The sequence below is a fragment of the Rhinolophus sinicus genome, chromosome 2, assembly GCF_057876585.1.
Source record: "Rhinolophus sinicus isolate RSI-liver-muscle chromosome 2, RSI-T2T, whole genome shotgun sequence".
Classification (NCBI taxonomy): domain Eukaryota; kingdom Metazoa; phylum Chordata; class Mammalia; order Chiroptera; family Rhinolophidae; genus Rhinolophus; species Rhinolophus sinicus.
In genome coordinates, this window is record NC_142502.1 from 190,626,245 (window position 1) to 190,768,679 (window position 142,435).

The 142,435-nt window shown below is 45.8% G+C and overlaps 3 protein-coding genes and 1 long non-coding RNA gene across 16 annotated transcripts; 2 read left to right on the forward strand and 2 right to left on the reverse strand.

Annotated features, from left to right (window-relative positions):
• Window positions 1-5,798: 5,798 nt before the first annotated feature.
• LOC109458388 (uncharacterized) lies at window positions 5,799-62,688 on the reverse strand. Of its 7 annotated transcripts, none has more exons than XR_016020520.1 (4): window positions 61,786-62,688; window positions 11,415-15,263; window positions 9,135-11,093; window positions 5,799-8,127 (listed from the first exon to the last, which is right to left on the reverse strand). It is a non-coding gene; the product is annotated as an uncharacterized LOC109458388 (long non-coding RNA). The 7 variants fall into 7 exon arrangements; XR_012496220.2 differs by having other exon boundaries at window positions 9,135-9,719; window positions 9,989-15,263; window positions 61,786-62,687; XR_012496218.2 differs by having other exon boundaries at window positions 9,135-12,450; window positions 15,156-15,263; window positions 61,786-62,684.
• Window positions 62,689-63,922: 1,234 nt separating this feature from the next.
• Window positions 63,923-72,177, forward strand: ALKAL2 (ALK and LTK ligand 2). 3 transcript variants are annotated; one of them, XM_019752004.3, is made up of 6 exons: window positions 63,923-64,201; window positions 64,924-65,233; window positions 66,446-66,499; window positions 66,593-66,673; window positions 68,668-68,733; window positions 71,614-72,177. In XM_019752004.3, the coding sequence occupies exons 2-5, from the start codon at window positions 64,975-64,977 to the stop codon at window positions 68,730-68,732; spliced, it is 459 nt and encodes a 152-aa protein (XP_019607563.1). In that variant the 5' UTR covers window positions 63,923-64,201; window positions 64,924-64,974; the 3' UTR covers window position 68,733; window positions 71,614-72,177. The 3 variants fall into 3 exon arrangements, with proteins under 3 accessions (XP_019607563.1, XP_019607564.1, XP_088652444.1); XM_019752005.3 differs by having other exon boundaries at window positions 71,617-72,177; XM_088796318.1 differs by lacking the exon at window positions 63,923-64,201 and having other exon boundaries at window positions 64,614-65,233.
• A 1,963-nt stretch (window positions 72,178-74,140) lies between these two features.
• ACP1 (acid phosphatase 1) lies at window positions 74,141-89,310 on the reverse strand. 5 transcript variants are annotated; one of them, XM_088796317.1, is made up of 7 exons: window positions 89,135-89,213; window positions 83,637-83,760; window positions 83,463-83,536; window positions 83,262-83,375; window positions 76,685-76,746; window positions 74,477-74,582; window positions 74,141-74,358 (listed from the first exon to the last, which is right to left on the reverse strand). In XM_088796317.1, exons 2-7 carry the CDS (start codon window positions 83,677-83,679, stop codon window positions 74,281-74,283), a joined length of 477 nt encoding a protein of 158 aa, XP_088652443.1. In that variant the 5' UTR covers window positions 83,680-83,760; window positions 89,135-89,213; the 3' UTR covers window positions 74,141-74,280. The 5 variants fall into 5 exon arrangements, 3 of the variants coding, with proteins under 3 accessions (XP_088652443.1, XP_019607559.1, XP_019607560.1); XR_016020522.1 differs by lacking the exons at window positions 83,262-83,375; window positions 83,637-83,760 and adding exons at window positions 75,118-75,281; window positions 83,105-83,218 and having other exon boundaries at window positions 74,316-74,358; window positions 89,135-89,310; XR_016020521.1 differs by lacking the exon at window positions 83,637-83,760 and adding an exon at window positions 75,118-75,281 and having other exon boundaries at window positions 74,316-74,358; window positions 89,135-89,290.
• A 278-nt stretch (window positions 89,311-89,588) lies between these two features.
• Window positions 89,589-118,774, forward strand: SH3YL1 (SH3 and SYLF domain containing 1). The gene is made up of 11 exons (XM_088796366.1): window positions 89,589-89,598; window positions 89,723-90,049; window positions 100,015-100,125; window positions 102,393-102,506; window positions 104,727-104,791; window positions 106,665-106,777; window positions 107,765-107,893; window positions 109,472-109,640; window positions 110,269-110,347; window positions 114,799-114,882; window positions 117,918-118,774. Exons 1-11 carry the CDS (start codon window positions 89,589-89,591, stop codon window positions 118,106-118,108), a joined length of 1,392 nt encoding a protein of 463 aa, XP_088652492.1. The 3' UTR covers window positions 118,109-118,774.
• Window positions 118,775-142,435: the final 23,661 nt, after the last annotated feature.

Sequence of the window (142,435 nt, forward strand, 5' to 3'; positions counted from 1 at the left end):
GTGACCCACCTGCCCCAGCCTCCGCGTCAGCACCTGTCTGGGAACCACGGGGGCCTGACTGTGGTGTAAGCAGCAAGTGGGGGACACAGTGTCAGCGGCTGAGCCGAGAGAAGGTGGGGCACACCAGCCTGTGGCACACCAGCCTGATATATCACACCCTGCTTTCCTACAGCCTCACACTCAAGAATCAGAAGTTCTGAGCTGATCAATTCTCCTGTGGTAACAAGGGCTCGATGCAGCAGAACAGACAGAAGCAGCAGCCAGGCCTGGGTCTCATACCGGGGACCGGAGGGAGGCGAGCTGCAGCTCACCTGACACGTTTCTGGGTCTTCTCTGGTCTTGACAAGCATTAGATGTGTGTTTCGTGGTTGCAAAGAGAACTGGGGCTGACATGTAAGTGCTATAAGAAGACAGAGGCAGCAGCACTGAGTCAGTGAGCAGCGAGACTGACACGGGGATAGGCTGAGCTTCCAGTGTGAAGGGCGGTTGGGCAGAGCCTGACGTTCCAACTCTGGGGGCGACTGAGGGCTTCACTCCTTAACAGCGTGGTCCCTATGTGACGAGGGACAGAGGGGCTCCATCCGCCATAAAAGCTGGTTGCATTACAGCAGCGCTAACAGGTATGCATAAGCCAGTGAGCCAAGGTTTGTGGGCACCCAGTGGACTCATTGTGTCACAGGTGCCAGAGTGTGGATGGGCCAGGACAACGTCACCCTCAGGCTGTGCAGCGGAACGGGCCACACGAGACGAACGTGATTGAAATAAAACTGAGCAGGTCTCGAGAGAGGAGATGCAGTTCCACCCACCCCTGACCACGAAGGCCACACAATGTCACGTTGGGAGAGCTGCCCGGGCAGCAGAGACCCAGTGAGATCTCGGGACAAAGGGCTGGCTGGCGTCGCCTTGGTTCCCTCCAGTGACATAAATGCAATGTCATCCCGTTGGTGAAGGCCCGCTAACACCAGACCTGTGAACGGAAACTGCATACCACACACACCTTGTCATCAGTCACCCTGGTCACACCAAAGCCCTGGCATGAAAGCCCCCAGTGTCACCTCTGCAGCCCGAGATGCGGGATTCTGGTCCAGAGCAAGCCCTCTCTGAGTGTCTTCTGGTTTATTGCGTGAACTGCAAAGGAGCAAACAAACCCTCTCCCGTTTTGATTGCGTGAAACTTCTGGTGAGATGAAAGCAGCTCGTCCTGACCCCACACACATGCTCAGAGACCAACACCGAGAGCCAGCCACGTGGCGTGACCTCCAGGCACACGTTTCTCATTTTCTTTGGTTTTGTGATTTTTGTTTCATACTGACCTGAGTAATTCTGTTTCCAGAGGCTAACTCTCCAGTCTGTTACAGGTCATGGAAGGGACACATCTGGGGTGTGACTTTCTAATGTATCTAGGTACACACGGCTCAGTGCTGTACTTGGGGTCTATGCCTTAAAACGAGGCAAAAGCAAGTGCTTGCGAGTCAGTTCCCACAATTTCCTCAATCTCAAGCGTAGGTGTTACAGGTCCACACAGATCCCGGAGTCACGCCGGCTGATTACCTGCTTTAATAGTCAGCAGTTGTATTGTAATAGGAAATGACCATTCATTAAATGGAAATAAACATAAGCCAAGAAGTTACAGATGCATCTTCTGGTTTCAGACCCCTTCTCAAAGCCATGAGGCGTCACGGAAGTCCCCAAACCAGCACATCCCATGATGTCATTTTTGCAAAAATGACTTAGAAAATTTCCTACAAACTTGGAGTTTAAAACTCAGAACCTTCATCAGCTTTCGAGAGATTCTAAGCATGGGTGTGGGGGCAGCTCTCCTGAGTCCTGGGGCAGCCAGCAGCCTCTGCAGCTCCGACTCCCTCACTTACGGGATAAAACCAGCAACACAGAGCACAAAACAAGAAGCAGGACAGGCTAAACTCTGATCGATCGACAGACACAGTGAAGCTGGAAAGCCCAGTTCCTCCGAGAACCCCCACAGCTGGACCTTCATCGCATCACGTCAGGGACGCGACCACTCTGCACGGCCCATTCACAAGCCTTGCAATTCTGTTTGCTCAGCTCCACTTTGTGAGTCAAGTGCTTATGAGGCTGAAGAGCTCGGGCAGAGAGGGTCTGGACAGTGGGCAGTGACCGGCCCCAAAGCCTGCGGCCCTTACTGGACACCTGGACACCACCGTCAGGATGGGGTTCCCTGCCAGTAGGCGAGATGGCAGCTCAGAGCAGAACCATTTTGATTTTGAAACATAAAATAAAATTATTTTCCTGTACTGCAAGTTCACAGTTTAAAGTTCTAAAAAACCAAGACTATTAATCCTAAGGCATAAATATGGGGGTGTGATTAGAGACCTGGCTGGCCAGAATTACTTATTCTATATGTTCTTTTCCTGTAAGACTTGCCGAGGAGCTTGTATCTTTTAGGACACTCGTGGCCTCTTAGGACAAGGGCAAGTGGATTTGTCATCCATCATCACTGCCTTTCTTTGTCCTCGCAGCACCCCCAGCCGTGCTCTGGCTTCCCTGTTACTCCGGCCTCGTCCCCACACATATGTGGTACCTTTGGTCATGTGTCATCCTTCCCTTAGGACACCCTTCTCTTACCAGGAATATTCATTCACTCATTTAACAAAATGTGTTCCATAAAGAAAAGAGGGACACAAGAGTGTAAGAATCCCACAAGGAGGGCAGACCAGAAAGCAAAGCAGTAAAAGCAGTGCCAACCAAACAAGAGGCCAAACAACACATCCGCCCCCATCTGTGAGCCATTTGCCCATCGCTCGTGTCCTCCCCTCCGGACTCCAACCCTCCACGTTTGAGCTGACACCTGCGGAGCTGTCCAAGAGACACGATGTGTGCTACAGCTCAGGGCGTCTGTCCTCCATGCAGCGCACAGAAACGACGTGTGGGCTTCCCAGTTTGCAGAGCTCGGATCAAGTCACCACAGCCTCTTTCCTGAAGCAAGTGACTCCAGCGCCCAGCACACTGGCTCGGGGGCAGAGAGGAGGCCGGCTGGCCTCTGCCTGAGACTGAAGTGACCTCAAAGGGCACAGGACATGTTTTCCTGCCTGAGACCAGCTGCACAATTACGTGGAGGCAAGACCCCAATAAAACACAGGTGCCCTTGCTTCACAAACAAGCTTTTCCTGGGAACACAATTTCAAGGTCTGAAGCCCGGACTGTGTCCCCAGAGCAGCACAGTTGTTGATCACAGTTAGATTCCCCAGAACATTATTTGAAAAAGCCTGCTGACAAAAGTGATGACTGTATTTCGGGTGTGATAGGCTGCACGCCCGCTGGGAAAGGAAATGCTCATCGTCAGGACCCGAGCTCACCTGCAGGGATCCTCAGTCAGATCCACCTGCTACGCCGACACACACTGGTCCGTTAATTAGGACCAACATATTTACACAAGTGGGGGCCTAGGGTTTGCTTTCTATTTCAATCCCAGAGGCATTTTGGTTTTCTAGATCAGTCTTCCCACAGCAGCATTGCCCTGTATAACACAACAGCTCTGTAAGGTGTCTTAATACAGAACAAACACACCCGGAAGTCCTTGCCTACTTTATAGTTTTCACCTATTTGCACACTCTGAGCCTGAAAATACTGACTTCAGTAGTAAGTCTGCACTTTGCACACAGATGGCATCCACCTGGAAACCTCGAGGACACCACGGCGTCCTTAACAGTAGACCTGGAGCCCATGTCCCATGACGTGAGCTGGTAATTTACTCGCAGACAGTGACCTGTAGCCTCAAGGTGGTCTTCACTGTAAATCAATGGAAACTTCCCAGATGGGGGTGTTTTTGTAAATAGTGTGGTGGGAAAATCACCATCTCATACCACACATAGAAGGAAATATAACTAGTCATATCTCTGAAGTTGAAAAATGTCCTAAACCTCAAAAGGGTGCAAAAAGGAGAGACCCAAGATGGCAGAGCAGGTAAATGCTGTGCCTGCTTCCTTCTGTGGACACATTAAAATTACAACTAAACTATAGAACAGTCAACCTGGACAACCATCTGAAGTCCAGCCAAACAGAAGGTTTATAACAAAGGTATGAAGCAGCAGCCACGCCGAGACTGGCAGGAGGGGTGGAGAACAGAACAGGCCCCAAATCTCCATGTGGTGCATGAGAACCAGGTGGGATATCTCGGCCGCAGAGGTTCCCCCCAGAGGAGTGAGGACCCCAGCCCCACAGCGGCCTCCCCAGCCCAGAGCACTGGTGCGGGAAGAGGAGCCCCCACCACGTCTGGCTGCGAAGAGCAGCAGGGATTCCAACCGTCCCAGTGGGACGGAGGCTGCAGGAAACCCAGGGTCCTCTTAAAGGGCCGGCGCACAGACACACTCGCTCACAGGCACTCACCTTGGGCTCCAGCGGGGGGCAGTGACTTGGGGGTGTCGGAGGCGTACGAGGGGCAGACTGAGGTGTGCGGCTTCTGGGCCAGGGCTGAAGGACAGCTGCCATTTCCCTGTGAGGAAACCTCCCAAACAGCAGAGGAGCCAGCAGCCAGGCGCCATCTTTCCTGTGTTGAGCCCGCCCCCTCTGGGCAAGTCTGAATCTGATTGGCCTGGTGAGCTCCAAGGCTCCGCCCACGGACCCACTGAGACCCCGCCCCACCCAACTTCCCCGAGGCTGGAGGCACTTGCTGCTGGAGGCACTTGCTCCGGGAGCAGCCAGCCCCACCCGGTGTGGGGGGACGTGCGGGGATTGCATGGCTTTCACAGGTACTTTGGAGAGGAGGTTCCGGTTCTGCTTTCAGATGGGTTACGCCTGGGGCAGAAAAGGGACACTGCAGAGGTGCCCTCCTGGGTTCTGCTCCGGGAACTGCACGAGCCTTGTCCTCAGAAGAGAAGGGAGCCCGCTGCTCTGCTCACGCGAGGGCCGTGCTCCTTCCGTGTGCAATCCTTCTGCCCTTTCCTGAGTAAGTCCACATTTTTCTTCAGTTCTCTTTCAAGGGGGGTCACGTAGAGGACGCTTTGTGGAAACGCCCAAGCAGAAGGAAGTCAGTCTCCCTTGAGTGCCCTGGGTCTCATCTGTAACACTGCAGTTCCAGGCTCTACCTTCATCAGGATTCACTGTTACTTCTTCTATTTACCTCAGACTGAGGGTCTCTTAAAAGGGGGCAATGGCCTTCCATCTCTGTCCCTAACTGTCTCAGTTTCCTGTTAGAAACACTGTATGTTGACTAACGACAAAATGCTCAATGAGCACATGTTCACACACATTCAATTGTATCAGAAATTCACACGCAGATGCCGTGGGTCCACCATCCGTCATGTGTTTGGCGCATTTTCTGCACAAGAACTCACACATAATGTTAGTTCTGGCCTCAGTTTGTGTTGAGATCAGAGGTGGTCCTCCTGAGACGGCCACTTCCCTGCCCATCTCTGATGGCCTCCTTGGCCTTCTCCCTGGGTTTTAGTTTAAAACTATGTTTGCTGGTGTTTTGGACTAAACACTTGAACGGGGCCTTTAGGCGGTGATCAGGTTGTGAGTGGACCCCTCACGAGTGGGATCAGTGCCTGCGTAACACAGACCCCACGAGCCCCCTCACCACATGAGGACACCATGAGGAGACGCCAACTGTGAACCACAAGTGGGTCCCCACCAGACACCAGCCCTGACGACACCTTGATCTTGGACTTCCAGGTTCCAGGACGGTGACAACTCAATGCCAGTTTTTCCAGCATCCAGTTGGTCTGCGGCGTTTCTGTTACAAAGCCCTAACTGAGTCCGACACTTGGGTCACCCCACATCATCACCTCACCTACACCAGCGTTGCTTTCCACCCAATTGTATCACCCAGTAATAGATGCCCCTCGCCACATTTTCACACTTAAAACTTGAGGAATTTAAAGAGAAATTTTAAAAAGTCAGAAGAAAAACGCAAGATTCCATAAACTCATCAAGAATTCTATTTAAAAAAAAACAAACCCTCTCATTTACAAGAAATTGAAAAGATTTAATTTCCAGTATCATCAAAAGATGGCTTCAATAATTAGAAAACTATTTCCTTTGGAAGCAAGTGAGTTCAACATACAATTCAATTGCTGTCCATTTCATAAGTGACAATGTAGGCAGCAAAAATTTTAAAACGCAGCTGCATTTCATCCAAAGCTTTATGATCATAAAAATTTGGCACTTCATAAACTAGTAGATTTTGTTTTTTGCAAAAATCTGCATTTAACATTTTCAAAGCTTAATTTGTCTTTCAGATGCATCACTGAAACTCTTTTTCTTCCTCAGCACAGTCTTACAGGGAAATTGGAGCTGAACCGTGGTGGAGATGACCACCAGGAAATGCAGCCCGAGAGGCGCCCTCTCGAACCCAAACCCGCCCTGTCTGTCCCTCTGTGGGACCCTCCAGAGCTGCCGTGATAGAGGAAGGTCCTGTCTAGTGGCCCGTGTCAGAGCCCTTGTGAGTGAGGCCTGGCCAGGCGCCGGGACCCACTGAGGTCAGTGGCTGGCGTGGCCACGGGCACGGCGGCACAGAGAATAGCATGGGTCGGTCAGTCACAACGGCAGGGCACCCGCAGCTACCAAGAGTGGAAACAGAGAGGCAGCCAGGGTGCTGGGGTCCCCAGCCTGCTAGTGCCCATTCATGACGAAACTGAGTTTGCTCCTGCCTCTGTCCCTGAACTGTGCTCCTGGGACCTCTGGAAACAAGTCATGGCCAGTCGCAGCTCAGCCTCTCTGCTGGCCCACCCTCACCCCAGGACGGCCGTGTCTGGTGACACACAGAGGTACATACGTACGGCAGAGGATCCCTGAGGTCCCAACAGGAAGACGAAGGCTGACGCACTGGAGCAGCACTGGTGTCCACCCATGGATGAGCCATGCCAGCCCCCACGCAGGGCACCTAGCAGCATTAGCATCGGTGTTTTGCATTTGTGTACAGCGAAGTCGTGCGTGGCTGCTCAGGCGGCCCAGGACCTCGCGACATGTGCTCGGCAGCCAAGCAAGAGCGACGACAGCCTCTTGCTGATTGTTAGGAGCTTCTCCTGAACTGTGGGGCTTGTGCTTCTAATTCAGATTTTGGCAGCTACATAAATTCAGTTCTCCAGTGCCTATGGCTGTGCCACAAAACCAGGGGTCCTGTTTTCCTACACTGTTCAAGCCCCACCCAAATGGCGCAGGGACACACCTGTGTCTGAACAGCCGGGTTTGTGGTGGTTACATGAGGACAGCCCAGGACCGACGTAACAAGCATAAGAGAAGAAGAATAAACTTACTATTAAATTATATTTACTCAAAAGACAGTTTATTAAAGAAATTCTGACCTGCTCTAGTTCAATGATGAGTATTATCTCCTTAGAATAGAATGAGGTACTTTGAAATTCTAGTTCTTTATAAACTCACAAATAAAATATATCTGTAGCAAAGAATTAAAGTGTAGAAATCACATGAAATGAGCATGAAAGGAAGAGAAGAAAAGCATGTAAACTGTAAAGCCATCTCAATGTTTGTGTTTATTCTAAAGGCAATAAGAAGATTTTTAAATGGTTATACTAATTCTTTGTTCAGGAAAAAGTTAAAAAGCTAGAGCAAAACGATATATACTGATTAAAGAGATCAGAGAACCTCCAAGACAATGAGTCATTGTGGGGCCGAAATCTGGGCAAGGAGGGAGCCCAGACAGGTGACTTCGTCTGGGGTCACTCTCCCCCTGGAGGCACCGGCCTGACTCTGAAAGCTGTGTCTGGCAGATGAGACAATGAGCACTTTTGACAGACTCGTTGGGGTAAATCTGTCAAAAGTTCTGCTTTGACAAATATTTTGACAATTTTTTGTTAGTATTTTTTTCATAATTTGGCACAAACTTTGGAGTCCACGGCCTACCACAGGGAGCGACATCAGCGGTTCTCCCTTGGGAAGCGACCACGCTCAGCAGGCTCAGACCCCAGGGTGTCTGCCATGAGCAGGCTTCCTGACTGGACATGGGGTACGGAAGAGATGGGCAAGGGGTTACCAAGGCTTTGTCCCGAACTAGGAGGAGCTGCGGACGCCACTGGCAGGGATGCGGAGAGTCCAGGCTGCACATGTTTCACGGGTGGGGGACCTGCTGAGCTGTCACTGGTCAACCAGGAGGACATGCTGAGGAGACATGCGGAGCTGTGATGTGAGCCTGCAGGTGGGACAGACGTTGGCCTGGAAATGTTAGTATGTAGGAGTCTTCAGAATGCAGGTGGCATCTGAAACAGTACTAGGTGAGAATAACACAGGGGACATCACTGCAGAAGAAAGAAGCCCAAGGACTGAGCGCCCTCATTCGAGGAAGGAAGAAATGAGGCAGCGAGGGAGCCCAGGAGCTGCCGGCGGTGAGGACGACCAGCAGGGGGGACGTTTGGAAACTGGGTGAGGACGGCTATCGGGAGGGTATGAGCATGTCACGTGCTGCCCACCACACTGAATTCAGGGCTGGGGATTAACTACTGGGTTTAGCCATACGGGAATGACATGGATAACACAGATTGGAGGTAAATACACCTAAAAGTCTTCCAGGGATGGCTCCAGGTTCTGAATTAATTATGACTAATTTACACACACACACACAGCAGGTGGGGTTAAAGTTCTCAAAAGGAAAAGATGCAGGACATAGACATGTAACAGGTGGCTGCTACTCCTTGCAATCAAAAATAATCTGAAAACGTCACGGTGAATTTCTGCACACCACTCTAATGTCTACGTGTGCACTTTAGCAATCCCTCTTTTAGTTTCCACTAAAGGTGTTCTACACCGTGACAAAGGCCTATAGTTGGGGCTCCATGAGAGGGAGGAAGGTGGGGAGAAGAGACAGGATGAGAAGAGGGGTCCCTCCAGATACCCCATCCAGTCTCTCCCACCTGCACACCCGGTGTCTTCATCTACGAAACAGGCAAATCCTATCTTCCCTCTGTTATCCAAGATTCATGAAAGAATCAAGACAATTGAGTTTCAATACTATGTCTGCAAGTGTTTTGTTACATTGAATAACGTGCATGTCATTTTATAGAGATCATTTTCATTTTTGTTGTCACTCTTTCCATTCAGTATGTCAATGGCCCACTTCCCAAGGCATCTGGTTTAGCCCACATGGGCTGCATAACAATCCCACAGACCAGGCGGCTTAAAAACCAGAAATGTATTTCTCACCAATCTGGAGGCTGGACGTCCAACATGTAGGTGCTGGTGGGTCGGGGCCACGTCGAGGCCACGTGTGTCTGTGCTGAGGACACTTCTTTGCGTGGGAGACGGAGCTCTGGGGTCTCTCTTTACGAGGGTGCTAATCCCATAACCGGGCTCCGTCATCATGACCTCCCCTCCCGCCAGTCACGGCCCGAAGGACCCCCTCAAATACCATCACTTTGGGGGTTAGGGCTTCCATGTAGCATTTGGGGGGTACATTCGGTCCACACGTACTTGCCCACTTAAGGACATATTTCCTTCACTGGAAAGAGAAAACGTTTTTTTAATGGTGAGATGATAAAAATCTCTGTCATCCCAATTAACCCAGGGTCCTCAAAAGAACAATTTCATAAAGCAAAACTTACACCCTCAGTTTTAGTTTTTCATGGTTCCTTACTTACACACATTCAGCTTTGGATCCATGTGACGCCACGAGGACATTCAGTCCCTTTGATTTGTTTTGTCTCCCTCAGGATGACAAAGAAATTGGCATTAACACTTTCCAAATGCCATTTGTCATCATTCCAACAGGACGCTATTTACAGAATTTCCCTATGATGAGGCCAGAATAACACCTCATTAATGTCTTAAGTAAAAGAAAAATGTATCAATTAAAGCACAGTTCTTTTATAAAAAGACAATAATTAACCAAAAGCCCACGTGTTGGCAGACACTTATTTCACAGCAGATTTAATGTGGTGACAACACAACTCATTTTGGAAGGGAAAAAAATTGATGCTTCCACATACGTGGGACCGAAATAGGCTCTCCTCCCATTGCAGGGCTGAGACACACGGTTGACTGAACCGCCCATCTCGTACCCTGCAGCCTGAGGCTCGCACCACAGCCGTCCCCATGGCAGCCAGTGCCGGCATCTGTGTGATGCTGCGTTCCTGGTTTTTGATGTTGGATGTCGCTCAGCTGCGACCACTGAGACGTCACTCCATGTCCTGATGTGCGTGTCTTCATACCCACAGCTTTGAAGTCGGGCATTTAATATGCAGCAATGCACGTTACCTGAGCGCCGGTTTATTGTCCTAAAATGGTAAATATGATCCAAGTAAGGGAATGAGGCCAGCCGCCTGGGGCGGGTGCTGGGTGAGGTGTGGGCCTTGGGTCTGCTGCCGAGGAGACTTTGCACAATTGACAACGATACAAATACAAAGTGCTAGTGACAGAAGGAAGGACCCAGGGTCCTCGTGAAAGAAATAAATGGCTGGAACCTTGAGGCGTGGATAGAACCAAAAGGTTCTATCCACGAGTGTGGAGAAGAGTGTGGGTTTGCAGGTAGCCACACAGTAGAAATGTGTGAGGGCAAAGGTGGGTCCGGAGGTGGGTGAGCCCGAGAATGAGCCTGAAGGTCAGGTTCCATTCACAGTGAGAGGGGAGCAGAAGCTGGTGATGTTTGGGAGGGAACTGCGACCGTCCTGCTCCAGGAGAAAGGCACTCATGCGTTTACACAGATGAGCTGGGTCACAGGCAGCGGGACACTTGGGACATTTTAAGTTCCAGGTAAGGGATGGCGAGGACCTGAACAAGGGCACATTCGGAAGGTAGCTGAGCGGGAGCTTGTGACAGGTCTCCAGAGCGGGGACGTCATTATAATGACGGGGAGGTCATTATAATGACAGGGAGGGGGAAGGGGGGGAAGGGGGTGTCAGCAGGACCGAGGAGGGCGGCGGGTCTGGACGCCACGTGGAGGCCATGAGGATGCTAGCAGAGTCGTGTGGTCTCGTGGCCACAGCACAGCTTCGCAAACACACTTCTCTCTGACTGAGAGGCTGGGGACATAACAGGAAGGGCACCGGTCAGGCCCCAAGTGTCCCGCGGCCACGCCCAGCCAGCTGGGGTCTCGACCTTCCTGAGCCGCGAGCCCTCCTCCGGGAGGAGCTGTGATGACGCCTGCGGGGCCCTGTGAGGGCTGGCCTGGCGATGCAAAAGCACAGTGTGAGATGGCAGTGGGCACGTGTTTCAGACAAGTGGACGGCAGACAGCAGTGCAAACACGGGCTGACCAGTCCACGTTCTGGAAGGTGAGTGTGAGTGTGTGTGCGTGCCAAGGCTTTGGGGAGGCACCCTCAGGGCCCACACTCGGCACCCGCTAGACGGGCCAGTGCTGTGTGAAGCGCTGACCGTCCCTGAGCAGGCGGGATGTGTGGCCCTGCGGGTTCAGTATGTGAAGGCTTAGGCGGGAACGTTTCTGAGAAAGTGTGATGTGCCAGTGGGGTCACAACTGCTAGGTGCTCACTTCACATGGACGCACATCCCTTTGTCTCTCTGTAATGGTGCTTCTTGAGCTGCAAGACGAGTTTCTGACAGTAACTGCAAGATGCCCGAAAGTCTCTGCTGATTAGTTTCTTTAGAACAGGATCATGAAAATCCCTACCAGCCTCCTGGGGTTTGGAGAGCTCATGTGTGTCCTGTGTAGGATTCAAACCCACATGTCAGCCTCTGAAACCCAGCTCATGACCACTGGACCTCCACCCAAGTCCCCGACCAGGAGGTAACACAAGGGAAGGCTGAGATGCCCAAGGCTCGCTGAGCACCTGCAAGTGGGAAACCTGAGATGAGGGTGCCTGGCTGTTACCGCCAGGCCAGAGCTGAGTAGGACCTGCTTTCCTGATCTCCACTGCACTCTGCCATCTCTGGAATGGTCCCCAGTTTCCTCTGCTCGGCGTGCATCAGGAAAAGCAGGCCTGGAACCCACCTTCTCAGTGAGAGCACAGTGGGTTAGGCAGAAAGGAGGCGTTTCCTACCATTCCCCCAGCTTTCAAAACTGGGTCTGGGCAATGGAAGCAACTTTTTACTTTATCTTACTCCATTTCAGGACTTCCTGGGCTCAGCAGAGAAAAGCTATTTACAAGATATAAGGAAGAACTGTCCAGGACGGACCCTGGAGCTTCCCACAGGAACCCCTGCATTCACACTCTCTGAGCTTGCACAGCTTGCTCTCGCAGCTTGTCAGACACGCCCACTTTCCCAGCCACCTCAGAAAGGTGCCCAAAGTGCAGTGGCCTCGCCTCTGTGGCTAGTGACGTAGGGGGACGAGCAAGCGAGCCCGGAATATTCACAGGCCCAGCACCTCCGGAGTGTGCGCCCAGCCTCGGAGCAGCCTCTGCCCACAGACCACAAACTCAGCCTGCGAGCCAGAGGCCCTGGCGGCCTCAGTGCGTGTAACGTGAGAAGGATGGGACACCCGCTCCGCGCGGCCCGCGGCTGCACACACTCGCCTGCCAGCGTCACCTCGTCTGCGTGCTCGGATGTGTGCCATTGCCAACAGGTGTCTAGGAAACATGACAAAAAAGGCAAATATTGGTACAAGACGTCGTCTAAGGTATAATTAAACTAATGTGCTTTTCTCGTGCCTCTCCATATATGTGATCTTACTGCTCACGGGCCAGAAACAGCCACTTGCCTCAGGGAAGATGAGACTGTCAGAGCAGGAATGCAAAGTAAAACAGGAGGCATTATTCAGACTTTGAGTAACAACATGAGACATTTGCATCTCTCCTGAACAATGTTCTCAGAAGTCGAGGGTGTGAGAGGATAAACAGGTATGGCTTCTGCGTAAACATACGTACGTGAGCATCCACTCACAGACACACGCATGCATAGGTGAAGTTCCTGAAGCTTCTCTGAACCAGAGGCCAGGCCTGGAAGAGTCTGTGCGAAGTGACGGGAGAAGTTAACTGAGGGTGTGATACAGCAACCCCACCTGCCTGGGAGAGGCCTCTGTGACCAGCAGGACCTTTCAAGTAAAGAAGAGGCAGAGCAAGGAGTTCAAAGCAACGCTCTTCTCTTTCTGGCCTCTAAGGATGGAAGCCGAAGGCAGGCCCCAGGGGAATCCCAGAGAAGGATGGGGAGCCCCGCGGACGCGCCCCCACAGGTCTCCTGCCCGCACGGCACGCCACCCCAGCCTGGTGTGGAGGCGTGTCCAAGTAGGTGCTGCTAGGTGACACTGGGACATGGGAGAAGGCTCCTCACGGTCTTCAGATGTCTGGGGATTCCCACAGAGACGTGCAGGGGCTGGGGTGGCGGGAGAACTCAGGGAGGCGGGATTCGGAGCTTGGCGACCTCCCTGTGGAGGGACCAGCGCCCGCCTGTCACTAGGTGGCACATACAACCTCCACGGCCACGCAGACCCACACTGACCACACCCCTTGCTCCCAGAGACGGGGGAGGGGAGGCTCCAAAGGCTGAGTATGTCCCCTAAGACGCTGAATCAACATGAAACTCGAGGACCCTGAAATCCACCTAGTGGGAGGTTTAAGGGTCCCCCCTCCACCCATGTGGCAGGGTGGGTGTATAAAAGCAAAGGAACACACGCTGTGGGAAATAGACAAGTTAGAAAAGTTCCAATTCTTCCTCTCAACCAAAGCTTAAAATCGATGCGGCAAAAATGAAGGCATGCCGATGCCTGCATTCCAAGTACAAACACACACACAGCTGCCTGTGCTTTACGAGCACGACTGCAGCCGTAACCGTTGAGATGGGACCAGAAGGAATTACCCTAAAATAACGGTGCAGGCACGCAAACCGTGCTTCTCTCGGGCAGGGGCATTTTTTCTCCTCTCTATTCTATACATATTTTTGTAACATGGTCACATTACTGTTGTGAAAAGAAGGTACATTTATAGGAATAAAATTGCTTGGAGCCGGCATTATCTCCTGAAAATCAGTTTCACGCACTTAAAGTAAATGTCTTCTTCCAGAAATGCTCTTGCTATCTGTAGTAGCTCCCAGGTATCTTCTCCACCTCAGCAGACACGCACGGGACAGGATCTGTCTGAGTGGGCTGCCAGCTCAGGCTGTAGCAGGCAGGACGTCACCCAGGTGGGCCCAAGGACAGGTGGGGACAGACGCAGACCCACAGGCCCTGGGCTGCGTGCTGGGGAGGGAGGAGGGAGTGGAGCTGCCTGGGGGCTCTCGGCAGACAAGACCCTCACATCCCCTTCCTGAGCAGATGATAGTGCCAGTCACCTGGACGCATTTCCAGACATTCCTCTGTGTGCAGGTAAAGGTGTTGGAGAGTTAGCTTCCTGAGGAGAAAACTCAGTTTAGTAACAGGAAGTGCCTTGGGCGGCTGGCGAGCTGCAGGCATTGAGGCCACGCCCCGCTGGCTGCTGGCTGGCCTGTGTCTGTTCCCAAACCAGGGGACTCCACCTTCTTCTTCAGGACAGTTACAAAAAATAATGGAAACGGAGCCAGAGCCCTATGCCCAGGACCCCGCGTGTGTGATGCCTCAACCCTCTGGGTTGTTAAAACAGGGCAAAGAAACCACTGGACGGCCTCGGGCGACTCTGCGTCCCAAAGGACAGCTTGCAAAGGTAACAGGAAAGCAGACGTCATGACTACAGGACTGATGACTGTGGACTGAAAATTAAAGACACTGTTGGGGTCCCTTTGTAAGTTATATAAATGTCTAACCACTAGGCTGTACACCTGTCACTAATATAAAGTAATACAGCGTCAGTGTCACTATGTCATATTATCTGCACCAATAGCAATGCCTTCCTTCTGTGGATGTCATTGTCCCCTCCTTCTCATAAACACCCCTGGCCTTTGTCTCCTCAGAACCCTATTCGGGCTCCTGCCTCAATCAGCGCTTCCTGCACAGCTATTCTCACGGATCTCAAACCAACACTTGCTGCCTCTGACTCTGAAAGCCTTTTGTTTTCAGGTGACTAGGCCGCTCCTGGACCCCCGTGGGCCCTGCTGTCAGGACACTGGTTCCAGACCAGGAGTGAGGAAATGGTTCTGTTTTCTTACTTCCCCCTGCCTTGCTTAGCCTTTCTCTCCTGTTCTCTCAAGCCTTCTCTCTTTTTCCACATTCTCATCAAATAAATGCTCTCTCAGGGGACTTTGCCCAAAAGCAGCCCCGACCAGGGGAAGAGCCGGTGGCTTTGCTCGAGCTTCTATTAGCCACAGAGAAGAAAACCAAGTTGCAGAAAACGCACTTCCTGGAGTTGCTATTAAACACTGTAATTACCTTTCGTTCAGAAGCAGCACTTTACAAGCATCCAACATCCAGGAACTAAAGTCAGAGCGAGTCGGTTCCCTCTCGCAGCAACAATCCCAGCAACAGACGGTTATCTCCCTGCGGGAGGAAACAGGATTTCAACAGCTGCACCCTGATTTGTTCTCCCAGCCAGAGCAGGACCCCCGAGCCCCGGGCCATGTCCGAGTGGCTGGTACATTGTTACACTACTTTCTAAATATGTTCGCTCATATCATCTTATCAATTCTTACTTCATTTTTGCACTCAGGTCTTATTTTACATTTTTTTTCCAGGGAGTAAGAAGACAACACAACAGAAAATAGGACTTCTAAGCATTTCTACAAACAACGAAATCGTATTTTTAAAAAATGTTCTCACAGTAGTAAACCATGCACTTCACATGGCTCCTCACAGGGGTTCCTGGAAGAAACTGTAGCCGTGTGCCGCCCACTGCCTGGAACAGGACAGGCTTCCCGGCTAAGCTCAGGCTCAGGAAGGACGGGCCACAGGGCGGGGCCGCCACCGGGCGTCCACCCTGCAGGCTGCCATTTACAGACCACTGCATGACAACCCCCAACAGCACACCCTGTGGTGGCGACGCCAATGGCCAGTTATCTGCAAGGACACCCAGAACCAGCTACCGGGTGTGGACGCTCTGAACGGACTCTCTTGTAGCTCAAGTGCTGCACGAGCAATGGAGCATTAAGGGCAGTGGGGGGAGGGACGGGGGGCATGGCTATGCCTTCGGGAGACTCTGTGGGGCACAGAGAAAGCCACCAGAGTGCCACCTTGTTCGTCACCGGCTCAGACTGTGTCGTGTCATGTTTATGTTTGGGGTTCGAATCTGAAGGCACTGCGACCCAGGGCAGATGTGCAGGTCCACACGGCCCTGTGGGCTCACCTAAGACGACGACAAGGACATTTCCAAACCTCTGTCCACCAACAGCCCAGTCATCACATTTGTTCAAGCCTGATGTTGGGATGACACCTATACATCATTAAAGGGAAACAAAGGCACAGAGGGTCTCTCTGAGCCCTTATCTGACGTCTATCACACTTGATTAAGGTTAATTCATTTATCTCCTAAAGGCTGACTGCTGTGATGCTTTTCTATTTTCTAAATCAGAATCTACATTCCAATTCCCTGTTCCAGAGCAGGACGTTTCCCCCGTCTCGCACCCCCACACAGCCGGGATGGAAGGTACGTCTGACCCTACTGGTTACAAACGAGTACATATACTTATGTCCATCTGAATCGTGGTGCCTTTTAGTACAGGCTGCCATGAGGACCATTCTTTCCTACTCTGCACCGCAAAGCCTCCCACTTCTGGCCTGAAATGTGGAATACAAAGATGTCTTCCTTCTGCTACACAACGTCACCGAGCCTCAGGGATGGCGCCTATGTCCCTGACGTGCTTGTGGAGAAAGCATCGCCCAGACCTCCCGGTCCTAGGACCAGGGACCATGTGATCCCCTCCTTCCCCTCACTGTGCTGCCCCCTGCGCCTGCCCTGCTGTACGCGTCACCTGGGCTCACTGCTTGGACACGGCTGTGGCCTCCAGCCACAGGTAACACCAGCCGTGCTGGATGGGGCTGTGGCGGAACTGCCGGCCCAGACGTCTGTTAGGTTGTGTCTGGAAAAGCCCAGGTCCTCTTTGGAAGTTCACCCACAAAGTGTGAAAACCTTGCTCCTCTACCTTTCCGTCTCAGGTTTTATAACTTTCAACTCACTTGTTAAGAGAGTAAAAACACTCTGTGTTCAGGTAGAAACTACACGGGGGCCAACCCAGCACTTGACCTGCGTGACCCGACCTTCCCGCAGGCAGCTCCGTTCCCGCAGCCTGAAGAAGTGCCTGTAACCCGCACAATGGCAGGATTTTACTAGCGGAGGACAGGGTGAAATTGGCTTTTGTGAGTGCGCCTGTGTGCGTGCCAGTGTTTGCATTACAGTCTTACAGAGTAGACTTGCAATCGATATTTGTCAAATGCTGGAGGGTGTCTTAAGCTACATTGATTAAATTATACAGAAAGACAGTGTCAGGGAGGAAAAAATCTGCAAAGAGAAAAGGGACAAAAGCTAAGTAAGATAAAGGCGGTTCCCTGTCTTCTCACAAAGAAGCCCAGGCCTGGGAAAGCGCTGCCGACACCTGGTCCCAGCTCTTAGCCCATCTCCAGGACTGTGGCCGCTCTCCAAATCCGTGGGACCGGAAGGGACCTGTGGAGTCCCCTGGGCCGGGGAGGTGACTCCGCGCCCCCATCAGGGCCCTCACGTCCTTCCCTGTGTCTTTATTGGAGCAGAAGCTCCTGTTCTCGCAGCGCCGCCCCCACGTGCTGCCCACGGGGTTTCTCCTCTGCTGTTCTGCGCACTGAGTTTGGTTTCCTTGCTGTTCTCCCGCGTGTCTGCGTGTCTGCGAGGGCATTTCCCTGTCTGCATAGCTGGTTTCCAGTCGCCCGTCGATGTCATTAGTTTCAATACACACGAGCATGCAGAGCTGGTGCCCAGGGCGGCGCAGGGGCCCCGGCGCTGCGTGGACAGACACGTGGCTCCCCATCCTTCCAAGGCCACCCTCTCCCCCGGGACTTCCGTGGATCTGGGCTGTGTCCGGGGCTGGGGCTCCTCGGTGTGAGCTGACCATGGGGCGCCTCGCTCACATGGGGCTTCTCACCTTCTCGGCGCCCTGCAGTTCGCGTTCTGCTTCACGGAAACGAGGAGAAAGCTCCCGAGGCACAGGCCGGCTGCCTCGTCTGCACAGGGCGAAGGTGCTTCGAGAAGCTACCGACCCTGCACCTGTCCTGGGAGCTCCTGCGTCCCACGAACAAGGCTGAGCTGAGCGTCACAGACGCATGGGGAGCACTGAGTTCTGCCAGTGAGTGGGGCTAGTTTGTCCAAAATCACGAGTGTCCACTTTATTACGACACAGAGGCTGCTCGTGACCAGCACCAGAAAGGCTTTCAAGTCCGGGACACACGTCCCACGCGCGGCTGGGTCTGCCCGCGTTGCCGACCCTCAGGCCGCTGAGCATCACGGCGGCAGGCGGGCACTGTGGCCGCAGACGCGCGTGGGGCGGGGCGGCAGTTTCACCACTTTGCTGGAGTCTCAGTACACACAGTTCTGCGGGGACTTCCCCGGAAGTCCTCAACCCAGCAGCAAGTGTGTCCTTTCCTCCTTAACTATGTGCGTTTTCTTCTGTCTACAAGGCTTTGCTTCCGTGTCGCTTCTGAAATGGAACAGCGAGGCCGCGCACAGCAGTGGCGCGGCGGGTCTCTCTGCCTTTGGGGACCTCACCGAGCTTGCTGTCGGCGTCGGGTCCGAAAAAACACAAGCCCTGCCATTTCCCACGCTGTCCTTGGCCGCGGCCCCTGCTAATATGGACCAGTCTGCAGCTGAGCAGGTGCGTTCAAGCAGCCGTGCCAGCGAGATCCCCCTCCATCCTCACCCCCTTCACCACGGAAAAGCGTCAGGCTCTTGGGGACAGAACTGACAGAAACTGGCAGACCATCCGTCCTGGGACATCTGCAGGCACCAGGGCAGCACTGTGACCCTCCCAGGACTCGGGATGTGGTCTGGAAACCAGGGGCCGTCTCTCCTCCACCAGAGAGCTGCGTCCTGTCAAAAATCACGCTGAGTGGGCGTGGGCACGAGCGGAACAGCCCACCTGTGCGCCCCCCAGGGCCTGTCACGCCCCAAGCTGAGTCCGCCCTCTCCAGGGAGCCGCGTGTAAACCTGGGTTTGTAGAATTTGGTGAAATGTGTCATACAACCTACACATATAAACCCACTTTATGAAATTACCAAATTATCCTCAATAAAGTTCTTAGGACTCTTCCTGTTTAGACAGATTGAGAAAACGTTCATTTGTGTTCTAACAACGCAGGGCCGTCCACGTCAGTCCTCCAGCTGCCACAACACTGAGACATTTCTCCGTGAAAGCAGCAAAAAAGAGTGGGACTAGCTGCCATTGTTCAGATTCCTTCGGTATTTTAAAATATTTTTAGTGTATGTTAAAAAGTAGAACACCTGAAGGAAAGCCCAGGAGCAACAGATAAACCCCTGTCTGTCAGAAATGCACCAGTCATGGGGGGACATATGCCTGACACTGCACACTAAGTCCCAAAATAGATCACGTTTTTTTAAGGGAAAAGATGATTTTTTTAAAAGAAAAATGGCATGCAAGTTAAAAATGATGGGTGACGTTCACAATTATAGTCTTTATTTCTACAATAGAACCGTGCACTTTCCGAGTTTTGTTTTTTCTTTTTCATTGTGGTAAAAGGCACACAACAAAACTGACCGTCTCCACGATCTTAAGTGCACAGTTCAGGGCATGAAATCCACCCCCACGGCGGGGCAGCGCCACCGCCCTGACCCCAGCCTGCGCCCGCCACCCCCCTCTGGTGCCGACTTCGCAACACCACCTGGAAGTGGAATCGTACAATTGTGAAGCTTTATGATCTGATTTCATACCACTATATAAGGGTATTTCAAAAGTGGCTTTTAAATAAAAATAATAATTTTAAAAACCAAGTTTTCACTTTATTTTTAGTTGTCTAAACTTAGCCTGAGGCCTCTGGCTGGTTTTCATAAGCTTGAAAGCAAGCCAGTGTCTTCAGAAAAAGAATCCCTTTTCTCGGGGAGTCTGTGGCTCAGGGGATGGGTAACAGGAAGTGGAGGCCTTTGGTGCTGCCCTGAAGCCCTGAACACAGAGTCTGGACCTGAAGGGAAACGCACCTTGAATCAGACCCAGACGGAAGCCAACGACCTGTGGCTTGAGCCGAGACACTGGGCTCAGGGGCTGTCATTTAGTCCATACTAAGGAAGGTTTGTTGGTGAATAAAGGAACCACTGAATACATGTGGCATCTGTCAAAGTCTCACAGCTGCGCCACGTGCAGGTAACTAACTACACGCCAGACAACTGTCATGGAGCACACAAGGTCCCTCTGCAGAGCAAGGGCCACACATACGATGGCAGCATCTCAGGAAGGGGGAAGCTGTGGGGAGAACCTGTCCTCTAACCTGCATTTAAAGCCAGGAGTATATACTAAATCTCCACTGTCCTCAGACACGTGTGAAACAAAAATGCATTTTTACTTTAAATGATATTAAAAGTAAAATGGGGGAGAGGGAAGGAGAATTTTAAAGAAAGAAAACAAAACAATTTCAGACTCCAAGATTTTAGGACCAATAAATTGGAGTGATTCCATAGACTTACCAAAAAATCATTTAGGCTAATAAAATTTGATTGGTCTATGAAGGCCTCTCACTTAACAAAATCGCAGCCAGAAGTGCACTAGTAACTCTAACCTCATCGTTCAAAACTGTATTTCTGGACACCAGAACCTCCTAACATTGGACAGAATCCACAGTAAACGATTCTTCTTACAGCCTCAGTGAGTGTGTGGTCCTTTAGCATGTGAAAAACACACAGTTTGGTTTGTTAGGGTTTGTAATTAAATCAGATCTCAGAACACAGTGAGAACAGATATCTGGGTGAAAATCGTAATCAGCGCTGAGAGAACCAACGTCAGGCCGGCGGCAGCAAGGAGGCCTCAGAACCAGCCCACGTGGGGTGCCTCACACACACACACACACACACACACACACACACACACACACACGGCGTCTCACGTCTCCAGAGTCTGTTTCCCACACACAGCCGCTCCTGGGAACCTCCTGAGACACAGTCTGTAAGGGACCCACGGACCGGCAGTGCAGGGAGCCCACTGAGACCAGAGGCCACTGACCAACCTAAGCAAGAATGTCTGCCGCTTAGAAGAAAATCATTGGTGCCCGCTTTGCTCCGAAGATGGTCACTGACGCAAACATGGCCCTCAGGACCCATATCCCTGAGGACAAAATCCAGGGCCTGAGGCAGCAGTGCTCCGGGACTGACACTGCCCTGGGACTCAGCGTTCTGGCTGCTGGGGGACGCGGGCCCGCATGGCGTCCAGGGCCTGCCTGGCTCCTGCAGGAGCATCAAACCCCTGGCACGGCTGAGTGGAGTGGGAGCTGGCTCAGGCCACACTGTGGGGTCATGCTCTATCCCTCGACGCACATCCAAACCCACCGATAGGGACCCTGTTGGCTCTCCTGCAATGTACCCAGAACCCTGTGTATTTCTCACTGGGTTTATTGCAGTCGCCAAAACATGGTGCATCAGTCACTGGGGGGACGGTCTCAGGGTTTGCTCAGGCTTGTCACTTCAGATGTCACTCAGAATGCCACCTTCCAGCCTATCCTTCACCTCTGAGAACTGGCAAATCTCAAGAATGAGCATGGCTGGAGCTCAGAGCCTAGACACCGGTAGACTGACATGGACACAGGAAGACAGTAGACAAAGTTGGAACGTATCTTGCTTCTTGATGTAACAGAAGTAAACACACAAGTAAACAAGCAAAAGTAAAACGAGCCCCTGAAGGGCAGAAGGTGGACCCCAGGTGAGCCCCACCCCAGTGCATCCTCTCTGCCTCATTTCCTCACCTGGGATGTGAGAGGCTGGGCCAGGTGTGGAGCGTCTCTGACCGTGTCTGGGGCCCACCTTTGTGATTTAGAAGGTTCTTAACCTTCCTTAGATGTATCAGGGTTTTTGAAATGCTATGCAGAGAATAAGACCCTAGGAAATCCTTGCTGGTGAGTTGTGGTCTGTCCCTGTGTAACTGAGGCCCCCACTTTCTATTTGTGCCCTGTCTCCATGATTCATTAACATTGTAATCTCATTGATCAGGGCTCAACTGATGTTTGGTCACATATCGATGTCACTAATAAATGTCAAATAGCCATTTCTGTCACAAGCATGTACAGGGCCTGAGCCACCAGTGAGCTGTGACCTACCTTCCCCACAGCTCACCGTCTTCTGCAGCTCAGACTTGTGTGTCTGCTGGGCTCTGCGGGCACAGCCGCCCCTGGGCCAGGAGGTTAAAAAAATACCTGCAAAGCATGAAAAGAAACTACACAATCAAAATCAACAGATCTATCTGGGAGGAAAGGTAACACTTGTCTACTTTGTTTTGGAATTAACCTTTCTTTCAGCAAGCTCGGGTTAAAAGTACAAGGAAACAGTTACTGACTCTGATTGTATGATGCTTCACGTCAGCCACACGCTGTGACGCCACTGCCCTGTGGTGTCTGAGCTGACAGTGTCTGTTCTGGAGTCCAGCAGGGTCGCCCCACGGCTCCTCTCGGGGCCCTGCTGACCTCCCGTCTCTAAGTCTGAGTCAGGAGGCTGCTCACCCACGGCCCTGCCTGCAGCCGGTGACGTCTTCCTCCTGGGCTGCCATCAGTTTTGAGGCCAGTGACTTACGGCTCTAAGATGTCGATGCTAATGTGCTCACTGCTCAAAGTTGAAAGTCCAAACTGACAACTTAGATAAGTTCCAAATTTGAGTAAGCAGCATCTCAGCTTACTTTCTCAAACCCCAAATGCTCTAGTTTATTCATGTTTGAAAAAGAGCAGTTTTCAAAACCTGGACAGGGTCTAGAGGCAGTCTGACATAGTAGAAAGAAAATGTTTGACAGCTCAGTCAAGACAGAAGTTCATCTTTTCACTCCCTTAAAAAATAAAATCATAAAATAGCATTCTAATTTAGGCAAATCAGGAATTGATGTGCCAAATCCCACTCTAGACTAAGGAATTTCAAGATTACAAGATGTTGGGATCTGAGATCAATTCCTTGTACCTCTAAAAAAGCATGTCGTCACTTTCACTAACATTAAAAGGCATTGTTTTCTGGATATTGTCCAACGAAAGTCATCGTTTTAGAAGGCTGAAACAGTGTTTCCCAGCAGATGTGAGAATTACATTGCTAAGAGGAACCACAAGGCTCATTCTCACCTCTGCAAGCTCTTGTCCTCAGCTCCCATGGGAAAAACTGGGACAGTTTGAATCAAATCACCCAGGGCCTGGCACTCCGCAGAGCACAGCAAACTTTATTTAAGTAGCTGTCAAGAAAAAGGAATGGGTGGCGAAAGAACAGGTATTTGATGTTGAATATGGAGGTTATAAAATGTTCACACCGCAGAAGTCTAAGAAGCAAAACATCTGCTTTGTCCACTGGTCTCTTCTGGGCAAGTCTTGGTTGACTTCCTGGCCTTTGTTTCTGTGACATGTGGCGAAAGGCCATCGCCAAACGGGAGGGGAGGTTACAAGAATTCACTGACAGGACCTAAGCTGGTACCTAGTGGGGGTGAAAACACCTGCTATTGTCTCCACTGGCCCACTCCCATTATTAGACTTAATTTTCTCTGTAACATATCGAACAGTTTGTGATAGGGCCATCTCAATGATTCCTCCAAAATGGCAAATTTTCTGAAGCTTTGTGGAGATACATATAGTAGGAAATAACACAAGAGGCAAATACAGGGGAAAATGCCCAAATGTCTCATACCACATTATACTACAACTTTTAAAACATGTATTTTATATATGATGCAATGTTAAAAATATTGTTAGAATTACTGCTAATATTTGTTAGGAAGTCCTCATTTTTATTGCGGTAAATACTTAAACATAAAATTTACCACTTTAACCATTTTTAGGTGTTCAGTTCACTGGTATTAAGTACATTCATGTGCAAATATAACCACATCATCTCTGGAACTTTTTCCATCTTCTCAAACTGAAACTCTGTCCCCATTAAACACTAACCCTCCTCTCCTTCCTCCCCTCAGTTTCTGTTCTATTCTAGAACCACGATTCCCCTTCCTGTCTTTGGATTCACTACTCCAGGTACCTCGTGCAATATTTATATGAGGAATCACACAGATCGTTTGATTTGGAATCGTACAGCATTTGTCCTTTTGTGTCTGGCTTATTCACTCAGCAGAATGTCCTCTTGGCTCACCCACGCTGTGACGTGTGTCAGAACTCCCTCCCTCCGTAAGGCTGATGACAGCCCATCATATGGGTAGTCCCTGCGCTCACCCAAGATCCATGGACATTTGGGTTGTTTCCACCTTTTGTCTGTTGTGAATATGCTGCTATGAACATGGGGATACCAAATCCTGTTTGAGTCCCTGCTGTCAGGTCGTTTGTGTACACACCCAGAATCGGTAGTGCTGGGTCACGTGGCAATTCTGAACTAATTCTCTGAAGAACCTCCACACTCTTTTCCACGGCAGCCGCACCATTTTACGTTCCCACCAACAGCTCACGAGGGTTCCAACGTCTCCACATTTTTGTCAAGAGTTGCCGGTTTCTGTTTGTTTGAAAAGAGCCTTCCTAATGGGTATGAAAAGATACCTCATTGTGGCTTCAATTTAAATTTCCCTGATGACTAATGATGTTCAGCAGCCTCTCATGTGCCTATTGCCATCCGCACATTTTTTTTGGAGAAGCATCTACGCAAGACCTTTGCCCATTTTTTAATCAATTTGTTTGGTTTTGTTGTTGCTGTTGCTGAGTTGTAGGAATTCTTTATATATTCTGGATACTAATCTCTTAACAGATATGTGATTTGCAAATATTGTCTCCCATTGTATGAGTTGTGTTGTCAGTCTGTTGCTCGTGTCCTTTGATGCATAAAGTTTTTAATTTTAATGAAGTTCACTTTATTTTTCTTTTGCTACCTCTGCATTTGGAATCATATCCAAGAAGTTATTCATAAATCCAATATCATGAATCTTTTCCACTATGTTTTCTTCTAAGAGTTTTATAGTTTTAGCTCTTACATATAGGTCTTTGATCCATTTTGAGGTAATTTTGGTATGTGGTGTGAGGTAAGAGTAAGAGACCAACCTCATTCTTTTGTATGTGGACGTCCAGTTTTCCCAACACAATTTGTTAAGAAAAAAAAAAAGACTGTCCAAAATGTGGCCAACAAACACATGAAAAGATGCTGAACGTGACTAATCATCAGGAAAATGATTATCAGAACCACAGTGAGCTATCACTGCACACCTATCAGAATGGCTGTTATCTACATGCAGGAGACAACAAGTGCTGGCGCGGATGTGGAGAGAAGGGAACCCTCATGCACTGTTGGTGGGATTGCAGATTGGTGCAGCCACTGTGGAAAACAGGATGGAGGCTCCTCAAAAAATTAAAAATAGAACTACCTTATGACTCAGCAATTCCACTTCTGGTATTTATCCCCAAAAAATTAAAAACACTAATTTGAAAAGATATATGCACGCTTATATTCATTGCAGCATCATTTACAATAGCCAAGATATGGAAGCAACCCAAGTACCGATCAACAGATGACTGGATAAAGAAAATGAGGTGCATTTACATAGTGGAGTATTACTCAGCCATAAAAAGAATGAAATCTTACCATTTGCAACAACATGGATGGATGTAGAGGGTATCATGTGAAGTGAAATAAGTCAGACAGAGAGGGACAAATATTGTATGATTTCACTTATACGTTCAATCTGAAAAACAAAACAAATGATCAAACAAAACTAAACAGAAACAGACTCACAGATACAGAGAACAAACTGACGGTTGCCAGATTGGGGCGGGAGGAGGATGTGAAATAAATAAAGGGGATGATGAAGCCCAAACTGTCAGCTATAAAATGTTACGTCCTGTATGTTCCAGGGATGTAATGTACAGCACAGGGAATGCAGTCGATACTATTGTAATGACTTTGTATGCTGGCAGGTGGGCACTAGATGTAATGTGTTGGTCATTTTTGTAAGGTATTTAAATGTCAAACATGGTGTTGGACACATGAAACTAATATAATATTCTATGTCGACCATACATCAATTAAAATTATTTTAGTTTCAAAGGAAGCATTAATGTTTTTTAAGGTACACTAATTTTCATGTTAAAATACAAAAATGTTTTCCATTTTTGTGCACTAACTCAATGCCATGCAGTATACAAGACACAAAAGTAAGATCCAAAATACTGGTCAATAATGTTTCATTATTAATTTATAAAAATGGAAAGAAAGCAAGCAATTAATAAATTATGGGGAGAAAAACAAGAACAACAATCAGAAAAATAATAAAAACAAAAAACAATGAATTAGAAGACAGAGTAATAAAACAAATTATATAATTAAAATGCTAATTCTTTAAAAATAAACAATAAAATAATTATTTTTTGAGTATTCAAGAAAATTTAAAAACGCAAATCAAAACATTAAAAATACAATTATGGAGAAGAATATTTTCTATTTTAGAGATATAAACCCTACATATATTTACTAATTTAATAATAGGCATATTAATCTGTTACATGCTGTGTTTGCTCCAACAGCTCACCATAGACTGTTACTTGGTAATGTGATATCATACTTATTAGGAGTGTAATGGGTAAAATTATTCTCAATATGTATTTTAGTGGGCCCCATGTTTAGTCGTTCAACATCCTTTAAACCGCTGTGAATTTTTTGTCTTGACTTGAAAGCAAGAATAGAGAAACACTTTAAAGGGATATTTTGTTGTTTTCCCATTCCAGAATTTGTGAGCATAATCACATTTTACTTTACATTTACAGTCACGAACTCTTAAGATGTCAGCTACAACCAAGAACCAAAATATGGTGCATTTTGCTTCTTGTAACTCATCTCTGCTAATAAATGACAAGAAGCAAGGATAATTAATTAGGGAAAGTATTTTATTTGGGTGGTTTCTATAAACAAGGGGCTATAATTCTTGTACATTATTTTTCATCTTTGCTGTTTCTTATCCAGTGTGCCACAAGATTATTGTAAGTTGTTTCCTATAGGAATGGTTTTAAAAGTGTTCTCATTATCAGAGTAGTTGTAGATATATTTCAAAACATAACTGGCAGTTTTTAAAAGCCTGAGTACTGACCTAAGAAGCAATTGTATGAATTCTACTCTGGAGGGAAGGGATGAGCTCAGTGGATGGTGGGTGACTTTTCTATTCCTGTGCCATCAAATGTAGGTAAAATCATCAACTGTGCAATTCTGCTGTTCAGATGGGAAGGATTGGCCTCCTTGGCCCTAAATGAAAGGGCTGATGTTTTAAGTTGCCTATTTTATTGTAAATTAATCCATCCTAATTTTTTAAAATTTGGTTGAATATTTTTCTTGTTAAATGTTTAAAAAATAAAAACTGGAAGTTCTTTGCTTAGTTATAAAAAAAAAAAAAGACATATTAACATAATTATACATTTTGACCAAGTAGTATTTATATTAAAAAGGATAGTTTAATATTAATACATGCATTGTTATAATTCATCATACCACTTAGTCAAAGAAAAAATACCATTTTTATAAATCATAAAACTGCCTTATAAAATCCGACATTTATTTATGGGGGGGAGTCTCCAATTTGTACAAAAATTGGATTTAAAACAAATCAGTTGCAAACCATCATCAAAAATCTTAAGTGTCAGACTAACACAAGAAACTCATTCTTAAAAAATGAATATGCAAGGATGCTCAATGTCATCACAATTATTTACTGTGAATAAAATAAAATGTATGTTTAAATGTTCTGAGCACTGAGCCAAGGTAATGACAAAACTTGTCTCTAATCCTTACATCGACCCATGAAGGCAACATTATTTTCCCAATTTAATGAAGACAAATGGAAACTCTGACAGGTATATAACTTGGTGACAGTCACTCAGAAGGGAACGGCAGGATTGGGGCTGAAACCTGGTTTGTCTACATCCAAAGACATGGCTTTTGGCCACTTGTCAGCGATTTCCTTATTCTGGATATCCTACCTGATGAAATAACACAAAAAGAAGAAATAAGAGATAAATATGGAACAGTAGGAGACCAAATTAGTGCTGTTTGTAGATCAAAGTACAGGGAGCCTATTGAAAATTAGTAATAAAATAAGGTGGTGAGACACAAATAAATGTGAAAAATCACCATGATAGTATTAGAAAATAGGATGAAAAAGAGTCCCTCTGTAATAGCAACAAAAAAATTTAAATACCTGCGAATGCACACTCACAAATGTGGAGGATCTACACAGTAAAATCTGTCATCTGTTAATGGGAAAAACTCTAAAAAGACCTGGTAAATGAAGAGATAAGTCTTGAATAAAAACGAAATATTTTAAGGATATTAATTCTTCCCATATAATCTGACAGTACAAATCTAAATTTATTTCTAAAAACAAATAGAGAAAATCTTTTTAAAATTATTTAAAATACAATAAGGTTACATTGTACAATTGATATTAAAATGTATTTTAAAGTTTTAGTAATTGAAAAAGTATTACAATGGTAACTTATAAATATATAAAAAGACACACTGAAAATAGACCCCAGAAATACATAAATGTTCTTTACATGGTGAATGTGGTTTTTTCCAATAAGTAACCTGAAATTAAAGCATTAAGTGTACTAGAAAGAGAAAGGAATTTCTAAAATGATTTTACTTATTTACATTTTTATTGCGGTACAACTGACATACATCATTAGTTTCAGACGTGCAACATAATGACTTGATATATGTATAGATTATGAAATGATCACCACAATATGTCTAGTTAACGTCCATCACCTCACATGGCAACAAAGTGTTTTGTGTGACGACTTTTAAGACCTACTCTCTCAACACCGCTCAAACATGCAACACAAGATTGCTAACGATAGTCACCACGCTGTACATGACCTCTCTGTGACTCATTAATTTTCTGAGTGGAAGTTTGTACTTTTTGACCCCTGAAGGGTTCCACTGTAAGGAAGCTGACTGATTCTGGGATTTCAGATGAAGCAGGATCTCCTGAGCTACCTTATGCAGTCAATGCAGATAAACCAAATTCCTCTCAAGCACAATGCTAACTGACATTCAAAATGCGAACCCTGAAGCAAGACTCTGAATTGCTCCTGAATCAGCAAGGCAAGATTCAATTATGTACAATACAATTTGGGTTCGCTGTCTTCATATATATGAATTCTTTAGAAATTCATATGATGAAGGCTAGTGGGTCACATCAGCCATTGACCTCCCTTCTGTATTTCTTCCCTTGCATCATCCTACACTGTCCTGTCAGAATTCAAATAAAATCTATTCTTCTTTAAAAAGAACTGTTATTATATGCATGATTAACCAGAAAATTTCTCTCCCTCAGTCAGGCTTGGAAAAAGATGGTTTCCTGCTTAGATATGAGTGATGGAATCTGGACACTTCTTTCCAAAAGCATAGCTCCCACTTTGCAGAGTATATTTCCATGAAGGAGTTTAAGTCAAAAGACATATGGGTGGTTGTGGTTGTTTTATGACTTCGGTAAATTGCACCTGACAAAATAATGAGGATATTAAGCCTGAGTCTGCAGAGGAAGAGAACAGCAGTGAGGAAGGGTGGGAGAACATGTTTGGCCAAGTTTAACACGCAGTCATGTCTAACTTTCAGTCTAACCTCTGACACTTGATGTTTGGATTCTTTCACTCCTGCGACTTCCTTGTTCTGAGAAAGCAACTTGAGAAAAAAAGGCTGAGCTTGTGGCACTGAGTAGCTCTTGAAGGTCAAATGTACAGCAAGCTGACAGCCTGTTGGTGACAAAGATGTCCCAGATGAAATACACCACTGCTGGGTCTGACTCACTTCTGGAAAGCTACGTAATTATTGAAAGTCAGTTCTGTCGGAGAGGGTCTACTCCACCCTGAGCACCCTATTGAGTGTGGGATGCCTTTCCTATCTTCTAGTACCCAACCATCTATATCGCAGTTGTCAGAACAAGTAGGATTTAACCTAAGGATGATATAAGCACAAATGTAAAGCAGCTGTCAAATTTTCTTCTGGTAATTAATCAAGTTATCAAAGTGTGCTTATTATCTTCTCAATTGTGTTAATTTGTTCTTTGCAACATACTGTATGAGAGGTATATGGGTACTATGAAAAGGATTTCAACAATATCTGCAACTTTAGAGTTCCTAACCCTCCTCAATCCAGCAGCTAATTTACAGCATTTCAAGATATGGTCAAGGGTATATTTTAAATCAAGTTATCTACATGGATGAGATGTAAAACCTCTGCTTAAGACTACATGATATTTTATTCAATAAACACCTGGAAGAAAGATAGGGAAAAATAGGAGAAATGAAGAAAAACAAGAAAGAAATAAGGAGCAAGACAAGAAGGAGGAAGGCAGGAAGTCAAGCTCCACAAAGCCCAGCACTGACAGGACCTGGTGACACAGAGATGGGATGACACCTGCCGTGACAGAAGTCAGACTCTCACAGAAGAGCAGTAATTGCAGTGCGACGCGATAATGCAAAAAATGGCTAAAAATGGACTTTACATACATACATTTTAAATTATTAAGATTATTTTAATACCAAGTGCTGTGTACTATGACAAATCAAATTTTTATAGATAATTATCTAAAATAAAAAATGTGAAATTATCTTGGATTTTCATCTTTTATTGGAAGGGATCACGTTTTAAAATGTGAAATAATAATTTTCCCTCCTAATATCTTCAAAAGTATATGAGGGGAGAAGAGAGACATGAATTTAAGAAAATGGATATAAATTCTATACATGTACCAGAATTTTTAAAGAGTATCTTGAAAAAACATAATAATTTTTTGTTAAAACTGATACAATTTTTTGATAAAAGCCTATATATCAACAAAGACGGAGCTGTAGGAAATTATAACTTTTGTAATCTAAATGAGAAATAGAAACTAACACCAAAAGGAAAATTAATTCAATAGCTGGAGTCAATATGACAGAGAAAAGCAGGAGTCCACGAATGTTATGCCTTCGATATGTATCAAACAAACATATAAGAATGCGTAGGAAATATTTAACTACAAAAAAAATTTCAAGGCTAAATGTGATTACAAAATACTGTTGGTAAAAATGATGCTGAGCTTCTATGAAATCAGATTTCATGTCCATATGTTCTATGTATAGTGTTAGATGACAATGTCCATAATATGATTAATTTCCACTTCTCTGAAATGTCCACGTAACAAATGTGCAACCAGCAGTTAAGCATGTAATTCCAGCTTTGGGTCTTGACCTAGGCTCATTAAATAAAGCTCAATCTAAGTGACATAACAAAGATATGAACATTTTTACAGATTAATATTGCCTTTTATCATGCTGAAGACAACAGCACCTAAAAAGGATTATATAACATAAAAAGAATATACAAAGTGGGATATATCTCAGGAATGCAAGGTAGTTCAACATAAGAAAATCAATCAATGTAATACACCACATTAGGAGAAGGAAGAAAAAACCACACGCGTAATCATCTCAATAGTTGCAGAAAAGCATTTAACAAAATTCAACACACTTTCATGATTAAAACAAAAATTCAGCAAACTAAGAAGACAACTTCTTTACATAAGAGAGGACAATTGAAAAACCCACAGCTAACATCAGACTTAATAGTGAAAGACCAAACTCTTTCCCCCTAAAATCAAGAACAAGAGAAAGCTGCCCACTTCCACATACTGGAAGCCCTCGCCAGAGCAATTAGGCAGGAAAAAGAAACCACAGGCATTCAAATTGGAAAGGAAGATGTAAAACCATCTCTATTGGTAGATGACATAGCTTTAGACACAGAAAATCCCACAGAATCCATACCTAAAACAAGCAAATGACTAGAGTTAATATAGAAAGCCAACAAAGTTGCAGGGTACATGATCAACTCAAAAAAAAAAAAAAAAATTACTTGTGTTTCTATACACCAGCATTAAATAATCTAAAAAGAAACTAAGAAAACAATTTCATTTATAATAACATCCAAAAGAATGAAATATCTAGAAAGAAATTTAACCAAGGAAGTAAGAGTTGTATACTGCAACTACAAGACACTGCTGAAAGAAATGAAAGACCTAAATAAATGGAAAAACATCCTGTGTTTATGGACTGGAAGTCTTAATATTGTTATTATGTGTTAATATGGCAATCCTTCCAAAGTAATTGACAGATGCAGTGCAATTCAGTTCCATATTCTAACAGCCTTTTGTGCAGAAATAGAAAAGCTGATCATCAAATTCACATGGAACTGTGTAGAGCCCTAAAATAATCAATCTTGGAAAAGTCCAACAGAGTAGGACTCACACTTCCCAATTTCAAAACTCACCTCAGAGCATTTGTGAATTGACTCCAAGCCCATGTTGGCAGCATTTGCTGTCAGGGTTGTTTGTGGGCACGCTCCAAGGGGGACGTAGTTTGAGTTGCGTGAGGCTCAGGTCCCCAGAGGTCAAACAAAGCCTGTTTCAGCTTCCATCCTGCGGGCAGGTGTGCTATTTGCAGCATATTTTGTGCCACGTCTTTTTCAGTTTTGCACTTTTTGTTGGTAATTTTGCTGTTTAAAATGCCCCCAAACACATTGCTGAAGTGCTGTCTAGTGCTCCTAAGCCCAAGAAGGCAAAACCATGATGAAATAATCCTCATATACAAATTGTAAAAACTTTGCATTAAAATCTATATTTGGTCTTCATGAATTTTTAGTTTTACTCTGTGTCTTTATCAAAGTTACTCATGTACAGGGGCAACCCTTTTTTCCTGTTTTGGCTAACACCTTTGTACAGTAACTCTGTATTTCTGTATCGCATGCTTGGGTGGAACTTGTGACTTGTCGGATTAGGCACATTCCACAGCATTCCCGCTGCTGCTGCTCCACTGGTCCCAGTTCCACCCCTCCAGCCTCTGGCATGAGCTGCCCATCTTCCTCAAAACAGCTATCTTGTGCTTAAGGTTAGATCAATATTTCCGTGTCTGCAAATTCAATTGACACAAGACACATGATAAACCATGAGTCTGGTTTTTAAAGATTTCATTGTCTCTGCAGTTAATAATTGCCTTGTTTTTCATTTGGTTGCTACTCAAGTAATACAATACTAAATATTCTTTCAAGGCTCAGACACGTCCAGTTTTCTCACAGTTTCTTTTTTTGGAAACACAACTATGTGCACTAAATGCCCTGCAAACTAGATGCACAAATACCATTCTGGGATCCCCCGCCCACCACCTGCATCCCCGCTTCCTTCTGCCTGGTGTTCCTTCCCGCTTTGGGGAAGGACACACTGCAGTGGCTTCCTGAGGAAGGGCAATTAGGAGGCAAATGTCTTGTCTGAAAACACTTGGTAATATCTGAAAACACCCATATTCTACCCTAAATTATAACTGATAGCTTGAGTGGATATTGTGCCTGAAGGTGGAAGTTGTTTGTCATCCAGACGTGGCTGCCTTCTGACATCAGTGCCGCTTTGTGGCATCTAAGCCACTTTATGGTCTTTCGTGTCTGTCTTAGGGTCTTCAGCTGCCGCCTGCTCTGAAACCTCCAGGTTGTGCTTTGGTTTGGCTGGATCTCCATCCACTGTGCTGGGCCCTGAGTTTTTTCTTTCCATCTAGAAAGTCATCCTTTTGGTTCTGGAAATGTGTTTGTCAATTATTTTGGTGACTTTCTTCCCTCCAAGTCCTCTGTCCTCCCATTCAGGAATTCTGACTCAGTAACATGGTGAACCTCCAGGACTACTTGTCTCAGTTCATGTAGTTTCTATTTCCCACACCCGTCTTTTCCCTCTACCTTCCCCAAGATTTTCCTCAGAGTATGAACTTTTTGTTATAGACGCACTTATTTCGGAAGGTTTATTGTTGTCCTCTGAATGTTTCTAATATCTTCTCATTTGATAGTTCTTGAACCTCCCTCAGGATGTGATTATTTTCTGTCTTCTGCTTGCAAAGTCTTTCAACTTGCATAGTTGCTTGTTGTGTGTTCTCTGTCTTTCTTGCTAGAAAGTTTCCTAATCTGCCTGGGAGTCTTGGTTAGAGCACCTGTTCCATGCCACCGACCGTCCCTACCATGGACACACTGTGCCGTCCTTCCAAGGCCACCACAGGGCTTGTCCAACTGCTAATATGGGCTCTGAGTTCTAGAAATGCTGCTCTTCTCTGGGCATCTCCAGGAACACACGCTCCTGCCCATTTCCATCCTCCTCAGCAGTGGCGAGGTCCTGAGTGGTGGGCAGTTTGCCATCAAAGCTGCTGCAATGACAGTTTTACTTCCCATGGGCCCCCCTTCCAGTTAAAGCCACCATCATAAGACCAAGATCCTTCTTTCCCAGAGTAATGTGCAGCTGGCAGCCTCTCTTGCTAAACAAGGAAAACATAAAAGTCTAACCTCTATGAAGAGATGGGCGTAGTGAGAGAAGAGGGAGCGAGAGGGCCCTGGACCACTCAGGTGAGGCCAGCTCCTCCGGCAGCCCACCTCCCCAGGGCACCTACCCAGCCTGCCAGAGGGGCCCGGCAGCACCTGCAGGGACATGCTACCCACGGAAGGCTCACATGCCCAGCCCACTCCCAACAGGTGACAGAAGGAACTGCCTGGTTTTATACAACACTCAATATGCACACAGAGACAAGGGGTGTTGGGATCAAATAGAGTTCATCCTTAAGCCTGGTTCACTGGCTGCGGTGGCAGTCAGGCGCTTGTCCTCTGAGCAGAGTGATGGGGACTGTCAGCCTGAAGTGCAGTGCCCGCGTTTGGCAGAACCAGCTGAGAGCCACAGACTGTGTAACCAAAGCAATTATATTTTTAAACATGTTCAAAGTTATTTTTAACCTTTTATAGTGCTGTCTGGTTTTCACTGTTCAGACTATTTTAAACCTTTGCTTTCTTTATTAAATTCAGAAATACAGCTAAGGATACTTACTGCAAATTGTGAATGAAAGAGAAAGTGGCCAGAAGCCTGCGGGCTGACAAAAGGAGAGGGGCACACCTGGTCGGCAGGTGCCATGGGAACAGGCTCCACCCACTGCCACCATCCCAGGCCAGGACCCACCTGCCTTGCTTGTCCCCCTTCTGTGTCCTGTCTCCACATTGTTTCAGGCACAGGCAACACATTTATTTCCACCTACAGTGGACATCAGTGTGACACGTGCCTAACAGAGCTTTATGTTGTAAGCTTCCCCTCCCTGTCTTGCCAGCTGCACTTCCTGTCTGGGAACCTCTGTGGCCATGCCCTGGGCTGGCCGTAGACTTGGACATGGACATGCTGGGTGTTTAGAGAGGGGGTGGAGGCGGGAAGACAGGAACAGTTGGGGTGAGGGGCAGGCAGAAGTGTGTCCCCAGCACTGGGGTGGGAGAGTTGACCAGTTCATGGAAACTGGTCCTGTGGGGCCTGGGACGTGAGCATGATACTGAAGCAGACTTGGTCTGACCCTGGTGCTACTGTGATTTAGAGGCACTGGGATTTGACAAGTTTATCTGGAAGCTTTACTTTAAAGATTAAGAACGACCCAAAAAAGTAGCATATTTGAATTTCCTCCAGAAGAGCACTTCAAATATTACGGACTTCCATTTTGTGTCTGTATATATTTTTGTGTCCAAACATAGAACAGATGCTTTTATTTCTTTTTTCTTTTTTGTTGTTTTGAGGGGTCTTTTTTAATTGAGATAAGATTTTCATGCAAATTCACAAATCTTAAGGGTACTTTCTTAAGACTCAATTTTTTGAGAGCAGTCATAGGTTTACAACAAAATCAGGAGGGAGGCGCAGAGAGCCCCTCAGCTCCTGCCTCACCCATGCAACCCCCATCATATGGGTGTTTGTTATGAAGGTTGACACACGTCATCAGCACCCAGAGTCCACAGTTTACATGAGGGCTCCCACTCGGTGTGGACACTCCTTGGCTTTAGACAAACGTATAATGACAGGCATCCAGACAGTGTTACTGCCCTAAACCCTGTGCTCTGCCTGCTCATCTCCCCCTCACTCCCAGCAGTCACTGACCTTTTTATCGTCTCCACAGATTTTTACCTTCACGTTCATGAGGAACACTGGCCTGTACTCTCTTGTTGGATTGTCTCTATCATTTTTGGTATCAGGGCTGTGTGGACTGTGTGGATAAAATACATGGGGGAAGGATTCCTTCATCCCCCACTTTCTGCAGGAGTTGTGTAAGTTATTCATCCATCATTCTGGAATTCACCATCTGGGCCCAAAGTTATCTTTGTGGTAAGGTTTTTGATAACCTTCAATACAAAAATTCAAATTTTTTATTAGATATATGGGTATTCAAACTTTCGATTTCTTTTTTGTGTCACTTTTGGTAAACTGTCTCTGTCTAAGACTCCATTTTATTTAAGTTATCAAAGTTATTTGAATAACTCTGTTTATAACATTCCCTTATAATCTTTCTCAATTATGTAGAATTGCAGTGATATCCCCTTTTTTATTTCTGATAATTTGTTATTCTTTTATCTTACGTTCACTAGATTTATCAATTTTATCACATTTCAAAGAACCAGCTTATATTTTATCTTTATTGTTTGCCTTTCTCTATTTTACTTATTTCAGTTTTTATTAGTTTCTTCCATTTTATTTATTGGCTTTTTAATTTACTTCTCTTTTTCTAGTTTCTTATGTGGAAACACTGAACAGGTTTAAATGATCGTTCTTTCCTAATATCAGCATTAAAAGCTGTAAATTTCCCTCTAAATGCTACTATCACTATTTATTTTCATAAAGTTCAAATATTCTCTAATTTTTCCTAGTGTTTTCATCTTTTACTCGAGTTATTTAAAAGCGCATTGTTTACTTCTTAAGTATTTGGGGGCTTTTCTAGATTTTTTTTGTATTTAATTTTTCATTTGATTCTGTTTTGATCAGAGAGCAGAAACTGTACTGTTTTAGGCTCTCAAAAGTTATGCAGACACTGATGGCCCAGCATCCGGTCTATGTTGGGGACTGGCCCAGGGGCAGTTAAGAAGTGCGTGTTCTCATGGGCAGCCGGTTGGCTCTGTGGGATAGAATGCAGTGCTCATAACACCAAGATCGCCAGTTCAATTCCCACATGGTCCAGTGAGTTGTGCCCTCCACAACTAGATTGAAAAACAACTTGACATGGAGCTGATGGGTCCTGGAAAAACATACTATTCCCTAATATTTCCCAATAAAAATTAAAGGGAAAAAAGAAAAGAAAGAAAAGAGAGAGTAGACCAACACCAGAGAGAGAGAGAGAGAGAGAGAGAGAGAGAGAGAGAGAGAGAGAGAGAGAATGTTCTCTAGTTGTATGGACTGTTCTATAAAAGTAAATTAAGGCAGGTTAGTTGATAGCATTTTTCAAATTTTCCATATCCTTACTGGTCTTCTTTCTAGTTGTTCTACCAATTACTGAGAAAATATCCATCAATATTTCTAGTCATAATGAGTTTATTTTCACCAATTATGGAAACATCCAGTGGGAGTGAGTAAACCCACTTATTCTAGCTACATTAGGAAAAAAACCCTTCCCATTTATCTGTAATCTTGAGAATTATATGATTTTAACAATAGGAAAATGGGTTATTATACTGGGATAGGGAAATTTTATGCTGTACTTTGGGTCCTGTATTTTTCCAAACAATTAAGTACTAAAATTTCTGGGATTTTAAATAGTGATGTTTAAATTGTGGTAAATGTAATTTATACATCTCAATGAATTATTTCTATCAAGATTCATCTTCAAGTTTGTTTTAGACCTAGAGAATTATGGCTTGGGGAGGCTATTTTATTTTGTGTGGTTAACACAGAGTATCTAATGTTACAGCGAGTATGAAACATTGACAACGTCTTCCTGACTTGTCGTCTTCCTAGCACACCAAAAGGAAATGATGGAAGTGTTCTTGGTTTCACAATGTTTGTTTTTCTTTTAGAGTTGCAAGTACCAAAGCTCACCCTGAGGTCTGATTGTGTCCCTGAGGCAGGGCCGTCCTTGGGGCTCCCCCCAACCCCGGTCTCAGAAGAGGCTACCAGGTGTTGCATTAAACAATACCCGTTTTACTCTCTATTGGTTATTAAGCTATCATCACCTTCCTTTTGATTAGCAATTTGTACTAAGAAACAATGTTATTTGGTGGTGTATAATTCTACCTTTCTAGTACATTGCTTTGTGGGATTCTGTGAAAAATATTTGCGAAATGGTCTGTATTGCACAAATAAATTCTTTTTAAGTTGTGATCTTTGACATCCCAGCTCTACTTCTCTTGCAACTTACCTAAAGGGGTCCTTGTCTACGCATTAATCTCTTTTCTAAAAGCAAAGGTTTGGAAAGAAACAACTCAACTTGAGAGAAAAATTAAATGACATTTGTAATTGAAAAAAAAATCTGCAACATTATGTTAGATTTGTCTGTTTCTCCTTTTCATTCTATCATTTTATTTCGTGTATTTTGAGGCTTTGTATTTAGATTCATCCATATTAATTATCACATCTTCCTGAAAATTTGACCCTTTGTTACTGTAAAACGTTCCTCTTTACCTCTGGAAATAATCTCTGCCTTTCAGTCCTCCTCGTCTGGAACTAAGGCAGCTACATCAGTTCATATACTGATTACATGGTGTATCTTTTTCTATCCTTTTACTTTCAACCTATTTTTTTTTACATGTACTTAAAGACTTTTGTAAGCAGCATATAGTAAGTCTTATTTTCTATTTAGCCTATTTAGACAACCTCTTCATTGCAGTTAGAATATTTGGTGCATTTACATTTAACATAATTACTAATATGGTTGGATTTGGATCTTGGAAACTAAGACTGTTGTGTTAATTAGGCTAAGCTATCCTGATAAATTAAAAAACTGATGGAAACTTAAAGACATTCAGCTGAAAGTCAGCTAGCCCTTGGTCACCAACAGTTCTATTAACTGTCCACAGACGAATGCGAGAACCTCTCAGAGATCAACTGAACTACCCCAAACCAGAAGAACCACCACAGAATTGTGAACTAAATAACTGGCTATTTTTTTAACTACTAAGTTTTAAGGTCATTTGTTACACAGCCAAAACTAACTGATACACTCTCTCACTGATGACTGTTGACTTAATTGACTGCTCTAACTATACCTTTCACTAACTATCCCATCTCTAAGTTAGTCTGAATGTTTCTCTGCCTGACACTTTTCTCATTTTACATATAAAATCTGTTAAGTCAACTTCTGGCAAATAAATAAACTTTTTGCTAAATTTCATTCAGTAGATGACTTCATTTGAGTATGTTCAATTTCTAAGATCTCTACCCATGTTCAAGAAATGACAAGTTGGGCCGGCCCGGTAGCTCAGGCAGTTAGAGCTCCATGCTGCTAACTCTGAAGACTGCCGGTTCGATTCCCACATGGGCCAGTGGGCTCTCAACCACAAGGATGCCGGTTCAACTCCTCAAGTCCCGCAAGGGATGGTGGGCTCCGCCCCCTGCAACTAAGATTGAACATGGCACCTTGAGCTGAGCTGCCGCTGAGCTTCCAGATGGCTCTGTTGGTTGGAGTGCGTCCTCTCAACCACAAAGATTGCCAGTTTGACTCCCACAAGGGATGGTGGGCTGTGCACCCTGCAACTAGAAAACGGCAACTGAACCTGGAGATGAGCTGAGCCGTCCACAACTAAGACTGGAAAGACAACAACTTGAAGCTGAACGGCACCCTCCACAACTAAGACTGAAAGGACAACAACTTGACTTGGAAAAAAGGCCTGGAAGTACACAGTGTTCCCCAATAAAGTCCTGTTCCCCTTCCCCAATTAAAAAAAAAAGAGATGACAAGTTTAATTAGGACACCCCAAATCGTCCACCTAAACCTTCATTTTAACCATTAGGAACCCTCCAGTTTTCTATAATAAATTTATACATTCCTGACTTTTTACCCTTCTTCAAAATCAGAGATATCCTCCGTATTCCATCAGTTAGAGAACCTCCTCTAGGCAGCCAAAAATCTCACCCATGTGTATTATTGAATGCTATTATTAAATCAGTTAATAGGTAGGACTTATAATGTCCCTGTGAAAAATAACTGGTGCTAAAAATCAAAATGCACAGAAATATATGCCTTTATATAAGGTTGCCCTGGGGCTGCTCTAACAGAGAATGAAATATCCCAGGGAAAAAATGAAACCCATTAAAAACATTGTTGGTCACTAACCCACAAATATTCTAATTATAATTAGTTTGTGTATATACCTCATAGGCACACCATCATCAATATGTATCACTGATGAAAAAATTAGCCCTCAAGTTCAAGTCCATCATACAGCTGAATCAGGGTATAAATCCTAACTTTGCTCCAATGTGAAGAAGGCACTAAATTGTGGTTATATGTTATTAATACTTGTAGGAGTACCCGTGCCCTTACTGATTGAGGTATGGAACAAAAAGATTTTGCACATAAACATTTTTAACACTTCATGTATAAATAAAAATGAAATTACAATTTCAATTTAGTAACATTTTGGAGTCCCAGAATCATTTTCTAGTATTAAATTCAGAGTTCCTAAGAAACAACCCAGGAGACTGAAATTTTAGGTACTGCTGTTGGCTAAACTATATTTGTTTCCATGCCTCACATTCTCAAAGTACAATGTTTTATTTATGGGAACTCTATATAAAACTTGGAAAATTGAACAAAAACAAACAGATATGGTTTGCCTTTTGAGTCATGAGAGTTCAAAACTTACCAGTTCAACAATGTGTTCATAGGACCTTCTAAAATATCATAGTAGTCACAGCAAAGACAGATAACACATGCCACCCTCACTCCCCTTTTGAGCCACAAAACTGTTTTCTTATAACTGACATAGTTAGAAAGAACTCCAGGTTCAGCAGAGGCATCCCAAGGGGGTGCAAAGTAAGATTTCTGGCCTCTGGGTCCTGAATCTATAAACCATGAAACTGGGAACATCTGGAAACATTGAGTTGTGTGCTGCAAGACAGGTGAGGGGCCAACAGAGGCCTCTGAGTAATCCTAGCCAACCAGCTTGGCCTCAGAAGAACTATCTCCTCATCGATCTCCCACTCAGGATAGCTGGTGGGCATAGCCACAGGACTCCGTGCCTGAAGCTGAGTTTAGCAACAAGGCTGTTTTTCGTATTTACTGTCATGGATTCCTTTCTGGGGTTTCTAATTCGTATCTGACCCTGGAAAGGCTGAGGCCTGCACACCAGGACCAAAGGCGGTCACAATTTCCTTAGAGGCATAGAGCCAGTTCACCCCATGTTTAGAGTCTTGTACTAGGGAACAAAGGGCCAAGCTGCAAAACTCTTGGAGAGCATGAGAACCCCGGGAAAGCCAACAAGTTACACAAAGAAAACACAAGCTTAATTTCAAGCAAAAGGGTCTCTCAGCAGCACGCTTTCACCTAAGCCAAGCAGCCACGATTCTCTAACACTATTTTCTACTCCTTTAGTCGTGGGGCTCACTATTCTCTGAACAGCTTTCTCTTCCTCCATTTCCTCTTAAGATTCAGGGAATGACAGTTGACACAACAGACAAATGCGGACTGTGGGAAATGCAAAGGATAGAGAAAAACCACCACTGTCTCCTTCACACGAACGCCACACATTTGTGAAACACGCCGGCTTCTCACATCCCCAGCTCAGCCGCAGCCGCAGCTGTACCAGCACAGGGACACCGGCCGCGTCGGGCTGCGCTCCTGTGCTCCCCAGGTGTGGTGTCTTCACCAAGTGCAGACCCTGTACAAGCAGAAGGATTAGGGCTGTACTGCCGCACCCGCCGTTGCGGGGCTCTGGAGCCCGGTCTGCAGAATCTGCGAGGTCGGCCTGCACAGGAACCCACGTGAAGCCAGAGCTCTGGATTTCAGGCCTCAGCCAGCTTCTCTCCCCAAGCTCCACAGACCCCTAGGACTCCACAAAGCCCTGGTTCAAAATGATGAGACCAGAGGTTTTTAATGTTTCCCTACAGCTCTAAAGGCTTGTATTCGCCAAAGCTGTCGTTTGTGCCCTGTACGAGTCTTAGGAGGCGGCCTGGGAGGACACCGGGCCTGGGAGGAACCGCAGGCGGGAGGACTCGGTTTGGGGAGGAACAGGAAGTGGGAGGCACCGGGCCTGCAAGGGATTGGAGCCTGGGAGGAACCGGAAGTGGGAGGAACCTGGGCCTGGGAGGACCCGGCCTGGGACAAAGCCGACAGCGGTGCGGGCAGTTGGAAGGAAGTCTGACCGCACTTTCCATCCAAACAAGTCAGTGAGTGGAACAACTGGGACGTGTCGGTCTCGTCACTGGCCCTCTACCAAGAAATGTCTCCCAAGTTCTTCCCGTGGAGTCCTGAGGACAGTTCGTTGGAAAGAATAAGAATTTTGACCGAAAGTCGTGAGAAGTGACTTGTGAAACCCCTAAACGCCATGTGCCAGCTGGGGGACACGAAGAGAAGCCCACAGTGGCCCGCGATGAGACATCGGGGACGCACAGGCTCCCACCCCGAGGCCTGTGAGCGCGGTCCCCGTGCCAGGCTCGGCGACAACAAGCGACCAGCGGAGTCTCCACAGCTACCGACGGCTTCCCAGGGCCTGCAAACCCATCCGAACAGGCTCGTCAAGCAGTTCCACGTGAGACAGTCGTCATTGTCGCGATGTCCCAAAGTAGCAGCGTGTTTTCCTCTCCTGTTTCCTCATCTCAACATCAGACGTCAGACACTGAACCCGTGTCGCCAGCTGAGTGTCAGGACCCAGAGCCTTCTGATCACCACCCCCCGTGGGGACCCCTGCAGCCTCCAACACGGTGTTGACGACGGGAGTTCCCGAACGGGCTTTTCCCCACAAAGCACTGCTCACGCACCCGCGCCCCATCCTCCCCACGCACACAATGGCTGTGCCCTGCGGAGAGAACGGCTGTGTAATGGAAATGCTTCCCTTCCTAACGAGGCAGTTTTTGTAGCAATCTCATCATTTCAGATCCAAAAATAAATCGATTTTAATATCTAAAATTGCCAATTTAGATGCTTAACCTATTTTAAAATTTATTTTATGACAGTTATTAGCCTTCCTGACAAACAGCACTCTGTGGGTTATGTTGAAAAAAGAGGATAGATTACCCGAGTCTGGCCAGACACCTCGGAATGACCCAGCACACCACAAGCCGACCTTTTCTCATGCCTTACCACTGGTCAGGACGTGCATGTTTTCAGTTCACAAACATGAAAATCAAGAATGGAAGAGAACAAGTGACTCGCCACAGCAATGCTCAGACTTTCCACATCCACCTCTGATCACCCACAAGCCAGTCACACTGCACACGAAGGGATGCAGTTTCCTTTGCCAGTGGTATACGTATTTGCATATAGTACTTGGATAGAACTTCTTTTACCTTCTCTGTTTAAACATCGTATATAAATGTAAGAAGATAGTCTACCGGAAGTATACACTATACAAGCCCCGAGCTCCTGGCTTAAAGCCTCAGCCACAGGTAACCCCAGGTGTGCACAGGGCCTCCATGGTGTCCCATGCCCAGCAGAGCCTCAGAGCTCACGTCTGCACTGCAAGATAGCACTGTCCCTGTGTCACCTCAATAAAGAAAACTGCAGTTCTCTGTCAGGGAGATGAGAAGAGACCACCCCACGGGCAAGTTCTCACTCTTCCAGACTCTCCTTCTGCCTCGCTTTCAGTTCTGCTGCAACCCTTCCTCTGCAATGTGTACAGTTTCCTAATTGACCCATTGAACAGAAGGACATGGCTCTAATGGGACCACAGTTTACTCATCTATGGTGACTAGGTCTCAGCGCATCTGCTTCTTCCTAAAAATTTAACTTTATTCATTTGTCAAGTCCTGCTGGCACCACATGGGAAAGAGAAAGTTGGCAGATTCTGACATTTCAAACAAGCAATTTCCACACCAGATTCAATTTTGAGAAAGGTGTGTCTAAAAATAGTCCCAAGTGATCAGCATTCACTAGTTGGAACCTGTAAGCAGGCAGATGGGATCCAGACTTCACACCGCAGGCAGGACCGTTGGTACGCCAGTATGGCTCCTGGTGGCCAAAGCACAAATCCCAGTGTGAACCTCCAGGAGGCGAGCCAGGGTGAAGAGAGGGGACATGAGGGGACATGCGGTTCATTTCACTCAGTGCAGTCCAAGGACATCTGCGCAAGCTGGGAACGTGTATGCAGCACCCCTCAGTCCACTGGACACCCAAAGCTGAGCAGAGAAACAGGAAATTAAAATGGTCCTTTTCTGCTTTTTTTCCTTTATATAAGCAAAGGGGAAAAGAAAAAGCCACCTAAGTTCATATTTAAAAAGTTAGGATTCCTAGTACACAAGGGTCTGTAAACTCCTTTTTTAAAAAAAAAAATCAAACTTAAAAAAATGTTCATGGTATGGAATTGAAGAGGTGCAAAGCAGTGTGATAAGAAGCACTCCTTACCCCCACTGTCCATGGGCCCAGCCCATGTCCCACCGTGACCTGGTGCGGCTGTCATCTTCTCCCCAGCTCATCTGCTCTGCTGATTCTTAAATCAAGCAGGAGCTTCACTGGTGCTGTGCCCTGACCTAAACAATATGAATCAGGGTTTCCCAGCTGGATTCTACTCTAAAAGTTGAAACATTTTCTTTCTGAGCTCTCCACTTGCAAACGAGATGGAGTAGCAACCTCACCTGCCTTTGATTAAAAGCTCAGCCCCATTGCTCAGTGCCCTGGGAGAATCACTTCAGTACGTTTGAAGTGCCAAGTGCAATCTAAAATGAAATTCCAAAGTTTAATCATCCTCTGTAATTAGCACGTGCTGTAGTGACTGCATGTGGCCCAAAGCAGAGTAAGCATGAAGAGCCCGAATCACACTGGGTCAAACCAAGCAACGCTGTGTCAGGGCAAGGGGGCGGGCGCTGGTCTTTGTCCAGCCTTGCTGCAAACACAGTGCAGGCTGTTTATATCTTGGTGCTTTTTCTGTCACTTACTAAGCCACCATGGGCAAGATGAAAAATCCTAGTACTGGTGGAGCATAAGTAATTTGGCCAGATGCCAAGAAAGTGGCCAGTGGCCTGCCATGCTGATCTGACCATGGAATTTTGCCTTTATTTGGGTACTGGAGGAAGAAGGAACGTGAGCAAGTAAAACAAAGGAAAGCTAAGAATATCCTTCTTGATGAAAAACTGAAATTTCTTTTTGAATTTTGAATTTGAGTGGCTAAGGGCTTTATCCTTCCATTTCGGTGCCAATGAAAGAAAACAACTGTTAATCCTACAGCATCCTGGTCCGTGTACGCCGACACATTCAACAGATGTCTTGTATTATGAACAGAATGCTTGTGTGGCACAGGCTTGTCTAATCAGTGTTCATTAAACATGGACATATAAGGGGTGCCAGATACTTGGTCGGCCCCATCCTTTCTATCAGGCACTTACACTCGATAGTGATTTAAACTCAGTCGTGTAACGTGAGTAAATGTGCCTAACACTATACTGTAACTGGTTGGTTCTTTTCATAAAAGGGGGAGGGAGGAATTTGTATTTTATTATTTCTGCTCCTTGAAACAGGCTCTTTTTTGGCCGACACAACATTTACAGGCATCTGGTTGGTGTTCTAGTCTGAAAACAATACTAAAAAAATGAGGTTTCTTTTGTCTTTTTCCCCCATTATCACTATTACAGCCATGACTTAGATTTCAAATTTCTGCATCACTAAATGTGAAGGTTTACCTTTTGTGAAACAAAGCTGATAAATGGCAACAGGAGAGGATAAGAAGCAAAATGACAGAGAAAGTTCCCCCCAAACTGACACTGGTTTAGGTGTCAATCTGATGCAATTCTGTCATCTCTGACTCATTACACGGTTCACATGCAACTCTCAAACTGAAAGAAAACACGATGGAGACAACGTGAGGTGTTGCTGAGAAGCGGGGCGTGGGAATCCAAAGAGGGTTCCTAGAGAAGACAAGCGTTCCTGTGCAGAAGCCACCACAGCAGCTGCTGGTCTGCTGAGCTCACCTGGGTCCCTGTGTGCAGGCCATGGGTGCCCCGGCCAGGAATTGGAAATGCCGCCTGTGTGCCCATGATCACAGGACATGCCCCATAAAACCCCAGCTACCTGCAGGTTTTTATTCCATCTAAGTAAATGTGCTAATTAAACTAAAGCCTCAATTGAGCTCTCCTCTTATGTGGGTTGACAGCTCTGACTATACAACAGAAAGGAATTTAGTTGAAAAGTGAAAAATACCATTTGCTTGGGTGAATGGTGACTCACCAAACAATACCCCTGAATTTGCAGAGTATGAATGGGTCCTAAGAGATCTTCTAATTTTGCTTTCTTGTTTCACAATTGAGGGCACAGAGGCCAAAGAGGCTAAGTCACTCGTCTGAGCACATCAGCTAAGTGGTGGCAGCTGGGAACAGAATGCTTCTGGAGTGTGGTGACTTCTGCAGGCCTGCTGGCCACACACCAGAGACCGGCCAGCTTAGAAAACATCGATTGGGCTGCTCCCCTCACCACTGAGCTCGGCCCCCCAACTCTTACCTGACTCGTTCAGCCGAGCAGGCTCATTTGTCACCCGTCAGGAATTAAAAGTTTCCTTTCAATTGTCTCAGCCAGAATGACCGTGGCAGTGGTTTAGGAACATCCAGGTTTTTCTCAGCCTTGACAGTTTTCTCAGCCTCCTCCTTGGGCACCAACTGTCCCCACTCTGTAAATATCTGTTCAGCAATGAGTCAGGGCCCACTTGCCTCTCTGATGTAGTGTCAGAGCATCTGCCGTGACAGCGTCAGGCATTCATTCAGTCTTGATGCAGAAACACTGTACGGTCCCCAAGACAAACATAACAATCGGGGGCATGTGGCGTCTTCTGTCAGCACTTGCTGGTGGCCTCAGGGAAACTACCTCTGGAATGTAAGGTGCTATTTTGATGAATTTGACTCCTTGGAAGAATCTTTCTGTGATAAGCATTATAACTCTGTTTAAGTAGTTTTCTGTGAGAACAGCACTTCAAATCTCACACTACGTGGGTGGTTTGGTTTGGAAAGAATTAAAAGCCTAAAACTTTCCACCTTGATCACTAACGTGAGGACAGGCATGGACTTGGTCACTCAGACACATGTGGAGTGTCTGCCATGTGTCAAGCCCCCAGGTGAACGGTCAACTCTGGAGGACAGACTTGTATTCCTGCTCTCACAAGCTCACAGCCTAGAAGGAGACGGACAGGCCTTTCTGACTGCGCTTCCTCTCGTTTTCTGTGGAGCGTCCCCACCTGGGCATCTAGACATGTGCAGACCTGGAAGTGACAGTGACAAGCTAGACATACGTGTGAATGGACGCTGGCGTTTTTGAGCTCAGCACCCCTGGGTCATCCCCACTGCAGGGACGACTGCCCTGAGAAGGCGAAGCCTGTACCTGGCAGGGAGCTGCCAGTGGCCATGTGGCCACCGTTTCCTGCCATGTGTTGGCTACACTCTCAGTAGCTACTTGGTACAGATACTTATGTTAAGGTTCACTATTGAAAGCATTGCATGGCCTCGATTTTGTGTGCAAAAAAGAATCATTTGTCCTTCTCTCTCCTGTCCTCAATTCAAAGATATCCTTTTCATAAAGCCTAGGGGAAAGCCAAGTAAGTGTTAAGCAAATGCACTTAGGAATAAAAGTTAAAATGCGAGAGCAAAGCAGTACCTCAGGCGGGACGCCCAGGGTAGCCGCAGCCTTGGTTGTCAGCAGCCACAGCCGGGCCAGGCCAGTGGGAAGAGCAGCAGGGGCGGCCCAGGCCAGCCTGGCCCACAGCTCTGGGTGGCCAGCTCCAGGCAGGGCTGGGGCCTTGGGCTGCAGATGGAGCCCCTGATGTGTCTTCAATGTGGGGAACAGAAATGCATCATGAAACCTGCAAATAGATATGGCCTTGTCCTCTCCGTAGAGCAGACCTCATCTCTGGGCAGCCTTCATGTAAACAGGGGTTGTTTCAGGAGATTTCCAGGGAGAAACGGGTTCGCCCCTCGCTCCAGACCAGTGAAACAACAGCCTGAAGCCTCGGTCACCTGAACCTGGTGACAGAGGAGGTCAGTGGGGGCGTCACGCACAGCTCCTGCCTTCCTTCCCAACCCTGGGCCTCCACGAGCACTCTGTAGCCCCCCATTTCCTTTGGAGTCACTTACGTGGAGGGTTGGTATGCATTTCTGAGCTGCACTAAATGCCGCCGCCAATAGCAGCCCCCTTGATGGACAAATGCCACTCAGCCTTCACTGAGTCGAGCCTCAGTGTATGCACCCTTCCCCACGAGCTCTCTGTCCATCTGAACTCAATTCAGATGTTTCACAAGCACAAAAGATCTGTGTTGTCTTCTGTCAGAAAAGTGACCCAGTCACTGTCGTGAAAGCCAGACAGCAGCTGGGAGGCACCCACGACCAGACTGAGCGCGTCATCTTTCTACAAAAGCTGTTTCTGGTGTAGTGTGGCTACTGGCATATAGTGCACGCCTATTAAATGTTAGCAGTCATGGAGCCAGCAGTGGCATGGCAGAAGGTCACCGCAGAGGGTGGCCTGTCACAGGCCAGGGAAATCTGTGCTCCGTGGGCCAATTCATCCATCCTCTCCGTCCTTTGAACTTGGAGTCTGTGTCTGCAGTTTCCACCTGTCAGGCCCAAGCTTCATGATGATGGTCTGGCAGAACCTCTGTACTTACTCAGACCCTAAGTTTACCCAGTATCACAGGCTAAGTGGCCGCATGGAACACCGACATCCCTGGTCACTGGCTCCTCCCCAGAACATGTCTGAATCCCTCCCTGTTCTGTCAGGAGAAAGTGGTGACTTAAACGCCAAAACTGCCCTGGTCCCCATGCTGTGACCCCTCCTGACAGCAGATCCTCAGGCCCTTTTGTGCAGGAGCTGGTGTGCTGTGGGCAGACCAGGTGAGGAGGGGCTGAGGGGTCCCACGTCCCCTTTGCCACCCTCACCCAAATCATCATCCCGTCCGTGGGACTGAAGGAAGTAAAGCTGAACATTTTGGGGTGCTTATGACTTTGATAAAAATGTAAAGAATTTTTTCAAAGAGAATTTTATGAATTTGACCTCAAAGGCAATGGAAATAAAAGCTAAAATAATTGAATGAGACTACATCAAACCAAAAAGCTTCTGCAAAGCAAAAGAAACCATCGATGAAATAAAGAGACAACCAACCAAATAGGAGAAGATATTTGCATACAATGCCTCTGATAAAGGGCTAATATCCAAAATATATAAGGAACTCACACAACTCAACAATAAAAAAAGAAGCAATCCAATTAAAAAATGGGCAGAGGACCTGAATAGATATTTCTCCAAAGAGGACATACAGATGGCCAATAGACATATGAAAAAATGCTCAACATCACTAATCCTCAGAGAAATGCAAATAAAAATCACAATGAGATATCACCTCACACCAGTTACAATGGCTATCATCAACAAGACAAATAGTAACAAGTGTTGGAGAGGCTGTGGAGAAAAAGGAACCCTCATACACTGTTGGTGGGAATGTAGACTGGTGCAGCAGTTATGGAAGGCAGTGTGAGGTTCCTCAAAAAATTAAGAATAGAATTACCACATGATCCAGCAATCCCTCTCCTGGGTATCTACCCAAAAAGTCTGAAAACATTTATACATAAAGACATATGTGCTCCATTGTTCATTGCAGCTTTATTTATGGTGGCCAAGACATGGAAACAACCAAAATGTCCTTGGATAGATGGTTGGATAAAGAAGTTGTGGTATACATACACAATGGAATAGTATTTGGCAGTAAGAAAAGATGAAATAGTGCCATTTGCAACAACATGAATGGATTTTGAGATTATAATGCTAAGCAAAATAAGTCAGATAGAAAAAGGCGAGAACCATATGATTTCACTGACATGTGGGATATAAAACTGAAAGCAACAAAGGACCAAGAGAAACAAACAAACAAAAACTCATGGACACAGACAATAGTTTAGTGGTTACCAGAGGGTAAAGGGGAAGGAAGGTTATAGATGAGGGTAAACGGGATCAAATATATGATGATGGAAGGAGAACTGACTCTGGGTGGTGAACACACGATGTGATATATAGATGTTATATTACAGAATTTTACACTTGAAACCTATGTAACTTTACTAACCATTGTCACCCCGATAAATTTTAATTTAAAAAAATGTAAAGAATTTTAAAAAATATCTTCTTAGAGTTGTGTTTCTTGCATGGTTGTAGTACCTGTAGACTCTCAGTAAGTATGAGAGTCGTGTTAAAAATACAGAAAGCCATGGCACAGAGGCTAAGCAGAACAGGTGAGGTGAGAGAGCGCTGTCCGTTCAGGAGGGTAAGTCACCTTGCAGTGTGGGAGTCACAGCCTAAAATCTGTAGCCCCGAAACGTAGTTGTGACTTGTCGTTTACATTGAGATTTACAATCAGGCTGAGATTCCGCCTGCCTTGGGGCTAATGTGTTCCTGGCAGATCAGGTCTGAACCGGCACTGGCATTAGTAATGAACTTCAGGGGAAACTCCCATTCTTTCATTATTCTGCAGGAGGAGGGTAACATCTCTGCTGAGAACAAAACGCTGCTGGCACCTGGCAGTCTGGAACAACACTGGAAGGATAGCAGGGCCTCCTTCCTGGACCCTTGAACATTGTCACGTTTCCAAGGGAACCAATTCACTTCGTCAAACCCATAGCGCAAATTATTAGGGACAGTGATTAATGCACTTATAATTTTATTATTTTGAAATTTTTATGGAATCATTTAAGGAGATGATTTAGCCTCTAGCATAGGAAAATCTTGTACATCAAAGACGTGTTCTTCAATTAAGTGGCCAATGTCATTTCACATGGATTTCCAATCAGGTTGAGTCACCACCTGCCAAGGCTGTGGTGATCTCTGGATAAGCAAACCTATACGGTAGAAAACCTTTGGCAAAACAAATGAATTGTGTACAGAAAACTGAGGAGCTCATGCAGACAGAGAGCTCACTGTGTGTGTCTTTCCGTATAAATGAAATCTGTGAAAACAGACTATCAGGGACTCTTCAAAGTGTTAGCAGTGAGTGGGGAGGACAGTCCTGATTTATTCTATATAAATACACATTTGTGCTTCTTTTACAGTGAAAGTGCATCTTCATGTTACTGGTATCAGTTAACAAAATACAGAACAATAATGTGTTGTGCTGTACTTTTAGATCTGCATTAGTGAAGGTTAGTCATTGACACAGCACAATAAAGAAATCTTCATAGTTACAAAGAAGACTAGCCAGCTTTAATGTCCCAGAATGAATTCTTATTCAGCAGAAAGACTACGCTAATTAAAGCTCCAAGGAACTCCCACAGCCACAAAGGGAGCCGCGGGGTCAGAGCACCTAAATCAAGACAGGGAACATTGCAGTGGGTAGAATTGTGGACTAAGTGAACACTGATAATTCAGGGCAGACTCCCACCTCGAAGCATGTGACCCTGTCTTGGACAGACGGGGCCACACAGGACCAATGCATTTTCCACCCAGTAAGAAATAAACTGACAGAAAGCACTAAATACGTATAAATAGAGTACTTTGGTTGCCCACGCGTCGGCAGAGATTTTCAGACAACCTTAGCTTAAAGACTCATTCGCTTCACCTGAGACCAGTGATCACTGACCCAGGGATCCCTGGCGGCCTCTGTGCTGCCCACCAGGCCCCTGGATCAGGTGCTCGGTGTCCAGAGCCCATTCACGGCCAGCAGAGGCCCCGCCACAGTGGCTTCAGCTTCCTCTGTCCCGTGAGCTGCTTCTGTGCCACACAAAGCCCTCATCTATCTTTTACCCCAAGAATACCAACAGCCACGCAGATACCCAGGTCTTGTTCTGTTTACGACATAAGCTGTATTTCCATCTTGTTTACAAGTTACCTTTAAAAAGTTACCACGAGAAATGACGGTGCATGGTGGATGCAGCACAGGAGTGCCGAGAGGGTGGCCCTGATTCTGCTGCTGAAGAAGCTGTGTGATCGTAAGAACGTGAACTCCCTGAACACACTCCTTAAAGGTGAGAGCCTGCGAAAAGACCGTGATTGTCAGCTTCCGTTAGGTAGTGGGACTCTTCTAATTTTTTCTAAGCGTCAGAGGAAGCAGAAGCCCAATTTAAAAATGAGAGCAGAGTTCTGGATAAAGCAGGATGCTTGGCGCACCCGGGAGCCCTGCAGACACTGGTGTCAGTTCCAATGTGATGCCACATGATTTTACCATTTATCTCAGCAAGAGAAGCAAATGCAGATTTTCACCCAAAGACATGTCAGGCACAGAAATCCTGCTGTCTGGAAGACAAGCGAAGATGCCTCATCTGACGACAGACAGCAGATAAGAGTGCTTGCAGTTGTCATAAGGACTGACTGCCATTCTCAGTGGCAGCCCTGTTCCGGCAGCGGGCTGTGCTGGGTTGGTTCACTGGAACATGGAAGGCACTTGCAGAAGGGCTCGGCTGGGCTCGTTACGCGGACCAGGAAAGCCAACTTGCAGTGGTTTGGCCAAACAGAGAATTATTTTTTGCCTAAAACAAGCAGACACAGGTAAGTGATCTAGCACTCAAAGAGCAACTCCCCAGCATCACCAAAGCCCCGCTGGCTTCTGGCTTCAGACGTCCTGCGCATGGCTTTGGTCCTCGTGCTTCAATGTGTCTCTCAATCGGAGGACAAGAAGTAACTGTGTCGCTGACCCGGGAGCCACCGGCTCCCTCACCCTGGGTTCCAATGAGTGAGGAGGAAAGAAGAGCAGGTCAGCTGTGCCAAGTGACCTTTCTGACCCTCGACAGGCTCTCCATGTGTCTGCTCCCGAGAGCTGAACAGAAGCAACCCCACGGTTCCTTCCTTCCAACTTCCAGTGAGGTCCAGCAGGTGGGAAGGCATCGGAGGGAGAGACGAATGTACGTGTGGGTGATCATCCCTCCGCCCCAGGCTGACTCATCCTCCTGGCTCTCACCTTGTCCCTTGGGGTCTAGGAACGGAGGATCCTGGGTGCCGAACAGCTCTGCAGCCTGTGCATAGCTTTTTAGATGGTCATATCACAAAGCATTCCGCTACTTATCATAACGACAAACAAGTACACTAAGCCATCTCAGCAGAGTATCCGCTGGTGACCAACCAACATCTGTCCACACGCCTCTCCAACGCCTCACTAAATCCCCACCTACACGTTGCTTTCGGTTCAAAATCCAGGGTTTCAGATGATGTGCAGTCCTCCCCGGGACCGTTGTGGCTCCTCCCGTCCAGGAACCCAGCTGCCCATAACGTGGCCAGGAGACCTCGGAGGGAAAGGAGCAAAAACAGCCCCACACCACACGGTAAACCCCATGACAGAGGACGACTGGTGGCAGACACTGGCCCAGCACACAGACCAGATCCTGCCTGAAGTGAGGAAAAAACAAAACCCTCAGTCTGAGGCACTTATTTGTGACCATGACGAATGTCCAAAGAATGACCAAGCTGCTGGACTGAACATCCATGAGTCTCTGACTGACCTGCCTTGTTGTGTGTGTGGTATTTAGTCATATGTGTGTACATGTGTGGTGTTTATGTGTGCTTGTATGTTGTATTTACTCATATGTGTGCATGTGTTAGTATTTACTCATGTGTGCCTGTGTGTAGTATTTACTCATATGTGTGTATATGTATTAGGTTGGTGCAAAAGTAATTGCGGTTTTTGCCATTAAAAATATTTTTTGTGGGGGCCTGCCCGGTGGCTCAGGTGGTTAGAACTCCATGCTCCTAACTCCGAAGGTTGCCGGTTCGATTCACACATGGGCCAGTGGGCTCTCAACCACAAGGTTGCCAGTTCAATTCCTCGAGTCCTGCAAGGGATGATGGGCAGTGCCCCCTGCAACTAAGATTCAACACGGCACCTTGAGCTGAGCAGCCACTGAGCTCCCAGATGGCTCAGTTGGTTGGAGCACGTCCTCTCAACAACAAGGTTGCCGGTTCAACTCCCACAAGGGATGGTGAGCTGTGCCCCCTGCAACTAACAACGGCAACCAGACCTGGAGCTGAGCTGAGCCCTCCACAACTAAGACTGAAAGGACAACAACTTGAAGCTGAATGGCACCCTCCACAACTAAGATTGAAAGGACAACAACTTGATTTGGAAAAAAAGTCCTGGAAGTACACACTGTTCCCCAATAAAGTCCTGTTCCCCTTCCCCAACAAAATCTTAAAAAAAAAAAAAAAAAAAAAAAAAAAGATCTAATATATATATATATATATATATAGCCATTAAAAATGGCAAAAACTGCAATTACTTTTGCACCAACCTAGTATTTTACACATATATTTTAAAGACACTTTCAAGCTTTCTGTTACTTATTACAAAGCAGACTCCTAAATATAATTCACTCTTAACTTTTAGTTCAGCTATAATCAAAGCATGAGAAACTTGGTGATGATTTGAATGGAATACAGTGGTACCTCGGTTTTCGAACGTCTCTATTGATGAACATTTCGGTTTATGAACGCCATAAATTTTATGGATCTATGGTATCATAGATAGTAAAATTCATGCTAAATTTGCAGTTTTAGGGGTTGATTTTAAAGGTCTGGAACGGATTAATCCATTTTGCATTACTTTCTATGGGTAAAGTGTGCCTCGGTTTTCGAATGTTTCAGAACTCGAACGGTTTTCCGGAACGGATTAGGTTCGAAAACCGAGGTACCACTGTATATGAGTTATCAACCCTGAAAATAAAAAGCAGAGGCCCAGATGCAGAAGTGAAGGGAAAAAAGAGAGTAAGAGAAATAAAGTGCATATAGAGTGGAGGGTCAGGCGATATGATCTATAATAAATCTAAGAGTAAGGTGTATGTCTTATGGAATTTCCAATGGAGCCGCTGGACAAGCAAAAACAGAGAAATAATAATTTTGTATTGGACAAAAGGGAGGGGAGTTCATGAGGATGCAGGGGTAAACTGTTACACTCAGAAGTCAACAGACATTATTTAAAATTGTCTAACGTCTTTAAAATAATGTAAATTAGTGCTTCTGATTTTTAATGTGCGTGAGAATCGCCTGCAGACTCTCTAGGCATGGGGGTGGCGTGGGGGAGGCACCTCTGTGGTTCTCACAGTCCCCAGCGGGTGCCACGCTGCTCCAGGACTTGGAGAAGCAAGGTCCTCATGGCATCGCCGGCACCAGAAGTAGGGACAGTCGGTACACGGGATGGGAAAGGAATGGGGGTGGGTGTTGGTCTCATCTCCTTGAGGCTTGTGACTTGATCTGACCCATGTAAGTCAATGTGTTTTTGAAAGGGTGTGAATAGAGAATGTGTCCATAATGTGAAAGTGGTCTCTCCTGGGCCTTCCGAGAAGATTTACAGAAAGTGATGATGACGATAAGAACACTAACAAAGACGCGTCTTTCCAGAGTAACCAAGGGGCTGTGGCGGACGTTGATGCCCCTGCTAACACCCCTGCCCTCACTCCCCACAGCCCCAGCTGGGGTTTAGCCAGTGTCTGCCTGGCAGGCATCAGGACTGGAATGCAAACTTCCACAGCAGTAAACTAATCTTTGTTTATCTGCAAACATGACATGTTCTAATGTAGCTCACCACAATCTAAATATTAGTATTAAAATAACTATTGTAAAAATGTGAAGAAATTATGAAAGTAATTCTAAAATGTCCACAATTGTTTTAAAAATCCATTTGTACAGTGACATAAGTTTAAATTTACATAAAAAATAATGAAAAGCAATTTTCTTTAAGAGTTGTTACTTGCTTTAGAAATAAATTAACCACAGATTCTTTAAATAACAAACATCCTTAGCACATTTAAGATTCAATTCAACTTAAATTTCACCCATATTCTCAGGCATATACATAAGTAATTACAAGCATATTTTCAGGGTCAGCTCTCCAAAAGATTTTGTAAAAAATTTGAGCCAATAATTCAGACGGCATTTCTACAGATGTCAAACATTTGGAAGTGTCTGAATGATTGATTCCATTTTTCATCTGAAAGTTCTTTTGTAGAGTAGATATTGCTATAGTGTGTATCAGTTTCTCAAAACTGAGTGCATTTAAAAGGTGGAGGAAATTATAATTATCAAGCCCTCACACATGGGACTGTTCTTTCACAAACCTGCTAATCATAAGAGTTCAAATAAAAGTCAAAAACTGAAAGAGCTCTTTTACTTCCTGTCATACAAATTACAGCAGAACAAAGCTGGGCCCAGTGAAAGCTACAGCTTTGGGATTGATAGAAATTTGTTCCCACTACTTTCTGTCACTCTGTGATTTCAACCAGTTGACAATAAAAATAGGCTTTCTTCATACTGTGGTATGGACACAAAATTCGTCATTAGAAATACTCCTCAAGACCTGAGTAAGAGCAACTTACAGGGCATACAGGGAGCTGCCAGCCACTCTGAGTAGCACCTATCGATTAATTTTAGCAAAAAAGAAAAAATATGCTCATTGCTAACACTGCAACTAGAAATGCCTTGGGGAACACTCCAGCCAACTCCAGGTGTGGCTGTTTTGGCACAGACCTTCAGCAGATTGGCTAGATCCTCATTAATGTCACGTTACCAATGACATTTACTAATGTCCTATCTGAGGAAGTCAGATACCAGAGACTCTGAATCACGCAAACTTTCTGCCATGTCCACCCAGCCACTATGTTATCAAGAAAGGCAATGTAATATCAATTATTAAAATGTGAAGGCAGTTAAAACAGATTTTGATCTTAGTAAGCTAAATTTAAAGATAAAAATAAAGCACCCCTTCTAAAGATGGGCACGTCTCAAACTCAAGTGTTCCCGCGCAGTGGAGAGAAAATGACCACCCAATATCATCTGCCAAAACCCTTCTGTACAAGACATTGTCCAAATTGTTGCTGTGATATTGTCAGAATAGGCTCTTTTTATTCCTACTCCACTCTGATCATTTTAATGGCCGTTTTTATAAATATGTAGTAATGATTACATATGAAATAAAAACAATATAATACATTAGCAAGGCTCATAATTGCAACTTTCAGCTTTTCAGTCACGCCCAGTAGTGAGGGAGAATCAGGACAGACATGACAGGACACCAATCTGGCTAACGAGCGGCAACGGGGAGCAGGGGACTGCCGGTCAGGGGATGTTGGATCCTCAGACCCTGAAAGCCTTTCACAGACCCGTGTAAAGGACCCACGACCAGGCACCACCATCACCACGTGACTGTGGTCCTTTGTTTACAGATAGGGAAACAGAGGCAGGTACACAATGGATCTTTCCTGAATTCCCGTGTGAGCCCAGCCAAGCCACAGCACACCAGTCAGGAAGGTTTACACTGGTCATGAATCCACACGCCGCAGAAGCACCGCACGGTAAAAGTGAGGTCTGCCAATGTCACCAGTGTGTCAGGCTGTACAATACTAAGCTCTTCAACAAACAGTGACCCAAGCATTTCACAACTGTGAAGAAAAAGGAGTGAATTTCACCTGAGCCGTGTCTGACGCACCGGTGGTCTATGGCCACTCGGCGGCAGAACCTCGGTCCCTGCAGGCTGGGCCCTGGCCTACACACTGACGGAACAGACAACTGTGGAACAGAGTTGCTATCATGGTCAAAAGGATAGTGGCACGTGCAGTGGCAGCACAGACAAAGCTGTCATTGCCGCTCCATATGACAACAAAACAAACGTTGCCACATTAGGACAGTCCCCAAAATGCAGGCTTCAGAAAGGACAAAGGCCTGGAGTGAGCCTGGGTAAAGCCAACTACACTGTGAGTGGCAAGAAGAAAAGATGTTGGCTGCTGCTTGGTTCATAAAAGCGGTCGCTGTGCCATCTGTGTCACCCGCACGCCAAGGAGGAGTTGGAGGCAACCCGGTTTCGGAAGTGAGGAAAGTAAGAGCCACGAGGTGCAGGGACGAGGATGGGCCTCGGTCAGGAACCAGGTCCTTTCCCTCCCTGAGACCCTCGACGCAAAGGCCTCTCTCTTCCTGTGAGGCCAACACGTGGCGTGGCTCCTGCGACAGATGCCAGCAGAAGAGGACAGACTCCCAGTTAGGTAAGTCTGGGTTATGCCCAGGACAGACGAAAGGCAGTACTTGAAGAACAAGTAGACTGTGGCACTCACTGCCATGAGCAGTGGGCAGGCCACAGACGCACACAGACCCAAAGGTCTCTGTGGTGGACAAGCTCAGGACGCTGGAGGCCACCCTAAGGCCACCCCGGGGCCACCCTGAGGCTGCCGGCAGACACAGATGGCCGCTTGCCTTCTGCACTCCATCCCTGACTCTCAGAGCTGCGTGGCTCGGGGGTCCATCTCTGTAGTATCTTGCTGCCACGGCAATGGCACACAGGGGGCTGTCCCACGCCTGGCGTCCACCACCTGGGGGAGTCCTGGGGAGTCCATCTTGTCTGGACAGCACATCCCGTCAGACACATGCGTCCCTGCACACAGCAGCACAAGGGGTCGGGCGGCACTTGGTCCCGCACAAAGCAGAGCGAGGATGTGCTTTCACGTAAAGTTTTGCTTTGTGTCGTGTTTGTTTGGACGATGCCTGTGTTTTTCTAAGTAGCTGAAGTTACCTCGCAAATCAGCCAATTGACAGGAACCTACTTTGCTCACTGCAGGGTCCCTAACCCTGCCTAGAACTGCCGCACAGTCAGGGAATTACGGGATGGACGTTACAACACTTCCAAGGTCAAGTTTACATTCTTTTTTCTCACTCTATTTTTAAATGCCCATATAGAACCATACGTCATGGGATTGCTAATCTCAGGATGAAATAGTGAAGAAAAGAAGATTAATTCTGTTACGAAGCCAAGACTTTCTCTGCCCTCATCTCTAGGCCTTAGTCCTGAGCTGCCTCCCTTTGTCACATGTATTACTGCAGAAGTGGTTGCTCCCACACCTTAGATTTTAGTTCAAATGCCACCTCACCAGAGAGGGCTTCTCCAACCACCTTATGGAATGTAGGTTCCCCTCCACCCCTGTCGTCTCATCTCTGCCTGAGCAGTTTTTTCTTTCTTTTTAGTTTTCATAACTTGCTAGTATTTTATTTGGTCACCCAGAATGGCACAGGGTAGGGACAGTTATATCTGGCTCCTGGTGTGGCACTCGACACACTCTGAAAGCTTCACAGCTCTCTGTGCAATAACAGCATCTGAGTAAAGGAAGCAATGAATGAATGAATGAATGAGTGAATGAATGAGTGAATGAATGAGTGAATGAATGAGTGAATGAATGAGTGAGTGGGAGGGTGAATGGATTAAAAGCCTCCTCACTGGTCTGTTGCCTTCACACCGTTGGCCCGTTCTCCACATCCAGCCCCGAGTGTCTAGTACATAATATAAATCTGGTCGTGTCCGTCCTGCCTCACAGACCACAGGACAAAGTGCAAAGGACTCAGAATAGCCCCCTTTCTCTTCATTTTCTCCCTCACACTCTGCTCTGAGAGGAAGGAGCGAGGAGGCGAGGCTCAGCGAGGTTGGGGGTTTCCAGGACACACTTTCACTGAGGAAAAGCCAGGGGTAGGAAGGAGGGAAGAAGGATGTCCCAGACAGAGAGCCAGCTGGGTGACAGTCCTGCCACTGGAGCTCCAAGCAGCCGGAGCCCAGATCTCGAGACAGGGTCGGCTTCAGAGAGGCTGTTCTGCCCTGAGCGGAGGGTGGGGCCGGGGCCCTGGGCCAGTCGCCTGACCCCCCTGCACGGTGGCCCATTGGCTGGCAAACACCCTCCCTGCCTGCTTGTCCACGCCCTGGGCCAGGGTCCCAGACCCTCTGCCAGAGCTGAGAAACCCCTTTCTTCCTGAATCGCTTAGGAAAAAGAAGGCATCATAGCAAGAGTCAGTTTTCTGAAGACAGTACACTCTTCTCACTTACACTGACTGGAATCTACCCAGCACGGAAGGACAAGCTGCACGTGCTGACCAATGGGATGGGGCAGAAGAACCCTATGCCACCTCCAGGCCTGGCCTCTACAGTCTCCCTCTCAGGCTAGACACAGCGGACCCAGTGGGGCCACCCAGGGCCCAAGAAAGGGCGGAGCCCGACCAGAATACTGCAACAAGTATCAGATGTGACTTGAGAGAAATGAGGTTTATTGCATTAAGGCACAGAAATGTATGAATAGTGTGCTAGAGGGGTTCCCTTACCCTAAAAACATACTCCTTGGTTTGAGAATTTCTCTGGAATCTGGCACTTTCATGGCCCTTGGAAGTGCCTACATGACCCTAATCACGGCCTGTGTCACTTTCAGTCAGGATATTGAGCTCCTACAGAACAAAATCCAGAAAGTGTATGGAATATGGACTCACAAGGGTTGTTCCTCAGCATACACGACTATATGTTGCCATGGCGATTTGACCTCATAACTTTGATTTGACTTCAGAAACAGGAGTGTCTTTTTTTAACACGTTGATGTGGGATGTGCCCATTTAAACTCCCTCTTATTGTTGCCGTCAAAAGGTGAGAGACTGGAGCCTCAGAGGGCAGGTAAGTGTCCCTGAGCCTGAAGCCCTCTTCTCTGGCTGGATTTTATAACTAACCAGTTCCCAGGAACAGAGTAAAATCCATACCCCATGAAGCTATTCGTATGGCACAGGACAACTGAACGACAGTCAATCTGTGAACGGTGCCGTACCCCAACCCGTACAGCTGGCTTTGCAGGTGCAAAAGTGGGTCTCAAGGAGTGAGGGGTGGATAACGAACGTACCCTGTGGCAATGGACGTGCCCACGAGCAGCCTGCTGCCTCTGTACATGAGGGAAGGAGGCACAGGCTGTGGTTCACAGATCCGAATAGACTGCCAGGGAGCATGCGAGCACCACTACTTCCGACGGTTCCATTTCTTACCTCCATCCAGGAAGACTCGTCCTATTATGAAGTCTGTCATCCCAAATGCTTTATACAGTTTCTAGTACATTCCTAACATACTAATAACACATTAATAGCGGCAGTAACACAACTGAAAAAAGTTAAACATTAAACAATATTTCTTCATAACACATAATGTTTTCCTTTATGAAAGGTAACTGTTTTTTCTCTCTAGTGAGAGTTTACTTACACTGTTAAATGATCAACAGAGCTTTTGGACAAATATAACAATTCATTTTAAAATGTAGTTAACATATATCTCTTTTAAAAGTCTTATGAGGTAATTTATATTCATCTCAAATAAAATACGTACCTTTTGGGAAAAGAAAAAAGTGATTGTAGTTAAAATATTAGAGCTTTATACTGTTTATAGTTGAAGAAATCACTTGCCCACGTCACAATACAGATCTACAGTAAAAATAGTTTCAACACAAGTTTTCCCTGTCTGGTTAGTTTTCTTTTTATGACCCAACCCAATATAGCGTTCTTAAAAGGAGACAAAACTGGATCAAATCCAGCAAAAGAAATCATTAGCTATTTTTTGCCAATAATGCTAGAATATAATTTGTCGCTTAATTTTCTCTCTTACCTTCTTTGGACCCCTCATAGTAAAAAGTTGTTCACTTACTTAAAGAGGAAGTTAAATTATTTAATATAAATATGTCACCTCTTGTCTGAAAATTGCTGGTGAAATTTATACTGATTTTTTCAAGAGAATTAGCTTCAGCTTTTTGTAGGAAGGCTGCATTTTGTTGTTTTGAGACCTTTTGTTAGCAATCACAGAATGCTAGAGCTTTAGCCTTTAAAGGCCATGCAGCCCATTGCCCTCGCTTTACACAAAAAGAAGTGGAGAGACTACGCAATTTGGTAAACACAACGTCACAGTTTCCTGTAAACCAGTGTACATGCACTTTGCCGGGCTGTAACAAGCACAGATGTCAGATTTGCCGATCAGGTGGTGCTGACAGTGGGCACACCACACACATTTCTGCTGCTTGGAGAACTGCAAGAGGTTCATCCTGACACCACCATATATTGAAAAGCTCAGCAACATTATACATTAGCGCACTGCACTCTTATTAAGTAGAAAAAGTCTGTAAAACGGCTTATACAACGTGAGGGACACTTTGAGTTATGCCAGCAGAGCTTGGCAAACAGGAGTGAATTAAGACCACCAGCCCAGTACCCGCTTTGCTGCTGGTGTTTACGCGCATGAGTACCTCATTCCTCTGGCTGAAGTTCTGGCCTGTAAGGTGGGCGGTGACAGCGGTCATTCAGGAATCCATTCGTCTGCCCCATTAAAAACTGCAAAAGGAAAAACGGATATTATTAATTACCAGCAAGGACTCCCTGGTTGGTAGAATTTGGGGAGGGGAGATAGTTCTTACTGGTATTTTTAAGAAAAAAATGTAGCTTTTGATTTTGTAAAATACTTTTAAAAAGGACAGATTCTATGTAAATTTAAAATAACATGAGGTAGGGATAATTTCCTGTTTTCTTTTTCACGGCAGCAAGATTTTTTCCCCAAAAAAGTTTTACACCAAAATGTCTTACAATAGAAGCTTCACATGCTGGAGACGGGCCATGCACCCTACCAGGGGCTGGGCTCCAAGAGGGGCACCGCAGGGGGGCGTTTTGTCACTAGGCGGCGCTCTTGCAAGAGGAGTGTACATTACTTTTCACACAGAAAGGGCAAAAGGAAAAACATTTCATTTTATCTGCCTAAGATGTTTGATATGAATTTTTACTTTTTGTCGAGTATATCTTAACACAAACGTTCACGTTTTAGTCATGTGGCTTGCAAAAAAATGCTCCCTGAGAAATCAAACCGTTTGATTTGGTTTTCAAAGAGAGCCTATCAACACTTACCCCCCATAAGTGTGGGGGCAGGTGATACATTGTATCATCTTCCTTCTCTGTTCTATTTACCCCACCCTCACTCTGCCAAACACTTGGTCCTCCCGAGGAAACAGACCTCGTGAAGGGAGGGAGATGGAGATGGAAGCAGAGCCACAGAGACCGCACACCTCGGGCGGGCCTATTCTGTCACGGGGACCTTGGCGCTCCCGCTCCCGCTGCGCAGCCGCCCCGCTAATGCTGGAGGCTTTTCCTTCCGGCCCCCACTCTCCCTTTCTGGTATTGTGCTAAACACCTTTCCCAATCAGATCGCTGACTTGGCGCAGGTCCAGCTCTTGCCCAGAAAGCGCCAATACAATGGGAAAGTGCGCAGTGCATTGATAATACATTTTACAAAAAAATAATAATAATAATTACAGGAGATAGATTGTTGAACTCACAATGTGCCTGCCAACATCTAAAGAACCAAAACTTTCTGGAGGGCGTGAGCCTGGAGGGAAGCTCCCAGGGGCTTCCCAAGAAGGGAAGCGAGGGTCCAGCCTGGAGGGTCCGCAACCAGAGGGGCCTGGCTCGTCCCGCTCGGGTTCTGGGGGGTAGGGGACTGCCGGGGTGGAGCGGGGAAGGCTGCTGCCCGTCCAGACCAGGCACCCACTCGTGCACCCTGAGTTTCCAGGAGCGTTGCCTTCCCTGACCCCTAGCCAGCCCCCCGCCCTGTGGCTGTCCCTCCTCCAACCGGCCTTGCACAGCCAAGGGTCACTGCTGACCACCGTGGTGCTGAGAGTGGCCCAGGCCACGCCGGCAGATCCCTCAGAAACCGAGACGTTAATTGACTTATTAAATGTGGAGGCGACCAAGCAGCTTCTTTTTTAATAGCCCAAGATCTACATTTAGACAAAAACAGATCTGAGTTCCTGGTAAAGGCGGTTCTTCTCATCCTGTCACAAGTGACAGGAACGGAGGGAAACAGACTGAGGGGAGGGGGTGAAGGGGAGGTAGGAAAGGGACCAGGTATGGGAGGGAGGAGGGGGGCGATGGAGCTGGTGGATGGGAGGGAGAGGAGAGGTGGGGGAGATGGGGGAGGGGAGATGGAGGAGGGGCGGTGGGGGAGATGGGGGAGGGGAGGTGGAGGAGGTGGGGGAGATGGGGGAGGGGAGGAGAGGAGCACGGGAGGGGGAGATGAGGGAGGGGACATGGGGAGGGGACATGGGGAGGGGACTTGGGGAGAGGGGGGAGCGGAGGGAGATGGGGAGAGGACCTGCAGAGGAGAACTAGAGCGGGAGATGGGGAAAGGGGGGAGAAGATGGGAGAGGGGAGGGGGAGAGGTAGACGGGAGATGGGGGAGAAGGGGGAAAGGAGAGCCGGTGGGATGGAGGAAGGAGACACGGAGACGGGCAGATAGGAGAGCTGGGGAGGGGAGGTGAGGAGGAGATGAAGGAGGGGGAGCCGGACGAGGTGGGGAGAGCTGGGAGGGAGATGGGGCGTGGGGGGGTCTGACGAAGATCCGCAGGGGGGCACGAACACTTCAGTGGCTTCTAATTAAAGCCGGCGCGGAGCCCTCGGGACCGGCCTGACGTCGGCAGGCGCGGGGATAAGAGACGCCCAGAGGTCCGAGGCTGGACTCGGCTCCGGCGCGCACCCCAGGAGGCCGCGGTGCAGCGCTCTGAGCTGCGGGCGGGCGCGTCCAGTGCGCTCCGCAGGCCGGGGCGCCTCCGGGCATGGAGTAGCAGGACGCAGCGGACAGACGCCGGAGGACGCCCGTGGCTCCAGGCGCAGAGACAGGTAACTGGGCGGGCGCGGCGCGTCGGTGGCCCCGACCACTCCCCAGCCGCGGAGGGCCGAGGGGTTTCAAGAACCTTGCACAGTGGTCAGGCGGCCGGGGCGAGGATTCTGGCGCGGGGCTCCCCGGTGGAATTCAGGGACACAGGGTGGGGGGGCGACCATCACACAAAGGCGCTGCTGGAAACTTAAGCGCAGTGGCCGACCGGGCGCGCGACGCTGCCTCCTCGGAGGGATGGGGTGCGAGGCGTACCCCACAAACGCCTGCCCGCCTGCCGCACAGCTCCGCATGGTTTCTGGAGGTTCCAGAAAGTTGTGCGGCCGCCCTGCGCTCCGAGGAGCTGGCGGATGTGCCGTTCCCGAAAGTTAGGGGGCCAGCGGCGGGGGCGGGACGTGGGCTGGAGGAGGGCGAGGCCGCCGCTCCCGGAGCGCAGAGGAGGCCCGGCTCTGCGCCTTCCCGCGGGTGGGACCTCGGGCGGGTCCTGGTGACCACTGCCCAACCTCCCTCCCCCGGCCCCTCATCTGCTGGCTCGGCCGGGGGTACCGGGATCCTCGGGGATTAGCGGGGGTCGCGGGGATTAACGCGGGACCGTGGGGGTCAGGGAGCCTGGGCAGCCGTGGTGCGAGCGGCAGGGGTCTCTCCTCACGCTCCCCCCACCCCCACTGTCCCTCCTCGCCAGCCCTCCGACTTTGTCCCCTCGTGTCCCCACCCACTGTCCCTACAGCGAGCGAGCTCCAGGCGCGCGGACCCTCCTAGCCCGCCGACCGAGCGCACGATGCGCGGGCCCGGGCGCCCGCTTCTGCTGGGGCTGCTGCTCGTGTTGGGCGCCGCGGGGCCCGGCCGGGGGCTCGCGGAGCCCAGGGAGGCCACGGACAGGCAGACCCTGCTGCGGCTCATCGTGGAGCTCATTCAGGAGCTCAAGAAGTACCACTCTGGCGAGTCCAAGAGGCCGCCGCCCTCGGGGCAGCAGCACTACGCTCCGGGCCGCGCGGAGGCCGCCGACCACCGGCTGTACCCCGAGGAGCAGCGAGCGGGTGAGTGCGCGGAGCGGAGCGGCCCGAGAGCGCGCCGCCTACTTGGAAATGGAACTGCCTGGGGAAAACATATTTTTAAAAGGCAGATCCATTTCGATTGTTCCAAAGAAAACTAGGAAGAAAATTTTTTTTCAAAGAAGAAAATAGCAAGTCCTTGAATGATGCCTTGTGGACAAGCATCCATAGTTCGCTTCTAAAACGCGCGAGTTGTTCCCTAGGTCGGTGACTTCCGCACAGAACTGTCATCTGCTATTTTAGAAACGGAAATGTTTTCACGCCCCCACCCATGGCTGAGCCTTCCCAGGGCGCTACCCAGGGGCAATTTCCCAGGAAAGCATGCAAGCTTTCGGTGCTTCCATGACACAATCAGGTCAAATATGATAAGGTCAATTCTACACAGACTGACTAGTCAGGAGGCAGCAAAGGCTGACATTCGGGTGATGTCTGAACCTGCGGCGCAGAGAGATTCGGGTGGAGATGCTCCCTGGTCGGGTGAGGAGATTTTGAGGTAAAACAGTGCCACACACGCAAACTAAGCTACTGGTTCAGAGCAGGTAGTGACAAGTGATTACTGATGACTGAAGAGGCAGAACCGCAGGCTGAGACCAGAAAGAAAGCCAGGGGAAGTTTGCCGGTGACCAGCGCCAGCCCAAGCTGTGGCGCATCCCCTGGGAGCTTAGCTTTTACCTCGCAGAGCAGGTTAAAGGTCCTGGATTGTAAGGGGAACCGTGCAGCCACACCAGCTTTCACTACAGGTGGTCTGAAGACATTGAATCCATTTTCTAAATCATACCCAGGAAAAGTTCTGTAACAAGATTTGTGTTTGAAGGATCAGGTTTTCTTTCTAGAACGTTGAGAGGTTGTGTTTTTTGATTCCAAGATGTTCAAAATGGAAGTGACTTGTCACTGGAAGCTACGTGGGAACCACCACCGCCACCACCGCCGCACACACAGTTTTCTTCACCTTGTGGCCTAAGGTCACTGTCTCTACCCCAGTGAGAGACAGGTCCCGTGACAGTGGAGCTTTGGGAGTAGGTAACACTACTGACAGAAAACTACGTCCCTGCTGATAGGTGCTGACTGTGTCATGTACAACTGAAATACGGTCACGCAGACTCGCCAGTAAATTTCTTCAGCACGCACGTAACATCACATGAAAGAAATGCTTCTTTCAGGCAACACACAGTAATTAATTTCTTTTCCCTCAAACAGAAATAGTTCCTCGAGACCTAAGGATGAAAGACAAGTTTCTGAAACACCTTACAGGTGAGTCCTGTGCCCAGTGCCCAGCCCTTCCCCCCACCCCCCAGGGCCATCGCCCTGCCGGCCCTCACGGCCTGTCTCTTCTCCCTGTTGCAGGCCCTCTTTACTTCAGCCCCAAGTGCAGCAAACACTTCCACAGGCTCTACCACAACACCAGAGACTGCACCATCCCGGCATGTAAGTGACCGCATGAGCCGAGCAGGCGCCGCACACAGGAGTCGGGGGCTGGGCCACCAGGCACAGAGGCCATTGCTGCAGCCGGGCCAGACTCACTCCCGTACATGCACTGGGTACCTGGCCAACTCGTCCATCCGCAGCCTCATTCTGTTCGTGGATTCTGGCCTCATGCCTGCGTTTGCACCTGTTCAACTGTGACAATCAAATACGTTAGGAAATGCATTGCTCACGTGACATGACAGTACCGTGCTCTGGGTGTGAAGCGAGGATGGCACTCATGTTGCCCTCACCTTTTCTTTCCATCGTGACTATCACTGGGCCCCCGAGCATCCCATCACCGGTCAGTCCTCCCGCCAGCTTCATGGCCAGCTCAGAAATGCAGACTTACCCTTTGGGTGTAGTTGTTACTGCCCAGTGGTTTATCCACAACCAAATGTACTTGTCTTCCCCCAAAGTGGCTTCCTGTGCTCGTCACAAAACATACAATGGTGACAATTCACTTACTTGGTAGAGTAACATCTGCCAGAGACCTAAACCATGTTACTCTGTATTTCCCTCCTGTGAAATGGGTAGCCTTCTGCTTGGGGATCATTTATCTGCTTCCTAAGGACAGAGAACCTTCTCATTTCACGGCTTAAGTGTAGGTATATGTTTATGTTGGGATCGTAGATTCTAAATTTGAAAGTGACCTCTAGGATCCTGATTTATAATCCTCTCATTTGTGGGTGAGGACACAGATGACACATGTGCACTGCTTGTGGTGCAGGCGTCACAGATGCCACATAGGCCCCTGTCTGGACACGTGTGCCCCTCCTGCTCACGGGAACTCAGTCGCATGCCACCAAGACTCCTGGTCACTGCAGTTCGAGGTGATCAGGCCTCGCAGAGGTGGGGCCCACAGACCTGTACAGGGGTGTGTGGCCGCTGACGTGGTTTGTGGCGGAGGCCACGGCTGGAGATGGACGGCGTATGCCCGGGGAAGGCCGGGCATTCTGTCCCACCCAGGCCTGTTGGAGGAAGTCCGCACCATAGTGAGGTCCTCAGGTGGACAGCGTGCAGACCGAGTGGGTCACCTCTGGGATCTCTGGGCGTCCTGAGTTTACACAGTCCACTGGCTCCACATGTGATCTGTTTGGGGAAACCACCTCCTAAAAACTGTGGTGCGAATGAGCAAACCCGAGGAGCCCCGATGACCCAGCTTCCAGGTGTGAGCATTTACTATCACATCCTGTAAATGCTCGGGAGGGCATTTTTCTCGTGGGTGGAGTTAGCTCCTTGTGTACCGTATTTCCTGTTTCCGCTTTACTCATCCACTCAGATTTTCACTCAGGAGTGTGAACCCTTCTGTTCTTAAGTAGGATCCTGTGGCTCTTGAGCAGTGAGCTTCACTGACTTTCAAGCTGCTGCCCCTTTCCAGACGGTCACACTGAGGGGCGTCATTTGCGGCCAAGGCCACTGACCCTCCTTGTTTGCTGGGGCACAGGGACTGGTGTGAGATACCGGGAGGGGCCGCCCCCTCACATGGCACGTGCTTGTGGCCCCCTTCCCCACTCAGGCCCTGTGCTCCATGGCTGCACCAGCCACCCACCTTCTTTAGGACTTCAATGCAGGAGGCTCTGCATTACAGTCGCTCACATGGGGACTCAGCCTTACGAGGGCTGAAGGAAAACGCTTCTCTCATGAGCGCTCTTGCCCCTGGGCGGAGAAATGGGCCGGGAGCAGCTGGGGGGGCGGGGGTGCACCGGCCTCCCCCACAGCCTGCCAGTCACGTGATTTAACTTCTGCTGTGTGACGCTAAAGCCCAGAAGTTCCATAAATTATTAAATCAACAACTTAGAGCCTGTGATTGCAGATGGCAGACTCCTTATTGCTTCTAGGGAATTCAGAATATTTAAAGAAGTAAAATGGCTTTAGCAGTTGATGTGCTTGTTTAAAAATACCTTTTATTTAAGAGTTGTTAACTGACAAAGGTCTGTGATTTATTTCCACTCCAGACTATAAAAGATGTGCCAGGCTTCTGACTCGGCTGGCGGTGAGTCCTGTGTGCATGGAGGGGTGAGGTAAGCCCACAGAACTGCAATGCCACACACACCAGACTGGAGTCCTGTTTGGGCACAAAAAATTCATGCACGTTAGCGCTGTTTCCCCGAAAATAAGACCTAGCCGGACCATCAGTTCTCATGCGTCTTTTGTTGCAAAAATTAATGTAAGATCTGGTGTTACATTATAGTACAATAAGACCGGGTCTTACATTAATTTTTGCTCCAAAAGACACATTAGAGCTGATGGTCCGGCTAGGTCTTATTTTTGGGGAAACTCGGTAACAGGCATTCTTTGGCTAAAGGAACCTCACTTTGAGCAAGGCTGACATCACACTCCACATATCTCCAAACCTTAGCCATGAGGAGAGGACAGCCCGCTGGCCCACGCGTGACACCAGGCCCCAGCCAGGATCACTCCTGTGACCGGCTGGCAGTGTGTTCATGCGGAATGCCGACCATCCGCTGACTGACTGAGCAAAGGGCTTCGTGCACAGGCCCTTTGAGTCTTTCGCTCAGTCACTAACAGCTCACAAATGAGCGTCTGACGAACCACATCCGCACATTCTATAGACAGAGCAGCCAGTATTGGCGCTGGTCTCACCATTGTGCCAACAGGACGCAAAGAAGAGCTAAGAACAGCTATCCTCTAAACATTCCTAGGTTTTTTTTTCATAGCCTCCAAGGGTAAAACGATAAATGCACATTAAGAATTTATAAACTAAACTTTACCTTGGCCTCCTGAGGGCCGATATGCAACACCAAATACCAATTATCAGTCATGCAGTCAACGGATGGACTGAAAGTTATTTTCCTGACACATGCCATAGAATTCAGTCACAAAACTGTAACGTCATAATTTTGTGCTTACTGTATGTCCTGTGTGTGCCAGGCATGGCCAGATGCCAAGTCCCCACTAATAAGACGTGCTGTCCCAGAAACACGAATAAAAAGGGAGTATCACACTGTCACTTTGCTAGTGGCTGCTGTGGTCTCCTGTTCGTGGCTGAGGTAGTGACTTGCATGCAGGCACGCTCATGAGCGCTGTGGAGCAAATGTGCGGCAGGCGGACGCAGCGGCCACCCGGGAAGGGGCGAGGTGTCCCGGCTCCATCGCGCCGTCCTTGCCGTCTTTTTGTCCCCATCACAAGTCCCCCCATAGCCGTGAGGAACCACAGGGCGGGGGTTCAGTGAAGCGAGTGGCTAACAGAGGACAGAGCCTTTACTTCAGGTGACCTGGAAGCACGGTGTTTATGCCCAAGCCGAGGGATGCTGGACAGGGCTGTGCCTGCGTCACTTCTCAGCCGCACTGTCCAGTCTCTGCCGTGGCTGTGGGGCACAGAGCGCGAGTTTCCTTTTGAAAGTGCTGAATGGATAGATGGGTGTGCGTCTCCCAAGGTGACATGCTAGGGAGACAAGAACGTTGCTTTCATCCAGCATTCCTTCACATGTGCTCCTACGTTTGCAGAGATGAGCCAGGCGCTCCACTGGCTCATAGCGGGAGACAAGGCCCTCTGGCTACGCCCACTGCCTGCGTCCCCACTGCCTGCACTTACACCTGGACAGACGGCTGCAGCAAGCGCGTGGGGGTAGCGTCACCGTCAGGGACTGGGCCTACTTACGGATCGCTGAGTGTGCTTCTGCTCCCGCGTCCGTGTCCACCTCTGGGTGGGCACAGCACACTTGGGAACTTACGGGACGCCAGAGAACAGGTGTCCTGGCTGTGGAGCACATGCGTCTGGGGCGGCACTAACATCAGAGTGCCTTGCGTCCCTTCCACACCCTAACCCACCAAGTCGGACTCTAACTAGACGGGGCGCCATATTAAAGATAAAAAGACTAAGGAATGGGGACACAGGAGGCCACTCCCAAAAGGCCACCTTGCTCAGTAGTCACACTCGTCACAACTGTCAGTAACTGTGCATTTTGGCCAAGAAATGGGTAAAGTTTAGAACAGGTATTAATTACTATAATAATTTCAAACCTTTTTTAAAGATGAACTTCTAATTCAGTTTTAAATTGCAACAGCCAACTCTGAACTGGTCATGATGTACGCGACGGGCTGCTCTGTACCCAGCAGGGTGGGTTGGGGCACCAGCAAGCCTGGAGGGCAGGGCCTACAACAGACACCACAGCAAGGTGGCAGGTGCCCACAGGTCCCTTTGTCCCAGCTTCTTTCTGTCCTAAGTCACATGGAGGTGGCAGTGCCAGTCCAGACCATAACCTGTCTTGCTAAAGGCTGAGCCTGAGGTGGTCCGAGCACAGGGACTGTCCCATTTGTGACTTCAGAGAGACCCCTGTGCCTTTCTGAAGCTCACTGACCGACCTCTGGCCAAGGACAGACGTGTCTCCTCCATCACACTGCGTCACCTGGATGGGCAGCTCAGGTTCAGTTAAAAGCCTGCGTGCTGGAAAGTCTCCAAAGAAACAGGTACCAGCTCAGTCTACACAGTGCAGCCTCATCTTAGTGACCTTGAAATTCATCATCACTTTGAAAACTGGTAAAAGTACAATGGTTCGGGCATACGACATGCATCCAGGGAACTGCAGACCCCATGGACACGGAGGTTAAGGCGGCTCAGCTTTCCCAGGGCTGCCACAAGTTGGCAGTCACGCTGCCTGAATGACTGATGTGACAGCACACATACCAAAACTAAGTGCTATTCTTTAGACTTGACTATGATTTATCATTCATCTTTCTAAAAATTGTACGACTTTCGTCCCTTTAGCACAGCAGGCAGAACTAAGTTATTTTCCACAGTCGCGTAGACAGCACTCTTTGGGACACAGCGAAATACACGCGCACACTGAGACCCCTAGCTCATAACCACTGGGATATCTAACAGGTCTTCCAGAACCCATAAAGCGTGCAGACTTATGAAGCCCATGCCTCTCTTTCCAGCAGTGGGCGGAGCGATGAAGGAGCCGTGAGAAGTGCCTTGGAGACCAACAGGAAAACAGAACCCACTACCTTCATACACGTCCCGTGAACAAGAGATGTATTTTTGCAGACTCTCCCATAATTCCTGTGTTTTGTATGTTGCTGACACTGTTTGCAGACATATCCAGTAACCCGGCGTAGCTGGCCCTCCCCTCATCATTCCATAAAACGCCACGTCTGACGTGAGCGCTGGGACAGGACAGCACCTCCCTCCTGATTAGGTGAAACCACAAAGAATATTTGTTTATAAACAGATCTGAAACTATATTTTCATATAGCACATGGTATGATTTCATATTTTTATTACTTTTACAATTAAATTCCCAGATTATTTGGAAGTGCATGAAAAATTTTAAAAAAGAAACTTCAGCCGTGTTTTGGAGACAGTGGCGTGCAAATCTGTGAGCACATCCAGGCGAATTTCATTTGTCCTTTGTATAATAAATGTAACATAGTATCCAGACATTGTGCAATATGTAAATACTATAAATAAAACACAAGTAATAAAGTGTTTGTTATAATGAAATCTTCAAAGTGACTTTTTAGTTTCTAACAAGTTCGTTGTTGGGAATTCACGATTTACAAATCTGTGAAGAGATCATAATACTGGTAGAATGTCAGAGAATATGAAAGTCATAAACAAATGAAACGGGAAGGCTACGGATTCTTGTAATCAACAATTAAATAATTTTTAAAGGGAGAGCTCACTACATACTGGTGACATGTCTTGGAACCTAATTCAGTAGTGACTATTTCAGATAAGCTTGCACCTGAGTGGCCTGTGTGACTTCGTAATCACGAAAACACTAAAGAACCACAGAGTTCTAAGCTGCTGCAGATTTTTATAGGTATATCTGACCAAGTCTAAGTGGCTCCAATTTAAAGACAAGTGAATTCAGCAGTGAGTCTGCTCACAAGACACATCTGGGGGCAGCCATGACGTCTGATGCTCCATATTAGAGACACAAATGTAAACATTCAAGAAAACAAGCTACAGGGCTTCATTTAAGAAAATAAAGGAACAGAAAAACGTAAGAAGCATCTCCCTTTTGTGCTTAGTAACAACTGTCCGATGACCAGGCCAGGGTGTAATTTCTGAAGTGCTCTTACTTAACCCCACGTTTTGTGGCTAATTATGTAACTTTTTTTTTTCAATTCTTTATCATTATCAAATTCTCAACCTGTTGAACCTCTCAAATTGCCTGTATGTCCGAGGAAGTTTACACGGTAAGATTCTCGGATTCCAGGGAGCCACCCCCAGTCTTGCTGTCCCCCTACCCCCCACAAGCGCAGTGGTGGGCCGGCTACCTGCTCACCCTTCAGGCACACCTGGGTTCAGGACTAAACACCCCACCTGGGACCCCAAGGATACTGAGGACAGGGAGTCCCCAGCACCCAGAAGAAGCAGGCACCCGGTAGGCAGCCCCTTCTGACGCCCCAGAGTCACGACGAGGACTGACCGGACTGAGGGCTCGCCAGGCTTTCGGGTCAGGAACCAGGAATGGGGGTGAAGACGAGCTGGGACATGCAGGGGCCACCCCGGGAGACTGCACGCCCACTGACCGTGGGGTCAGGCCAGGGTGCTGGCTGCAGGGGCCTCGAACCTTTTTCACAAATGGACATGATTGTAAGTGGAAGCAAGGAACTTCACATTTTACTTCCTGACACGGAAGATAACGTGCACATACAACATCACAGATCATTTGAAAGGGATGCTAAAGGCATCGTTTTCTAACTTTCTTCACTTGTCAATAAAAAAGCAGGCAGACACCAGACATACACCTTAGTTGCATTTTTATAATTTGCCCCGTTTATTCTGAAAAGTCTTTTCTGACATATAGCCATATGAATTTTAAATTAGTTATCTCAAAGTACAGAGAAATTACCTTTACTTGCCCATAAATTAAGCACTGATGGAAGAATATCAATATATAAGCATTCCAACATAGGAACTTTTCCCAACTTTTTCATTATTTTTTCTACCTAAGCTAATGCATGTTTGACACTCGGGTTACATACGCATCCGAAGGCAGACACGCCCTCAAACCGACCATCAGATGGACCAGCACACACTGGTCCTTCTTGTTGGATATAATTAAACTCCGGAGGCAAAGGGGCTCAAATGGGAGCAAGTAAGACGACTTCTCCATGAAATGAACTAGACAGAAACTAGGCAGTCCCAGGTGCTGAGACAAATGCCATAAAGCTTTCTGTCCTATCTTAAATATGCGAATATGCACGCATGTGTGGGGGCCCACACGTCCTGTCCAGGCTGCTGGACAACAGGCCTGGTGCACACAGAGGGGGTCAGGGACACGCTGCTTGTCCCCAGGCCGTCCACAGACGTCGGGAAGAGGCAGCGCACAGCACTCTGGGCCACCGTGATGTCTGACTCGTTATGTTCTGCTGGGCTGTGGCAGGGTTTGGTTGTGACTGGAGAAGGGGAGGCTCCACTGGTCCAAGAACACTTCACGGGCCCCACAGATGGTCTGAGTCCAAGATATTTATTTATTCTTTGGCCAAACACAACAACTGGTTTCCATCTACAACTACATTTTAAGACCAGAAACAGCAGGTCGGCTGGAGTCGCAGCGCCGGCCCTGGCCCGACGGGCAGCGCGGGGGACAGCTAGCGGGCCTGCTCCAGGAAGGCCCTGCAGCACCGCACACACTGCTGGTACACAGTCTCGAAGTCGGAGTCGTTCCCCTGAAAGGAGGAAAACGGACAGAGCCGCCTAACCAGATGCCCAGAGCCTTGACCCATGGCCGCCCAGGGCAGGACCCACAGGCTCACGTCTGCTCGTGAGAACTACAACGGTACTTACGTAGTAGGGGTCCTCAATAATAAGTCGTTTTTCTGGATCATAGCTCCCAAGTAGTTCGATTTTAGCTTTGCTGTTTTTCACTTGATTACTTTTCCTAGTCAGGTCTCTGTAAAATTAAAACATGAACTTAGTTTCCTGATCTCTGGTTTCAAGTTAAACAGAGACATTTGCTAGGGTTGTATGCAATGTCCACGTGAAAATCCAGCCAAGGTGGCTGATTTACAAAGAAATCAAACACTCGGCACATCTGTATGACCCCCATGCAGCTTAGGCCACAGGTTCCTGTCTCTTCCTGCAACAGCGGCTCTCCACAAACTACGCAGAACACGCATCCCGAAGCCAGAGAAGACCGGTGCTTTCTACCAGGAAGGACATATGGAGACAGACAATCAAAAAGACCGTGTCAGATATTAAACAGATGACAGAACGGAGCTCACACAGCCTATAAATTCAGTCGTGGAGGGCGGCCAGCTCCGGCCGAGCTGTCTCCAGCATCTCATGTGGCGGTTCCCTTTCAGTGACTGAGCTTCCTGCTTTTACGCCTCAGGCCCCCCACCCCAGCTGGAAGCAGCTCCGCTCCCCAGACACCTCCCACCTCCAGCTTTCACTCTGCCACAAGAGGCAGCCTTCCCAGAGCTCACTTTGAGGGCTCCTCCAGGTAGTAAGCAAATCCCTGCTGGGCACTGGTCTCACGGGAAACCTGGCCTCACAGCAACATTCGGCAAGGGGCGCTGGCAAACAGGAAGGAGCGCAGCGGGGAGCGGGCTCAGCAATTCCCAGAAACAGTGCAGGTCTCCCAGTACGCCTGCCGGTGGATCCCGTTACCAGCAAGTTTTCTAATGAGATACTGTAATACCTAAGCTACTGTGTAAGTGACAAAAATGAAAACCAAAGAAATTCACAACTGAAAAACAAAACACCTACGTATTTTAACGAGGGTCCTGATTAACAAAAACATAAGACAAGCTGTTCTATCCACATCTGTCCCGTGTACAAAGGTAACTAACTAAAGCAGAGACAGTTTCTCTTCATCAAACATATGGGAGAGTTATGAATCAGCATCGGTGTCAGTCAGTGGCTTCCTGCGGGTGCAGAGGGCTGAGGGGGTGCAGAGGGCTGAGGGGATGCAGGGGGACCAGCCGTGGTTCCGAGCACAGTGCACAGGAAAAGCTGTCGTGTGAGGAGCAGCACACAGCACACAGGTCTCACACCTGAACACCTTGGGACAGTCCATCTGATCACCTAACCGGAGCCCGCTTCTAAGCTGGTACAATACACTGTAGTCACTAATTTTTGGCATGACCACATTATATCACAGTCTTTCTCCATTAGGTGTAATTTTATCTTATTGCTGTAGCCCACACCAGACTAAACGTCACGAGGGCAGGCAGCATGAAAGTCTTCTCGTTACTGTTTACAGTGCCTGCACTGTGACAGGCACACAGCTTCCCTGTTGCCCAAATACAACAAATCCCCTGGGCTCAAATGCACACGAAGCGACAGGGCCCGGTGGAAAGTGCGGCTCACGGGAGGCTTCACAGAGCACAGGCTAAAATGCCACCAGACCTACCACGTCGTGAACTTGGGCATAGACCCCAACCTCCCTGTGCCTCAAGTTCCTCTGACGAGAGGGGTACCAGTGCAAACCTAGGGACCATGTGCTGTGGCATGCAGAGCACGTAACAGTTTGTGTCATGGCCGGCCATTTCTGTCTAATACCCTCGTCTGTCAGTTTTTGTTTTCTAAACAATGAAGGCAATCAACAATTTAAATAGAGTAAGAAGTTTTCTCTTCTATTGGTCCTCCTTTTTTTTGGGGGGGGGCGCAGCAGTAAAGGGGGAATAAGATGGGAAACACAATGAAACACGACATTGTCCGTGGATCACTGCAGCCATGACACTCACCACCCTGGGAAATCAGACTCTGCCATGTACAAAACTCTCTCACCACCCAGCTGGTCTTCAAATTAAAGCTAACTGAGCTCTCCCTTCTCTAAGGCTCTGTCTCTTTGTAAATACACCCCCCTAAGACAATCCTAAATTACTTTCTGAATTTCTTACTATTCTTAAAAAAACTAATTCTGTGTCTGTAACGATCACCATCTATTAAAACTTTAGGATAATAAAAAAAGTCACTTTGGGCAACTAACTACTTGGCCCACCACTGAAATAAGAGTTGAACAGAAATACCCTTTAAAAAGGTGATTACCTCAGATTGCTTTCATCCATACATAGTATATAATCAAATGTGGCAAAGTCTTCTTTGGTAACCTAAAATTAAATAAGAAGTCAAAAACACAGTGTTTATATTTATACCAATCAAGTCTAGAGGATCCAAAGCAGAAAAAAAATTGCTCTATGAGAACCTGTTACTCAAAATTGAAATTTAGGGTACTTTAAAATGAATACAGAGTTAACCTATTTCCTAAAATTGTATTGCAAAGAAATTTTATATTATAAAGTTCCTGTTGTAAATATAACATGATGTAACACATAAACACAAAGTTTATATTTCATCTTCAATTTCTAAGTAACAATGTATAATTCAATTAACACATTTAAATGTCATACAGATGAAATAAACAATGACCCAAAATCTATGGGACACAGCAAAAGCATTCCTAGGAAGGCAATTCATAGCAACATAGACTATCTCAAGAATAAGAACAATCTCAAATAAACAATCTAACCTTACACCTAAAGTAACTAGAAAAAGAGCAAAGCCCAGAGTGAGTAGAAGGGAACAATAAAGATCAGAGCAGAAATAAATGAAATAGAGACTAAACAATATAATAATAAAGATCAATGAAACTAAGAGCTGATTCTTTCAAAAGATAAACAAAATTTGATAAACTTTTAGCCAAACTCATCAAGAAAAAAGAGAGGGCCCAAATAAAATCAGAAATGAAAGAGAAGTGACAACTGACACCACAGAAATACAAAAGATTATAAGGAAACACAGCAAATAATTATATGCCAAAAAAAATTGGACATCCTGGGAGAAATAGATAAAATTCCTAGAAATATGCAATCTTCCAGGACTGAATCAGGAAGAAACAGAAAATCTGAACAGACTGATTACTACTAACGAAATCGAATCAGTAATCAAAAACTCCCAACAAACAAAAGTCCTGGACCAGATGGTTTTACAGGTGAGTATTATTACCAAATATTCGCAGAATTAGTATCTATCCTTCTCAAACTCTTCCAAAAAACTGAAGAGGGAAGGAAAGCTCCAAAACACATTCGAGGAGGCCACCATTATCCTGATACCAAAACCAGACAGAGACACTACAAAAATGAAAATTACAGGCCAATATCCCTGAAGAACATAGATGCAAAAATCCTCAACCAAATATTAGCAAACCAAATTCAGCAATACATTAAAAAGATCATACACCACAATCAAGTAGGATTTATTCCTGATACGCAAGGTTGGTTCATGGACATGTCACAAAAACAAAAGATTTACTGCACTCAAGGAAAAAAGTAGTATGATCATATCAATAGATGCAGAAAAGGCATTTGACAAAATCCAACACCCATTTATGATAAAACTCTCAGCAAAGCGGGGATGGAGGGACCACACCTCAACATAAGAAAGGCCACATATGACACACCCACAGCTGACCTCAAACTCAAATAGTGAAAAGCTAAAAGCTTTTCCTGTAAGACACAGAATAAGACAAGGATGCCCACTTTCACCACTTTTATGGAACATAGTACTTACTGGAAGTCCCAGCTACACAGCAATCAGACAAGAAAAAGAAATAAAAGGCATCCAAATTGAAAGGAAGAAGTAAAACTGTCATTATTTGCAGATGACATGATGCTATACAGAGAATCCTGAAGATTCCACCAAAAACTATTCGAATAACTCAATTCAGTAAAGTAGCAGGATACAAAATTAATATTGAGAAATTGGTTGCATTTTTATACACCAATAACAAACTACCAGAAAGACAAATTAAGAAAACAATCCCATTTATAATTTCATCAAAAAACAAAACAAAACAAAACCAAAATCTAGGAATAAATTTAACCAAGAAGGTGAAAGACCCATACTTGGAAAACTAGAACATTTTGCTGAAACAGAAGTTGAAGATACAAATAAATGGAAGGGTATACTGTGCTCATGGATTGAAAGAATTAACATTGTTAAAATGTTCACACTACCCAAACCAATCTACAGATTAAATCCCTATCAAAATACCAACGGCATTTTTCACAGAATTAGAACAAATAATCCTAAGATTTATATGGATCCACAAAAAACCCCAAATAGTAAATAGCAATATTGAGAAGAACAAAGTTGGAGGTATCACGCTACCTGATATCAAACTATACTAAGGCTATAGTAATCAAAGCAGCATGATATTGACATAAAAACAGACACAGCGATCAATGAACAGAAGAACACAGAGCCCAGAAATAAACCCTCACTTATATGATCAGTTAATCTATGACAAAGGAGACACAACTGTACAATGGGGTAAAGACAGTCTCTTCAATAAATGGTGTTGCGAAAACTGGGTATGTGTGTAAACAAATCAAACTAAACTACTTTCTTACACCATATACAAATTTAAACCCGAAATGTATTAAAGACATAAATGCAAGATAGTTAAAACCATAAAAGTCCTAGAAAAAAATATAGGCAGTAAACACTTTGACACTGGTCTTAGCAGAATTTTTTTTTTTTTTTTTAAGGAGGGCACAGCTCACGGTGGCCTATGCGGGGATCAAACCGGCAAAGTTATTAACACCGCACTCTAACCAACTAAACTAACTGGCCACCCCACAGAATATTTTTGGATATGTCTCCTTGGGCAAGGGCAACAAAAGGAAAAATAAACAAATGGGATTACACCAAATTAAAGTTTTTTCACTGCAAAGGAAATCACCAACAAAACAGAAAAGCAACCTACTGAACGGGAGAAGATACTTGCCAATGATACATTCAATAAGGGATTAATATCCAAAATATATAAGGAACTCATACATAACAAAAAAATAATAATCCATAAATAAATGGGCAAAGGACCTGAATAGACATTTCGCCAAAGAGAACATGCACATGGTCAGCAGATATATGAAAAGATGCTCAACATCACTAATCATCAGGGAAATGCAAATCAAAACCACAATCAGATACCACCTCACTCCTGTCAGAATGGCATCATCAGTAAGTCAACAAACAACAAGTGTTGATGAGGCTGTGGAGAGAAGGGAACGCTCCTGCACTGTTGGTGGGATTGCAGATTGGTGCAGCCACTACGGAAAACAGTGTGGAGCTTCCTCAAAAAATTAAAAATAGAATTACCTTAGGACCCATCATTTCTACTTCTGAGTATTTACGTGAAAAAATCCAAACCACTAATTCAAAAAGATATCTGCACCCCTATGTTCACTGCAGCATTATTTACAATAGTCAAGATATAGAAGCAACCCATGTGCCCATCAATAGATGACTGGATAAAGAAATTGTGGTACATTTATACAATGGAGTATTACTCAGCCATAAAAAAAGAATGAAATCCTGCCATTTGAGACACTACGGAGGGACCTAGAGAGTATTATGCAAAGTGGATTAAGTCAGACAAAGACAAAAACCATATGATTTCACTTATACATAGAATCTAAAAAAGAAAATAAATGAACAAACAAAACAGAAACAGACTCATAGACACAGAAAACTGATAGTTGCCAGATGGGAGGAGATGGGGAAATGGGTAAAAAAAGCGAAAGGGATTAGTAAGTACAAACTGCCAGTTATAAAAGTCACAGGGATGTAAGTACAGCAGAGGGAATACAGTCACTGATACTGTAATAACTGTGTGTGGTGCCAGGTGGGTACCAGGCTCATGGTGATCACCTTGTAAGGCACAGAAAAGGCTAATCACTGTGCTATACACTGGAAACTAATATAACACTGTGTCAACTGTAATTGAAAAATAAATTTAAAAAATAAAATGAAACCAAATGCCACACATTCAACCCCCTTCGGTATTTTACTCTGCTTTTCCCTCGACAAGTACTTAACATCCTAGGCCCTGGTGCTCCCAACCCTGACACGTGTGAGACGCTGGGTGTGCAGCTGAGAGAACTGCACACCGGTTTCCCCTGAAGAGACACATACAGAAACATTCACAGCAGCACTGAGTCCCAAGCTGGAAACCAAAGCAGGGTGGGCACAAGCTGCAGCACAGCTGTGAAATGACCGAGTCCGGCATGTATGTGAGTAAGCCCGGCCATAAGGCACACCATGGAGAACCCGAGAGAAGCTGATGGGCAGATTACACATTACAGGACCCACTGCCATGAAGCTGGAACGATAGGACACACTTCAGTGGTGACCTCTGGAGCAGAGGGGGCAGTGCTGTTCATGCTGTAAAAATGTACTGGGCTGACACTGACAATCTGCGAACACGTCAAAGACGTTTACTGAAAAGAGGAAAGAATGTACGATAAAGTAAACATCTCCACAGAACTAACCGGACGTGAGCGTTCACTTACTTAAGAGAGCTGACTGCATTCATTAAAAAGAAAAAAGCACCCGAAATGCATTTTATTTATTAAACCCAAGTGGAAAGTACTGGGAAAATTAATACTTTACGAAATGCAATAGAATAGTTCTCATACAAATTGGGACAACTGCTAAAGAGAAAACCTGTAAACATTAGCAAGACTCTAAAAAATTCAAGATCTGATGTGATACTAATTTATAAAACATACTTTACTAGTGCTTCAGAATTTTTTTTAAAAATCATTGAGAAAATTTTCTTAAAAGCAACAGGAAAAGAAACAGGCAAAAAAAAAGATTCTGTAGAAACACTACTTCTAAAACTGATAATTACAAGTTTTCTTAAAAAATAAAGTTTGTAGCTTTTATGTCGTGTATTTAAAGTACATATTGGTACACACTTTTATTACATAATAGTGCACAAAAAATCATCCAATCTTGGCGAAAAATAGAAAATGTAAAAGTATGATTGCTCACAATTCTGAAGAACTCCTTAAAAAGATATCTATATTCTTAAAAAAAATAGAAAAAAGAAACTGGCAAAGTATGCCAAAGCTCGAAGAGATTAGAATGCACAAACGATTAAATGTTTAACCTTCTGTCCAATGAAAATTCCATTTAAGAAAGGGTCAGGTCCTTGAAGTAGTTAATTTAAATAGTAAATTGTAAACACACAGTCGAATGACAGAGCCAGAAACCAGAAGTTCATATATCCCATAGTAAGTTACCTAAGCCAAAAACAATGTGTGCACTGCTAATTTCTGAGTCATCAGTAATGTCCTAAAAGTGTTTCTAAGACATTTTGTTTTGTGGATTTTCTGGCTCATACCTCGATATGTTTTTATTAAAACAAATAAACTGGTGATCAAACCCCAGATCTACCATTTGAAGCTGGGTAACCTTCAATAAGTCATTTATTTTCTCTCCAGAACTCAGTTTCTTGATCTGCAAAATGGGTTCTCCAACCACTCCTTTCCCTAATGAAGTAATGGACAGGATACAAATTGAGCTGATCAAAATTAAAAATTCAATGCTGTATGGCAAAGCAATTTGAAGAGCTTTACAAGATTCACTATAACCACAATTAAAGCATCTTTGCCCAGGCTTACAAAAAGTTCTGATTCAACCACTAGTACTAAACTATGGTTCTTACGTGCCATCCATCCTATGAACGTGCAATGTATTTGACAACTGATTTTCAAGACATTCAGCTTCTGGTTTGAAAGCCCCCAAAGCCCACCTCTGGACATGGCCCATGCTCTGACACCAGCCCACAGCTAGGCTGGGCCTACAAGCCAGTACGCTTCCTTAGGCTGAATACAAAAGGAAGCCATAGATTTAAAAAACAAATCCAACTGGATCTCCATAAAACAGTCACAGTGGTAAAAATGTTCCTGCAGAACAGCATACGAGGTGTTTTGTGTCAGAAATGGAGCCAATTTCTTTAGGAGCCGGCCCCTGCGGTTCTAGAAGGTTCTGGCATGGTGCTAGTGACTCACTGTGCGTGCAGCCGGTGGGCACGAGGTCCCCACTAGGAATGCTGAAAGAAAACCTCACTGTCCCGTGGTTATGCGAGGCTGGAGCCCTGTGGCCCAGGAAGGTGCCGGCAGCTCCAGATGGCCATTTAAATCAGGGAAATTGTAAGATTCAGTCCCGCCATCACACCGGCCACCTGCAGCCAGGGGTCCCCACTGGACAGAGCAGACAGACGGTCCTGCTGGGTGGCACCAGCAGTACCTCTGGGCACCACGGACAAGTGTCCCTGGACGTGTCACACGGCACTGTCCTAGCAGCCAGTTCGTATGGGAGCAGACTGGTCATGGCGGTCCCAGTATTCTCAGAGACCACACAGAGAGAAATACAGAGGCAAGCTCTCAGCCAGGCTCTTGCCGCCCCAAAGTATGTAATTACGTGCATTTTAGTAAGGAAATTCCAAGACCCCCATGGTCTGTCAGGACTGTGGAACCAGGGGTGAAACCAAGCAGGTCCCAGGGCAGGTAAACGGACCGTAAGTAAACGCACTCACAACAGGGACGCCTGGGCAAGCGCATCACCGCGTACCAAGTTAGGACTCGACGTATTAGAATGAAGCAAGGGCTCGTCTACCTGTCTGGCTTTATGGGCTGTGTCAATGCCATGGTTTCTCAGGCAGCTCACAGCTCTCGGATCTGGTGACCGGCCCACGTTCCAGTCAGAAACAGCACCGCTGTCCACGGTCCACTGCAACACAAACACACGAGCACCTTCGCGTGAGGCACCGTACCTGCCGGGCGACGTGGCTCATGGGGACGCCGTGCTTCTTCATGCAGTTCTGCCCTCGGTAGTCAGGAGGATTCCCAATCTCATATGTGGACGTGGCCGCACTGTCTATCCTCCACTGTGGGAGAAGAAAAGACGTTTTTTTCGCAGTTTCCTGCCCCAAAGGCATGCAGGTTGGCCTTTCAAGACAGTGAACGGTACTTACAGCATCAGAAACGTTTTGATCAGTGACAAGCTTTCTGAAAACTGCTTCTGCAATGGGTGATCGACAGATGTTACCTTAAGAAAGGGGGGGGAGGGCAGAAAGTGAGCGTCAGGCCTGAGGGAAGGGCAGGAGCTGACTTGCAGTCTGGCGTGACCCACCAACCACTTCACACACCCGACCACAGTGACACTGCCCTAAGGAAAGCCAGGCAGAACATGAACACGACCAGGGCGCCAGACCCTCTGGAGGACAGCTGGCCGAACCCAAGTTCAATGATTTGACACCAACTGTTCAAGTGCTTGAAATGCAAATGACAAGAAATCAACAAAGTGGCTGCAAGCAGCCTATTTACCTAAAATACAAGAGTTACTGTATGTATTTTCAGGGACATTCTACACGGTAAGACACAACACAATACATGCAGGCGTTAATGGCAGTCCGACGTCACTGCACGATCTGTGCCAAGCCCTGCCTGGTGCTAGAGCCAGGTGTTGGCCCACTGTGTTGGGGTGCAGGCCCAGGCTGCCACGCCTCCCAGAGCCCAGCAACAGCTGCAATTCTGGAATTCTCTAGAAGGACCCAGAACTCAGGAAAGCGCTGCCCTTATGATTGCAGTTTTACCAGAACAAAAGATACAAAGCAGAACCAGCCAAAGTTGGAAAGTATAGAGCATATTCTGGAGGAATTTTAAAGCTCTTGGGTCCTCAGGGACGTGTCATCTCCTGTCATCAAGGGCTCGTGTTGAGGGGCTTGGGGTTTTTATTAAGTAGGCATGACTGAGCAAATTATTAGCCTGCGGTTGTAAGGCACCCACTCCTCAGCCCCTCCCGTACAGGACCTCCTGGGGAACAAGACACTCCCACCGCTTCTAGGGAATTCAAGGGGCTTGGAGGTGACATCCCAGGAGTCAGGACAAAGGCCACACCTGTCATCAGGTGCGGCCAAATTCCTTACTACACAGGGGAAAAGTAAGACACGAAACACTCTCAAAATATTCTACCATGTGCAAAGCAAAGCATTTACAGGAGCTACAGAGTTTACGGTGACGAGAACAGGAAGTAAAGCTGACTGACGAGCAACGTTCTACAGAAGAGACTCTAAAAAGCATAAAGAAGACAGTAAGAAAACTTCTCATCAGAAGAAGAGGAGGAGTGGAGCTGACCTTTAAGGGATGAGGAGGATTTAAGCGGCATGAAAGTCGGGGTAGCTGGGTGAGGAGGCAGCGAGGCCGCTTCAGGCACGGAGAGTAAATGCATGGGAGGCTGGCGGGCCCAGAGGCCCTAACCTGTGGCCAAGGTTGGGTGGACCCTAACCTTCCCACTGACTGCGGCCACAGTGGGAAGACACGGAAGGTTCTGGGGAGAGGAGTGATGAGGCCTGTCCCACAAACATTATCTCGTGTGCCCACCTCTTCCGAGGCAGGCACCGTGCCAGGCCCTGGGGAGAGAAAGCTGCTGCAGACACAGACCAGGCCCTTCGCACCGGCTAGGGAAATACCCACGGATGGAAGAGCTGGAGACTGAGACCCTCCAAGGCCAACGGGGAATAGCCAGGGACAGATCGGAACTGAAGTTAGGGCTGGTGAGAGACCACGAAGGGAGGGAAAAGAGAACTCTGAGTAGACGGCACTAGATGACAGACTTTACTCTTTGCTAATGTTAGAATCTTCTGATTTCCAATAAACAACAGATCTTCTAAACTGTTGTGACAACAAACAACTACCACGTTTCCCTGAAAATAACACCGGGTCTCATACTAACCTTTGCTCCAAAAGACATATTAAGGCATATTTTCAGGGGATGCCTTATTTTTTCATGTACAACAATCTACATTTATTCAAATACATTCATGTCATCATCTTTTGGAACATCGTCATAACGTACTAAATGCATGTCTGGCTGTCGATCTCTACTAGGGCTCATTTTCGGGGTATGTCTTATTTTCGGGGAAACATGGTAATTGGCTATTGTGTGAAACCAACTCACTGACTTAATATTCATCTTCTACATGAAGACAGGAATTAACCCTGAACGCCCTCTAGAAGCTAGTTTGTGCTGTGAAGTTTTTCCTCTCCACATCCTAAATTTTTGTCTAATTTTTAAAACAGGTATTAGCACCCTCACTATTTTAATTACGGAAAGCTTCCCATAGGTGTATCATCATTTTACTTGCCGCCATATACCCCAGGGAATCCTTTTAAGAGCAATCATTTTTCCAAACTAAGATAACTGTTATTATTTTGGAACACTAGAATAGATGCCTAGTATCTCAGCATCTAAAGACATAATAAAAAGACTAGCTTCGTTTTACAAATGATTATAATTAACTATAAAATAACCTCTTAGTTTTCCCACAAGACAAAGCCATGGACTGTTCACTGCCTTGAAGTTAAGGCATATTCATCCACTTTCCTGCTACAAAGACTAGAAGTTCTGTGACCTAAAATACCAACAAATAAGAAACCTGCCAGCTTATCACTTGACCTCTTGATTTCAAAAGGTGACATCACCAAATTCCTGTGTTACTCAAAGATGGAGCATGTCAGTAAAACACAGTACTTCAGGTTTCACCTATGGAAAAGTTGTGAAACTTAAAATGTCATCCTCAGACTTCTGTAGAGAAACACGTTCAATCTGTGAAGTCTTAAGTCTGTTTATTCCAAATTAGGCAGTCTAACATATACTGATCCAACACCTTAGTCTCGAGGACAGAGACTCAGAAAACACCACATTCTCCAAGGGTAGGTGCGATGTCGGTCCCAGCCAATGAGGCCCGACACCAGCATACCAACCACGCACTCAGTAAACATCGGTTTTTTGTAGGACAAAGTATGTTATCACCTCCAACTGTGCCGGCTGTGGCATGATCAACAGCAGCACATTCTCTCTCATCTGTACGTCTCTATCTTACAAAAACAGAAAACACTTCTAATAATCTTGCCAAAAGAAGTTCAGGCTCTCTGCCACTGGCCTCCCACATCGCCCCTGCACGTCTCCCCCCGAGCTGGACTACTCACCACCTCCACCAGGCCCGCTCTGGTCCCCCCTCGGGCTAATGTCAACACTTTTTTTTTAAGTTCCCACCTCTATTCAGAATCCTCCAAAGACTGACCTAGTTCAGAGTAAGCTCTGTCCTCACATGGCCTCACCAGACCTGTCCTCCTTAGGCTTTGAAACGAGGTTCCAAAAACATGGCTCACAACACACCACCTTTGTGCACAGCCCACAGAGCTAAGAATAACTTCTACATTTTTACATAGATGAAAAAAAACCCCTCAAAAGTAGAATAATATCTTGTGACATGAGAAAATTATATGGAATTGAAATCCCAGGTTCATGAGTATTTTTGGAGCACAGGAGGCAGGGTGAACGAACCATCTAAGTGGTCAGCACGTAATACTTGCTCTCCGACTCTTTACAGAGAGAGTCTGCAGACCCCATCCCAGAGCTTTCTCTGTAGGCGAGGAATTAACTTCTGCCCTACCGATGAGAATGGTACCCATCAGGATGCACGGACCACAGAAAAAAGTCACTCCAAGTGTCTTCCAGGCCTCAGGTACAGATGAGGGTCCTGGCTGGGAAAGTCTGGTCACCAGGCCCAGCCCCTGTGCCCATGCCAATTCTTGAACCAGATCTAGCATGTTCACTTCAAAATCTTCACTGCTTCCCTCTGGACCCAGGATGCCTTTCCACAATACCCCAGGCTTGTGTCCTCACTTCTTTCAAGTCTTCGCTCAAAAGTCACCTTGTAGGTGAGGTGTCGCTGCCTCCTATATTGAAAACTGTACTCCATTCCCATCCCCTCTTTCCTGCTTTTCTGTTCTCAACATGACACTAACCATTGAAACTAAGCATCGAGTGAGTGGGCTGTTAATGACAAGGTGTGAGTCCCGGGGAGGCAGGGTTTCTCTGGTTTTGCCACTACTATCTCCCTGGCACTCAGACCAGTGCCTGGTAATAGTCGTTGCTAAAAAACAAACAAAATTGTATGGAAGACAAACATACAAGCACAGATGTCCCATTAACAGATATCATGGTGCACCTGACTGCCCTTTCATGAATCTGTTCATTCTGTCAGTCAGCCTTCAGTGGAGAGCTTAAAAAAGAAATGACGACCACTGCAGCCGGGTGGCTCAGCTGGTTAGAGCGCGAGCTCTCAACAAGGTCGCCAGTTCAACTCCCTGCAACTAAAGATTGAAAACGGCGACTGGACTTGGAGCTGAGCTGCGCCCTCCACAACCAGACTGAAGGATAATGACTTGGAGCTGATGGGCCCTGGAGAAACACACTGTTCCCCAATACTCCCCAATTAAAAAAGAAAGAAATGATGCCCAATATCAAAGTGAGACGAAGGGGCCCTTTTACGTCTCCTCTCCTAGAAATTCAATACTGCAAATACCTAGTGAGCGTCACATACTGTCTTAAAGCTGGAAATAAAAAAATAAGCCAGTTTTACTGCCCTGAAGATGACTAATTCTAGCGGTGCTCTCAAGAAGCTAACGAGCAATTACAACCACATTTACGTAACGAAAGGTGTCTACAAACGATCACTGGAACAAGCCCCTCCACCTAGAGGACCTGGGGAAAGGAAGGGCGGGAACAGTGTCTGACCTGACAGAAAGGCTTTCCAGGCAAAACGCACAATGGGTGCCCAGAAAGAGCCACACGGCCAAAAGCACCAAGCGTCTAACATGCTGGGGAGCAGCTAGTGCTTAAGACAGGCAGTGTCCAGCGGGGGTGCTTAGGAAAAGGCACGGGAGCCACAGTGGGCAGGCGGACAGACTTGTGTCGCCTTCCAGAAGGTGCAGCACGAAAGGCAGCGGGAACTTGACTCCTGGGAAACGCAGGCTCGTCAGACGTGAAGCAACCGGCCTTCCTCTCTCAGGAGCGCAAGACATACACGCGGTGGAGCGGGGAGGGACCCGGTCCTGAGGGGCGGTGCCCCAGAAACTAGAGGGAACATGAATTCTATGCTGAGGGAGGCTAACTGTTGAAATTCTCAGACTGAAAAGAATTCTGAGTTGGAAGGTACTAGGAAGAAGTGGAACAGCGGCACGTGGGGCTGGTTACCTAGCGATCAGGAGAATCAGCTCTCTGGCTTGGCGTTTTTTACAACCCAAACACCCGCACTTCATCTGCCTTGAGCTCAGATCCACTTACACGCGTGCCACGGAGACCGGCCAGCAAACCGGCGTTGTCACGGGGCTCAGGGCCTCGGGAGGCCCCTAAAGCAGGGCAGCAGTCCAGCAGGCTCAGGTCTACCCGACGAAGGGAAGTGCAGGGAAAGGACCTGGCTTGTGGGGAGGGCGCTGCAGGTGAGACGCACCCCGAGCTTGGAGCGCGCGGGGCAGGGGTGACGCCGCTCCCAGAGGGGGCTGCGCCGGTGACGGAACCGCGACCTGAGAGGCCGGGGCCAAAGCCAGAGGCCCCAGGCTTTCAGAGAGAGCTGAGCAGGTGACAGGTGACCCGGCTTTGCTAGGACTGGGAAGGGGAGGGCACCGGTCTCGCACAGCGGGCCCGGCGGGTGCGCGGCACGAAGGGAGAGCGCGGGGCGAAACCAGCCCGGCGTCGGGGCCCGGGCCCGGCCGCCTCCCAGTCACCGTCTCCGGCCCAGGGCGCAGCCCGCGGCGCACGAGGCCCACCCAACCCTCCAGGCAAGTAGCGCCGTCTCACCCAGACACACGAACAACACCGACTTGGGGACCCGCTCCGCCATCTTCCCGCGCAAACGCAGAGGCGCCCACTGACCGCGTCGGAACTTTTCTGGCGCAGCGCACGCGCACTGAGCACGCCCCTCGCGCTCGCGCCGTCAGATTTCGGCGGGGTCTCGCGCCTGCGCGGTCAGGTTTCACCCATGAGAGCGGGAGGCGGGACCGAGAGTAGCCTGGAGATGGGGGAGGGGTGCAGGAGGGGGCGGGGTCGGGGCGGAGCCGGGAGCACCCGGAAGGCGGAGGGAGGGGGCTTCGGGGCTGGGACGGGAGAGCCGGGTTCCAGAGGCACCGGGAGCGCTGGAGGGGCGCGCCCGGGAGGGGTCGGGAGAGGCGGGGTCGTCGGTCACCTGGACGGCGGGGTGGGGTGGGGTTCCGAGAGGGGCCGGGGGAGCGTGGCCGGGCGCCCCCTGGAGGCGATGGGACGCAGTGCGGAGTGATCGCCTGACAGTGGGGGACGGTGCCAGCCCCCGTCCCGGTTGGGCTTCTGCGGCTACAGACACTCACAGGAGGCACCGGGGCCTCCACGGCCCCCGAGGTCCCGGCGTGTGAGGGGCCCCGCTGGGTCCGGTCGCGGTTCATGTCAACGCGCCCCGCCCACCTCGGCCTCGATGCTGGAACGTGAGGCCGGTGATACGGCGCGAGCGGGCTCCGCACGGGACCAGGGGCCCCGCCCGGACCAGGGGCTCCCGCGCCGCCTGGGTCGGAACCGCTGCGCACAACCGTCCGCTCTCCGACAGGCGGGCGTGTCAGGGTTGTTCAGCTCCAAAGAGACAGGGCGCTTTGGAAGCCGCCTGGGGCGGACGGAGGAGCGCGCAGACCTTCCTGCCCCGGCTCTTACCCGAGTTGCGCCGTGTCTGTCCCGCGTTACCTGAGTCAGGTGCGCGCCTCGCTGGGGCGGGTCCCTGCCCTGGGAGGCGGAGCCCGGCCGAGCGAGCCCTTCCTCTTCCTGGGCTGGTGTCGGCAGGTGGAGGGGCGCGGGCGCGGGCCGGGACCGGGGTCACAAGTGAGTACAAGTGTCGGCGACGCCGCTGCGCCTGACCTGGGTCGGGGCCACCTCCTCCTTCCCCTTTAAAAAAGTTTAGCTGGAGACGTTCAATCGTTGGTGAAAGAGGGCAAGAGAAACGGTGATTCTGAGATTTTTGCTGTTGCGCATCTATTATATTAACACAGAGACGAGGGTGAGGCGGGTCCCGGACTCCCCACCACAGTGTTTTTGATTCAAGTCTAGCCCCAGTGTTTCAGTTCACAGGAAGGCTCTTCCTAAGCTTTGTATTTTAACGATTGTAAATCCTTTTATGTTATTTGTAAATATCTAATATGTGAAAAGCCACGGGTTAGTATCTTTTCGTTCCAATTTTTTCAATAGATGACATTCTAGAGCTTGGTGGTGAAGGTTTGAGTTTGGTGTGTGATCGACTCCTGGGGGCAGGAGGCAGAAAATGGGGTAACGTGCACAGTGGGGGTCCCCTAAGAGAAGTGCCCTCCACACTTTGACCTGGCCCTCCCTGTTATCGGCCAAACATTTTGGGGTAAAGAGGTGAAAAGAGTGAGCACCTGCCGCCTCTGGGACCCTGTGGATCTGTGGCAGAGGAGGCTTTGCCTTATTGCAAGAAGTATGAAACTGCTCTGAATTTGTAGGTGACAATAAGGTAATGAGATTTACCTTGCTGGATGGAAACTTGTCACTTTCACTCCATTACAACAAATATTTCAGTGTCACCACTGCTGCTGCTCGGCAGAGTTGGAAGGAAGACACAGACATGGGACCCCTGCTCACAGGGAGTCCAAATGTGGTGGCCCAGGTGTGCTGCACTGCTGTTCTCATGAGTGTTTTTATTGGGATGCCTGAATTAATAAAGTTAGTCAGAAAACCTGTGCGCATGACTTCCGAGAAACACAGGTCTCTCTGTGCTGGCCTGCCCTGGGAATACCTGTGCAGTGACTGCGCAGGTGTTTACAGGTTACTGCGTCGGAGTTAAAGTAAGCAGAAGAAGTTATAACTTCCACCCTGTTTGCCATGCTAAGGAGAATTGGTTATTTGGTTTTCTAATGTTCTAGTCAAACAAAATTTCTGTGAAATGTGTAAATGCCACCCCTCATCTTTTGTAAGACTGAAAAAATAATTTGAAGGAAATCTTTGCTCATCAAAAGCAATTCAATGCTTTTATCCCATGTAGGCAATCTTTATTTTCTGGAGATTTCTCACAATTTAGAAATAAAGGAAAGAAAAGAAAAGTGGATGTGGGTGAAAGGGGAGAGTGCTGTCTGTGTGCTGAGGGACGGTGGTCGCAGAAACTCTTGCAAACCTTGTCCTGTTGGCAAAAGCATCATGATAGGACATAATCCCATGTCATTTAAGACCCAAGCTCACAGGTGTTTTTTTTGTTTGTTTGTTTTGGAAGAAGCCATTTTTTATACCAAGTGATCTGACCACCTGGCTTGTGTAGTCCTGTTCCGGGCCAGGATCACATGACTTCAGTTTTGGGTAAAGTGAGTATAAATGGAGGGTTTCCTTAGGCTGAGAGTTACGTTTCTCATCACTCCCTCCTCTCAGCCTTCCACCTGAACCTGGGTCAGGGGACTAGAAGAGCAGCAGAGGTGCAGAAATGTTTGGATGCAAATGGTTAGTTTTGTTTTAGGTTTGAGCTAGCAATTTGGATTAGGAAGGTTAATGATCTGACCAGAGAGACCGGTTTTGATTTCTAGAACTGACAACTTTGTCTCCTTAAGTCAAAGGAAGTAGTTAAACCAAGGCCAGTGAAAGGTAAGAATTGGTTTCAGAAACAATGGCCGTAGTGACCAGGCAGTGGTGTTTACTATGAGGGTCTAGTAAAGGTTTTGAGCAAAAGGCCTCTTAAAGGTCACACAGAGAGGTAAAGCTCCTTTGATTTTGGCTAAAATGTAATCAGTTCCTTCTAAGTCTTTCCTCAGCAGCATTCCTTTGATTGGGATTTTATCAATTTAGTGAGTAACCTTCATTGCTTGTAAATTACAGCGTGTGAGGCTTGATAATGTGATTAATGTCTAATTAATGGAAATTTGGAAAACTGTTTCTAAACTTACGAACTTTTCATAGAAGTACCCCTCTCGTAACTGAGAGTCCATTGAGGAAACTAATATACTGGGTGTTTCTTAACTGAAGGAAAGTTTGGGAATCCCTGAACTCTGGTGATGATGTGGTGGGGAGGGGCCCTTTGTCCCCTTGCTTTCGTTCCAGACCTCTGGTGGAGGGTAGATTGAAAATGAGTCAGTTTTCTCACCCCCATGGCGATTTACTTCAAGTGGGATTCTATATCCCTGTCTGCCCCCAGGGGCCCCGGCCCTGAGTTTGTTGCCCTATGATCAAGATGTAAATTGCTTCCACATCCTAAACTCATTTCAAGCTTTTGCGATGTCCAAAGTAAAAAATTTCTCTCTAGTATTTTATAAACTCTTCGTAATTTTTTAAAAAATGTCTTAGTATGAAATTTTCAAACATTTTAATTTTTAAAGAATACTTTACATTTAAGATTCTTAGCTTGAGGTTTGGCAGCTATCCTCCTCTCAGGAGGAAATTCAGATGTTTATAGAGAATTTGCTTCGCCTTGGTATTCGAGAGACTTAGCACTTTTGCCACTGTTCAGATACCTGCCAGGATTTAAAACTGAAGGGGCCTCTGCGAATGACCGCTGTCTTCATCGTTTCAGCCGTGTAATGACAGCAGCATTCTGATGGGACCACGCTCTCTGCGTGAGTAACGGAGAGGAAGAGTTGGTGAGCCCTTACTTGACGCTGAGGACCGGAATTACCCTTATAGCTAAATTGCTATTATGTCTTGGCTCTGCCAGAGGAAGTCACTGTATGTAACTATGACCAGGCAAGGCGGTTTTATCAGAAATGTAATAGAAGCTGTGTCAGTAAGACAAATTAGCCAGGCTCTGTAGCTCTGCTGAACCCATGGCCTCTTCACCACGTCCAGCTTTGTCAACACCCCATTTCTCAGTGACACCACTGTCTACACAGACCTCCATGGTGGGCAGGCCTCCTGGCTGCATCTGAGCCCCGCAGTGTTTCCGAGGGGCAACCTCCCCTGCGGCAGGATGTTTGCAATAGCAGCTCTCCGCTGTGGAATTTGCTTATTTGGTTTAATTCTACTCTACTCGGGTGATGGAGTTCAAAGTAGAAACTCTTGGCGGGGGTGGGGGGGGGTAAGATTTATGTTATTTACTGTGCTTTAGCTGCACATGTCAGAAAATCTGATCCAAATTGGCTTGAGCAGAAAACGAGGCAGGGTCTGCGTGACTGAGCCCTTCAGAGCCACTCCCACTGTCAGCGGCCGCCCAGTCCTGGGTTCCCGCCAGCAGTGCAGGGTCCCCAGGCTCACTCCAACTCTTGTCAAAAGGTCCTTGGCTTGGCTTTGTCCTCAGGCTCCCCATTGGGTGACAAAATGTGCAGCAAGTGCCTGGGGAAAGGTAGCTGTGTAGTGCCCACACAAGCCCTTGGCCACACATTGGTCACAGACCAATTGTGGTGACGAACTTCTGCTGTGGCCCACAGAGTACACCCAGGATGCCCTGCGTCACTCAGGCGCAGTGCAGCATCGTGGGGACCGGCCCACTTGTGCCGACTGTAACAGAAGACAGGTGTCCAGCAAAAGGGACAGATTTCCTCCGTCTTCCGAACCCAGGCAGGTGCACTGAGCATCTAGATGGAGGAACAAGACACCGCAGGGGCCCGCAGGTCGTAAGAAGCACTGCTGGGGCCTGGAGGGCAGAGCACAGAGGCAGTAGGAAGGAAAGAGGTAAGGATCTGAGCCTCGAATCACACACTCGAGTGCCGGAAACATGACATTTCATTATGAGCTCTCATTGTCCAGCAGGTCTGGGTCTCTGTTCTCCCTGGAGGCCGCCCTGCTCAGGCTGGGGCTGAGAAAAGACTCGGGTCTGCACCAGACTACCCTTCATATTCGCTGTTGGTCTTCAGTTGTCACCCGTCTGAGGAGGTGCTGAACGAGTCCTTGCTGCTTCTCAAGGTCCTGAAGGAACAACAGCCGTGTCCGCAGGCCTGCGACGGGCCCTGCTGTGCCTCCCACGTTGAAGGGGACTCAGGGGTGGGCTGTGACGGGCGCAGGCTTGGGGTACGTGAGGCTTCTTGGAGCGCGCTGCTGGCTGGTCTCATGGCACTGCCTCCTTAGGTTTTCTGTCATCCTCCCTTTCCTGGGGGGACCTGGAAAGGGCTATTTTAGGGCAGAATGCCAACGGGACCTTGCTCCCCTGACCTGCTCCCGCCTCCAGCTCTGGGAAGTGCTACGGTTTAAGAGGAGGGATACTTGGGCCTTTTCTCCTACAAATCTGTTGCAGTTCCATGTACATGAACCTTTTCTAGTCCTAACAGGCATTTGACCTTTAATTCCCCAATGCCACACAAATACTTTATTCACTTAACAACTATTTATTGCGCATTTGCAGTATGTCATTATGGCATGTGTTGGAGACATTACAGTTAATAAAATAAAATACACGATGTGCTTCCCCCCTGGCACTTACATTCTAGTGAAAGAGATGACCCAGCAAGATCAGAGAGATGGCGATAGATGGCTAGAGAGATAGATACTTAAGATGGATAGATATGATAGGTAGATGCATACATAGAGTCATACTGGCCATGGTGCAGACCAAATACAGTGGGAAAACCGAGGGATGTAAGCACTGGAGTCATATTGCCTGTGGTGTTATGTACACGGAGCATTTCTCGGGACAAGTGAGCGTAGGGTTCAAGGCTGGGAGCAGACGCCCACGAGGAGGCTGCTGAGTGGGCACCACGAGGCCTGACGTTCCCGGGCTGGGTGGTGGCAGGGAGCAGGCGAGATGTCACCAGAACTTGTGTGGGTGGGGAAGCTTTGTATCCTGACAGGGTGGTTTCACTGACGGAGGCCCAGGGCACGTGAGAAGCAGAAGTCACAGTGGCCCAGGGTTTGAGTGTGAGCTCCCAGGTGACATCTACCTGGAGAGGAAGTTTGGGGAGCAGGTTGGGGAGGAGTTGGGGCATCACAAGCTGTTGGAATGTGTTTAATTTGAGATGTTTATGCGACGCTTGGGTCAAGTAGGCCATCGATACTGTGAGTCTGGAATTCGGGGGAAGGTTAAAGCACAGATAAAGCTTGGAGAATTATCAGACGTAAACAGTGCTTTAAGTCACAGGATCTGAGGTCTGAGTCTAAGCAGAAAGTGGAGGAGCCCTGGGGAAGTCAAGGGGACCCTGGAAAGAGGCAGAGACCCACCTCTCTACTCTTTCCTGGACGCGCATGAGGTCAGTGTTGGCAGCCTTGGCGGCATCTTTAAACATGGTCACTGTGTCCTCCCCCACCAGTGAGAGCAGCCATCGGGCATTTGTCCCTGCTCGAGGGTCACCGATTGTTCTGTGTGGGCCAAGTGGACAAGTGCCGCTCAGCTGCCCGGGAGCGGATGGGCCTGAGGCAGCAGGAATGGCTGCCTCTGAGGACGGCTCAGTCCTGGGAAGGGTTTCCCGTAGAAGCCGCATGGAAAACTGGTCTGGGAGAATGAGTCGTGTTTCCAGAGGTCCCCGTGCTGCCCCCCAGCCACAGGCCCTCTGCAGCCTGACACGGGGCCCACAAGTCCCCTCCCATCCTGCGCTCCTATCCATGCCACATGCCCACACCACAGGCTGCTGGCTGCCAGCACCCTGAGTGGCGGCCTCTGCTGGCCCAACATCCCTGAGCAGGCCCAGCCGGGCAGAACGTGGCCCTCGGCCTTCCACGGCTGACCACACCCTGTCCAAGGAGGCCTGCGTCCCTCCCAGACTGCCCTTCCTGAGGACGCCCTGTCAGCCGGGGTGCCCTGCAGAGTGAGTGATCGCAGCAAACCTGCCATTTGGACCCAGACTGCCGCAGCTGCTCCAGTTGCGCAGGGAAGCCTGACCCATGGTACAGCGGGAAGCACACGCCACCGCATTGTCACATCCAGGTGTTTGGAGGCGGCAGCAAGGAGAGGACTCGGTACAGCTGAGAGGCAGCTTTTTATCCATCTAATATTTGATAAAATGGCAAAACCACTGCTTTGCTCTTCTCAGAAGGACTTGCAAATACTGTTACGAGTACTGTGCATCAGAGATAAGATACTAACATGTACCATGACATTTGATAGGCATTTCTACCCATTTTTCTGCTTCCGCAAACTAAGTGATTACAGTGCAAATAAAACAAGTGAAATCTAGTCCTAAGTTAAAAAATGTAAGTTACAAATACTTCATCTTTCTTGTTCAGCAAATGCTGTGGAGAGATCAAAAACTTTTTAAATGGAATAACTGGGGATGTTGGCTGCAGTAACAAGCTCCCAAATCTCGATTCCTTGGCACAGGAAGAGTTACTGCTCCCTCATGAATAGTTCAAGGGGGTGTCCAGGTGGCCGTGCCCCACATGGCAATCTGGTCACCATCCTTCCCCTCATGGCTGTGCCGGCAGAGACCTCCTCAGCCAGCCAGTCAGCCAGCACTGGGGGGACAGTGGAGAAAGCAGCGCCCACCTGGCCTGGCCTGAGTGGTGTGGGTGGCACAGTCATCATTTGTGGGCAGCAGTTTCCAGGGAAAATGCCACACCGGCTAACAGCAGCACACCCGGGTGGGCAACTTCACTGTCCCTGCCACACAACTAAAAAAGCAAACCCCAAAGCATGCAACTTGTTCATTCTGTGAAAATTAAGGTCCTGTCGCCTCATCTTAGAAACCAACAGAATTAGGAAAACAAACCCATCACCTACCGTGTTTCCCCGAAAATAAGACCCAGCCGGACCATCAGCTCTAATGCATCTAGTCACCAATCATGGTTTTCAGAATCTATCGATTGTACCAATACCATATTGGAAAGTTGGAAAATTGAAAATGCCCTTTACCATGTTTTTTCTTGCCCACTGTGGAATACCAAGAAAAGTGCAGGTCATTGGTGTGCTACCTTTAGCCAAGATGTAAGTAAACGCTGTCTCCTTAAAATGTGTTTTAAAGGCCCAGTGGCTTCTCTATATACGGATGTTCACTGGGGCTTTTTCCAGTTTGTATCTTTTAAGACCCTCTAAATCCAATCTGTATAACAAACGCATTAACAATAGGAAAAATGTAAAGGTTCCTAGCAGATTGACACAATTCTGAATGGATTTCACAAGAGCCCTTCCTGGTACAAAAGCGAGCATAGGGTCCCTCTGTGCTCATGTGTGTGCTGCAGGCACATGGCAAGGACAAACTGCAGCACGAGGGCTTCCGACCGTCATCGCAGTGGCTGGTTTGGATTTCAAGTACAAGAGTGAGGAGATGAGCGACTTCACATTTAGTGCCTAACACTTTGAACCCAGAATTACCAATGTCTCACAAATGCATGCAATCGCAATTCAGTGTTTAGTGTGCAGTCTCTCACCAAACCCCGTCTTGTGAGTGTGTGTTTGTGCACGTGGACATGGACAACGGACGTCACACTGTTTAATTTTCCACACGTCTTCATGCAGGGCCTGTTATTGGCCCTAAGATGTCAGATTTGAAATGAAAGACAATTTAAAGAGTAATTATTCTTATTATAAAATTGTACAGCTGCAGTCCTAAGTTCTCACAGATGCATTAAATAATGACATAATATTCAGTTGATGCTGAAGAGACTTCGTTATATAATATTTCAGACACACAAGGGACTACTGAGAATAACATACCATGACCTACTGCACAGCCCTAGGGGAAAACTATCCAAACCTTCCCAGGGCCACCCTCCCCTATCAAAAAGATATGTTTATACTTTTATTATCTACATGTATGTATACTTATTTTTGTGCTTTCAAACATGTCTGTACCTTTACACAGCCAGTCTTTCCTCCGATGTTGACGCAGGTAGATGAGTTTAATTGAAGTTCTGTAGAGAATGCAGTTTTAATACTACACCAAACAGTATTTATCCTCCTCCTGAGGAAAATTGGTTTCCTTCTTGGGACATATTTCTTTTATTTGGTATTACTATTTTGCCATTAAAAGTATTACATCAATGAACGTTCTTACATGTGCATTAGTTTCCAAGCATACCATACAAATTACCAGAACTGGCCGGCTGCCGATGGCAGAAATGTGGCAGCCAGAAGTCACACGCCCGCCATCAGGACCGCACTCTCTCCTGAACCTCCAGGGTCCCATCTGTCTCCCAGCTTCTGGGGGCTCCTTGGCTTGTGGCTGCCCCACTCCCATCTCTGCCTCTGTGGCTACATTGCGTCTCCACCCAACCTGCGTCTTCTCTTCTTCTGTCCTCTCTGAGGACACTCATCACTGGCGTTAGGATCCACCGAGGCAGTGAACAATGAGTGCATCTTGTGATCCTTAATGTGATCACATCGCAAACACTCGTCCCCCAAATAAGATGCATCCACAGGGTGCAAGCGGACGTGATTGGGAGCCACTGTTCAGACCCAGTGAGCACGCTTAGGCTAACACTGGAGGTCAGAGGACAGACCTGCAACGTGACTGCACAGACTTAACCCGACCAGCAGGATCCGAGCTGTCCCTCTGTGCCATACCCTACACACTCATCAGACTCTGATTCTGTCAGAGGATGGTAACTCGTGGGGTCTCACTTTGCACATCCCTAGTTCCTAGTGAGTTTGATCAGCTTTTCTTGTATTTATCAGCCACCTAGTTTCCCTCCTCTGAAATAACTTATCAAATACTTTGCCCAGTTTTCTATTGTGTTACTTGCTTGTACTTCTACTGATTATTAAAAGATCTCCCCACCCCACCCATAAGTGGACAAGAAATATGAAAAAGATTTGACAGAAATGGAAAGATACTTAACTTACCGTAAGACAACACATTAAAAGTATGCTGAGAACAGCACGACAAAGACACGGTGGCCATGCTCTCATCCAGCATCAACAACTTGTACTAGAAACAGGTAGAAACAGGAAAACAAAACCCGTAGCTAAATTGGAATTAAAACAGAAACAGACCCAGAAAGAACAGAGATGATGAAATTATAGGACAAGAGTATCAAACCACCTTTTACAATATGCTCAAGGATTTAAAGAACAACATAAACACAATGAGGACAGAAACAGAAGGAATGAAAAACAATCAAGTGGGACTTTCGGAGCCAGAAACACAGCCTTTGAAAGAAACATTCATCTGATGGTTTAAACAGCAGATTTTACATCTTTGGCTCTTCAGATCCCTTGTCCTGCGATGAAGGAATGACCCGTGCCCACATGCTTCAGAGCTGGAGGGATGATGTGAGCATAGTTCTGACAAATAATCGCTCCTATGAGCTTATGAATACCCAATCAATACTGAGATGCAAAGTGCTACACAAATGCTAGCATTTGTTACTTCGAGTAATCACTGAATTCCTGAGTCTCCTAGAATTTTACTAATAAGGAAAATTTGTACAGACACTTGAAAAATTTTTGACGAAAATAGCCAGTTATAAAATTTTATGTTATCTATTATTAGATAGTTGTAAAATACGTCTTTTGTTCATTCTTAAAGGGTTTATTATTTGTAGTAGTATTAGTATTAGTGTTGAGGTGAAGTAAGAATTACAGGGTGAAGGTACATAATTGGGAGATTGGACCAGATTTTAATACCCTTTAGAATCCCATGATTTTATAATTATGGGATCTTGAGAGTTTAGGGTTTACCAATCTCAGAGGGAATTTATTTATCAGGAAAGTAGAGATGAAACAATTAATTGAGGATTTCCAGTTCATTTCCTTTGTTAGGGTACGATTCGTTAATGCTTAATTGTGCATGAGAAAAAATGAAATAACAAATTTCTAACTTTTATTTAGATTTTATTCATTAAAATCTTTTTTTTTTTTAATCTTTTAGTGAATAACCCTATACCTTCCAATTTGAAATCAGAAGCAAAAAAAGCTGCTAAAATTCTAAGAGAATTCACAGAAATAACTTCCAGAAATGGACCTGATAAGATCATTCCTGGTAGGTAAATAAAATCCATACTGGTCATCTCTAAATTTGTTTTGTTTTCTAAATTACGTTTTGTGTTCCTTGACTCCAGGCAGAGAACCCCATGAGAACAGCTGGCGCTCAGACCACCAGCTGGTGTCCTGGGACGCCTTCTGGCCATAGATTTCTCGCCTGCCCCCCTTCAGGTGGCCACGGCCCTAAACACTGTGTGTCCTCCACTTCTGCTTTCCTCAAACTCACCTGTCGTTGTCTCAGTTTCTGAGGACTTGGCAAGCTCATCTTGCAAACTCAGTAATCTCAGAAAAAATTTTTAATTTTTGTGTTTTCTCCTTCTGATATTTACACTCTGTAGTGCTGCAGGAGGATTTTCATCCCTGATTCTCAGCACGGCGGCACATCAGTGTTCCCAGGCCGTGACAGTAGTCTCCACACCCCCTCAAACCTGCTTACTTAGACCCTCCCCAAACCAGTGTGGCCGGAAATGCAGATTTCGAACCCATTTCTCCTGTGTCTTTCATGCCCTCTGTCAGGCCCGAGGCCTAAGAGCTGGTCTGAGGTGAGCCTCTGGGGGCCACATGACCAGCTGTTTGTAAAGGGTGTGGCAGAGAACACCTGCCTCCTGCAAAGACGATTCATACGCAGAGCAGCCTGGGCAATATTGCGGATGAATTTTCCTCTTCCGTAATCAGTGCCTGACTCTGATCCTGCATTAAAGAAACCAGTTTAATTTCTTAAGCCCGACTTTCTTAAGTTCTTTAACAGAACTTCAAATGTCTACACAAGTTTGAATTTGTTATAATATTACCGATATGAGCTTTGTTTGAACCCAGCCATCCTAAGAAAGCACGTCGCATACCGTCGTGCTCCTCAGACAGAGCCCCCTGGGAGGTCCTCAGACACCCAGGCCTGAGAATCAGAACCTGCCTTGTCCACAAGGTCTCCAATGAGTTTTAGGCACACAGGTTTGAGAAGCACAACTAGAATAACTGCATTTTTGGTAGCAATGCTCTGAAGCATGAATTGTGGTCATTTTAAAACGTGCTTTTGCTCTATGTACATATCTAAACAGAAGTGCTATTAACAGTAAAGCACTAAGTGAGAATGGACTGACATGTTGAGGACGCAGCCAACATGTGGTTGTGAATATAAGCCTGCGTGATGTGGAATGTAGATAGTTTTCGACCTTGTTACAATATATTTATAACCTTTTACAAAACTAAACGAAGGCGTGCTTTGTAGATTACCATGTGAAAACTCCATTTTCTCTGCATTGCTTAGTTATGAACGACTACAGATGGTCTGCATGGTAGCTGCTTCACACTCGGATGAATTATCTCTGAGAGTCTGTTATTACTTCAAATTAATAAGTGATGTGCATAATTATATTGGAAATTTACTGGTTTTCTAGGGATACCTACAAAATCTTTTTTTGTGTACCTGAATACATGGTCTGGTGGGAGTTCCTTGACAGACTGTTTAACTAGGGTGGTGATAAATTCAACTACCTTAAAAATGAAATCAGGGTCCAAAAATGATTTTCAGTGTCTAGGTTTCCCTTGATATTTGAGAGATGCAGTGTTGTGTAAGTCAGCCCACACAATAGTGAGGCCCTGCACTTAGTGGGTACCAGTGACCCTGATTGTATGTGATGAACTTCACTGAAATGTGAGTAAACGAACTGGTAAACTGAATCCTATTTTCAGAGCACTCCTAGATATGTTACTTGAATATTGTAACCCATCATTTTTATAAAGTTAAAAAATGTCTTAACGTGGCAGAATCACTTAATTTTCCGTTTTTGAATCCAGATTTTCATGTTAATAAAAGGTGAACTATACGGCTTTAAGATCAAAGTTGCGCCGCATATTGTGTGTCAGACATTTTAAAGTTACTCCTTAATACTGTATGGATCTAAATTTCTTTAAAAATAGTAACTTGTTTTTAAAATTGTGAATTATTCTAAACTAATGGAAATCTCCAAATTGTTTGTCCTGCTACTGGATATCAATAAAACATCATCCAAATCTCATTTCTTATGGCAGTTACAGGATTTTTGAGCACTTGTGATGTGACATTTAGCATTGCAAAACCAAAAACATACAAGAAGAGGCGGGAGTTGGGGCGGGGGGGCCAGCCCATCCATTATGTAACTAAATTTTAGTCATGGCTCACGTGTGCCATTAAGACATCTCATGAGAGCCTGGAATCCAGTCAAGTAAACCTGTGTGTGTGTCAACTCTGTGTAACACGTTCTCACTCACTGTCCTTCCCTTTGGCAGCTCACGTGATTGCTAAAGCCAAGGGCCTCGCGGTTCTGTCTGTGATAAAAGCTGGATTTCTGGTAACTGCTAGAGGAGGCAGTGGGGTTGTATTGGCACGTCTTCCAGATGGAAGTAAGTCGATGTTTCTTCACTTGGGGGAGTAGAGAATCTCAATTCTTTATTGTTCTGTTTCCATTCTGAGCACACGTCATAGGGACTGTAATAGGCTTCCTTCCACCTGCCACCTGAAATTGTCATCCCGAGGGCTCCCTGGAGGCGCTCCGCGGGTGTTCAATAATCCAGGGCAAAGAGCCATCTCGTTTCTCTCCTCTTCTTAAAATATTAGACGAGACTCAGTGGGCAGATCTGGCTTTGTCTTGTATATATTTTGCAATTCTTTCATGGAGCAAATATTAAACATGATAATATTTACATTTCTGTTGTGAAATATGAATTCTTATTCCTCAACTTCATAGTACAATGGATTTCTTTTGTTTTATGGAAGTTGATAAGAAAATAAGGGCTATCTATAAGCTTTTCTACTGTTCCCATAAGAGAACAGTAGAATATGAAACTTTTAAAAAATCTCCCCAAGGAAGAATCATATCGAGATCACTGTAATTTGGTTTTACTTTCTGCGGTGAAATCTCATACTGGATTTTTCAGAGATGAAATTCAAATATATTTGCCTTGAATCCCAAGAACCAACATTTATAGTAATATTTAAAATGTATGTAGGTGTTTCATAACCAACTAAAGTGCTTTTCATACCACTCTTAACATTTGCTGTTCAGTCACATAAGTGAACACATTTTTCTGTAAATAGTTATTTTTCAATGTAGATAAATTATTTTGAAAGGGAGCGTGGCCGCTCACTGACAATAGATACACCCGGTGTTTGTGGGGCCCGTGGCCCTTGAACGTCAGTCAGTGGGGGGACCATTACTTCTGCAATGTGTCCCCACAGGGAGTGAGTCTCTGAATCTGTGATCAGCTCAGAGCTCAGTGCTGGGTTGTGAAACAAAATGACAGAATTCTCTTCACCTCAAACACCACCCAAATTTTCCCCCCCCTTTTTCCGCCTCTCCCTGCACACCGTTTCAATTCATTGTTCCTCAGCCTAGTTGTGTAGGACACAGCTCCCTGGCCCATGCTGGTATTAGGAGCTTTGCGCTCCCCTTGGCTGAGGCAGTTGGTCACCAGTCGTCAGTCGGCCTCTCACAGCAGCTCATGGGACCAGCTGCCAGAGCTCATAGGACCATCTGCCGGCCACTCATGATGGCTGCCGGCCCATGTGGGAATTGAACCGGCGACTTTGGCGTTAGGAGCACGGCGCTCCAACTACCTGAGCCACTGGGCTAGCCCACCACCCAAATTTTGATGGGCTGGCTTCTCAGCAACACAACCAAAGTGGGGGCTCATTCAAGGGAGTCCCCATCAGATGGGCCCTGCGGCTGTAAGAAGGCCCAGCCTTGTAGGTCCCCTGACAGAGTGACTGCCTGAACAGGTGCTGGTGCTGCTTAGCTCTGGGGCTTCGCTCAGAGCCTCAGGGGCACCTTTCCCTGCGTTAAATGCCGACTTCTCTCTCTCTCCCATCTTGACCAGGAGCAGCTGCTCACTCTGCAGAGGGCAATTTAAAAGCTGCCCAAATGAGTCACAGCACATTGCCAGACCCCGACCAGATAGGAACAGGGACAGTTCCTAACATAGGAAATGGAAAATAACTTTGGGATTATAAAACACTAATTTCTATAATGAAAACTCCTCTAAGCCTGGACAGATTAGTCCTGGGTATACTCAACCAGTATCTTGGTATCTGGAATACGTGGTAGCAAGAACAGTTAGGGTTAGGGAGCTAACAAGCATTTAAAGAAATTACTGTATCTCGGCTATCCCACCCTCCCCCAGTCAAATTAACTTTTTTCTAGACTTGTTTAACCTAAACGCTGTCAATCCTGTTGTTTTTTTATATCTATGATAAAATAACTAAAAACTAGAATTACTGCTCAATCATTTTGTAAAGCATTACAAACTATTGTTGAGATTAATAAAACGCTATGTATGTTTAGTTGTTGAAAATTCAATAGTTTGGTATTAGGCATGTTTGGTGAGAAAAATCAGAGAACAGGCATCTGTGAGTCTAAGAGGCTCATAACAAATATCTAATATTTTTCAAATATTTTTAACTTAAAAAAATATGTATGCTTGTTAAAGAACATTTAAAAGCATAAAGAAAAATGTGACATTCTTATTACTTTAAAAAGAAACACTATTGATTCTCATTTTAGCATTTTTCCTTCCAATACTCATGTGACAAGGGATTTAATGTTAATGTTCATTTGTTTTTATTAGAATGGTCTGCGCCTTCAGCCATTGGGATAGCCGGGCTTGGTGGAGGGCTTGAGATAGGAATCGAGGTAAGTGGGGGATGTGTGTGCGGTAAGTGGGGGATGTGTGTGCATACAATTGCCGTGTTCTCTAAAAGCAGCTGAAACTTGATACATGAAAGCTGAGAGATTTCCTACTGTTCTTATTCTACTGCCTATGGAAATGGTTCCCTTTTATTTTCTTCATGATTAGCTAGCTGAAAAGTAGCTAATGTTTACCATTTTTCTTTCATTTAGAGTAGAATTTTTTTTTTATTCACCGTCTGTTAGCACATCTGTGGAACAGCTGTCTCAAATATGACAAACTAGGATCGGCAGCGTATGCTGCTAACTGCACAGTGACTTATCCCCAGTGCTACATGACCATGCCTGGGCTCACACAGTAAAAGTCGCTTAACACAGGGCATCATCCTGTGGCAAAGCCCTGTTTCGTTACAACCAATATTCAAGTGACTTCAAAGTCTTTAAGTAAAGGTTGACTTTGTATTGTTTCCTTTTCTAACTTTGGTCCTAATGGTTATGGCTTCTGTCAAATGGCTGAGAAACTCCACTAGGATATACTCTTTGCAGAGGTCTGTTGCATGGAGATCACCTGCTACATACTATTGACCTTTCATCTGTTGCTTTATTGCTAAGTGTTTGGTAAATCAAAACTCCTGATACTCTCAAATCATTGTCTTCTCAAATTTCAGCCAATTTCTTCTTCAGGTATCCTTTCATGAATTTGCTCTGTTGCCATAGTTTTAAATTCCCTCGGTCTTATTAGGAGAAAGTATTTCCATAACTCTTCTTTCGTCTTGTTTTGACCTTCTTTACTCACTGCTGCATACGTCTGTATTATAAAAAGAGAAACATAGCTTTGCTCCTGATGACTGCCTTTTTGTTGTGCATCAACCAAATCAGAGTCTTCACAAATACCTCCCTCTTGCGGAAAACATGTTTTCCTAGCTGTGGTGTCTGGCTGCCCACACCTGCCGGCACAGAGGACTAGTGGCCCTGAGTTACATACAGCCCGCTCCTTCCACACCCTTCTGACTCCATGCGAGGCCGGGACATGCTTTGAGAATCAGTTTCAAATATCATTTATTTCAAAAATGGTGAGAGACTAAGTAATAATGACTGCAGTAAGTTTAATTATTAGCGACTAAAATGAGAGTCTCCACTAAAACTGGGAATGAATCTCAGTTCCTTTATCTGTAAGATGTGATATTAACAATACTGCTGCCACCTAGGGTTGTGCTTTCAAGTACACAGAAAGCACTCACTGAACCGATTCATTCTATTGGATACTCGAATAATTGTCTGCTCTTCTGTTGTAATATAAAATGGAATAACTAACACTAGCTCACATTTCTAGGAAACTTCCCATAATGTCTTACGTAATCATTTCCATCCTGTAGCCCTGGAGGGTGACTGTCAGTACTCCAGTGTGGAAAGTGTCATTAGGGTCCCAGCAGGTCCCCGACCTTAGGACCCTCCTCCTAGTTGTGCGTCTTTTGGTTTGGCATTCTTGAGTGCTGTGTTTCAGAGAGACTTTTGGTCTTTCCCACCGACCTCTATTTGAGCTGTTCTGATTATCACTGTGGCAGTTTACCTCACCTCACTAGACCTCTGTCACCAACTACATCGCCAGATTGTTTAGAAGCCTAAAGGTGACAATGTATGAAAACCTCAGAGCATGTGCACACTGAACGCTCAGAAGTGTTTGCTACAATTATCCGTGGAAATATTAGCTGCTTACATCCTCAGCTCAAAATAAAAATATGACCCTTCTTTCATATTCTCTCTCTGTCTACATTGAAATGTTGCTACATTATTTGTAGTGTATTGGAGTTTTAATCAGCATATATTTTAAATAATATTGAGACAATTATTTTTTAATAAATGGGTTTCTACATTTTAGGTATCAGATTTGGTAATTATTCTGAATTATGACAGAGCAGTAGAAGCTTTTGCAAAAGGTGGTAACCTAACACTTGGAGGGAATTTTACTGTGGCAGTTGGGCCCTTGGGAAGGTGAGTACTGTAAAATACTTTTGAACAGCTGTTGGATAGAAGAGGTTTAAAAACTGTATATTGTTATACATTAAGAGGAAACTTGAATTAAAATGAAACAAATGTATAATTTATATGTCTCCCAGAAAGTTTGAGTTTGCTTACAAATAAGAAATTTATAAAACACAGCTATGGAGATAAAATGAGAAAATCTGAAACTAGCACACACAACAGGAAACTAAATATTTCTGAAATGCAGGCCAATTTATCTACTGCAATTGAATATAAAATTTACATTAAGTTTGGAAGGAGCTAAAGCAAGTCAAATTTAATTCAGTGATAAAGGTCACCATTAATCAGGAAAGAAAAGGCTTTTTTTCCAACTAAATTATGAAAAACTGAAATGGAAGTATTTTACTTGAGTATTGTTTAAAATACGTACAGTGGATTTTCCTTCCCTATTAATAAAGTAATACTCTTGTGTTAACTGAGCCATTTAGGAATATTTTAAACCCAGACTGTTTATAGAAGTTACACGGTAAAATCATCTAGAAAGGTTTCCAAGGCCCATACTCAGCATGAGAAGAATCCACAGTCTCTAGTGCTCTTGAGACGTAGTTCCCTGTTTTAGGAAAGGAAGACAAAGCTGGAAACGAAACGCGTTACGTGTATTCCCTGTGACGCAGTCCTCTGGTCTATCACATCCTCCTGTGACAGTTTTACAGATTGTCCCCCTCCCCACACCAGCCCTTCCCCTGAACCACTGGCAGCACTGGCTCGGGCCAACAGCAAGCACAGCATGCCCACGGCACAGTGGCATGCAGGGGTCCAGGGCCAGGCCACCCTGAGCGCCGGCCTTGTGTGACCTCGGAAGCTAAGTTAAGCCTTGGACGGGAGAAGGGGACAGGAAACGAGAGCCTCTTCCCTGTCAGTACGGTGCTGGTCAAATAGGACCCTCAGGTGGGGAGCCTCTCAGAGTTCCATGCTGCCAACCCTTCTGTTTTGCAGGAATTTGGAAGGGAATGTCGCCTTAAGAAGCTCTGCCGCTGTCTTTACGTACTGCAAATCCAGAGGACTCTTTGCTGGCCTAAGTTTAGAAGGTAGCTGTTTGATTGAAAGGAAAGAAACTAATCGAAAGTAAGTGCCAGCCAAATCATGCTAAGTGATTTAAAGACGGTGTTATGAGAAAATGATACTTCAGAGATTTAGGTAGTAACAGTTCTTCAGAGTTTACAGAATACTTCTGTGTGTTCTTTTTAAATCAACCACATATGGCTATGAGTGTATGTTTCTTTATTTAAAAATTAAATATAAAATAATATGTACCTATAAAAAATTTAGAAAACACAAAAAAGTTAAAAGGGAGAAAAACCGTTTCATCCATCTAAGATTGTTCACGTTTTGCTTTGTGCCCTCACATCAATTTCCTAAGCATAATTTTCTTTTGTTTTGCCTTATGTGATTGTATCATACTAGATTCAGTTGTAAATCCTAGTTTGCCATTTAGCATTATAAGAATCATAAATGTAAGTTAATGGCTACATAATATTCTATTATTTAGATGTATCATATTAAATAGATTTTTTAAACATTTGCAGAGGTACATGCCACTTTCAACTTATGGGTCAATCAAAATGTTTCTTGTTATAAGAGGTTTTTATTACTATAGTCTGCCTTTGTCTTTCTTCCATAAAATAGAGCCCACATTTGACTTAAAAAAAAAAAAAAAAAAAAAAAAAAATTGGAAGAATCCTAACAGGCCAACAGGAACTTCCACTGTAAACTGGCACTCACTAATTTTTCCAAAGCGTCTCTTCCAAATTTCCTCTAAAATGTGTCAGATTTCCCAGAAAAAGATAAAAAGCTAAGGCTGACAGGGCTTCTTCTAGAACCTCGCAGAAATGCCACCAACCGTGAGCCCGATGGAGCTGACGTGGCAGGTAGTTTACAGCACACAGACCCACCCTTATAAGAGAGACAAGCATGTACAAAGTTTACTGGGCCAATTCACTCAAGAATCCAGTAGCACATGTGATGGTATTCAGTGTAAACCACAAGAGGTAGAAAATAGGGATGGAGGGAAATACAGGCCTGTGGAACTATTCATCTTACAAAGTCAGGAGAGATGTTTTGCAGATTTGAGAAATACATGTTAAGAATGCTTTGAGAAGCTTCTGATCCGAGACCTTGGGAAGACTTTCCCACTGAAGTTCACCCAAATTTTGGAAAAACTAAAACAAATACACTTATTCAATCGCAGGGCTTCCAAACATGCGAGGCAAATCTTTATATGATTTTGAAACAAATATATATTTTAAAGAAATCCCAAAGCCGTACATGTTGGCACAAAGTTATTAAGGTCAGTGTTATTAAGACGCTTAACAGGTAAAAAGCTACAAAATTGTGTGTGCTTGTAGGTATATTTGCATAAGTGTGGAGATGTTTGTGAGTGTACAATTGTTTGCATGTATATGTAATGTGCTTTGTATTTTTCTGCGGGAGGATATGCATGGCAGACTGTTTACGGTGGTTGCTTCCGTAGGCGCACTTCAAGGGGGTGAATTTAGGGGTTTAACATGGGTTATGTCTTGTAGTTAGTGTTTGAAAAGTAGTACATATGAAGCACCATATGTAGGTACAAAACACGTCCCACGTTTAACTCTTCAAAGATCTATGTCTATAAAAGAACTGTTCTTAATTTGATATTTCTCATAGATTTTATTGTCAAGATGTTCGAGCTTATGACATTTTATTTGGAGATACACCACGGCCTGCTCAAGCAGAAGATCTTTATGAAATTCTTGATTCCTTCACTGAAAAGTATGAAAGTGAAGGCCAACGGACCAACGTGAGAAGAGCAGCGAGGGAGCAGCGGAAGGCTTCGGTAGGGTTTGGTCTCCACGGCGCTCTCAGCGGTCTCAGGACACTTCTTTATGTAGGATATTCTGTCCTTGACAGTAGGGTCCTGATCACTGACTGACCCCCCTTGTTAGTTCATTCACGTCAAGTTCTTATGAAAATGTCATACAACCTTGATTTGTCATCTATACAGATTTGAAGGAGAAACATAGTTTGTTTTCCATGATCGCATCTCTCCGCGGCTAGAACTCTGTAACGCCAGCTGCTGGCGCTAAGAACAGCTGCTAATACTGAGGCCTCCAAAGGCCAGCAGGCTTTTGCGTGTCTTGGCCACCTCGGCCCACAGCCCCCTTTCAGGTCGCTGGATGCCCAATGTACACAATGCAAAGTGACTCAGGGTTTCAGTTGTCACTGCAGCTGACAGGTTGTCTGGGTGCCAACCTGCAGCCGTTTCTGTCCCAGAAGGGTCAGCACCTGTCAACATCTGTGTGTTGTCAGCCACTCACCCTAGTGTAGCCCCAAGCAGTACACGCGGGCGCCTTGTTCACACGTGTGTGGGATCAAGTCTGCCAGTCAGCCTGTTTGGGGAAAAGCCTTATGTGCTCCTCCGTAAGAGCAGGGTTTTAAGACTGTGCATTTCTCGTTCCTCCCAGGCTAAAGAACTGCCTCCCAAACCACTGTCAAGGCCCCAGCAGTCATCTGCACAAGTCCGTCTGAACACCAGCTCACAAAGTAAATATTTTTGTTACAATTCAAATACAATTATAATTAAACCGTTATTAAAAATTATTGTGAAGAAACCAAGCTACATTATTAAACTTTAGAGTCAAATAAAAGAACTAATGGGTATTAAAGGAAAAAAAACAAATGCTTAGTCTCTTCTAAATTCATAAGATAAATTATCATTGCTATAATTTGGTACAACTTCTGCTCTCATTCAGAAAATACTTTCTCCAACTTACAAAGAGATTTATCTTTAAAGATTTTCACATTTGTCATTTCTTCCAGACACTGTTAATCTGCTGATTTAAAATGGGAACAAAATAAGCCTATTTTTCTTATATACTCATAGATTTATATTTCTGAAGATTAGTTTTATCACACATTTTTGGGACTTCAGGATTTTCATAAGGTGGTGTGGAAATGGACAGAACGACACAGCACCACCTTCTGCTCTTTACCCCTCTTTCCATCACTCGTTTTTATGGCTGTCACTCTTGGAATTGTGCTGTTCATATACAGAGGTCAGCACTAAGTATCAATATGTTAAAGCAGGTGACATAGCGTAGAATGATCGGCTGCTGTGCCGCAAACTTGCCCTCCCCGTCCCCTTCACGTTCTGCCCCACGTCCCATCTTCCTGGCTGGGCTCCAGCTTGCCCACACCCGGCTCCCCCATACTCTTCAGGAGCCAGCCCCTCCTGTCTTACCACCTCCCTCTCCACCCCCCCACCCCAGCTCCTATCCTGTTCTCTCAGCGTGCTGCCTTCTTCCAAAGGCGGCGTCTCTTTCTGGCACGTGTTCAGCGCAGTAACTTGCTTACACTCACATTTCCACTGAGGAACAAGAAATGAACACTAACTCTGTTTTATTTTGGATCTGACCCATGTGTATGTGTTAAAATACACAATGTTTCTAAAATTTCCTCACTAACAGACTAGGCACCTGTATCATCCACATATAAAATCCTATGTTAGTCCTTAATGGCGATTCCTTGTCAGAGTAGATTGAAAAGCTACTTCCTTTAGGCACGGACCCCATTTGTCTTAACAAGGGATTCTCAGAGGGGGTGTCCCTCTTGCCCCCTCCTCACTAACGCCTGGTAGGCCTCTGGTCCCCAGGCCCCATCTGTGCCGGCTGTGGGCTGTTTCCTACCATCTCATGTCTCTTAACACCTGGACCCATGGTGCTGCCCCCATGTGGCACAATGACTGCTGTCTCTGCCAGTTTTCCTGGTCGCCTGCGCACGTTTCTGCAAACACCACTGTACACCCCCCACCAGGTACACCCCCCACCAGGTACACCCCCCCACCAGGTACACCCTCCCCCCCGCCAGGTACACCCCCCACCAGGTGCACCCCCCACCATGTACACCCCCCCACCAGGTACCCCTCCCACCAGGTACAACCCCCACCAGGTACACCCCCCACCAGGTACACCCCCTCACCAGGTACACCCCCACCATGTGCACCCCACCAGGTGCACCCCCCGCCAGGTACACCCCCCCACCATGTGCACCCCACCAGGTGCACCCCCCACCAGGTACACCCCCCCACCATGTGCACCCCCCACCAGGTACACCCCCACCAGGTACACCCCCACCAGGTGCACCCCCCCACCACGACATTTCCCACCACGCACATTCCTCACCACTGATAGTGTTGGGATGTTTTGAAGTATTTGCGAGTCTGTAGGTTGGTTAGATCGCCTTGTTAATTGGATTGTATTTGCCCCTGTCTGTTAGTGATTTAAGCATTTCTTCATACGGTGTTTCCCCGAAAATAAGACCTAGCTGGACAATCAGCTCTAATGTGTCTTTGGGAGCACAAATTAATGTAAGACCTGGTCTTATTTAGCTATAAGACTGGGTAATATAGTAATATAATACCAGGTCTTATGTTAATTTTTGCTCCCAAAGATGAATTAGAGCTGATTGTCCAGCTAGGTCTAATTTTCGGGGAAAACAGTATAACTGCTGGTGTTTTAGATTTAATTTTTTCTGAAAAGTGTATTGATTTCACTCATTTTTTCTGTTAGAATACTTGTTGCTTTTTCAATTTGTAAAAGTGCTTTGTATATAAAGGTTTTGTCTATCATTTGGGTCACAAAATTTTTTCTACATATATCATTTGCCTGTTGATCCTATTTTCACATATTTTTAGTTGTTATGTAAAATATGTCTATCATCTATTTTTGAAAGGTTTTATAGTTTTTAGTTGTGGTTAAGGGCTTGCTACCTCCTATACAAGATTGCATTTATGGTCTCCTAGATTTTCTGGCATTAATTTTATTTTTGTAATTACTAACACATATTCTTCATGTACTTTAAAATCATTTTATCAATTCTTCTCCTTCCTGATATGCAGTTTTAGTTAAAATAATATGTACTTACATTTATTCTATGGTTTTGAAGTATTATAACATTTCATGTATAAATTAATTAATTTGTCATTTGTATGATAATCTTCCCATTTTATGCTTTCCATAGGTTGAGATATTAAGTTACCTATTTCCCAAGATTTCATAGTTTCTGTGCCTTTCTTGTTAAATTTATTCCTAAATACTTCGCAATTTTGGCTTGCTGTGGTGAATGAAATGTACTTTTCCATTTCTATTTTAGAGTGCTTATTTTTATAGTTGAGAAAGTATTAATTTGCATATTTTTTGTCTTACATCTAGTCACCTATCCCAAATCTCTGATTTCTAGTCAGTTTTAAAAAATAGATTCCTTAAGATAACTGTGCCCTCTTCCCCACCCTTCCAATGTTTATTACTACATTCTACATGCTACACTCTACATACTACATTGTAGGTGCCCATAACCTTGTTATGCCAGTGGCCTTCAGGCGGCGACCATCTAGGCTCAGTCAACACAGAGACTGCCGAAGGGAGTGTGGGAATGGATTACTGAAGAGATACAGTTTCCAGATCGCCAGCTCCCAGATATGTTTTTTTTTCAAGCTAATGCAGCTGAGAACATGCCTTGCAGGCTGTCCTCTCTGTCTCCCATCCTTTTATAATAGGTTTTTGTGGTTTTTTTGACTTGAATAAGACAAGCAAACCCCAAATCATCCTGAATCTTACTATGCTGCATTGTCCCCCAAAATGAGAACAATGATCCAATTTGAAATATGAATGTTGTTAGTAAATGGTTCTGATGAATAGCGAATACTTTTCTAGATCTGGTGGTTTCCATTATATATTTTTATCATTATATATTATATATATTATATAGTAATATCATTTAAAAATCACGCAGCTATCACCAAAACAATAATTTGTAATATTTTATTATTTGATAAATAATGCTTTATTATTGTTTTGATGATACATAACTATGTGATTTTTTTTCACCTCTATCTCTGATGTAACATAAAAAAATTGTTACATTGCTGTAAAATATTTCCTTCTAGCCCTCCTCAGTTTTTATAAGAACCAGCTTTCTTTGTACCTATATCTTTAAAAAAGAATACTAAAATAGAATTTGATGTTGAACCTATGTCATTCTGGAAGTAAGAAATAGTCATCCTGTGTACATCAACTATTTTTAAGTCTCGTGCATATATTGAGATGCAGTTCAAATAAAATTTTACTTTTATTTTTAGTAAGTTAACAAATTCATAATATATTTAAGATTTTGTCAATTGTGTACAAATAATTATTATAATGATAACTTAATCTACAAGAAATTATTTAATAGAGGTTTGTGCTTACTGAAAATTTAAAAACCAAATTTATGTACAAATTTTTTTTGTAGAAACTGTTACACAGAAAATATAATAATACATTAGTATAAAATATTTGGGACAAAAGGAATGGAAATATGATCTGAAGATTAAAAATGAGTATCACATAATTTCTGACTATTGAAAAAAAGCTTGTTGATTCTCTTTAATGAATGATGGTGGGTTTCAGGTCACTAAAATATTTGATTCTTTTATCCAACAAAGAGAGATATGATTATTTAATTTAAATAACTGATAATGAAATATGCTAAAAAGTATGCCCTTTACAACCGCTAAGCTTGTGTTGAACATTTTTAGGTGTTAATTAAAGAATATACAAGTGAATACATGCTGTTTAAAAATTATTTTAGGGTAAAGCCAGCAAGGATTGTCGAAAATCACTGGCTTGGGGGTTACAGGCTCTTTATATCGGGGTATTTTATGATCACTTCTGGAGAAAGATGTGCCTGTGTTTCCCATGGGTGTGTGACGGCAAAGCCACGCGCTGTGCTTCGTGCTTCTGAGCCTGTGCTAGGAGATGTTTACCCTCTGTCTTATATTTGGTGTATTTTCTGGATTTATTCAGGCAATTCTTCTTGCCAGCATGACCAAATAATGATATTTCTATCAATTATAGTGATTTATACTATTTGCTTAGCAAGGGCAAGATCTGACATTCTTGGGTATTTTATATACTATAAACCAATAAATGTTCTAAATGTTCCCCCTTTTTTTGCAGGTAACAGAAACGAATGCAGGCTCTATCCTGAACTTTCTGGCTATCATGAGAGAGTTGGTAAAGAAAAATATCTATATGTTAAAAGTAATTTACATCCATCTTATAATCACAGACTCTCTAATTAATCTGGCAGGTTGTGAAAATCTCTGGGAACGTGTTCAGCACCCCCTCTTTGGTTCATAGGATCTCCACATTATTTTGAGAAATACGCATCTAAAATATGCTATGCTTTTGTTCTCTTACTTGCTTTTAATTTGAGGAAATGAGAGGGATTTGGAAACCGAAACAGATAAAAATAGTCCTTCAACCTGTCTTACTTTAATATTGTTTAGAAAATATTCTTTCAAAGAATTAAGCAATTATTTAGAAATGCCAGTGGGACAGAAAATGAGGGCAAAGGTTCAGCAGTTATAAAGTCGCCTAATTTTTTACATCATCTTTTTTCACTGGAGTCATAGAACCACTTACTACTGGATTAAACTATTGCGATTCATCTGTTTCATGTGACTAGAGTATCAAAGTAATTAGGCACCCATTTTTTAAAATTTATACAAATATTTCAAAAATATCTCTCAAGCAGAGTCCCTTGAGCAGAAGTCAACCTTTTCCTGCTGGGTTAAGGTATCTGACTTTCCTCCTGCTAACGTCCGAGGTGACTGTCCCTGACCTGCTGAGGTCCTGCTGTGTGTGGGTCGGTGTGATGGCCTCGGGTTTAACCATGGGAGGGTGCTGTGGTATTGGACTTATTACCAAAGCTCTGCCAGGTTGTAAAAAACATATTTTGCTCTTTGTGATTTGCAAAAAATTACTGAGATTGTCAAAAGTTTGACCTTTGGGTACATGTCCTTTGGGGGCAAAAGAGGTTAACATACAAATGTTTGTACCAAAGCAGCGTACACATTTGGAGGTTTCCATCACAGTCTTTTTACCTTTGAAGGCTCTGCTAGGATTAGATCTGGACTAGTTCCCCTGCAGTTAAAAGGATTCTTGAATTTGATAAGGTCAACAGACAAGCGGAACTTGCTGGGGGGCACCTAGGCGGCAGGGCGGGTGGCGACTAGAGAGCAGGGCCTGTTGGACTCCAGGCTGCTGCAGTGACTGACGCGGGAACTAGCACCCTTTTTCTCCAGCTTCTCTCAAGTCTGCACCTAGGCACCTGATAAATCTTAGCAATATCTCTTCAAAGGCACCGAGGGAAAGTGTAATGATAAGAAACGAGCCCTAAGAAGGCTCTGGAGACAGGGGCTGACCTAAATGCGACTTCCGGCAGTCAGTGTCACCCCCTGGACACGTGCAGGTCTCCGTGGGGATTCTGTAGGTGCCTTGCTGGAGGAGGGAGCATAGGGGGCGTGTCACCGCCTGTCACAGGCCAGCTCTCCAGACAGTGATGCCTGCAAGCACTGGGACCATCTTCCCTGTGTGTCTCTCACTCTGTAAACACAGGACAAACGTGTGCATGCAGGCAGCTAGGTGGCCGTGGCTTCCCAACATCCGTGGATAGTCACAAGCACTCTCGCTTCTCTCTGTCACCCAGCGCATCTGGGAGACCAGCGGGAGGAGGAGGAGTCACTTGAGGGTTTCCTGGTCTGAGTTTGTTAATCGAGATTGAGCTTCATATATGGAGGTCGCAAATACAGTTATTGATAAAAAAATGATTTTCAGAATGATGCTTCTTTAGCATTAACTTACATTCTCTGATCTAATGACGCTGAGGTGTGACCTGAGGACTCGTCTCAGTGTGGCTCCGTGGCTCCTTCCGTGCACAGCAGTGACCATTAATACATGTCAGCTGTCACTTAACTGGTCTATATCCAGACTATATCAAAATCGTATTCTTTTTGTGACATTCTTTTAACCTTATTCCTTCAAATTGATAGACTAAAGTAAATACAGTATAAAATATAAAAATATACAGAACTCTTTGTATTACAGAAAACAACTAATTATACTCGTAATATCTCTAGTGTACTTGTTATTATAAAGATTATTTCTTTAGGACTCAAAGAACTGCATGGCACAGGCTTCACAGAAAGACCTGTAGCACTATCTTGTGTGGCTACAATTTCAGTGTTTCTGTCAATGGAGTTTAATTAAACAATTGACTATTTTTATTTTTTACTGACAGGCCAAGTTCAGTTTGTTTTATTATTATAATATTACAGGTTCAAATACATAACTGACTTTAGAATTCAGTTATTCATGTTTTCCATATATCTGTTCTTAGATGCATTTAACACAAGCCTTTAACTGCATAATTTGTGCACAAAATTACATGAAACAGTGATATGTAGCTGACTTCCCAGAAAGTATCTGTTTGTGCTTTTACGATGTTATACAGCTTATAATATTTAATGCCTTTTACTCATTTGACTATTCAATTCTCAAAGTATTTTTTCCCAGTTTAATATTAGGTTGATGCAAAAGTAATTGTGTTTTAAAAGGTTAAAAATAATTGCAAAAACTGCAATTACTTTTGCACGAACCTAATACACTAAATTCTGCACATTGTGTTGAAATTTTTGTTAAACATGTGTAGACATGCCTCTTAATGCGCTAAGTTTAATATAATCTCTGTTTTGAGAGAAAGGACCAATTAAGCACAGACATGAAAACAGCCATGGTGTGTGGGGAGGAATGTCTGCTGATGAAACAGCAAACTACATCCATCTGAGCCAGAGTCCTCAAAACCAGTGACTACAGAGCATGGTTTTTAATTGAATCTTTTATGATATAATTGTGAGCGTAAATATCAGCTTTTCTCTAGTAGCTATAATTCATGGAGACATTGTGACTAGTAAAATAATAAAAACAAATAATATATAGATTATTCAAAATTCAACCAATTATAACGACAAATACTTGCTAAATACATTGTTAACTATGTAACAACATGCAGTTTGACTTGTGTGGATTTAGTAAATGTTATTACCAAATATTTGCTCTTTTCAGAGAACACACAAGTTTCATAGCGTAAGGAAAACCACACAGACCATCCCTGGGGACTCTGCCAGCCATCGGGTGCCAAGAACCCTCAATTGCTGATTTGGATCACACCTACACATACTCCCAGTGTTTCCCATAAAAATATGGATAATTTAAATATTTTTGTCTTGTTTTAGGTGACTTGAAACAACCCATTGAAGTGACGGCACTGTATTCTTTTGAAGGACAACAGCCGGGGGATTTGAGTTTTCAAACTGGAGACAGAATCACAGTTATATCAAAGACAGATTCTCATTTTGACTGGTGGGAAGGAAAGCTTCGAGGTCAAACGGGTATTTTCCCGGCCAACTATGTTACCATGAATTAAAATTTGTATTATTTTCTTCTTTGAGAATTAAAAAAAATCCTTTCTACACTGAAAGGATTTACTTATCCAGTTAAGCAATGTTGAATGTAAATTTTAAAACACTTTTGTTTATTCTATAAACACTTATCCAATATGTAAAAAATGTTGTACTTACATAAAAATGGCTAACTTATGTGCCTTTAAATCTTTTGTACTAATCTTATCACATTACTATGTAATAGTTAAGGTCCTCGGTTTATACGGCCGCTGTTCCTTTGTGTTCACTGTCAAACATCACGAAACATTTGATCTGGCTGTGCATCTGGTAACTGTGTAATCTGAATATCTTAAGGTAGGGGCATGAATACCAGTTCATATTGTTCTATTTGCAAAGTGACTAGAGAAAAAGAAATCAGCTTAAATAGGATAGTAAGTAATACTTAGAGTTGTAGGTATTAATCAGAATATGAATCCTTATAAGTTATCTTATACCTTCAAAAATTGTATATAGACATTTATAGTAGATTCATGCTGTTGAACAAAGAAGTTCAACCACTATGCATTTTTAAAAGATGACATCATTAACTTTTCTCATTATAAGGTTATGTTTGTTCATTTCTAGCAGTAGATTCAACTTATGGTGACATGGTTCAGTTGTGCATAAATAAATGTTTTTTTAAATACTAAGTTAATGTCATGATTTTGTTTTTATTATATTCTTTTTGTAAAGTAAGCACAGGTCCTGTGGTTAGTCTGTGGGTTAAAACCCACCTCCATGATTGGGCTGCCTAACTTATTTTTCAGCTTTATTAATATACAATTGACAAATAAAATTGTAAAATAATTAAGAGGTACAACATGATCATTTGATATACATATACATACACACTGTGAAAGGAGTCTCATAGAGTAAATAACACATCCATCATCTCACATAGTTTTTTTTTTTTTTTTCGGTGAAAACACTTAAGTTCTACTCTTAGCAAATTTCAATTATACAACACAATATTATCAACCAGAGTCACCATGCTGTACGTTAGATCACCAGAACTTACTCCTATTATAACTGGAAGGTTTTACGTTTTGACCAACATCTTTTAATTTCCCCGTCCCTCATCCCTGGTAACTACCAATCTACACTGTTTATATGAATTCAGCTTTTTCAGATTTCCATATAAGTGAGATCATACATTATTTATCTTCCTCGGACATTTCACTTAGCATAATGCCCTCAAGATTCATTCACACTGTCACAAATTCCAGGATTTCCCTTTTAAGGCTAAAAATAATTCATATACGATTTATATATAGTATATGAATAGTATATATAGCATATCGTATTATATATGAATTCTTCATTCATCTGTTGATGAGCACTTAGGGTTTTCTATGTATAATAACATGTTGTTTGCAAACAGATAAATTTGCTTCTTCCTTTCCAGTTTGGATGCCTTTTATTTCGCTTTCTTGCCTAACTGCTCTGGCTAGGACTTCCAGGACTATGTTGAATAGAAGTAGCGGGAGTGGACATCTTTATTTCTCTTGACTAAACACACAGAGGCAGAAGGTGTATGGTTTACTGAAACTGCACTGCTTTCCACAGTGGTTGTACCGTTTTACATTGCAAACGCAGTGTCTGAGAATTCCAGTTCTTCAGATCCTGGCCAACACTTGGTGTTGTCAGTGTTGTCAATTATAGTCATTCTAATAGATCTGAATTGCTCTGTCATTTACTTTTATTCATTCCTTTTCAATTTTTATTTCCCTAATGACTAATGACGTTGAGCATCTTTCCTTATCTGCCATTTGTGTGTCTTCTTTAATGAACCGTCCAATCTGATTTTCTCCATTTTTATATTGGTTTGTTTCTCATTGCATTTTGTAACTTGTTTATATATTTTGAATAAAATCAGAGATATCAATGTGCAAATATTTTATTTTAGTCTGTGGCATATATTTTCACTCACTCAATAGTGTATTCCAAAGAGCAGATGTTTTTAATTTTGATGATATCCACTTTACCAGTTTTTTATGTATAAATTATGCTTTTGATGTTTTATGATATAGTTTTTGCCCAACCTTAGGTCATACAGACTTTTCTCCCCTGTTTTCTTGTAACATTTTGTGGTTTCACATTTTACAATTAGTTCTCCAATCCATGTTGAGATCATTTTTGTACATGGTGAGAGATGGGTCAAAAAATATATATTTTTTAGTGTTGATTCTTTTTCTTATATCACACTAAAAATTCACTGGGCTTCCTGGACCTGAGAGCTGCCTTTTCAACAGTTCTGAAAAAAATTCTAAGGAAAATTACTTAAAAATATTGTCATATTCCCACTGTTACTTTTTTCCCCTTTGAAACGCTCTGTAAACATACATTAAACCACTCTGACCATACCTCTTATATTAGTTCATATTTTATATCTCATTGTCTCATTAAACTATATTTTGAATAATTTATTTAGACATATCTAGTTTTCTGGTTTGTCTTCAGTTGTGTCTGATCTGCTGCTTAATGCATCCGTCAATTTTTAAATTGCAATTATTAACATTTTTCATTTATGAAATTTCTACTAGTTCAATTTTCAAATGTGCTGCCTTTATTGTCTCTTATCCTAGCTTATGTTTTCAAGCTTCTCCCTTATCGCTGTAAGCGTAATTACTTAAATTTTATGTCTCATCATTCCAATCCTGGGCATCCTTTGCTTTACAGTCAGTTCTTCGCTGTTTCTCACTTACAATGTCTTACTTCTTTGTTTCCTGTTTTTGTGACAGGATACTGATCAATTTCCCGGCAACTATACTTAAGTCTTGGCTTCACGGTGCAGAGCTCCACAGAGAGTTTGCTTCTGCCAGTTGCCCGGGGCTCGAGCTCCCAGAACCACTTCCCAATGAAAAGGCTGACTGAGGGCTTAACTGCTGGGTAGTGTGAGCGGGATCACAGCCTGTGTGAGCTCTGTGTCGTCGTCGACCCAGGACTCGTCCCTCTTCTCCCTCTGGGTGCGGTGTATTTCCCATTCACACAGACAATGAGCACATACCTTCGAGAACCTCAAGTTATGAGGGTTCTTCTGTTTCCCTTCCCACCTAGGACTGGCTTTGACTGTTTCTCCTGTATTTGGTCATGAGTTCAGCCTCCCAACGGGAATGCAGTCTTGGTCCATCCTGACGGGCATGATCTACCCACCAGGACTCCTGCTTTCACTTCGTTTTCGCCCCTTGCAACCCTATGTATATGCCTGGTCATCATCGCTTTTCAATAGCCCCTATTGTGTCCTGTATTCCAAGACGACATGGTCACTAAGAGTGTGAAATCTGACTTGCTGTTGGAAATGCAAGTCTTTTTAACCCTTTTCAAAATTTTATTTTGTTAGTTTGTTTCTGTTTCTAAATTTTCTGTTTCTAATGATTTTCCTGCAGTCCCTCACCTCCCTGCTGCTGCTTCCATGTTTGTCATCCTTTTGGAGATGAACTTACTTTTCCTCACTTACTTTCTGATTCCCATCAGTTAATGCTCCATCTGATTCTATTCTCTCACCATCTCTTTCTGAAACGTTGATGTTGTGTCCGTTTAAGGGACGCAGGTCACCCTGCTTGCTGAGGACAGTAAGGCTGGTATGAGGGCCCAGCAGGAAAACCTAAAGATGAAGGAAGTTGGACACAAGGACAGAGGTGGGTCTGTTCACAGCCATGTCTGCACACATGCGACTCTGTGATCCATGCGATTTTTAAAGTCGGCCTCAGGGGAAGGATGCTGTGACGGCAGCAGGATCCGTAGAGCGAGTCCGTGATATGAGCTGCGTACGTCAGCCTGAAACTCAGGTCAGTGTTTGATCCTCTCTAAGCTACAAATCAAACAATACTCTGTACAATCAGTAAAACATAATACTGACTTAATTTCACTTAAGTTAAATTTGGGGGCTTATAAAATAAACAGTCCGAGAAATGCAATGCTACAGATTAATATAAATGTTATGGAAAATTAGGATCATAATTGGCTTCTCAGCCAGTTTGTACTCAAAATTTTCATTAGCATGCTGACTTTCACTATGAAGGTTAGGAATATATATATTAAGCTACTATATATATATGTATATATACATATATATATATTAGATTAAGCAAACTTGGCAGCAATTACAAATACGTAAAATGACAGTTGCACATCTAAAGGTCTTAGCGAACTACATCCAAAGGCAAATCTATCATGATACAGTTCAACGGGGATAACTATAAGAGTCAGCATTTTTCCCCTTCTTCACAGCCCATTCCACAAACAGAATAAATACAAGCGGCAAAGAAACAGTTTTAAAAAGCAAACATGTTGGTTTAAGAATTTCCAGACTCTTAACTCACAGCCCATTTTCAGTGAGATACCTATTTTAGGCCAAGGAAAAAAAAATTATTGCATTGGCTGGAGATTAGCAAAAACGGCAAAATAAGAAACTCAGCAAACTCTCTCCAAAAAAGCAATAACTTTGAAAATTTGTGGAAAACAACCATTTCTAGACTCTGAAAGTTAACCAAAGGCACATAACACGCTGAGAAGCATTTATTCAGGGAAACTACTAGACCTTGGTAGGAAACAGGTTCTGAGTGTTCACCTGGCGTTACTCCCATCCCAGCATCACCGGATGCAGAACCGGGCTGCTGTGGCTGCCACTGGAGGCCCCAGGAAAAGCCAGGGACTAGAAAGAAGCTCACTGAAAATAAAAGGATCCTCCGCAGTCAGGGAAGGCACCTCACAGCTGCCCAAGGCCTGATACAGCAGTGAGAACAGGACAGAGCCACACATTTGAAAGGGAAATCTGGGGAGAAGGAGGCGGGGCCTTGACCAGTACTGGTGGGTCCTGGGGACCAAAAGCCTGAGGCCACCCCAGGGGGATCCGTCTCCACTCACCACACAGCCTCTCCTTGGAACCTGAGGACAGGGCCTGCCCTGACACTCCCTGCCCTGACACTTCATCCGTCCAGTGTCCACAGGGATGTGGAGCTGTGATAGTTAATGACCGTTGTGACACGGAGGCCGTACTAAAGAATGAAACCATCAGGTCAGAGAGTATGGGGGTGCCTCAGCTGCGGCTGGTGTGCAACCAGGAGAAACAGGTGGTGCCTAACTTGGAATGGTCTGCAGTTAGACTCTGTCCTTGTTTGGAGTCCAGTCTCTCTTGCACAGCACTTTTGGAAATGCACACGGAACACAAATGAATGCGTCAGGAGCCGCGAGACCAACATTCACCTCCAAAGAGCTGGTTCCCACTAACCCTACGAGCAGCCTTTGGAGAGCAGCCATGTAAGAGACCATTATTCTAAACAGTGTCAGAGAACATGGAAGTGACATGAAATGAGAGGAAAAACCACACGGGGATTCAACTGGGGCTGGACAAACAGGAAATACACTGCAGATATTGAGAGCCACGTTTCTCATCATCAGAAAAAGAAGCCACAGGTACAGCAGGGGTGTGACAAGAATAAACCCTTGTTTTGGGTTAGAATCACAGGCATGAATGCGAACTTGTGGTTTTTAAAAAATATGTGCACAGGTAGATACAGAAATGGGGGGGGGAGTCAGTGGCACATATTTCCTATGTCCTCTGAGAGGGCCCAGAAGCCATGACTCCGCAGTCCCTGTGACCTCACCCAGCCCCCAGATTCTAGTTCTTAATACCATTAAAATACAGTCTAAGTATCAATAAAAGGAACCAGAGATACTCAGAGAACAGGCCAGCCCAGGGCTGGGGCAGGAACAATGCAAGATGGGCCGGAAAGTGCTAGAAACTAGGAAATTGCTCAAAAGTGTGTGGAAATGTGGAAAGGGGTCCACCTGAAAGAATTGCCAGGGACCAACGCTGGAGTGATTTGAGCAACAAAATAGTCAATAAAAATGTTCTGTTACAACCCATAAAACAAATACCCATAAGTTCACACTGATATAAATAATTTAATAAATAAATAAACAAATGGGGGAAAGGTGGCTCTTTCTCATAGAAATCTGTGAATAAATATAAAATCCCCATCAGAACACCACAGCGATGGTTCTTGCTGGCAAGATCCGCTTATGAATGCAAAATCGGTGGCCAAAGGATATGTACGTAGCTTCAGAGTTCTGCCCAAGTAATTATTGACCACACAGGAAACACTAGGAACCTTAAAGTGGACGGTACTGTTTAGTCCACCAAGTGCCTGCCCCGCACGTTCCAGAACTCTCTCACCAGGAAAGACATGGGGAAACGAGGGACTGTTGGAGGAGACCAAGGAGACACGACAGCTAAATGCAGTCTGGGACCCTCTACTGGATCCTGGAAAGGAGATTTAAAATTGTTTTATGGGAAAGCCTATTGAGAACATCAATGGGAAAACATGAAATCCAAATAAAGTGTGTTTACTTAATAGTTTTGATAATTGTACTATAATTACATAAGATAGTAACATTAGTAGAGCGGTGAAAGGGATGTGGGAAATCTATGTGTTATTTTTGCCAATTATCTATAAATCAAAATTATAAAAAAAAAAAAAAAAAATAACCAAACACAATTGCAATTAAATTTTTTGGGCAAAGCGTTTTTCAAAAGGTTTGTGTGCTTTCCAAGCATTGCTTGAATACGCATTTCAGGCCTGAGTTTCTCTGCTTGGTACCTTAGGGGTCATGGCCAAACAGCTGTGCTTGGCTGGGTCATTGCTACGTTAGGCTTTTCTGTATGTTTTTACATGCACGTTTACATTATAAGTGTGTTTTTATGATCGTGCAGTGAAAACAAAGCTGTCTGTCTTGAGACCCAAGTTGTGTGGCACCCCATCAGCCAAGGATGGACAGGGAAAGCGAGGAAGGCAGCGTTGCCAGCCGCACGTTTCGCAGGGACCCTGAAGGTCCCTGCAGCCCCCAGGCCGCTGGCTCGCGCGGGATGTTTCTGGGAAAGGCACAGACTGACATCAATCTGAAACAGAAACAATCACTCTTGAGTGCTTTCTGCTCCTTTTCGCGGCCATGGCCTCAGATGGGCCACAAGACGAGTCCAGGATCAGCATGGTCACTGTAATTGTAGGTGTGATGACTTACGCTGCGTCCGAACGTTTGTTTACAATTGTCTTGACTGTCAGTGGCGCACGTATAATCTATAAGTGTTTGTGTGTGGAGTGCTAATATACTTTAACTTTTGAGAATAGATGTGTGTATATTTTAGGGCAGTAAATAACAAAACAGAACAGTATCTACACATAATTTATATATTGATGACATACATAAGTTTTTCTTAATTTTTTCAATGTATCTATAGACCCCTTGCCACATGGACCCTTTTCCATATTTCCACACAGGCTATGAGATTTGTCTGAAGGTTCTTTTCTAATTGTCACAAATCTCCAAACAAATTCCAATATATTTGTTGGAAATAACCTATATATAAGTGGACCCACATAGTTAAACATGTGTTGTTCCAGGGTCAGCTGTATGTGGTGAAACTAACTCTGAGACGCCATATTTGGGAAACACCTGAAACGCATCCATGTGTCAGTCGGGTCTAAACTCCCATGACATCTTCCCTGCCATGTCCTTCCTGTCTGCACACCTGTGAGCCAGATGTCCCTCACGGCTAGACACAAGCCTGCCGGGGAAGGGCCTTTCTTGTCTGGTCCCCACAAGACGGCACTCGCGATGGCGGGTCTGTGTGGCTCACCCTTCCCTCCTCCACCCATCACCACGCACTGGCTGAGACAGGTCTTGCAGCTACATCCCAGCAAAGAAGCTGACAATCAAATGGAGGCAGAAAAACACACAAACACACAGGGGTGCATGCTTGAGGAACTCAAAAAATGACCAACAGACTAACAGGGGTAACTGTTGCTCAGTGATTTTGACTTTTAACCCTCTGACTATTCTCCAATAACCCTTTTGCTTTATTCTCACAGAATAAGCACAAACGGAAGAGGGGTAACTCCTTCTATAGACCTTGGCCATTGTGCGCTGCACCCACCCCTCCAAAGGCAGGCTTGATCTGAGTTTATTTTCATAGTTACACACACGTTATCTAAGGAAACAAAGAACATGGAAAAAAATGAACAAAGTTTAAAATAAACTTTAAGCTGTGGGATACAGGAGACCCAGCTGGAGAAAAGAGAAGGACGTGGAGAGCGAGCTTAGCATCTCTGTTGTGGTATTGTAAGCCCAGCAAGATGACCCATGCAACGGAGTGTCTACTGACTAGAAATTAAGGATCCAGGGGCCGGCCCGGTGGCTCAGGCGGTTGGAGCTCCGTGCTCCTAAGACCGGAGGCTGCCTGTTCGATTCCCACATGGGCCAGTGGGCTCTCAACCACAAGGTTGCCAGTTCGATTCCTCGACTCCCACCAAGGGATGGTGGGCTGTGCCCCCTGCAACTAAGATTGAATTAACAATGGCAACTGGACCTGGAGCTGCAGGGGTTGGGTGAGGGCCACTTGACCCAGAATTTTTTATTTTTAACAATATTTGAAGGGTTTATGAAATGTAAAACTTTTAAAATGCTGCAAAATATTTAGTTAAAAAGTTGAGTTTGTGATAGATGCATACAGGCACAAATCACATAACTGTAGAAACAAAGTGATTAAAATCCTTAAGCTTTTGTTCCCCAGGAGATTGTAGTGGATTCACTATGGCTCCCATGTTCTGATGACTGTGACATTTTCAGTTTAGACCCCAAGACAAAGGGTTTTTTCCACCAAAGACGACGGATGCCCTTTTGGCACCTGTGCAGTGGGCACAGCCTGACCTGCCGAGATCCGCGTCTCTGGCCGTGTCAGACGCGTTGTGGCTAAAAGAGGCTGTGGCTGGCAATCAGGACCCCGCAAAACTGCAGCTCAGGGAGCCCCCTGGAAAATTAAACTCCGACACAGACTGAAATCAACCCTGGACAAAAAACGCCCCCTGCCTCTCCTGACGATGCTGTGTTCCAAGAAATGGCTGACTGAACACCGACCCGCTCATGGGGGCCTCACGGATGCCCCATCCGCCCCGGGACCAGCTGCAAGGCCAGATGCAGACCCCCAAATTCCTGTTCTTTGCCCCATAAATGATTAGCTGAAGCACTTTGTTCCCACTGGTCTAGGGAACCCAGTGCTTGTTGCCAAACTCTGGTTAAGATCCTCTCCTCCCCCATGCCCCTGAACTCAGGCCCCCCTTCATGAAGCGCTGGAAAGAGCACAGCCCCCGCTTCCCAGGGGAAGGCTGGCCTTGGCTGAAACTCCACGGACCTCCTGCTCTGTGGCCCCACAGCCCACGCGCTCTTTCCAGCCCTGCTGCCTCCTCCCCCACAACAAAAGCCAGTGCCTGTTCCCGCTGGAGAAGCTTGAAGGGCTGCGGGCCAGAGACCCGCCCTACAGCCATAAAGTCCCCCCTCTTCTTGAAATAACCTTTCAGAATAAAGCCTCTCCTTCCCTAGTCAGGGTTTGTGATTTAGTTGATACCACACTGCTTGAGAATTACACTAACTCCTTACACACAATGAACAAGAGTGGTAGAGAAGCTTCTGTGTGGACTATGCCCGCCGGTGGCTCGGGAACCCTCCTGCACAGAACACTCAAAGATGCCAGGAACATGAAAACAAACAAAAACATCTTAACATGTATGGCTGAGCTCCAGAAAACTCAGGTGAGCCTTACACAGAAGTCTAGTCTGTAAGCACAGGCACATCTGATTGGCTGAAGGAAAATGTTAATTCTTAGTCATATTAAAATCAAAAGTCAACTGAATGAACTTAAAGATCTAATGGGCTTTATTAAATGATTCATGAGCACAGCAGCCTCTAGCAGGGGCTCATTCGAGGGGCAGATGAAAGAGGTTTTACAGGGAGAAGGGTGGGGCAAGGGAGCGAAGGAAAAGAAGGGATTATTCTGGGCCTGGGACATCCATTTTTGTTCACAAAAATGAGTAGTTGAAATAGCTAACATCCATGTGTTTACTGCAGGCGTTTTTAGATTTTTCCAACCTAAAAAGTATGCATAAAATAATACTGTCTGGTGCTTTTGTCGTACACAGTTTTCCTTTCCTCCTTCTCAATAGCTGTTGCTCCTCTGGACAGATAATGGTCCAGAAATACCGATTTCAGAAATGCCATATTATTTGCTATGCTGACCACAGGGTTCCATGCGTATTACATACTCATGTCTGATCAAAAATAAAAGCTCAGTTGTTTTTTAATTTAATTAAAAATTTTAATTTATTTGTTATTAAAAATTTATTGCGGTATAATCGACACACTGTGTTAATTTTAGGTGTACAATGTAATGATTTGATATTCGTATATGCTGTGAAATGATCACAACCATAAGTCTAGTTACCATCCCTCACCTCACAGTTACAAATTTTTTTCTTTTTTTTATGATGAGGACTTGTATTTCTGTTTATTCACACAACTTTGTTAATCTCCACTTGTATAATTTTTAGCCATTTTCTTCTTAAACTGATCTTTCCCATTGGCCTTCGGGGTAATTTAATTTCTTATTTTGATGTCCGTTGAAATGATTATAAGAATAGTATAAGGAACTCTCATCTTCCCTTTGATCTTTTTCAGCAGTTGTTTACATTTTGCCCTGTTAGCTTATTGTACCATGTATCTTTATATATTTTCATATATGTACATATTATTTTTTCTGAACAATTTGTAAGTCGCAGACATTGGATCACTTTATCCCTAGATACTTTGGTGGGTATTTCTTAAACGTCAGGCTTTAGGGTGAAAGAATATATTTATCTAATCCGGTATAACAAACTACCCAAAACACGGTGGATTGAAACAAACATTTCTGTGCTTCAGGAACGCAGGTATGACAAGGCTGGTGCTTCTGCCTCACGGCTCTGCACCAGTCTGCAGTCGTGTTTTCTCTGCGGCTGTGACCTCACCCGCAGGCTGGACCGAGGCCTTCACCCCCACTCCGTGCTTATTGACAGTCCCCCTGGAGCCGTTGGTCAGAGGGTCAGTTCCTTGTCAGGTGGGCTTCCTCATAGGGCCGCTCACGACATGACAGCTGGCACTCGTCAGAGAATAAGCCAGCACAAGCGAGATGGAGCCTCAGCACGGCAGAAGCACCCCATCACTTAGCCATGCTTTGTTTGTTAGACATGGGGCACCAGGTTCAGTGCACCCCAACAGCAAAGGCATGAATGCCAGGAGACAGGACCACGGGGACCACCTCGGAGGCTGCCTTCCACCAGGAGGGTGTAATTAGTTCTGGCTGCCCTCTTCAGAGAGCTGAATGCCACGGCACATCCTCCCAAATCACTGGATATGTGTATGTTCTGTTACAAAAAGCAAGAGCACCTAATCATCCCTCTGCATGTGTTTACGTGCTGCCATGTTACTTGTCCTCAGAGCGGTTCGCATTCAGGTTCCTGATGGAACTGGGATGCAAATCCTACCCATAATAGTTTGTTTTCCCCGATAATGGTCAGTAGATTTGGGGAAATAGTGGGGTAAATTGCACATCTTCTTAAAAAAGTACATCATTGTTTTTCTGTAAACGTGCAAGGTGGCGTTATGTAGGTGGGTTATGTAGGTACCCCGGTTGCCTCTTCACCCATCTTCAGTTAGGGTCACATGTCGTTTACTTATTCACAGACAAGCATGAGGGTGAGAGCTCTCGGAGCTCGAGGGCCAGGGGTGTCTGCCACTGAGCACATCGCACTTCAGGTCCCGCTCAAGACTCCCCACTCCGACACTTTGCCACTTCTGAGACACGTGACATGTGCCTCATGGATCAGGGCCTACTTATTCGTTCTAGTTATTCTCTTTTCCTAAGAGTGTTTAGGGGACGCTGAGCTCAGCCTGGGGGGCTGAAGGAGACGGGTGCTGTCGTTGTGTTTGAGCTGCTTTTAGGTTAGTGAGTGAAGCTAAATGAGGGATGGTTCCAGGTAACTGCCAGCCAGGTAGGTTGACCGTGTACACAGGTGCTCACCTCCCGGGGGGGCAAGGATAGAGTCGTGAAACCTGGCAGTGAGAGCGGGCCCTCCAGCACCTCACTCCTTGCTCCCATCGCGGCGTCCCTCCTTGCACTCCTGGCACGCTGTCCTCCAGCTGTCCAGAGTCATGGGTGGCTCTCTGAAGTTTTAGTACCTTCCGCCTTGACTTCACTTAGCAGTAATTGTTGAATACATCCCTGTACTGACACTTCTTTCCGGGTCCATCACTTCACCTGGCAGCACGTTTAATCCGCACGTTGGCCCTAAGAGGTACATGTTGTCATTTTTCCTTTAAGTCAACAAAGGCTGGAGTTCACAAAGGTACATCCATGCTCTGAGCCTGCTGCCTGGTGAGGGGCTCGCCAACACGTCTCGCTGCTCCTTCCTGGTGGAAACGCTGTGTCCAGACTCGGTAAATGAAGAGTACTGGGCAGTGTCCACAGCTGTGTCTCTGAACCAGAGCCCATAGCTAGATCACCCCTTGCACCTTCCATTGCAGTAAAAACACCTGGGGGCTCTGCTGGACCGAGTGCCCAGGTGAGGAGTGTCTGTTTCCATTAGGGGACCGCATTCCGGAACTGCCTCAGCAATGCACACATCATCTGGCGTAGCCGTAGGCACTGGAGCTCCAGACCGAGAAGCATTTCTTTTTCCAAAAGCTGACAGACCATGACCTGTAGCAGCACAACACCACAAAACAGGACCCTAGCATTTTGGAGAATTTTGTTTACATGAGATTAAGCCCCAAAGGACCTTAAATTCTAAATAAAAGTTCCACGGTCAATTTGTAGAAGAAGCCTTTTTTTTTTTTTTTTTAAATAAATTATCTGATAGTTTTATTATATATATTACAAACTAGACTGGTGAACGTTTTACTCACCATCAAAACATCTTTAATTAGGACCTTTCAATACTTAAAGCTTACATGACAAAATCTAGCAAAAATTCATAAAATCTAAACATACTTCCAAAGGAGAGGATGCTGCCACATAAATTTGCAGGCTGAGCTTTCAGGGTGGCCGTGCTGTCAGGAGACGTGCGATGTTCTCTTACGTGACAGCCTTAGCTCGTGGGCACGTTGGAAGCCACTGTGGGTGTGCATTCTGTGGGCTCTGGCACATGGGGTCTGCTTGACCAGCTCACACTAAAACAGTCAGCACCGATGCCGGCTGCACACTCCAGTTGGGTGGCTGTGCCCTCACCTGGACCCAGCCTCGGGCCTGGGGTCCTGCACAAGGCACCTCTTTTTCCTGAAGAAGCAGGCAGCCTGAGGGCTTATGTGACTTGTGGATGTTCACAGAGATCAGAGGAGCAGCAGCAGAGAGCCTTCTCCTTGTTCATTGTGTTGTACCTTGTTTGTTACTCCCTGGGTGACGTCAGGCATGTGCGAAGTTGCCATGAATAAGCCGACTCACTCTGGGTCACAAGAACTCTGCTACAATTAAATGTTTTTTTCTTAGGAGTCACAGAATCTTGTTTTATTTTCACACATTTGTAAAACAGATCATTTGCAAGATCCAGGAGGTTTGTATTCACATGGAATGAAAAATCTGAAGATATTAGGCAGTAGCTGGAAAGTCAGAGCACATTTGAGGTCCCACCCGTGTGGTGCTGAGACAGGTTAGTTAGCATGTCACTAGGCAGACGGGGGTGTCTGGTGGAATAAAGCAGCCATATCCTGAAACTCCAGGTTCTGGAATGTCTCCTTCACTCCAGGACAGGGACATAAGAATATGCCTTGAGGTTAATAGATAATCTCAAATCCCTTCTGGACAAAGGAGCAGATCAATAGATAGGAGTGGGTTGGTTCTTAGTCCCTTCAGCATGGGCAAACAGGACAGACCTGATAGATGAATTCAATTAGAAGTCTCCAGCCCCCTTCCCCAAACATCAGGCAAGGGAAGGCATAAAAGTAAGAGCTTTTGCCTCAGTCACTGGGCTTCCCAGTTTCGGGTACCCCTCCCGCTCGGGAGCTGCAACCTCTTCTCCTGCCTCCAATAAACTATCTTCCTTTACAACTTTTTGCCTCTCCTGGTCCGTGTGTCCATTCTTTGGCCTCACGAGACACGATCCTGGCCCACACCCAGAAACTACTGGCAGATTCAACATCATTTACATCATTTGGGGACAAAAATATTCCTACATCAGTGTGACTTCATTGTGTTACATGCAAGAGAAACGATGCCCCTTTACCCCAGAGAATCTGAGCTGATGCAGCTGTGATCTCCCCCTTTATTCTAGGAGGTGCTCACGTCAGCTGTGCCAGCATGGAGACATTTTTGGTGGCACAGGGACATGCATGGGAAGAGCACGAATGTCCCCAGCCACCAACGTGGGGAATGACACAAGGCAGGGTGCTTATTTGAGCTGCTGCACAGGAAACACTGCTGTGTCCAATGGAGGCATCTGTCCTTTGAGTTTCCAAGTGGGGAGGGAATGGGGGGCTCACATGAATGACAGTGGGACTGGGAACAGGTGCTGAGTTTCCGTGTCTTGAGAAGATATCGGGCCTTGATCTTTCGCAAAGACAACTCAGCCTCCCTGCTGCTCTGAGGGGCAGCAGTAACCCCTGTTTGAAGCACGATGCTGGCTCTTCTGGTTTGCAGTCTGTCCAACCCCTTCATGGACACCTCTGACTTGCTGGGACTAGAACGTGTTGAAAATCACTGTCCAGGCACCTGTCCGTCTGTGCACGGTGTGCATTTTCTTTCTCTCTTTTCCTAGGGGCCATATGTGAAAACAGAAAGGAGGTCCGGCCCGATGAGTCACAGACTGCCCTCTGCTTCTGAAGGGTGCACGCGTGTCCCTAGCTTGGGTGGCTCATGTGTGTATGTGTGTACATTCTCATGTGTGTGTATGTGTGTGCTCACTGGTGTGCACAGGTGCGACCAAACATGTTTGTGTGTGCACGTGTGTGTACGTGTGCACATCTCTGCATGTGCACACACTCGTGTGTGTGTCACAGTTGCTTATTTGGTCTGCAAAAGTCTGACAAGAGTAAGTCTTTGCTCCGTTTTCATGCGGACGTCAATTCATTTTAATTTTTTACACGGACATTTGTGCAGTGATCTTGGTCATTCCCCACAAGTGAGGGTGTAATTGCTTCACGTCTGGAATATTCCAAGTTTATCCTTCATGTAATCAGTGTCCTGAATGTCCCCCGGGTCGTTCAAGAGCCCGCTGTTAACATGCCGTCCTGAGTTACACGGGTTCGTACGAGTCCCAGCCCGTGGCCGGGTGTTGCTGTGTGTACGACTTCCCTCTGTACCTCTGTCGACAGAGCGCCCTGTACCCCATTCTTCTCCCACCGCCTCTGGCTCACGTCTGTCCCAAGGCATCTCAGCCAACATTTTTAGGTTGGAAGTAGAGGACGTGGAGACAGTCAGTCTGAATCCTGCAATTACTTGCAAATTAAAGCTGTCTTCCACCAGGTCACTTCACTTACTTAGTCTTGGAGTTCTCACCACCTAAGGTTTTTATGGATATTATAATTATAATTACAGGGTTTAAAGATCAAACAAGCCAGTGTGTGTCGGCTTGTTTAGTAAACTATAAGTTCACATTTCACTATTACATAATTATACAATCCTCCACTCCTTGCTTCTTCCTTGGTTGCTGGTCTAGATATTGAATTAATTCTGTCTTTTTTATTTTATTTATTTATTTTTTGGTCCTTTTTATTTTAAATGATTATGTCAAATATGTGGAATTGCTGATATTTGACTATTTTTTACCTATGAGAATAGCAATTTCATATGGTTTATCCTACTAATTAAAAATATATCAGTGACCCCTATGCATGGCTGAAACTGTAAGAAATACGAGTAGATGAACAATCAACACTAAAAAGTCTGTTTGTGTTGCGTTTTGCTAGAGGCTTAGTTTCTGGAGAATAATCTTATCTGCTGGTTTACTTTTTAGCTCTTTTTCCCCAGAGGTGGAAATGTCCCTTAAATGTCTGTTGATCCTTTATTTTCTGTCTCCATTTAATGGTGTCACATTGCGAGCTGAACGGAGTCTGTGTTATCATTTGCAAGGCTCGTTTGGGGGCCTTCTTTGGGGGAAGTGATAGGGAGTCGATCGTTAGGCTGAAGGGTCCCAAATAGAAGGTGGTGTCTGTGTTCTAGACTGTTTCTTCTCTGGAGAAAATGTCTCTTCTCTCTGGAAGGCAGACGCTTGGCTGCTGGGGTCCCATCCTGGCTGCAGGGACAGTGGAGGTAGGGACGAAGGGCGGCTGCTCCAAGTGCAGGATAAAACCGACCCCTGTCTTTGGATGCAGTGTCCACTCTCCTGTGGACGGCTGGCCTTGACCTCTGCCCAGCGCTCTGTGTCTCATCTCCGCTGCCCTGGCAGGTTCTGTGGACTGTGGGCTCCTTGTGTCTGTTTGCTGCCGAGTCACGTTGTGTCCTCTGCCAGTGGCTCTCCCGCTCTGTCCGGCGGGCAGCCTGAAATAAGAATGGCTTCTTGGGACGGAAGACAGTGTGGGTGAGTATTGGTCCACCAGCTTTAACTTGGAAGGCTTTTTGTTCTTACAGCAGAGCTTGAGAAAAAGGTGAAAAATATTCATTAACTCATCCCTGTGGGAGCATTTGAACAACTTAGGGCACCAACTTGTTTGGTTTCCTGCAAGTGGTGATGGGGCATCGTTAATTACTTAGCCCCTGCGTTGTTTCAGACGCCTCATGGAGTGGCACTATGCACTCTCAGGAAGAGCAGGTGGAATTCGGTTTACGTCTTCTTTGCCCTGACACTTCCATTGTATCCCTGTGTCACGCCTAGCTGGGGCTGTGGCAGGATTAGAGGAAAAGGAGAAGTGGTGACTGTCACTGCTGGGCCTTTCACAGGGAAGTAAACTCAGGTTCAGAAAAAAAAAATGTTAAGTGGCCAAACTGAAACTAGATCCCAGACTTTATATTCCATAACTGAATGTTCTTTCCATCCTGCTGTGTGAGTTTCCTTGCTGAGGCTGACTAACTATGAACGTCGGCCGTCACAGGCTAAGGACACATGTATTGTTAATCAAAGTAATTTTAATGAAGTTATTTTTGAGGCCTTCGAGTTCTGGTTCCTCCCCAACGGTCTTATGGCGCCCCCTGCTGGCCGGGCCTCCATCCTTTAACAGACCTCATATGAGCATTTAATGTACTATCAAGGTGACAAATGTGTTTCATTTGTATGCATTTTCTGCAACTATAGCTATAAAAAGCTTAATTTGCACGATTAAAAGGCCTGGTGTGGGGGAAAATTCATTTCCAGAATCACCCAGTTTTTTCTCCCCTTATTATCACTTTTCTGTGCACACACGGAGGGGAGGGGAGGGGGATATTCCAGTGTGGCCCCTGGAGCCACCTGAGCACTCACACCCAGACCTGTCCATGCCCTGAGGCCTTCGGAGTTTACCAGACGTCCTACTAGGGCACCCAGAGGACTTGTCACCTGCACTAGGGCCTTGGGAAAGTGAAGGTGACCCGCAGCAGGTGCATTTAGACCACAGGTAAACTGGGACTTTCTGGGCAAACCAGGATGTCTAAGCCTCCGTTCGCAAGCTCCCAGCTTCCCGTTTTGTTGATGAAAGCCATGGCTCTGTGATGCCCACGTGATCTCTCCTCAGGTGAACTGCAGTTCAGCTGTTAGGGTTTTTCCTTCCTGTCACTGGTCTCCAGGATATAAGACACACCGGCCAGGACGACCAAATTTAAGTATTGGGAATCATAAAGGTGAGGTCATATTCACTTTCTCAGACGTTAATTAGCTGTTCGAGGACCATGAACAAGACTTGTCCTGGTCCTCATGTGTAAACGAAGAAATGGGACTTGATGTGGAAGACTTGGCTGCTGCTTCAGTTCTACCAAACACGAGTGTAGCTGAAATTTTTAAGAGCTATGGGAACTGACCATCGGGACAGACCAGGATGACCACTGACCAACCAGGAGAGATGCTGTCCATACATCCAGGAGGACACACTGGAACTCTGCTTAACCTGTCACTTGAAACATCAGGTGGGCCGTCAGAGAGCTGCCTGATGGGAGAAGGATTCAAGTGGGAAGTCTGTTGTCGTCTTCCTTCAGGCAGTGCCCCGTGGCTGGACTAACCCAGGGAGGACATACAAGGAGCAGGATAGTACCTGACTTCTGAACCTGTAACCAGGTGAGCAGTCCGGGGAAAGCCAAGCGTGTGCCATGGCCTTCTTCCATGTCACAAGAGTTGTCAGCCTTCTTGTGACTCGGGAAGCAGGTGTTGTTTTGTATTCTAAAGTGAAACAAAGAGATAAAAAGGAAATGGGACCCAAGGGGCTGATGGAAACGTCCTTGGCACATGCATTTGCACTAATGTCCGAAGTGGCCCAGGAGTGGACGTTTGGGGCGTCACTTCCTCCTGACATTTGGGGCGTCACTTCCAGATGTGCGGGTTATGTCTTTCCACTTAACGCAACACAAACAGCCATAGAAATGAATGACACCGTGAGACGGCTGTGCGCAGGGCGGCCACACCACCGCAGGCGTGAGCTGGGCTGCCTCTGTGCGGCCCGCGTGACACCCAGGAGCCTGCTGCTCCTTGCTTCAGGGGCTGAGTTCCGGAAGGCTGACCATCCCTACTGTGCCCACGTGTTAGGGTTCAGCTCCTGAGCGCTGAGTTCATTTACTGGGTGTTTGGAAACCACTGTGTTATGTGTTGTCTGACTGACAGAACGCTTTCAAAACAACTAGCTAGAATTTATTCTCGTGGGAGATTATACATTCTGGCTTATAAATGCAAATACTTTAGACGATGGGTCTTATGCATCCTCACAGGAAAATATGTGTTCTGGGTGTGAAAATGTACGAACTGATTTTAACATGAGTTGGCAGCTAACATAATTTCAATACAGCTTTAGTGAGAAAATATGCACTAACAAATTGGCGGGGAGACTTGAAGTGAATACATTCCATGAATGTGACAAGCTGACCATAGAGCCTCAGGTCCTGTGGCTGGAACTCTGACACCAGAGTGAGGAGGGTCCTTTCTCACTCCCACGCGCACGTGAGGGGACCCAGCCACAAAAGGACCAGGCAGCCAGCTGGAGATGAACGGTCAGGAAGCAATGGCGCTGGGGTCCCGACCTAACCGCCTGGTGCCATCAGGAGCCCAGCCCGGCACAACCGCCTGCTGCTCCGCAAGGTGTCCGGACGGCTGAGCAAGGCCCAGGGTGGGCCCGCGACCTCATCCACCCCAGGGCCTGTGTCAGGCCCCCGGACACGCAAACCAGCCACACTCCCCTCTACTTATGCAGCACAGACACTGACGTGGCTCTTTAGAGTCCTTTAAAATGCCTGGACTTAAGCTTTTTAAACGAAAAATCTCTTTATAGACTATGCAGTCGACTATTGTCTTGTCGTACATGAGAATACAGAGAACTGCAGTGGCTGTGAGCGGCGCGCTAGTCCCACAGTCACAGGGGGGCAGGAGTCACAGGGCCCGAGTCGGATCCTCTCCACTGGTCCTGACTTTGGAAAGGTGAGGAGGCCGATTTTCACTACCGCCTCTTACTACCGACAGGAGCCAGGCAGTGCACTGACCGCGAGGCAGAGACCGTCCTGGAATCTGCAGGGCTCCTGTGTAAAGCTCTGTGGCTTCACAAACCCCGCCCGCAGCAGCTCACGCGGGCTGAGGAGGCGGGGCGGGGCGGGGAGGGGCGGAGGGCAGGCCCGGCCTCTGCAGACCCGCCGCTGCCCTCGTGTCCTGGAGACGAGCGGTTTCCACGCCCGCCCGCCCGCCTCGCACAGTTTCTGCAGAGGCCTCCGCTGGGTTGGGTCCCAGACCGATCCCATCACCACGTGACTGTGTCAAGGCCCTGTCCTGGCGCAGCTTCTAGCCCAGGCAGTGCAGAACCAGGTGACAGGGTGGCACCTGGCCCAGACCTGCTGACCCTCCCCCCACCCGCGCTGATTCATAATCAGAGGCTGCTGCGCCCGCCAGAGGTCGGAGCAAACGCGGTCGCGCCCCAGGGGTGTTCCGTGTCTAGGTCTTTCAGGAAAAAAAAAAGTATCAAATCAATAAACTTCCTTCTTCAAGTACAAAATAAATTATTAAACTTTGCCATTATCTCTGAAAGCATATCTCCGTACAGGTAATTTATTATTTGCCTTCCTGTTTAATTAATATCCAGTTCTTAGTAATCGGTTTTGGGACCTTCCTAGTCCCTCTGATTTAGAAGGTGATGCAATGTCACTGAGTGTCACACTATTAAACTTCCACTGTGTCACAGAAGGTCCCCTGTCACTTGGCCACCCAGGGCAGACACGCCAACCGTGGCCTTTTCCTCAGCATCCCCTCCACGGACAGAAAAGTGCTTCTTGATACAGGGCTTCAGGTTCCATAAACCTCAGCTGCCTTGTCAGAATAAGTTCAGGTGTTGTGTGAACTGCCACCTGATCATGTAAAGTCATGTTTACTGAAGGTGAACTGGCACAATACTTTTGAAACTTTATGGAGAATTATAAACGTGACACTGCAACTTGATACCAGTGTTTTCTTTCCTTCAGATTAAAATGTCAGCATTTGAAGCTTAAGTACTCTGGGTTCCTTAAGGAGAACAGTTGTGTCACTGTCATCTTGACTGACTTCCCATAACATTCCTGGGGAGTGTTATGTCTGCTTCAGTGCCACCAGCTGCTGTGGCAACTTCAGGGCTGAGGCTGGGCAGGGAGGGAGTGTGCCCTCCTTTGGCTGGTGGTTGCCCACCCTCTGCCCTTCCCTCACTCAGCACCTGCCCTAGGAACTCCGCCTCAGCTGCCTCCACCAGGAAGTTACTGTTTGCTTTGTTTTTTGTTTCTGATGAAGTTCAAGGCTGCTTTACAGTGATTATGAAAAAGAGACAGGAACACTAGTGAGAGCTCAAAGAAAGGCAACCAAAGGGATGACTGGATTGTACGAGATAATTTAAAGGAAGTTATTACAAGAATCACTTTCTCACTGTTACTGAAATAGGTTTTTATAAAGGAGATATTGATCTGTTTTTCCAAAAGTTAATGAAAATCAGCAAGAGGAAGTAGGCTTAAATTAAAACAGATATTTCAGTAGGCTAGAGAAAAGAATGTAGATCTTTCCATAGCTAATATGGGTTATGATGATATCTCACTCTGGTAAATGAGGAGTTGAAATGTAGAAAACATAGCTCTTGACATAGAATAAGAATTCAACAAATATATTACTTCTTGTCCACTTTTTTCAATGTTAAAAAGGAATTTACACCGAATTGTCTTGTTCTTCCTGAACCGGCTGTGGGTCAGAGCTTTGCAGATGTTAACTGGAATCTGTGACACACACAAGCACACACAGAGGTTTCATTCTCTAGGAAGTTGTGTAGCCAGCAAATTAAATGGAGATTCTTTAAACTGCTATTCCTATTGTGCAGTCTCCGGTAAAGAAAGGACCCCTGAAGAGGCAATTTCACAAACTCTTCTCATCAGGGGACCTGTGTCTATACGCGTTCCTGTGAATATCTCCTACACCCCCTTCCTGGAGCCGGGGTTCAATAAAAGACCCTTTTTAGATATGACTTTAATTTAAGGCCAAAGAAAATTAGTCTTACTATTTAGGGCCCGTTATCTCTCCTCCTGAGCAGAAAGGTAAATGCTATTTCCTAGCATCACAAACCTCAGCTAGCCTGGCCTTCAAGGCTCTCTCTTTAATAATTTAAATGTTAAATCAAAATTGTGAAAGTTACTAAATATAATAATTTTAAAAGTTAAACCTTGTAACTTGGCTTCCACATTAGAATCAGGGACTTGCTGTTATCTATGTGTGAAAACAGACATAGTTTTGTAAACAAAAATATGGCAGTGTAATTAAACTCCTTATTATGGCTTGGAACTAAAACACAAAAACATGTTGTTATAATAAAAATCTGATTGATGAATTTTAATGAGGTTGTTTTTAAAAAGTACCCGAAAAGCAGAGATGTCGAATTGACCAAGAAAACAACAGAACAAGTCATGTGACAAAATTCTGTCTCTTAACCTGCTGGGTGCAGACATTTTGCTAGATGTTAGGGATGCAAATACAGAAGAAAAGATTCTGAGCTTGTCGAACCTGCATAATCTAGTTAGGAACATGTGGCATACAGTCTTAAAACAATATACCTGACAGTGCCAGGCCGACTGAGCTCCTATGAAATGTTCTGTGAGTAGGGCTGCTGGACATTTTCAGATGTAGAGTGAGAGCAGACAAACAGGAACAAGGATGGGGTGAGCTGTAGGGGTGTGTGGGTGGGAGCGGAGGTCACTGAGGAAGAAGGATGGGCTGAGCTGCCAGGAAATCCATTACCCATCAGCACAGCGTCCAAGTGTCAACTGAAAGGGCTCGGGCTAAACATCATAATGTAGAATAGTCTTTTACTGTGGCAACCTTTGGGACAGGCAGCCTTCTGTGTTTCTGCCCTGTGAGTTTATCTTACTAGGTACCATGGGCAGCAATAATTTTTTGTTCCATTTAGAATGAGAAAAAATAAACTTTAAAAACAATGGACATGCTATAATTTCTAGTCTCTCCTACCAGGTAGAGAGTAAAACATCTCACCCAATTACCGTGTTTCCCCTAGAATAAGACCTACCCCAAAAATAAGCCCCTGTTAAGATCGTCAGCCAGACGGACGCATTTAGTACATTATGACGATGGTCCAGAAGAAGATTACATGACTATATTTGGATAAATGTAGATTGTTGTACATGAAAAAAATAAGACATCCCCCGAAAATACACCCTAATGCGTCTTTTGGGGCAAAAATTAATATAAGACCCGGTCTTACTTTCGGGGAAACACGGTAGGTCTCCTCTGTTCCATTAGAAACTTGTGAATATTTAAAGAAGCTCCCTCTCAGAGTTTCCTTGATGTGGTCAGTTGCTAGCACTGATGGTCCTTCGACTATGGGAAGGCATTTTCCATCCCTTTTACCTGACATCCTGTCAGGTAGAATGGGAGACTGGTTTATTTTAATAACTTTTACATACTCAGCCGAGGAGATTCCATTCTAAAGCCACGGTCTGGCCATGGGCAGCCAGCAGAGCGAGCTTGTCTGTGGAGTGTCACTCATGACTGAGTGTCCAGCGTCTGCTCACTGCTTATAAAGAGCATTCATTTAACAGGTGTCCGTGTCCCACAGAAGAGGAAGTTTACCAAGCCCAACAGTTACTCTCAGGCATGTTTCTTTAGACACTTGAACTGCCCGTATCATCACCAATATCAGCACGGATTGAAAGGAGGAAAAACTTAGTACATGATACACAAAGAGTTTATACTCAAGGTTCATTGTTCTTCAACAATAGAGAAACAATGAAAACCGACAAGGATACCTCTTGGAAATTTGATGTTTTGCCTGTTTGAATTTCCTAAGATCCTTGGCTAGAGTTATTGGGACCACAGTAGATGGTAAGATCAGATACAAACTGTGATTTCACCTTTGGGTTTCAATAGTTGGATTTAAACTATGTTTTGAGGGTTTCTCTTTTTTTTTTTTTCTTCATTGACTTAATTACTACATTTAGAAAACAACCTGATACCCTCTTATGCTGCAAAATGTACTTTAATTTTAATTTACTTAAATTATTACTGGGTATTTCTCATCTTAAAGGAAACTCGGATATCTTCTTTCTCTTTTTAAGCACCCTACCTTGAATTTATTCCTGTGAGTCTGTTAACAGTACCGGGACAGGAAGGCCTGCATACTGGTGGGGGAAGGGCTTATTGTATGGTTTGCTTTCTTTTGTAAGAAGATAAACAGAACTCATACTTTATTCTACTATTTTCTCTTTGTAATGAATAGTCCGGTTTCCGGTTTGGCTCTTACCAGCTTTCCCTGCACAAGGACTTCAGCCCATCAATCATCTTCTCTTCACCTGTATATTCAGTACTGGTTCCTTCCGTTGTGTTTACAGTATGTTCACCTCTCACAAACCAATGTTGCATCTTGTTTTGGCCATGTTTTCAGCATATTGTCCTGCTATTGCTTCCCACCATCAGATTTCCCTCTTTGGAAATGACCCTCCTCTTACATCTTTCACTTGTTCACTGCATATTCTCTTATTCAGAGTGAGCCATCGTCTACGCCTGTCACTCAACTAAAACCACACAGAGGCAGAATCTCCAGCAGCTACTTGTCCTCATCTCTGCAGTGGTCTTCAAACTTGATTACTGCTTCTCCCTGAAATTCTCTCCTTCATGGATGCCGCACCAACTGAACTCTCCTGATCTGTCCCCTTCCCGAGGCTGCTCTCCTGGTTCCAGGCACCCACTGCCCAACACCAATATGCACAATGGGCCATATTGATCCCTCTCTCTCCTTTTTAAAAAACTCTGTTTTGGCTGCTTCAGATTTCACTTCTGTTCATCTGGCTTCTGTGTTCTATCACCTGCTCAGACATCCTCATTAGACTTCATGTC

Excerpts from the sequence above, each read along its gene's own strand:
- ALKAL2 (XM_019752004.3), top strand. The coding sequence starts at position 64,975 with ATGCGCGGGCCCGGGCGCCCGCTTCTGCTGGGGCTGCTGCTCGTGTTG. Across the intron at positions 66,500-66,592 it reads GTTTCTGAAACACCTTACAG|GCCCTCTTTACTTCAGCCCC; the intron begins GTGAGTCCTGTG and ends TCCCTGTTGCAG. Across the intron at positions 66,674-68,667 it reads AGACTGCACCATCCCGGCAT|ACTATAAAAGATGTGCCAGG; the intron begins GTAAGTGACCGC and ends TTTCCACTCCAG.
- ACP1 (XM_019752000.3), bottom strand. The coding sequence starts at position 89,177 with ATGGCGGAGCGGGTCCCCAAGTCGGTGTTGTTCGTGTGTCTGG. Across the intron at positions 83,219-83,462 it reads ATCAAAACGTTTCTGATGCT|TGGACCGTGGACAGCGGTGC; the intron begins GTAAGTACCGTT and ends TTTGTGTTGCAG. Across the intron at positions 76,747-83,104 it reads CAGCCCATAAAGCCAGACAG|GTTACCAAAGAAGACTTTGC; the intron begins GTAGACGAGCCC and ends ATTTAATTTTAG.
- SH3YL1 (XM_088796366.1), top strand. Across the intron at positions 90,050-100,014 it reads TCCCGCGTTACCTGAGTCAG|TGAATAACCCTATACCTTCC; the intron begins GTGCGCGCCTCG and ends TTAATCTTTTAG. Across the intron at positions 104,792-106,664 it reads GGCTTGAGATAGGAATCGAG|GTATCAGATTTGGTAATTAT; the intron begins GTAAGTGGGGGA and ends TCTACATTTTAG.